This window comes from Oratosquilla oratoria, chromosome 11, assembly GCF_046742065.1.
Source record: "Oratosquilla oratoria isolate Oo_2021 chromosome 11, ASM4674206v1, whole genome shotgun sequence".
In the NCBI taxonomy this organism is placed as follows: domain Eukaryota; kingdom Metazoa; phylum Arthropoda; class Malacostraca; order Stomatopoda; family Squillidae; genus Oratosquilla; species Oratosquilla oratoria.
Window position 1 is genome coordinate 70,606,968 of NC_134787.1, and position 143,025 is coordinate 70,749,992.

Here is a 143,025-nt window from a genome sequence, read left to right on the forward strand (position 1 = left end):
ATAAGAAGAGCAGAAAATTTGTGATCAATTATGTGCCTCCGAAAACAGCCTCATGGGAGGAGAGTGAACATAAAAGTATGTTAGAGGACACAAAGATAGCATTAACTAAAATAATGGAAGACGGAGGAAGAATAGTTATGATGGGCGACTTTAATTGCAAAGAAATCTGCTGGGAAGAAATGACAGTAAAGAGTGGTGATGACTCATGGGGAAATGCTCTACTTGAGATGATTACTGACCATTCAATGACACAATGGATACAAGAGAACACTAGGTATAGAAATGAAGAAGAACCATCGAGGCTAGACTTAATAATTACATCTGAACCTAGAATAGTGGACAAGATTGAATATATAACACCAATAGGTAAAAGTGACCACATATTGATTGAACTGGAACTTAATGAAGAAAAATATATGAAAAGAAATGAACAATATAGAAAAGGAAGAATGATGTATGAAAAAACAAACTTTGATAAAATAAGAGAATTCTTCCAACAAGAAAACTGGGAAGAAATATACAAAGAAGAAACATCAGTGGAAGAGAAATGGAATATTTTGACAAAAATTTACAAAAAAGGAGTGGAAAAGTATGTCCCAAGACAAAAACAAGAAAAAGAATATGTAAAATGCTGGTACAACAAAAGTTGTAGGGAGTTAAAAGACAAAAGAGACAAAGCCTGGACCAGATGGAAAAAAGACAGAAGACCTGAAAAATGGAAAATATATACTGGTTATAGAAATGAATATGTACAAAAGTGCAGAGAGGAAAAAAGAAAATATGAAAAAGATGTTATAGAAAAGTGTAAAGATCAACCAAAACTATTCTACAGATTTGTAAACAATAAACTGAAAAACAAACAAGACTTGGAGAAATTAAGACAAGGAGGAGTTGAATACACTGAGGAAATGGAAATGGCAGAAATTATGAACAAACATTTTAAATCAGTGTTTACAAGGGAAAATATACAACCTGAAGAGATTGAGTGGAAGGAAAAAGTCCCCCCTATGGAAGAAATAGAAGTAACAAAGAATGAAATATTGACACACTTGGGTAATTTTGATGTCAGAAAATCGCATGGGCCAGATGAAATAGCAAACTGGATTCTGAAAGAATGCAGGAATGAACTGGCAGACAAAATACATAGCATAATAAGCAGTTCCTTAAAAGAAGGAAAAGTTCCAGAAGATTGGAAAAAAGCAAATATAGTACCTATATATAAAGGAGGAAATAAAGAAGAACCTACCAACTATAGACCAGTCTCTCTAACAAGTACAATAGCAAAAATATGTGAAAGAATTATCAAAAGTAGATGGGTAAAATACTTGGAAAAAAACAACGTACTAAATCCAAGGCAATTTGGATTCAGACAAGGACGATCATGCGTCACCAATTTAATATGTTTCTATTCAAGGCTAATAGATATAATACAAGAAAGAGATGGATGGGCTGATTGTGCATTTCTAGACCTAAAAAAAGCTTTTGACAAAGTACCACATAAGAAGTTGCTTAAGAAATTAGAATATGAAGGAGGAATACAAGGTAAATTGCTAAATTGGATGGAAGACTTTTTGCAAGAAAGAAAAATGAGAGTAGTGATAAGAGATCAGCACTCAAAATGGAATGAAGTAATAAGCGGTGTCCCGCAGGGAACAGTTCTGGCCCCAATAATGTTTGCTATATATATTAATGATATGGATGAAGGAATTGAAAGCTATATGAGCTTCTTTGCAGATGATGCAAAATTACTGAAAAGAGTGAAAACTGAAGAAGATTGTGAATCACTACAGAGAGATCTAAATAAAGTACAGGAATGGAGTAGGAAGTGGGAGATGGAGTTCAATACAAAAAAGTGTAGTATAATGGAATTTGGAAAAAGCAAAAACAGAATAACAGGATCATATAATTTGGGAGAAGAAGGAATAAAAAAAGTAGAAAATGAGAAGGACCTGGGAGTCATTGTTATGAATAATATGTCACCTGAGAAACATATAAATAAGGTTTTTGGAGAAACTTATAATTTAATAAGAACAATCAAAGTGGCATTTACATACCTGGATGAAGAAATGGTGAGGAAAATCCTAATCACCCTGATAAGACCAAGATTGGAATATGCAGCAACGATATGGTCACCAAGTACAAAAAAGTGTATAACAAAAATTGAAAGAATACAAAGAGCAATTACAAAATTGGCACCAACACTCTCAAAACTATCATATGAAGAGAGACTACAAAAACTTAAACTACAGACACTAGAGCAAAGAAGAGAGAGAGGAGATTTGATAGCTATTTACAGAATCATGAAAGGCATAGAAATTACTGATAGAGAGAATCTGATAAAATGGGATGACAGAAATACAAGAGGACACGGAAAGAAAATAAAAAAAGAACAGCTTTCCTCACAGAGTAATAAACAGTTGGAACAAGTTAGATGAGAAAGTGGTGTGTGCAAAAACAATACATGAATTTAAAAATAGTTTAGATAAAATGAGATATGAAGACGGGACCTCACGAGCATAGCTCCCCTTCCCGTAAAATACAACTAGGTACAACTAGGTAAATACACACACACATATATATATATATATATATATATATATATATATATATATATTAGAATAAATAGGCAGTAAGTTCTCTTTTAAACATGTTTGGTTAAAGACCAGCGCAAATTCAGTATCAACTAACTTCTTAGTAGTTTTCTCTATCTTCCGAATAGACTTCTTGTAATCAGAAGGGAGGTCAAAAACGAGGCTGCCGAGATCCATGTTGTATTGTTAAGAAAATACTATACAATAATACATAATGCGAGCTTTCGGTTGATGCTTTCAACCATCTTCAGGCGAGAAAAGAATCTAATACATAAAAGGAGGCTAACAATTTAAGTACAGAAATTTGGTGTATACATGGTACTGGGAGAGGTTACAGTTGCTACCTAGGTTGGCGCACAATGGTGTATACATGGTACTGGGAGAGGTCACAGTTGCTACCTAGGTTGGCGCACAATGGAGCTACGTGGGGTGGGTCTGTTGTTGATTGGTGAGATTATGTCCGGTGGGATTATGTCCTGTGGGATTATGTCGGCTGCGCTGGGAGGATGTCTGCTGGAACTCCGTAGGGTGGGTCTGTCGTTGATTGGTGAGATTATGTCCGGTGGGATTATGTTCGGTGGGATTATGTCGGCTGCGCTGGGAGGATGTCTGCTGGAACTCCGTCGGGAGGATCTGTTGCTTCTGGGAGTTGCGATGCTCGGGGGATGTCTTTGAACAGTCGAGTTCTTATGCAATAGGAGGGCACCGAGTGTGTCGGTCTGTATATTGATGAGTGGAGTCTGTTGTGAAATGTATACTTTCTCAAAAATGTGTAGTTTTCTGTGATTGCTGCAGTGTCTAAGTATTTTCGTGTTATCCACCAAATGTGGCCTTGTGAGGGTTTTGTTGTGAGTTTGTTTCATGTGTTTTTGTATGCTACCCTCGCGAGCATGCATTGTAAGTCTCCTGCTCAACGAAGTCGTAGAGACACCAATGTAAGATACATTATTTAGAAGTTTGCAACCTTCTTCGGGACAGGAAAATTTGTATATCACATTGGTTTGCTTGAGGGGACTGTGGTTCTTAGACAAATTGTTCGTCATAACAACCGAAAGCTCGCATTATGTATTATTGTATAGTATTTTCTTAACAATACAACATGGATCTCGGCAGCCTCGTTTTTGACATCCCTTCTGATTACAAGAAGTCTATTCGGAAGATAGAGAAAACTACTATAGTCAGCGCAAGAAGAAATGACCGATAAGGCGGGGCTAGGAGATTTCCCGGTGTTGTCGCACATGGGCATCCATAGCGAGAACGTGCGTGTGGATGCAATGTTTTCTGATTGCAGTGTGAGGGGGGCGGGGCCAGAGATTAGATGTAGCGGCAACGTCGCTCTCTCTCTTCCATATGCCATGTCTAGACTCGAAGAAACGAAACCTTTGTTTAGAAAACATTGCTTTGATTTTTACCTGAGTGGTGGTGTGTGACAAAAATTATAATATAATCATATGTGGCAACATTATAAAATTATAAAATACAATTATAAAATAAAATAAAATTATGAAATAATTAGATGTGGCACCACAGGGGAACTCCCAGTGCTCCGCCCTAACGGCCAGTTCTCAGTGCAACGGGTATAAGAAGTTAGTTGATACTGAATTTGCGCTGGTCTTTAACCAAACACACACACACACACACACACACACACACACACACACACATATATATATATATATATATATATATATATATATATATATATATATATATGTGTGTGTGTGTGTGTGTGTGTGTGTGTGTGTGTGTGTGTGTGTGTGTGTGTGTGTGTGTGTGTATGTACACATATATATATATTATATATATATATGTGTATGTATATATATATGTATATATATATATATATATATATATATATATATATATATATATATGCAATAAACACACTAGGAGCGTGTGTTCACAAATGCGTAAGTAACCACTAGGAAAAGCAAACTAACAAAGCAGAGCGCTTTCGTATAATTACATCTTCAGTGCAGATACAAAGAAGGAATTATAAAATGAAGAAACAAGGTACAGAATGTATGACATAGTGAAGAGGGCATTCGGAGAGGTAGGGGAAGAAGTACACGTGTCGAACGTTTGAACCGTCCTGGTAACCAACAAGTATGGGACAACTGCTCATAATTTATATTATAATCTAAATCATTTTGAAATTTCATGAGAAATATAACTATCTAATTTGCACAAACCTTGATGAAGATTAACATTTACCCCTTTACTAAATTTGATCAAACTGCATTCAATTAAATTTCTTTTTGTTATGTTGTTGTTGTATGTGATGACTTTAGCGTTATCCCAGTCAACTGGGTGGTTAAAATGGTTCATGTGGTTGAATATACCGCTAGATTGGTTTCCCTCTCTAACGTATTTCTTGTGTTGATTGATTCGTGTTTTGAGTGTTTTAGCAGTCTGACCAACATAAAACTGATTACATGATTTACAAGGTATTTTGTACACACCCTTTATCACTATTGACAGAATTATTTATGAGCAATTGTCTTACAGTATTCTTATTGTTAAAAACTACATTGATGTTAAATTTACGTAATATTTTTGGAATGTTTTGTAGGTTCTTCTGGTACGGTAGAATTAGCAAGTTATTCAAATTGAAAGTTTGAGTTGACCTAAGGTTATAAAATGTCCTTTTAGCACGATTGTAAGATGTGTCAAGAACATGTGTGGAGTATTGTAGCTTAGTACCAATGTCGTAAATACATCGTATTTCATCATCGATGTACTCTGGGCTGCAAATGCCACATGCAGAAATTAAAATGTGGTACTGCATGTGGCCTCCATTGGGTCTCCCGATGTTGATGGCTTAGAATTAAAGTGCATTGTGGTTGTTAAAATGTATCTCTAATCACTGGGACCCATTCAGTGTTGTTTATATATGTATACAGTATATATATATATATATATATATATATATATATATATATATATATATATATATATATATATATATATATATATATATATATATGTATGTATGTATGTATATGTATCTACTAATCTTGTTAGTGGTATTCGTGGCCTGACAATTTTATTCTCATGACGGTGTGATTTACATCCCACACCATTAAATAAACATTGTCGTGTCCGTTGGGGCATTACATATTTGATATAGCAGCGGTGGGATTAACGCTCACTCGTTAATAGATAATCTATCGTTGTTGCCATTTTGGCACTACATAAGTACAATATATTTGTAATCCACGAAAAATAAAACGAAGTCGTCCACTGGTAAATTTCTACCATCGCGTCACCCCGAATTCATAAAAAACTTTTTAAACCACACCTAATATCAAAAGTTTAAGAGATTTTCATTATCTAATTTTTTTGTTCTACTGGTCATTTGCAAACGAGATAAGCACAAAATTTGTCCTGTATAAACCTCTTTTTCTATGATATCCAAGACGTAGAAAACAAAAGCTTGAAGGAGTAACTATAGTAAATTTAAGGATCCTTCTATCACTATATTGTCCCACAAGTAATATATGTTGAAAAATTCAATTTTCATGTAGCTGAAAGTAATTTTCTCCACCCCATTCCAAAACAACTGAGTATAATACTTTTTTTGTATAATACTGTATAAAACAGGTACCAGAGCTAGGCACTTCCGATCATTAGTCCGATCGTCCGATCTGATCGGAAGAGAAATGGGTGTTCGGAATGCAAAAATTGGATCACCTTTGTGAAAGGTGATCGGACCTTCACAAACTTACGATCGCCGATAACATGAAAACATTCGCTATCAATTTATTTTCATTACTATGACAATAACCTGTTGTCATACTAAATGTTGCATATAATAAACTTCCGCAGTATTCCTAACGAACGAGCCGTCCATCACCGCACCATTTTGACTTATAACGCGGATATTATTATAGGGGCAGAGACATGGTTGAAACCAAATATTTAGGGTAGTAAAGTATTCTCGCTAACAGACCCTATACCATGACTTTACACAGGAAGGACATACAAGATAGTGGGCACAGTGGAGTTCTTATAGCAACGAACCCAGGACTTATAGCTATACCAGCAAATGGACTTGACTCGGACGAAAGTACAGGTACATGGCTGCAGGACTTTATACACTGGATTGTTTTACCGCCCCTCCACCTCGAATATTGACTACCTGCAGACCCTAGACAACTCGTTAAACAAAACTAATCCCTCCAAAAAATATCTGGTTAGTTGGTGATTTCAATCTCCCTGACATTGATTGGACAGCGTAAGCGACCATCAACAACCCCACCCGTGAAGAATATTACGAGTATATCACCACAACTGACAAGAGACTTCTGCATGAAAAAATTATAGACATCATAAACACACTCTAAAAAACACATGGACCAATACACACACGGACTGTCATGTAAAACAACCCTAACATAGGACACGGGTTCACATCTAACACCTTAGTCTTATTCCTCACGAAAAGCATTTCACTCAACACAAGAACACTAGTAGTACTAGGTCTGAGCGATCATGACATGGTACTAGTTGATGCAAACATTACAACCAACCAAGGAAAAACAAGACACTGAAAAAAAAAATCTTGCACGAAACCGGTCACCACCCTGGTTCAATATGCAATTACAAACCTTACACAGAAACATAATAAAGGCATACAATGCAGCAAAACGGTACGATACAAGACACTGGGAAAATTACAGAAATACAAAGAAAACATTTCAGAATGAATTGTGACGTGGCGAAACTAGTTATACAGCCACTTTCCTCACATATAACAGACAAATTGACAAGAAACTTTACAGTTTTTTTCAATGCATCCAGACAAAATTCTACCGTAAACACTACTACACATTCACATGGAAAAGCACTTGCACTAAACACACAATTTCAGTCCGTCTACACAAAACATGGAGACCTTCTGGATATATTCATCGTCACCACACCCAACAATTCCTCCCGGGTTATAAACTTCCAAGGAATCGAAAAACTACTTTCTGAGGTAGACGTGACTAAAGCAACTGGACCTGACAATATACCTTGCAGGATACTTAAGACCAATGCTGGTGTGTTGGTTCCTGTCATGCAGGTTATATTTTCACAGACAATTCAAACCGGAGCTCTTCCCCATGACTAGCTTTTGGTAAATGCGACACCAATTTTCAAATCCAGTGACAGAACCTTTCCATCCAATTATGATTATAGGCCTGTCTCGGTTACCTAAGTCCCCTGCAAAATTTTTATGTATCCACAAGCACCTGGCTTTGCCAGCCACGACTGCGCCGTGGGTGCTTGGCCTGCGGCACTGCTCGCTTCGCGCCCGGGCTACGCCCAGTTTTACCCGACAAAGTAATGCTTCATAAAACCTTCAGAAACACTTTTCTGCATGAATAGGCGGAGAGGGGGGTCGCCGAATTTATGAAGCGGCCTTGCTGTGGATGTGCTGTGTCTTGCGACACTGCTTCTGACCCAGGGCAGTGGACAGGATGCAGGGATGACCCGTCATCCAGGAGGTGCCAAGATAAGAGGGAGGAAGGAGGGTGGAGAGGAGTGGAATATATAGGAAATGGAATGGGTGGGAGTGGTTTCTATGCCCTTTTCTTTTTGGCTACCCCCCATGTAGGGGAAAAAAAGCCTTTTGTATATGTATGCATTCATCTTCAGCTCCCTTCATTCAGACACCTCAAATTCTATCACTAATTTCCTCAATCCCTCCTCTGATCATGCTACAAGCGCAGTGTCGTCAGCAAACAACAACTGGCTCACCTCCCACTTTTCTGCAATTTCTTTAATCATCTCCAACCCCTGACCCACTACCCTTGCATTCACCTCTCGCACCACCCCATCCATGTAAAGATTGAACAGCCAGGGCGACATAACACATCCCTGACGAAGTCCCACCTTTACCTCAAACCATTTATTGTCTCCATTTCTAATCCTATCACAAGCTCTACTACTCTCGTAAAAACTCTTGACTGCTCTTAACAGCTTTCCTCCTATCCCATATATCTGCATAACCTCCCACAGTGCCTTCCTGTCTACCCTATCATAAGCCTTTTCCAGATCCATAAGAGCCCAAAAAAACATCCTTACTTTTTCCTATAGCTTTCTCACATATCTGTCTTACCACAAAGATCTGATCTACACATCCCCTACCTGTCCTAAACCCATACTGTTCCTCACCAATTATTCCCTCTGTTCCTCTCCTAATCCTCTCAATCAAGACCCTCCCATAAGCCTTCCCAACTACACTCAACAACCTGATCCCTCTGAAACTACTACACTCACACTTGTCCCCCTTTCCTTTGTAAAGCGGAACTATACAGGCACTCCTCCAGTCCTCCGGCACTCTACCCTCTCTCCAACAAACATTAAATAACCTCACCAGCCAGTCCACCATAACTGTACCTCCTTTCTTTAGACATTCTGCATGACTTTCATCCAACCCAGGTGCCTTACCTGTTCTCATCATCTTAACAGCTGCTTTCACTTCATCCTTCCCTATTTCTCCTCCATTTTCCTCACTCATCACTCTCATTTTCTTAGCGCTTCCCACTGGAACTATCTTTCCCTCCCTATCCTCCTTCACATTTAGCAACTCCCTAAAATACTCTGCCCACCTTCCTCTCACTGCCTTCTCTTCCATTATCATCTCTCCATCTGCAACTTTTACCTTTTCTTCTCTACTTGATTCGCCCCCTCTTTCTCTTTTAATTTCACTCCAAAACATCTTTTTATTACTTTCAAAATTTCTGTCATACTCTTACCCCATTTCACATCTCTCCTCTTTGCTTCCTTTATCTTATGCTCAACTTCCCTTTTGTTTACTTTGTACCTCTCATACGATTCCCTCGTCCTAATTTGTAGCCAATCTATGAATGCCTGCTTCTTCTCCTCTACGCCTTTCTTTGCTTTCTCATCCCACCACTCACTACCCTTCCTTCTTTTTCCTCCCGCCCTCCTTGTTCCACACACCATCTTTGCACACCTTATGACTCCCTCCTTGAACCATCCTCATTCCTCCTCCACTCCTACCTCTACTCTATTCTTTACTCCCTCCCTCTCCTCTCTCAGCTTCTTCTTATACTCATTCTCCTTTTTTCTCATTTAAGCAGTTCACTCTAAGTACCTCCCTACCTTCTACCCTTTTCCTCTTTCTCCACCTATTCTCCACTCTCAATTTACCTTCCACCAGAAAATGATCTGATATTCCCCAACTCTCTCCCCTTAGCACATGTACATCCTTAACTCTTCCTACCATACTCCTGGTCACCACTATATAGTCCATTAACGCTCTATCTGCCACCCTTCCATCCACCACCCTCTCCCATGTGTACTTATGCTTAACTTTCTTCCTAAACACTGTATTTGCTATCATCAACTCTCTTTCAAGACACATCTCCACCATCAACTCTCCACTACGATTTTTACCTGGAACTCTATACTTTCCAATCACTCCGTCTATTGGTTCATTTCCTACCCTAGCATTAAGGTTCTCCCAATACAACTACATTGACATTTCTCCCTAATCCTTCTATGCGCTCATTTATATCTACCCAAAAACCCTCCCTTTCCTCTACGCTCTTCTCACTACCAGGCCCATACGCACTTACAAAAACCCACATCTCCCTTCCCAGCTTCACCTTCATCCATATCAACCTTGATGAAACTTCCTTCCACTCCAATACCCGCTACTTATCTCTTCACTTACTAGTATAGCCACCCCTTCTCTCCCTCGTCCCTTCTTCACTCCTGAGTACCTCCCAGCTACACTCCCAAACTCACAGTTGCCCTTTCCCATTTTAGTTTTGTTCAAAGCCAGCACATCCATCTTTCTTCTCACAAACATACTGCCTATCTCTTCCCTTTTACTCTCATCTATACCACATCCACGCACATTAAAAAACCCAAACCTTAGGGTACTGGTTGAAAAATTCCCAGACCTTCTTATGCCTTTACTTTTATATATATATATATATATATATATATATATATATATATATATATATATATATATGTGTGTGTGTGTGTGTGTGTGTGTGTGTGTGTGTGTGTGTGTGTGTGTGTGTGTGTATCATTGTCCCATTTTGGGGCTTCAGGTAGCAGAACTACTAATCTCATCCCCCGTCCAGTTTTTTTTTTTTTTTCGCTTTTTACGACTTAAGTGGAAAGACTTGGTAGCATTCTCTTCCCCCACCACAGGGTAGGTGAAAAAAGGAAATAAATATTCAGAGAAATGGTACTGGACAGTAACAAGGGGTTGGGGGATAGCATAACGGAGGGATAGCCAAAGTATAAAAGTGTCATTATTTCTCTATGAACAGAGTTTTCCTCTATCACAGACAAAATGATGTGTGACTCTGGTCCGTAGGGGCGCCCCATATAGACCCTAAAGTATCAACTGCATGCTACTTTGCCACAATAACATGCAGCCAATACCCCAGACGCGTAAACACTGATTAAAAAGGCTTGTTCATAATTTTTGCAATTTCTATTTCCTCTGTGTATTCTATTCCTCATTGTTGTAGTTTCACTAATTCTTGTTTGTCTTTCAGTTTCTTGTTTACAAATCTATAGAATAGTTTTGGTTGATCTTTACATTTTTCTATGACATCCTTTTCGTGTTTTCTCTTTTCTTCTCTGCGCACTTGTACATATTCATTTCTATAATCAGTATATATTTTCCATTTTTCGGTTTTTTGTCTTTCCTCCATTTTATCCAAGCTTTATCCCTTTTATCTTTCAACTCTCTACATTTTTTTTTTTTTTTTGTACCAGCATTTTCCATATCCTTTTTCTTGTTTTTGTCTTAGAACATACTTTTCCACTCCTTCCATATAAATTGTTGTCAAAATTTTCCATTTCTCTTCTACTGTTGTTTCCTCTTTGTATATTTTTTCCAGTCTGCTTAAAAAAAAAAATAATAATTTTCTAAAAAAAAAAATAATAAAAAAATCACCCATACATCATTCTTCCCTTTCTATATTGTTCGTTTTTTCTCGTGTATTATTCTTCATTTAGTTCCAGTTCTACTAATATGTGGTCGCTTTAACTTAGTGCTGTCTTATATTCAATCTTGTCCACTATTTCAGGTTCTGGTGTGATTATTTGGTCTAGTCTCGACGGCTCTTCCTCTTTTCTATACCTAGTATTCTCTTGTATCCATTATGTCATTGTATGTTCTTTAATCATATCAAGTAGTACATTTCCCCATAGGTCATCTCCACCCTTCACTGCCATTTCTTCCCAGCAGATTTCTTTCCAATTAAAGTCACCCATTGTAATTATTCTTCCTCCATCATCCATTATCTTATTTCTTGTTATCTGTGTGTCTTCTAACATATTATTGTGTTCTCTCTCTTCTCACGAAGCCGTTTTAGGAGGCACATAATTTACCATAAATTTCCTGCTCTTCTTGGCCCTGTCCTCTATTTCCACCATGATCATTTCCATTTTACTCTTTCCATATGGAACATTCCTTACATTTATATCCTTCTTAGTCAGGAAAAATAACTCCACCACCTTGTTTTTACTTCTCTGTTTCTAATCCAAAAATTATATGCACCATGTCCTACACTGTTGGGTGGTAATGGACCTTTCAATTTTGTCTCCATAATTCCCATTATGTCAGGTTCCTTTTCCATCAGGTAATCATTCAGTTCATTCAAGCCTGTTATTAATCCATCTATATTTGTGAAGGACACTTTTAATTTTCTGCTACCTCCATCCTGTTTTCTGTTTTTCTTCTGTTTTTCTCTCCTATGAACCATTTCCTCACTTTCATATCCACTACTCTCCAATAGAATTTCTCTTTGGCTCTATTCTGTTCTCGTTTTTTTTTTTTTTTTTTTTCGTTTTTGTTTTTTTTTTACTTCGATTATTTTTGTTTTCTCTTCCCCTCTTTCCTCTTTATTCATCTTTCTTTTTATCCATACCTGTTTGTACTGATCACTTTCTGCTAGTTTTCCTGTTTTTGATAAGACATTCTCTGGTGTCGCTTGTGACCTGGATTTAACCTTAATTGGCCTGGGCTTGTCTACATTGTATTTCCCAAGTCTACACATTTTTTCAAATTCTTTCCACTTCCTGTTCACTTTCTTGAAATATTCTTAATACCCTGTTCACTCTTTCTGTCTCCTCTCTTACTCCTGTAGTCCTATTTGGATTATGTTTCTCTTCCTTTTCTAACATAATTATACATTTCTTTTTATATGCTAAGTCTCTTACTATATTCTCCTTCTCTCTCATCACTTTAATAAATGTGAACTTACCGTGTTCCTTCATCTGTTGTTTCACTATATCTCTAAATTCAGTTTTACTATTTTCCTGAACCTTTTTCCAACCACTTACCTCTTTTTCCATGGAATTTATTCTTCTTTAATTCCTCATTCTCATCCTTTACTTTTTCTAACTGTCTTTTTAATTCTTCTATTTCTTTATCTAGGTTTTGGTCCTCCTTCTTTATTTTCATTCAATTGATTAACTTTTTGCGTAATCAGTGCAAGTTGACTGAACCTAACCTCCCACTGTTCGTTCATTTTTGCTAGTTTTTCCTCTAGACTTGCTAATCGGGGGAGGTTGTCATCTCCTCCCTCATCAAATCTACGGAAATAATTATCTTCACCTTCAATTGCGCTGCTCTTATCTATATTCCTACTTTTTACATTTTTACTAATCTCTCACTTCACCTCTGTCGTCTGCGCATCTCTTGTTGACATTTCTTCTGACTTCCAAGGCCCATTCGTCCCCTTCCTCATTTCCTTCCATTTTCCTCAGTAATCTCTCCCCTTCTTTTTTTTTCAGCTTCCCACTACACCACGAGTTTTCCCCTTCCCTACTAATACAACACAGGTACTCCCTCGTTTAGATCCACAAATAAATTATTTTTTTCTGGAGTTCCACTATTCGCTGTCACTTCGACTGTCGTGTGTGTGTGTATTTACCTAGTTGTATTTTACGGGAACGTCTCGTGGGTCCCGTCTCCATATCTCGTTTCATCTATTCTGTTTCTAAATTCGTGTATCGTTTTTGCACACACAACATTCTCATCTAATCTGTTCCAAGCATCTATTATCCTATGGGGAAAGCTGTTCTTTTTCAGGTCTCTTCTATAATTGTCTTTCTTGATTTTCTATCCATGTCCTCTTATATCTCTACTATCCCATTTTATTAGATGCTCTCTATCAATAATTTCCATGCCTTTCATGATTCTATAAATAGTTACCAAGTCTCCTCTCTCTCTTTTTTGCTCTAATGTCTGTAACTCAAGTTTTGCCAGCCTCTCCTCATATGATAGTTCTGAAAGCGTTGGAGCCATTTTCGTAATTTCTCTTTGTATTCTTTCAAGTTTTGTTATACATTTTTTTTTTTTTTTTTTGTACATGGTGACCACGTCGTCGCTGCATACTCCAATTTTGGTCTTATCAAAGTGACTAGTATTTTCTTCACCATTTCTTCGTCCAGGTATGTAAATGCCACTTTGATCTTATTAAGTTATAAGTTTCTCCAAAAATTGTGTTTATATGTTTCTCAGGGGCCATATTATTCATAATAATGACTCCTAGGTCCTTCTCTTCTTCCACTTTTTTAATTTCTTCCTCTCCCAATGTATATAATCCATTTTTTTTTTTTTTTTTTTGCTTCTTCCAAATTCCATTATACTACACTTCTTAATGTTGAATTCCATCTCCCACTTCCTACTCCATTCCCATACTTTATTGAGATCGCTTTGCAGTGATTCACAATCTTCTTCGGTGTTCACTTTTTTCAACAATTTTGCATCATCTGCGAAGAAGCTAATATAACTTTCAATTCCTTCATCATCCATATCATTAATATATATAGCAAACATTATTGGGGCCAGTACTGTTCCTTGTGGAACTCCACTAATCGCCTCATCCAATTGGAATATTTGTCTCTTATCACCACTCTCATTTTTCTTTTATGCAAGAAGTCTTCCATCGACTTAAGTAGTTTGCCCTGTATTCCTCCTAAGGTTTCTAACTTCTTTAGCAATTTCTTATGTGGCACCTTATCAAAAGCTTTTTTCAGGTCTAGAAAAGCACAATCAGCCCACCCATCTCTTTCCTGTATTATATCTATTAGTCTTGAATAGAAACACATCAGGTTTGTGACACATGATCTTCCTTGTCTAAATCCAAACTGCCTCGGATTTAGTACATTGTTTTTTCCAAATGGTTTACCCATCTAATTTTGATAATTCTTTTACAAATTTTGGCTAGCGTACTGATAAGGGAGACCGGTCTATAGTCTGTAGGATCTTCTTTGTTTTCTCTCTTATATATTGGTACTATATTTGCTCTTTTCCAATCTTCTGGAACCTTTCCTTCCTTCTATGAACCCCTTATTAGACTATGCGTTTTGTCTGTTAGTTCTTTCCTGCATTCTCTTAAAATCCAGTTTGCCATTTCATCTGGACCTTGCGATTTTCTGACATCGAGATTACTCAAGTGATTCATTATTTCATTCTTTGTTACTTCTATTTCTTTCATAGGGGGAACTTTCCCCTCCCACTCGTCATCTCTCAGTTGTATGTTCTCCCTTGTAAACACTGATTCAAAGTGCTTATTCAAAATTTCTGCAATTTCTATTTCCTCTGTGTATTCTATTCCTCATTGTCGTAGTTTCACTTATTCTTGTCTTTCAGTTTCTTGTTTACAAATCTATAGAATAGTTTTGGTTGATCTTTACATTTTTCTATGACATCCTTTTTGTGTTTTCTCTTTTCTTCTCTGCGCACTTGTACATATTGATTTCTATAATCAGTATATATTTTTCATTTTTCGGGTTTTCTGTCTTTTCTCCCTTTTATCTTTTAATTCTCTACATCTTTTGTTGTACCAGCATTTTCCATATCCTTTTTCTTGTTTTTGTCTTGGAACACACTTTTCCACAGTCTTCTTTTTGAAATGTTTTTCTCATTTTATAAAAAGAAAAAAAAAATCCAAACATCATTCTTCCCTTTCTATATTGTTCGTTTTTCTCGTGTATTTTTCTTCATTTAGCTCCAGTTCTATTAATATGTGGTCACTTTTACTTAGTGCTGTCTTATATTCAATCTTGTCCACTATTTCAGGTTCTGATGTGATTATTAGGTCTAGTCTCGATGGCTCTTCCTCATTTCTATACCTAGTATTCTCTTGTATCCATTGTATCATTGTATGTTCTATAATCATATAAAGTAGTATATTTCCCCATAGGTCATTTCTTCCCAGCAGATTTCTTTCCAATTAAAGTCACCCATTATAATTATGCTTCCTCCATCATCCATTATCTTATTTAGTGTTATCCTTGTGTCTTCTAATATTTTTGTGTTCTCTTTCTTCCTACGAAGCCGTTTTAGGAGGCACATAATTTACCACAAACTTCCTGCTCTTCTTGTCCCTGTCCTCTATTTCCATCATGATCATTTCCACTCTATTATTTTCATATATAACATTCCTCACATTTATATCAGACCATACTGCGTCATCAGTAGGACGGGTACTATCCACCCACTTGTGGAATAGTACTCCCGACTCTAAGTAGTATTCCTCTGAGAACTCGCTACCACTCTCCACTCTTTCATACAAATCCCTCAAATCGGGATCAACTCTCTGTAAGTCACTGAGACTCTTCGCTTCTCCTTTCTTCTCGCCCATTCTGTGTGAGTCACTTAGACTTTTTTATTATCTTCTCTCCCATTCTGTTTGAGTCATTTAGACTCTTTGCTCCTTCTTTCTGCTCTCCCATTCTGTGTGAGTCACTTAGACTCTTTGCTTCTCCTTTCTTCTCCCCCATAAACAGACGAGTCAGGTCATACACTTCCGACTCGCTGTCTCGTTCCTATCGGAACAGGTACCTCAAGTCAGCCTCTGCCTAGACTTGGGTACTTTCACTAGGGATTTTTCCTTTGGGATTCAGACTGTCCTTACATTTAGGATTCCCACATCCTTCCCCTCTCAAAACCTTTATTGGCCTCACCTGGCCATTCTTTCTGGGTAGTCATGGTCCTTGTGACCGCGCAAACCGGCAGTAATCCCGGATGCTTTTTCTCAATTTGTTAATTTTCTTCCGAAACAATTGGAACATCTGACACTATGGGTGTGAGGGACATCTTCCCACCCACTAAATCATTTCCTAGAATGACTTCAACTCCGTCCAATGGCAACTGGTTTACTAGGCCTATCATTGCCTGTCCCTCATATGGAGGTAATTCCATATCTATTTCTACCAGTGGGACCCTCGCTAGGCCTCCTAGGGAGCCTATAACTACTCTCCCTTTTACTACAGGTTTTTTCTACTAAACTGCTCAGCATTACTGATTGAAGGGCTCCTGAGTCCCTCAGTATGGTCACTTTTTTTTTCTTCTTTCCCTTTATGGTGATTGTTCCTTGAAACAGGAACGGTTTATAGCCTTTCAAATGAAATTTCACCTCTTCCTTTTCCTTGCCGTCTGTGATGGCAATACTCGTGTGAGTCACTACTTTGGTGGCCTCCTTTTCGTTCTCCCCCTCTCGGACTTTACCTTCGGTATGAGTGTTCCTCCTATTTAATACTACTATGGGTTTAACCCTCTCTATCTCCCTTCTCCTGTGCCAACAATCCCTCGTCAGGTGGCCTACTCTCCCACAGTAGCGACATGAAATTATCTGTGATGACTTACTATAGTCACCTTTCTTGACCTCTGGGGATTTCGTAGGTCCACATGAGGCTGTTCCTCTCTCCCCCTTGGAGTAACTGAGAATTTCCCTCCAGCAGGTTAAGTATTTCGTATTTATCTGCTAAGATTATAACCTCTTCCAACTTTGAGACTTCTTTCTCCTGAAGGTACAAGGACACCTCTTTAGGGATGGATCTCAGATACTCTTCCATCAACATTAACTCAGCTAGTTTCTTATAATCTCCATTTATGTTACGGGATCTTACCCATTGGTCCCATAACATTCTTTTCTCTCTACTAAATTCAACGTGTGATATATTAGATTGCTTCCTTAAATTCCTAAATTTTACCCTATAAACTTCAGGTACTAACTCATAGGTTCGGAGGATGGCTGTTTTTATTTCATCGTAATCCTTTATTTGTGAATCCTCCAAAGCACCATGAACCCTTAACGGTTTGCCTCTAAGGCTTGTTCGCAACAATACAGGCCAATACTCCTTCGGCCACTGATAATTTTCCGCTTTTCCTTCAAGCGTTCTAAAGTATCCACCTGTGATTCATCAAATTCAGGAAGCGATTTAGCGTTGTGTAAATCGAGCCTCCTATGCACGAACTGAGAGCCTGGTAGCACACGTTTGTTTTCTTGAAATTCAACTTGAAGTCTAAGGTTTTCATCTTCTATCCTCGCTCTCTCAGTTTCCTTTTTCACTTCAGCTTCTATCTTAGCTATCTCTAACTTCAACCGTAATTCGCTTAATCGAGATTCAGTGTTTTGAGATTCACCCTTCTCTATTTTCTCTTCCACTTCTTCCTCACTTTCTGAAGTGACAGACACTCTATCTGCCCTTCCTTCATCTCTCATTGCCCCACTTTCATCTCGATTAAGCACCATTTCTCCAACAATTCTTACTAATTCGGTTTTATTCGCATCATGGGCGTGCTGAACCCCTAGACTTTGTGCTATGAGTCCGAGTTCGTGGACAGTAAGGCTCTGTATCTCTTTCTTACTGGGTGGTTTGTGTACAAACTCCCATACCTCCTCTGCGCTTGTTAATTTCATTTTCTCACAATATTGATCCTATTTAATACTAAATTTTTCGTTGGTAATTCTTTCACCTTACCGTTAAAATCCTGGCAGGGTCACCAATTCATATTTTACGAATCTCGCTCACACTTCTGACTTATAACATATAGTAGGAGTTAATGAACGAGTTCCCAAGACTCATGTCTTTGGGATATCTCAAAGAAAAATTACAAGGCCTTCTGACTCGTAACATATAGTAAGAGTGAATGAATGAATGAGTTCCCAAGACCCCATGTCTTTGGGTAACTTAAAGAAATTATAAGGCCGCCATTCACTTTTTGTATTGTGAAAAGTGAAAAAACACAGTTGGAAAGTTAGTAGGATTACATGAGTGATTACAATCACTGAGACACAAATGAGTAATAAGTTGCAAAACAAAAGATTCCCGCTCGTAAAACTTTTAACGGGGGTGAAAGATAAATTAATTACCAACGAAAACACTGTCTAGGCTTCCCGCGTCACTGCCATAGACGTCACATAAAATTCTAGCAGACTTAATTACCTTACGAATAATACAAGGGAAGTACAGAGGACTTACATCAGCCGACAATCCTCCCATGGCGACACAACCTATACATGGCATTTCATATCCTAAACTGAACTCTCCGACACGCCCTAAGGGCGCCTAGTTCTTCTACAAAAATCCTCTGATTAGCCCATAGCAATTGCGTCAATGGAGACTGAACCTGACTGGCCAAATTAGCTAAAACGTTCTGCGCCGCTCTAGGCTGGCGGGAAGTGTTACACACAACGAAGAGCAAACGCCTAAATGTATCGAAAGCTCTACCCCTACGTGTTCTCTGTAATCAGACACTCGCGTAATCGCAGGTGACGCCTTATCCAAAGTAATAAATCTATTTCAACCTTACATATAGGGGAATATATGTGACTATGCATTTATATATAATATATATATATATATATATATATATATATATATATATGTGTGTGTATTTACCTAGTTGTATTTACCTAGTTGTATTTTACGGGAAGGGGAGCTATGCTCGTGGGGTCCCGTCTTCATATCTCATTTTATCTAAACTATTTTTAAATTCATGTATTGTTTTTACACACACCACTTTCTCATCTAACTTGTTCCAACTGTCTATTACTCTGTGAGGAAAGCTGTTCTTTTTCAAATCTCTTCTATAGCTGTCTTTTTTTATTTTCTTTCCGTGTCCTCTTGTATTTCTGTCATCCCATTTTATCAGCTTCTCTCTATCAGTAATTTCCATGCCTTTCATGATTCTGTAAATAGCTATCAAATCTCCTCTCTCTCTTCTTTGCTCTAGTGTCTGTAGTTCAAGTTTTTGTAGTCTCTCTTCATATGATAGTTTTGAGAGTGTTGGTGCCAATTTTGTAATTGCTCTTTGTATTCTTTCAAGTTTTTTTATACATTTTTTTGTACTTGGTGACCATATCGTTGCTGCATATTCCAATCTTGGTCTTATCAGGGTGATTAGGATTTTCCTCACCATTTCTTCATCCAGGTATGTAAATGCCACTTTGATTGTTCTTATCAAATTATAAGTTTCTCCAAAAATCTTATTTATATGTTTCTCAGGTGACATATTATTCATAACAATGACTCCCAGGTCCTTCTCATTTTCTACTTTTTTTATTCCTTCTTCTCCCAAATTATATGATCCTGTTATTCTGTTTTTGCTTTTTCCAAATTCCATTATACTACACTTTTTTGTATTGAACTCCATCTCCCACTTCCTACTCCATTCCTGTACTTTATTTAGATCTCTCTGTAGTGATTCACAATCTTCTTCAGTTTTCACTCTTTTCAGTAGTTTTGCATCATCTGCAAAGAAGCTCATATAGCTTTCAATTCCTTCATCCATATCATTAATATATATAGCAAACATTATTGGGGCCAGAACTGTTCCCTGCGGGACACCGCTTATTACTTCATTCCATTTTGAGTGCTGGTCTCTTATCACTACTCTCATTTTTCTTTCTTGCAAAAAGTCTTCCATCCAATTAAGCAGTTTGCCTTGTATTCCTCCTTCAGATTCTAATTTCTTAAGCAACTTCGTATGTGGTACTTTGTCAAAAGCTTTTTTCAGGTCTAGAAATGCACAATCAGCCCATCCATCTCTTTCTTGTATTATATCTATTAGCCTTGAATAGAAACATATTAAATTGGTGACGCATGATCGTCCTTGTCTGAATCCAAATTGCCTTGGATTTAGTACGTTGTTTTTTTCCAAATACTTTACCCATCTACTTTTGATCATTCTTTCACAAATTTTTGCTATTGTACTTGTTAGAGAGACTGGTCTATAGTTGGTAGGTTCTTCTTTATTTCCTCCTTTATATATAGGTACTATGTTTGCTTTTTTCCAATCTTCTGGAACTTTTCCTTCTTTCAAGGAACTGCTTATTATGCTATGTATTTTGTCTGCCAGTTCATTCCTGCATTCTTTCAGTATCCAGTTTGCTATTTCATCTGGTCCATGCGATTTTCTGACATCAAGATTACTCAATTGTATCAATATTTCATTCTTTGATACTTCTATTTCTTCTATAGGGGGGACTTTCTCTTTCCATTCAATCTCTTCAGGTTGTATGTTCTCCCTTGTAAACACTGATTTAAAATGTTTGTTCATAATTTCCGCCATTTCCATTTCCTCAGTGTATTCAACTCCCCCTTGTCTTAATTTCTCCAAGTCCTGTTTGTTTTTCAGTTTATTGTTTACAAATCTGTAGAATAGTTTTGGTTTATCTTTACATTTTTCTATGACGTCTTTTTCATATTTTCTCTTTTCCTCTCTGCACGTTTGTACATATTCATTTCTATAACCGGTATATATTTTCCATTTTTCAGGTCTGTCTTTTTTCCATCTGGTCCAGGCTTTGTCTCTTTTGTCTTTTAACTCCCTACAACTTTTGTTGTACCAGCATTTTACATATTCTTTTTCTTGTTTTTGTCTTGGGACATACTTTTCCACTCCTTTTTTGTAAATTTTTGTCAAAATATTCCATTTCTCTTCCACTGATTTTTCTTCTTTGTATATTTCTTCCCAGTTTTCTTGTTGAAAGAATTCTCTTATTTTATCAAAGTTTGTTTTTTCATACATCATTCTTCCTTTTCTATATTGTTCATTTCTTTTCATATATTTTTCTTCATTAAGTTCCAGTTCAATCAATATGTGGTCACTTTTACCTATTGGTGTTTTATATTCAATCTTGTCCACTATTCTAGGTTCAGATGTAATTAATAAGTCTAGTCTCGATGGTTCTTCTTCATTTCTATACCTAGTGTTCTCCTGTATCCATTGTGTCATTGTGTGGTCAATAATCATCTCAAGTAGAGCGTTTCCCCATGAGTCGTCTCCACCCTTTACTGTCATTTCTTCCCAGCAGATTTCTTTGCAATTAAAGTCGCCCATCATAACTATTCTTCCTCCCTCTTCCATTATCTTGTTTAATGTTATCTTTGTGTCCTCTAACATACTTTTATGTTCACTCTCCTCCCATGAGGCTGTTTTTGGAGGCACATAATTTATCACAAATTTTCTGCTCTTCTTATCTCTGTCTTCCACTTCTATCATAATCATCTCTACTGTATTCTTTCCATATATGACACCTTTCACGTTTATATCCTTCTTAGTCAGGAACATAACTCCACCCCCTTGCTTTTTCTCTCTGTTTCTAATCCAATAATTGTATGCATCATGTCCTACACTGTTGGGTGGTAGTGGGCCTTTTAATTTTGTTTCTACAATTCCCATTATGTCCGGTTCTTTTTTCTTCAAATAATCATTCAGCTCATTCAATCCTGTTATTAATCCATCTATATTTGTGTAAGACACTCTTAGTTTTCTGCCACTTCCATTGTGTTCTCTGTTTCCCTTATGTTTTTCTTTTGTATGTCGAACTTCCTTAGTTTCATATTCACTACTCTCCAATAGAATCTCTCTTTCTCTGACTCCGTTCTGTTCTCGTTTTTTGCCTTAGTTTTAAGTCTTTTCTGCTTTTCTTCCTCTCTTTCCTCTTTATTCATTTCCCTTTTTATCCATATCTTTTTATATTGTTCACTTGTTGCTAGTTTCCCTGTTTTGGATAAGATATTCTCTGCCGTTGTTTGTGACTTGAATTTAATCTTAATTGGTCTGGTCTTATCTGTGCTATACTTTCCGAGTCTAAATTTCTCTTCGATTTGTTTCATAATTTCTGGTTCATCTTCCTGAACTGACTCTAGTAATTGGCTTACTTTTTCATTTTCCTCTTTGATTCTTGTGGTTCTATCTGGGTTGTGTTTCTCTTCCATTCCTAATATAATTATACATTTCTTCTTGTCTGCTAAATCTCTTACTATATTCTCCTTTTGTCTCATCACTTTAATAACTGAGTCTTCAGTATGTTCTTTCAATTGCTGTTTGACTATGTCAGTGAATGAAACCTTATTTCCTTCTTGGGTTGCTTTCCAATTCTTAGCTTCTTTAGCTATTGCCTCTCTGTTTTCTTTACTATTCTTCTTCAATTCCTCATTCTCCACCTTTACATCTCTTAACTGTCTTTTTAGGTCTTCTATTTCATCAGTTAAGTTTTTATTCGCCTTCTCTAGTTCTTCCAATCTTTCAACCCTCTGTAAAATGGTGTTAACATGACCGAACCTACGCTCCAAGTCCTCGATCACCTTATCAACCTTCTCCTCTAGTCTTGTCAGTCGGGGGGGGTTTGTGTCCCCCCCACCCTCTTTAAATCCCTTGAAAATATTCTCATCACTTTCTACTGTATTGCTCCTATCTATACTTCTAATCTTTACATTCTTATTAGACATTTCGTCGTCTCCCAGTTGGGCTTGCGGTCGTTTGTTTACTTTTCGGCGGTCTGCTTGGGCCAAGTCCTCTACTTCCTCATTTCCTTCCATTTCCCCAGCAATCCCTCCCCTTCTCCTCTTTCCTTACTTTCCCACTACCCCACGAGCAATTTCCCCCCCACCCTGTAAATACAATAGGCACTTCTCTTTGCGTTGGGGTCCACAATCTTCAATTTTCTTCAGAACGTCTTCCAAGCCGTCCGTTCGTTGAAGTGTGTGTGTGTGTGTGTGGAGAAAAGTGGTAGGTGAGCCAGTTGTTGTTTGCTGACAACACTGCACTTGTAACAGGATCAGAGGAGGGATTGAGGAAGTTAGTGACAGAGTATGAGAAGGTGCGTGAAAGAAGGAAGCTGAAGATAAATGTGGGTAAAAGTAAGGTGATCAGATGTACAAGGGGAGAGAGTGACAGCAGGCTGGAAGTGAGCATTAAGAGTGAAAGACTGGAAGTGGATAGTTTTAGTTACTTGGGTGCGAATGTGGCAGGAAAGGGAGGAGTGGGGGTGGAGGTAGATAGAATGTAGATTGGGAAAAGCGAGTAAATGCCTTGGTGGATTGAAAAGTGTAATGAGAAATAGACATCTGGGAATGGATGCTAAGAGAAGTTTATATGAAGGAGTGATTGTGCCAACAGCATTGTACGGGGTAGAAACATGGAACATGAGAGAGGAAGAGAGAAGGAGTTTGAATGTATCTGAGATCAAATGTCTGAGAAGTATGAGAGGGGTTACTACGCTAGATAGAGTGAGAAATGAGGAGGTGAGGAGGAGAACAGGGGTGGAAAGGGAACTGGGAGATGGGGTTGATGAAAGAGTATTAGGATGGTTTGGACACATGGAAAGAATGGGTGAAGAAAGATTAGTAAATGAAGTGTGGAAGGCAGAGGTGGAAGGAGTGAATATGAGGGGGCGTCCTAGGAAGAGATGGATGGATGGGGTGAAAGGGGCATTACAAAAGAGAGGAATGTCTGTGGAGGAAGGACGGGATAGGACAGAAGATAGGGGTGAATAGAGAGGGGTTGTGTATAGATGATGCTGTGATGCATGAGGGGGAGTGGGTAGGGGATGGGCGGTGAGGAAGTATGGGAAAAAATATGACGCAACCTGAAGGAATTTCTCACCATCTTCTCCTTTTCTGCATGGGGGAGACGGAGAGGGGGGGGGGGGACCCTGAATCTATGAAGCGGCCCTACTGTGGATGTGCTGTGTTTTGCGACATTGCTTCTGACCCAGGACAGTGGACAGGATGCAGGGACGACCCGTCATCCAGGAGGTGCCAAGATGGGAGGGAGGGAGGAGGGTGGAGGGGAGTGGAATATATAGGAAATGGAATGGGTGGGAGTGGTTTCTATGCCTTTTTCTTTTTGGCTACCCCCATGTAGGGGGAAAAAGCCTTTGGTATATGTATGTAAAATAGTATTTAAAACTTGTATCACCAAAATAAAATGTAAACTATAATCTGTAAACTGTTCAATATGCTGCTGTAAGCTTTTTCAGATGCATTCCACCAACAGAGAGAAGAGCTGGCAGTCTTTAGGTGGAAAGAAGGCTGGGAAGGTCTGCTGGTGTAATCTTTGACAATTAGACTTTTAAGAGGTCTTGTGGTCTTTGATTTATCCACCAAAAGTAAAAACATTACACTGTATTGGCAGGTGACTTGAATACACTCCACCTACATACATACATATACCAAAGGCTTTTTTCCCCTTACAAAGGGGGTAGCCAAAAATAAGAACGCATAGAAACCACTCCCACCCATTTCATTCCCTATATATTCCAGTCCCCTCCCCCCTCCTCCTTCCCTCTCATCTTGGCACCTCCTGGATGACGGGTCATTCTTGCATCCTGTCCACTGCCCTGGGTCAGAAGCAGTGTCGCAAGACACAGCGCATCCACAGCAAGGCCGCTTCATAAATTTGGCGACCCCCCTCTCCGTCCCCTTATGCAGAAAAGGAGAAGACGGGGAAAAATCCCTTCGGGCTGTGTCAAATTTTTTCTCATACATACTTCCTCACCCCCCATCCCCCACCCACTCCCCCTCATGCATCACAGTATCATCCATACACAACCCTTCTCCATTAACCCCTATCTTCTGTCTTCTCCCATCCTTCCTCAACAGACATTCCTCTCTTTTGTAAAGCCCCTTTCACCCCATCCATCCATCTCATCCTTGGACGGCCCCTCATATTCACTCCTTCCACCTCTGCCTTCCACACCTCTTTTACTAGTCTTTCTTCACTCATTCTTTCCATGTGTCCAAACCATTCTAATACTCTTTCATCAACCCTATCTCCCAGCTCCCTTTCCACCCTTGTTCTCCTCATTTTTCACTCTAGCCTAGTAACCCCTATCATACTTCTCAGACATTTCATCTCAGACACATTCAAACTCCTTCTCTCTTCCTCTCTTACGTTCCATGTTTCTGCCCCGTACAGTGCTATTGGCACAATCACTCCTTCATATAATCTCCTCTTAGCATCCACTCCCAGATGTCTATTTCTCATTACACTTTTTAATCCACCAAGGCATTTACTCGCTTCTCTCAATCTCCATTCTACCTCCACCCCTACTCCTCCCTTTCCTGCCACATTCGCACCTAAGAATCTAAAACTATCCACTTCCTCCAGTCTCTCACCCTTAATGCTCACTTTCAGCCTACTGTCACTCTCTCCCCTTGTACATCTCATCACCTTGCTTTTACCCACATTTATCTTCAGCTTCCTTCTTTCACACACTTTCTCAAACTCTGTCATTAACTTCCTCAATCCCTCCTCTGATCCTGCTACAAGTGCAGTGTCATCAGCAAACTACAACTGGCTTATTTCCCACTTTTCTCTATTTTCTTTAACCATCTCCAACCCCTGACCCACTACCCTTGCATTCACCTCTTGCACCACCCCATCCATGTATAGATTGAACAGCCAGGGTGACATAACTCCACCTAATTTAGCTAAATGCATAAACAGTAGACTGAAAGACAATATATTGCGGCATGCCAGATCCCCTGATATCCATCTCTGAATCCTCTCTACCCCCAAAAGGACAGAGTCCACCTGGTCAGATTGCAGTGCAGCTACCATCTAAACTATCAGAAGAAGCTGGATGATCACACTGCAGATAACTCTCCAGAATGCAACACTTCAGCCTACACTATACAACACATTATGGAAGACTGCATTGTACACAATCACATACACCAACAACACAATATACACTCTATAAAGGATTTCTGGGAAAACCCCTTTCCAGCCGTAATATGACAGTTGCAGGAACCCAAGGGATAAATACTATTGCCAAAACAGCAATGTATCAACACTTCTCCAAATCAATTTCAAATTGAACTCCAGAAAATAGGAAAATAGTTTGATATGGAAAATCAGGCTAGACACTACAGCAATCCCTTGTTTTTCGCACTTTTATTATTCATGGATTTTTCTAGGAAAAAAAAAATGAATATAAAAAAATATATACAGTACTACCTCTCATTAACGGACGTTAATTAGCTGTGTTTGCGGTGTTTTTGGTGCTGTTGTTTAGTGATGTGCAATCACTATGCAACCCAAAAACCACTCCAAATCAACGGATTATTCACATCAACGGACACTGTTATCCCCCTTTCAGTCCGTAAATGAGAGGTAGTACTGTATATACATATATATACAGTAAGAAATATTTCCGCCACTCGTACAGTATCACCTCACTCCACATGTGTCTCTGAATGTTCACGGTCAGTTCTGTCTCATTCCACAAGCGTCTTTCTGTCTATTCAGATGTGCCCCTGTGCTAATACCATCTGCTCACGCATTCTTGGCATGGCTCCTGGCCATAGTTCAGCCCCAGCAAAGACAAATATTAATAGAAAAGATGGCAAAGTGTCCAAGAGAGCCAGAAAAATGTTAACATTAACAGAAAAAATTGTGATATTGGATAAACTCCAAAGTGGAATGAGTTTTGTGACACGTGGCTGTGCTTACAGTATCAACAAGTCCACATTGCACTCCATGAAGAAAAGTGAGAAAGACATTAGACAAGCAGTGTCTACGTGTGCTCCAGTCTCAGCAAAAGTTTCTCAGCATGTGTGCAATATTGCTATGGTAAAAATGGAAAAGTCGCTTAATGGGCTTGAAAATCTGAACCGCTGACATATTCCATTAGGGACAATTCCCATCAGAGAGAAGGCTACGAAAATGTATAAACATTTCAATAAGAAATGTGGAGAAAAGCAACCTTTTGTAGCCAACAAGGAATGGTTTGAAAAATTTAAGAAAAGATTCACACTCTGCAATCTGAGAATAATGGGTGAGTCCGCATCAGCTAATCATGTGGCCATTGATGAAGATGGGGTGGACATCAGAATGGGGTGAAAGAAATACAACACAAAACAGACTGCATAGCCATAGTGAATATGTGCTATGATGAACTCTCTTCACAGTATGTTAACTTTTGCTGGAAAATATGTGGCCTTCAGTTGTCAATGACTTCATTGGCTTTTTAACTGCTGATGCTGAAGTTCTCAAGATAAAAAACTTGGCTATGCTTGTCAGCGGTGAAGGTTTTTCTGACATGCAAAATCATGAAATTTGTAATGAACTGATGGGCCATGCAGGGGAAGATTTACCAGAACAAGAATTAGAAGAATTACTCAGAGAAGAAGAGGTGGAGGAGGAAGAAAAACAAACAAAAGAGGAGGGAACACCGCAAGTGTGGATACTGGACTAATTAGAAATACAAAGAAGCATGAAGAACACCATCTCCCTCATCATGTTTTATGATCCCTAAACAGGGCTATAAAAATGAAGAAAGGGTTTGAAGCTGTATTCGCTCCTTATGATGAAATTATGAAAGAGCTGAAGCATGGAAGGGAACAACTTCCAATAACCATGTATTTCTCCAAGAAGCAACCCAGTACTCCTACACAGCCACAGCCATCGACATCTGACAAGTATTAAGTAAAACATATTCACATACATCATAGTTATAAATTTTTGTGATTGACTCCAGATGTGATTTAAATAAAGTTTATTTTGATGTCTTCGGTTTTTCCTTTAGTGCACTACATCTTAAACAATGTTATAATAATAATGTTACTGTTAATAGCAATATAATAATAATGCTAATAATAAGGAGCAAATATCAGCATATTTGCAAAATATATCTATACATAGGAGTATTAGCGGGGATATCAGAAACATATCCCCCCCCCCCCCCCGAATAACAAATGATTGCTGTAAGGACTCCCCTACAACAGCAATATGGAAGGAAGGAGAAAAAGAAGAAGAAGAAGAAGAAAAAAAAAAAAATACTCCCATGCAGAAGGACCTCAAACATCCTTTGAAATACATTCTCATCTGCATTATTCAATCACTTCACAAGTGATCTCTCAAAACTAAATCCAGAGCATAACACCAGAGTTTTTTTCTATGCTGATAACCTGATACTAATTACCCTGTAGGTCTATCAATCTGTTGCTTCTGGCCTCTTGCAAAAGACCCAGTCTTCAGGTAACTGGCAACAGCCTCTGGGCAGGCCCACAAATCACTCAAATTGTTGTCTAGGCATTGTTAGTGTGGGGCATTATTGTTTGAGGGGTTTTGTTTCCTCTGTGTGGTGGTTGAATCTGGAGCAGTTTGAATCTGTGGCCAGGTCTATTCTGTGTTGTACTACAGTAAAGCCTGAATATAACAGATCTCGATATACCGGATATTGGATATAATGGACAAAAAATCTGACCACACAAATCCTCGCCATAACGGATAAAAATCCATTATAGCGAGGGATCCTTGGTTATAATGAATCTTCAGATATAGCAACAGACCCCTGTCCCCATATTGTCTGTTATATCAAGGGTTTACTGTAATTTCTAATAAATGACAAACTTCAGGATATAATGGATCTGTCCAGTATTTCCATCAGATACTGTATAATGGATACTCGGTTATATCGGGTCTTTGGATATAAAGAAAGACCCCTGTCCCCATATCATCCGTTATATCGAGGGTTTACTGTATTTCAATGCTGAAAGGTGTCCTGAGTGTAATTATGACAGTGTGGTTCTTACTAGATGTGGGGGCTTTTCTCTGTGAGGCTAGTCGTGGGGTTATTGATAGTGTATTGAATTTGGTGGTCTGTCTTGAAGAGTTTGTTTAGTGATCTGAGTGTTTATATGTTTTTGTGAGGATGCTTTGTGTAGTACAGATGGTAGGTTATAAATGTTTGAGTAGTATGCAGCCATTGTAGTTTTTCTGTTGCATTCTGTTGGTACATACATACATATACCAAAGGCTTTTTCCCCCTTACACGGGGAGTAGCCAAAAAGCAAAAAGGAATAGAAATCACTCCCACCCATTTCATTTCCCATATATTCCACTCCCCTCCACCCTCCCTCCTATCTCAGCACCTCCTGGATGATGGGTCATCCCTGCATCCTGTCCACCGCCCTGGGTCAGAAGCAGTGTCACAAGACACAGCACATCCACAGCAAGGCCGCTTCATAAATTCGGCGACCCCCCCTCTCCGTCCCCTCATGCAGAAAAGGAGAAGACGGGGAGAAATCCCTTCGGGCTGCGGCAAAATATTTTCTCATACATACTTCCTCACTCCCCAATCCCCCACCCACTCCCCCTCATGCATCACAGCCTCATCTATACACAACCCTTCTCCATTCACCCCTATCTTCTGTCCTCTCCCATCCTTCCTCTACAGACATTCCTCTCTTTTGTAATGCCCCTTTCACCCCATCCATCCACCTCATCCTAGGACGTCCCCTCATATTCACTCCTTCCACCTCCGCCTTCCACACTTCTTTTACTAATCTTTCTTCACTCATTCTTTCCATGTGTCCAAACCATCTTAATATTCTTTCATCAACCCTATCTCCCAGCTCCTTTTCCACCCCTGTTCTCCTCCTCACCTCCTCATTTCTCACTCTATCTAGCCTAGTAACCTCTATCATACTTCTCAGACATTTCATCTCAAACACATTCAAACTCCTTCTCTCTTCCTCTCTCATGTTCCATGTTTCTGCCCCGTACATTGCTGTTGGCACAATCCCTCCTTCATATAACCTCCTCTTAGCATCCATTCCCAGCTGCCTATTTCTTATTACACTTTTATACTACGACTGTCCCTCCGTTATGCTGTCCCCCAACCCCTTGTTACTGTCCTGTACCATTTCCCTGAATATTTATTTCCTTTTTTTGCCTACCCTGTGGTGGGGGAAAAGAATACTGCCACCAAGTATTTCCACTTGAGTCGTAAAAGGCAACAAAAAAGGGATGGGGGATGGGATTAGGAGTCCTACTACCTGTAGCCCCAAAAAGGGACATTCCTAAAAAAGAAAGAAAAGGCATTCTGTTGGTACTTGTGAGATATAGTGTGATTGGTGTGAGGCATGTAAAAAATAGAGAAACGATAAAATACAGGCATAGAAAAATATATATATTATTTATATAGAAATGACATGCTGGTTACCACTAAGGAAAAAGAATTAAGAAATTTCAGATCAATTTCATGCAATTTTTATTTTCAGGGGAGATACACACGAAAGTGGTACAAAGTGTACCATTTTCATCTATATCTCCCCTGAAGATGTGAATTACACCTAAGTGCTTGGGAATTTTGTTTTTCTTTTTCATTAATGATAACTGCCATATTAATGCATTATTTGCCAATTTTGTGATTTATCTGCATATATAGAAATGGTTGTGGTTGGAAAGTAAGGAGTTCCAGGGAAAAACTGTAGGAGAGATGATGATGTGTCTAGAAAGAATTGATGATAGCAAATACAGTGTTTAAGAGGAAAGTTAACCATTAGTACACATGGAAGAGGGGGGGTGGATGGATGGGTGGTAGTTAGGGCTTTAATGAACTACATACTGGTAACCATGAGAAGAGTAGGAAGAGTTTTGGATGTATATTTTCTATGGGGAGAGAATGGAAGAATATCAGATCATTTAGTGGTGGAAGCTAAGTTGAGAGTGGAGAATGGAGGAGGAAAAGGACAGAAAGTAGGGAGGTGCTTACAGTAAACTGCTTGAATGAGAAAGGAGTACAAGAAGAAGCTTAGAGAAGAGTGGGAGGGAGTGAACAATAGAGTAGAACTAGGAGTGGAGGAAGAATAAGGATGTTTCAAGGAGGGAGTCACAAGGTGTGCAAAGATGGTGTGTGGAACAAGGACAAGAGGAAATAGAAGGAAAAGTAATAACTGTTGGGATGATGATTGATTGATCAAAGGTTATCTGGCGTCATAACTGCCAAGGTCATAGACACCGAATAGTTAAATTCTTAGATTCAATTTTGGGTATAAACAATAATAATAATAATAATAATAGTAATTTTCTATGTACCGGTATAGATGAAAGTAAACATTTATAATTCTAAATTCATTATCAGATATTAGTTATTAAATAGTGTAAAGGTTACATACATATGGTGTTAAATTACTGTATGTTAAAATCTGAATATAGTTAAAAGCTATTTGGTTTTGATTATTATTATCATTACGGTACACATTTTAGGACCAACAAGCCCAGAGAGTCTAACTTGGCCCTTATAGTGTTGGTCTGGAAAGATTTGAGAAGATTGAGTACAGGTACTCCTCGTTTAACGACCTACTCGGTTAACGACAACTCGGAGTAACGACGGGCTTTATGACGTAGTTTAACGTAAATCTCCCGAAGTTACGACGTCATGTACGATAATTAAGTTGGCTGAGGCAAATTTGTATGATGTTATAAATGAACTTGTACGGTGGATATTAGCTGTGAGGTAAAGTGTTCTGAAGCTTAGGTCTACATTACCATCCTGCAAGCTGCAAAAACTACCTGGGGTACAGTGTATACCGGTAGTGGTAAATTTTTAGTTTCGACCATGGGCGCAATATAACAATAGAAAATTAATTATTAATTTTGTAAATTATAATGTATCAACGTAATATGCAATTTTGTGAGCGGAAATGAAAAAAAAAATGCTAAAACAGATTTCGTAAGTAACGAAGTCATGTCGGACGAATGGTACACCATGTTTGTTATGATAGATGCCGATGTCGAAGAAATGAAAGGATGATAAATTAATTCGTCTAACCTAAACTAAACTAACCTAACCTGTGTTTAATAAATCATTACCTGCAAATTAAATGTCATCCGGCTCGTCCTCGTTGTCGTCGTCGTGAGAGACGTTGGCAGACGACAAGATGGCGTCCCGAGCCTATGCTACCGACTTCGTTCATTAGCATATTTTCTTGTAGCAAGGTATTTTTTACTTTCATTTCCGCCCACAAAATTGCATATTACGTTGATACATTTTAATTTACAAAATTAATAATTAATTTTCTATTGCTATATTGCGCCCATGGTCGAAACTAAAAAAAATACCCCGGTATTCAATATGGAATGTCAGCATACGCGGATTTGGTCATATACGGTAATTTTAGGAACCTAACCACCGTAAATAAACAGTAAATAAAGCTTTAATGTACTGTATAAAAGAGGGAAAATACACGAAAATAAAGATACGTGTATTGCTGGACATTGTACATACAGTACATGTACGTATATGTATACACTTTTGTTTAACGACCAATTCGGTTAACGACGGCGCGCTGGTCCCAATTGTCGTCGTTAAACGAGGAGTACCTGTAAATAGATATATACATATATGTAGGAGCAAGTCCAACGAAATGGAAGTGGTGAGAATATATTTCAACATTAACTCGTATTTGTTACTAAATTTTATCAAGTAGGTTAACTTTTAAGAATTTAATGACTCCCTCATAATCATACTGCAGTTCTTTTCCCAATAACTTAGCCAAATTATAGTTACCATCTCTCTCTTATTTGGGAAGTGACGCTCTCTCAGTTCTCTGTGACTCGGACATTCAACCAGTAAATATCTGATAGTCATGGGGATAAAGCAATCTTCACAGTAAGGTTGATTTCCACCACTCATAAGATACCCATGGGTCAGCCTTGAATGTCCTATGCGGAGACTACATATAATTACTTCCCATTTCCTTGGCATATTTCCAGGGGTGTATATTTGTGGTGATCTCTTTCATTTTGTTATGTCCCACTTCACTCTGTTGTTCCCACGACTTATGGATGATATTTGAGATATTAGGAAAGACGTCTCTATATGGTATTGTGCACCGCCTAGGGATCAAACTGATTCCTCCTGACTTTGCTTGTTGGTCAGCTTTTTCATTTCCATGTATATCTACATGTGCTGGAATCCAGCAAAAGGATATAGTTATCCCTCTACATTGCAATAGAAAAACACTCTGTGATATTTTCATTGTTGGTGGATTATTGCCATTGAAAATTTCTAGTGCCTATAATGCACATTTTGAATCACAAAAGATTGTGAAGTTGGATGTCTGTAGAGTTATAATGTGTTCTAAAGCGGTTAAAATTCCATGTAGCTCTGCTGTAAAATTTGATGCTGCAATTGGTAGTGCTCCTCTGCAGCTAAAATTATTGCTAAAAATTCCATATCTGACACCAGCATCTGTTTCTGAGCCGTCCGTAAAAACAAATGTGGAATCCGAATGTTCAGTAACATGTTCTAAAAGAATCCTCTAATTTCTGTATCTGATCTATTCTTTTTAAAACCTTTAAAATATCTACAAAATTGAATTGTGGGTAACTTCCATATTGGGGTAATGGTAATTCAACCAGGCAGATCTGATTTTTTGTGATATTTATAGTCTCCAGTATTTTTCTTATTCTAAAACTAAAAGGTCTAGGACATCTTGGATGATTTTCATAAAAGTTATTAAAGCAATTTCTGTTGGCTGTAGTAAATGCTCTTGATTCAGGGAGTCTCTGTGTCCTAAACCAATACCGGATGATAGATGACTGTTGGTATAGTTAAAGTGGAATCTCTCCAGCATCAATTAGTAAACTGGTGATGGGGGAAGATTAGAAAGCTCCTGTTGCCAAATGTATGCTGTTGTGGTGTACTGAATCTAGGATCTTTGGTTGATGCAGAATAATAAATTTCACATCCATATTATAATTTTGTAATAATCAGAGATTTATGTATTCTTAAAATTGTCTATCTGATCCCCAGTTTGTACTTGGTAAAACTTTTAAATGTTTAAAGCCTCATGACATTTGGTTTTAATATGTTTCAGATGGGGGATCCAAGTAAGCTTTTTATCAAATATGAGACCTAGGAATCTAGTCTCTTCAACACAGGGTATTCTATTGCCATATAGATAAAGGTCTGGGTCTGGGTGCATCCCTCTAATGTGGCAAAAGTGCACAATGATTGTTTTGCTGGTAGATATTTTAAATCAGTTTTTCTGCCCAGTTGACAATCTTGTTGATAACAAAATGTAGTTTCCTTTCTGCTACAGGTACATAGGTAGCAGCAAAGGATATCGAGAGGTCATCTACAAATAATGTGCTTAATACGTTATCTGGTATATCTGCTACCCCATTTATTCCCAAAGCAAAAAGTGTTACAAGTATACTCCCTTACAGAACACCCTTCTTGGCATCTTTTATCTGATAGAGTATTACCAATTTTAACTTTAAAATATCTATGGGATAAGAATGCCCTAATATATAGCGGTAATTCTCCTTGCAGACCACAATCATGAATGGTCTTAAGAATTCCATGTCTCCATGCAGTGTTATATGCCTTCTCTATATCAAAGAATACAGTTATATGATGTTGCTTTGAGGCATATGCTTCACATATGGAGGTCTCCAACTGCATCAGGACGTCTATTGTAGAATGCATTTTTCTAAATCCACATTGTGATGGTGATAAAATATTATTATGCTCGAGATTCCAGACAAGTCTTGTATTTACCATTTTTTCCATTATTTTGCCTAGACGGTAAGTTAAAGCAATAGGACTGTAACTGGAAGCTGAATACAGTGAGTCATCCTTATACAGTAATTCTTTATCCAGTAAATTCACAGTTACGGTATTTGGTAATTACTACCCTCGATTCTATTTATGGTAAAAAAAATTCAGATACGGCATCCGCTAGATATTTTGAAGATGAAAGAACAGGGAGAAGGTACTTCAGCCATATCCTATTATTACATGTTATAATGGGTTCGGTATACGGTAATTTCAATTGGCTATAAGGTTTTTAGGAACGCATATGTACTGTATAACGAGGACTTACTCTATGGCTTTAGAAGAGATAATACAAAAGCTGTTTCCAATATGGTTGGGTATCTGTGCTCCCACCACAATCTATTTATAATACTTATCACAAAAAGTTTTGTATTCCTTGAAATATGTTTAAACATTTCATAAGGGATCATATCTTGACCAGGGGCTGTATTTTTGCTTCTATCTAAGGCAGCATCAAATTCTCTTTCTGTAAAGGGTATGTTGTATGATTCTGTTTTGTCTGAAGAAAAATCTAAATGTTGTTGTTCTTCTCTTATTCTGTAATGGTGTCCTGGGCAACTGTCAGTCTTTTGTGAGACCTGAGCAAAATGGTCAGCCAAAATATTACTAACTTCTTTAGAATCTGTGACAAGGATATTGTTAACTTTAAGCACTGGTGGAGGGTTGGGTGTAAATCTCCCTGCTATCTTATTAATTTTTTTCCAAATACTGCGGATAGGTGTTTGACGATTGTTGGAGGATACAAAGGATGCCCAGGATGGTCTTCTGGTAGCTTTCATTGCTTTACGGAATCTAGCTTTGCATTGTTTATAGATGATCATATTTTCAATTGTTCGATGTCTGCAGTAACCGGTAAGTGATGGTCTTGTAGTTCGATGTAAAATTCTGAGCTCTTCAGAACTCCACAGAACTGGGGGCCACTTAAAGAGGCCTGTAGTTTTTGGTATAGATTGTATATCTGCTGTATGAAAAGTTCCATTTAATAAGTCAATAGCATCTTCTGGAGTTGGAAAGTCATTTGCATCACCTTTGATTTCACTTAGTTCTTTAAACTTATCCCAATCTGTTTCGCCGATACTCCCATTTTGGTGATCTTCGAGTTGGTGGGTCATCATTTGTTTCAATTATTGTTGGGGCATGGTCACTGCTATGTCAGTCATCATTTGGTCTCCATCTGAAATTTATTGTGCAGTTGGGAGTAGAAATTGTAAGGTCTAGACAAGATACAGTACCTGTTTGAATATAGTAATGGGTGTGCTCCCCAGTATTCAAAAGTCCTAGATCTTCATATTCTACAACTGAAGCTATAATATTCCCTTTTTGGTTTGTAGTAACATCTCCCCATTTAGGTCACTCATAATGAGAAACGGCCACGGGAGCTGATCAATCAGTTACTATTTCCTCCTGGGTAACCATGGTGTTTGGGGGCAGGTAAAGAGCATATGGTGTATTTTATTTTTATTTGTATTTGAATTGCTACTACTTGTAATGTTGTATTTAAACAAATTGGAAAACGGGGAATACCTCTTCATACATAAACGAGACATCCTCCATGACTTCCCGCTTCTATATTATATGAAGTTCTAAAAGATATATATTCTCTTGGACAAGGTGTATGTCCATCCAACATTGTCTCTTGTAAGCATACACCTACTGAAGAATATTCATAAAGACTTTAAGCTCTTCATACTTTGCTCGAAGTCTCTGACACACTGTATTAGTGATGTGAATGTATTTATTTTCTGGGGGGAGGTCCTTTATTCAAAGTTATTTTTGGGTGTTTTTTGTCTTGATGAGCTTTTTGTGATGATGGTGGTTTTTCTTCAGTAGCTATTTTGGTAGTTTTGGCTTTTGCTCCTATATCTTTTTCTTGTAAAATAAATCTGCAAGGGTTACATTTCTTTGGAGTTGATGGAGAGGGTGAGGGTGTTCTTGTTCTTTTATTTTGTTTTTTTAATTGCTATCTCCATTGAGTCTGGTAGTGATTCTGCCCAAGACACTACGCTGGAAGATGGAGGAGAATTGGGGAGTTGCCCCTCTTTACTATATGAAGTGTTTTTATGATTAGGAGGTAGGATATCTGCCTTAGTGTTTTGGTTTTGTGTTCTTGCCGAGGTATGTTGGTCATCTGGCCCAGAGGTTGAGGTTTCATTCACAGAGGAGGGATTTGCTGAACGAGGTAGATTTCTTGGGGTAGTAAGAGCATTTGCGGATTTTGCTCGAGATATTTTGCTAGAAGGTGGAGGTGGATTGGAGGGTTGCTCCTCTTTACTATATGCCATGTTTTTATGATCAGGAGGTAGTATATCTGCCTTAGTGTTTAGTATTCTCATCGATGTATGTTGATCACCTGGCCATGAGTGTTGCATTTGAGTCTTTGTGTTTGGAGTTCTCACCAAAGTATGTTGATTATCTGGCCTTGAATGTTGGGTTGCTACCCCAGAGGTTGAAGTCTCATTTGTAGTGGAGAGATTTGTAGAATGAGGTGGATTTCTTGGGGTAGTAAGAGCGTTTGCATAGCTCTTTTTTCTTCCTAAGAGTCGCTTAGCATGTCCTATTGTGATATGCTCAGTATAAGCTTTATTTACAGCTGCTGTTTCAAATTTATATTCTTCACATACTCTATCAACTGGTTTGTGATCCAATTGACAATTGATACATTTGGGAATATCTGAGCATTGGCCATGTGTTGGGCCAGAGCAATTACCACATACCTCATTATTCTTACATATCTTTGATGGATGGCCAAATTTGAAACAATTATAGCACTGTAGAGCTTTAAGATGGAAATGTCTAATTCTCAATCTTTCATTTTCAATTGCTATATGAGTCAGTACATTGTTATCCTCAAAAGTATAATTACATTACTGTTTGGGATCTTTTTCACTTTCCAAATAGATGTAGGCCACATTTCTAATATTTCTAGTTCAGTCAACTCATACAAGTCTTTATCATGGATAACACCTCTTCCATAGCTAAAATTTTGGTGAGGACTAATCTTTTCTATTATATCACTATTTTCAACATTCATCTTACAGAGCATCTTGATTTGTGTCTTTGATTTGGCATGAACAAGTATTGAATTCTTACCAAATCTTGTTACATCTCCATTTTAAATGCCACCTACCCTCTGTTGAAGGTATCTATTAAATTTATGGTAATTGAATTTTTCTTCCTTTGCCTTAATTACTATCCACATAGGATGTTGGGGGATTCTTTTATAGTATTATCTTGATGGTCATCTGAATTCCATTCTGCAGGTTTATATACATCTAGATTTCTAGGAACCTTATCTGTTAGGGCTCCTGTGACTAAAGAACTGTGAATTTTCATGGTATTGAAGTTTCTGCTCAGGATAAGGGCATCTTCACGCTTATCAAATGTTACCCATGCTTCCCATTTTTTCTCAATGTCAAGAAATTTCATGCGAATTTCTACTAAAGTTCCAAATTTGCTCAGTGGAGTAGATATATCATCATAGTTACACTGTATTGGAATATCTTCTAGTCTATGTGCACAACTTTCAATTGCTTTATATTACTATCAGTATTTGGGGGTGTCAAAGAAGGCTCTTTTTTTTAGCCTGAGGTCGTCATCTGTGGTTGAGATTTTTCTGCATCTTGACCGCAATAAGGGTGACCTTACTGGGGGCAGTTCCCCATTGGGGTGAGTAGAGTGGGTCCTGAATAGGGCTGCTCAGTCATGTGGGTAGCTGCCGAGTTGCCTCCATCCCAACACAGAACAACTATCTTGCCCACATCGCCTATGTGCAGTTTGTGACTGGAGGCTCCCAGAGATCACCTTCTCCTGCCCCTATCATCACTAGCCATCACCATAGGACTTTCTTCATAGTGATTATGAATGAAAAGTTTGACTTATAATGATTGTACATGAAAGAAGTTTGTTACTGAGAGGCTTCAAAATTTTGGCCATGTCATCAGGAGGGTCAATCATGATAGAATAAAAGGGGTAGAAAGTTGGGTGAGGGGAAGAGAAGATAATGGGTGGGTTAAGAAATGCGGGTATAAAAGTCTATTTAGCAACGGTCGAGGCTATGTCATACTGAGGGTCATAGGTAGCTGGCCCCCAGCATGCTACTGACATTGGCCATTCCCACCCCCTCCACGTGGAGGCAAGAGCCTGGGGTCACTCCCCCGCAGAATGGAGCGGCTCCAGGGGGGTTCGTTGGGATGATGAAGCAAAGAAGGTTGTAGAAGAGAAGAAACGAGCATTCATAGATTGGTTACAAAATAGGACTAGAGAATCTTATAAGAGGTACAAATAAAAGAGAAAAGAAGTAAAGCATAAGATGAAGTGGGCAAAGAGGCAGATGTGAAATGGGGTAAGAGCATGACAAATTTTCTAAAGTAATAAAAAGATGTTTTGGAAGGAAATTAAGAGAGGAAGAGGAGGCAAATCAAGTAGAGAAGAAAAGGTACAAGGTACAGGTAGAGAAATGATAATTAAAGAGACACCAGTAAAAGGAAGATGGGCAGAGTAGTTTTGGGAGTTACTAAATGTGAAGGGGGGAGGGAAAAGTAATTCCAGTGGGAAGCGCTAAGAAATTGACAGGGATAAATGAGGAAAATGGATGAGAAATAAGGAAAGATGAGGTGAAAGCAGTTATTAAAATGACAAGAGCAGGTAAGACACCTGAGATGGATGGGTGTCATGCAAAGTGTCTAAAAAAGGGAGGTACAGTGATGGTGGACTGGCTGGTGAGATTGTTTAATGTCTGTCTAAGAGAGGGTAGGGTACCAGAGGACTGGAGGTGTGCCTATATATTTCCTCTTTACAAGGGAAAAGGGGGCAAGTGTGAGGGTAGTAGCTTCAGAGGGATCAGTTTGTTAAGTGTAGTTGGGAAGGCTTATGGGAGGGTTTTGATTTGGAGGATTAGAAGAGGAATAGAGGGAATAATTGGTGAGGAACAGTGTGAGTTTAGGACAGGTAGGGGTTGCGTGGATCAGATTTTTGTGGTAAGGCAGATATGCGAGAAAGCTTTAAGGTAAGGATGTTTCTTGGGCCTTTATGGATTTGAAAAAACCTTGTGACAGGGTAGACAGGAAGCCAATGTGGGAAGTATTGCAGATATATGGGATAGGAGGAAAACTGTTAAGAGCAGTCAAAACTTTTTACAATGGTAGTGGGTGGGGGATGGTGGGTGAGGGAGTGTGAAAAAATAATTTGACACAGCCTAAAGCAATTTCGCCCCATCTCTTTTTCTGCATGAGGGGACAGAGAGGGGCAGTCACTGATTTAATGAAGCGGCCTTGCTGTGGATGTGCTGTGTCTTGTGACACTGCTTCTGACCCAGGATAGTGAGCAAGATACAGGGATGACCCATCATCCAGGAGGAGCCAAGATAAGAGGGAGGGAGGGAGGGGGGATGAATGGGAGTGGGGTATATGGGGATGGAATGGGTGGGAGTGGATTTTATGCCTTTGTATTTTTGCTACCTCCTTTGTAAGGGAGAAAAAGCCTTTGGTATACGTATGTAGTAGAGCCTGTGTTAGAATCAGAGGTAAAAAGAGTGAATGGTTTGAGATAAAGGTAAGAATTTGCCTGGAATGTGTTGTCACCTTAGCTGTTCAATTTATACATGGATGAGGTGGTGCAAGAGGTAAATACAAGGGTAATGGGCCGGGGTTTGGAGATGGTTAAAAAAAAAGAAAAAGAAAAAGAAGAAAAAAAAAAGGAGATAAGCCAGTTGTTTGCTGACGATACTGCGGTTGTAGCAGGATCAGAGGAGGGATTAAGGAAGTTGGTGAGAGTTTGGGAAGGTGTGGGGAAGGAAGTTGTGGGTAAAAGTAATGTGATGAGATGTTCAACTGGAGAGGTTGGAAGCAAATTGGAACTGAGTATTAAGGGAGAGAGATTGGAGGAAGTGGATAGCTTTAGATACTTGGGTGCGAATGTGGTGGGAAAGAGAAGGGTGGAGGTGGAGATAGCATGTAGATTGAGAGAAGCATTTAAATGTCTTGGGGGATTAAAAAGTGTAACAAGAAATAGAATTTTGGGAATGGATGCTAAGAGGAGATTGTATGAAGGAGTGACTGTGCCGACAGCACTGTATGGGGCAGAAACATGGAATATAAGAGAAGAGAGGAGGAGTTTAAATGTGTTTGAGATGAAATACCTGAGAGGTATGGTAGGAGTTACTAGGCTGGATAGTGAGAAACAAGATGAGGAGAGCAGGAGTGGAAAGGGAGTTGGGAGATAGGTTTGATGAAAGAGTATTAGGATGGTTTGGACACATGAAAAGAATAAATGAAGAAAAATTATCAAAAGAGGTATGGAAGGCAGAGGTGGAAGGAATGAGCATGAGGGAGTAACCAAGGATGAGATGGATGGATGGGGTAAAAGGGGCATTGGAAGAGGTAAAGTCTGTTGAGGAAGGAAGGGAGAAGACAAAAGATAGGGGTGAGTTGAGAATGGTTGTGTGTGGATGATGCTGTGATGCATGGGAGTGGGTGGAGGATAGGAGTATGTATGAATGATGTTTTGGTGCAGCACAAAGGGAGAGGAGGGGTCACAGATTAATGAAGTGGCTTTGCTGTCTTGCTACATTTGTTTCTGACCCAGGGCAGTGGGCGAGATGAAGGGATGACCTGTCATCCAAGAGGAGCCAAGAAAAAAGGGAGGGAGGGGTGGTGAATGGAAGAGGAGTATGTGGGGATGGAATGGGTGGGAGTGGCTTTATGCCTTTGATTTTGACTATCTCCCTTGTACGCAGGGCTGGGGAGTCGGAACACAAAATCTCTAACTCCAACTCCTCTATTTTTGGCACCACCGACTCTGACTCCTCTTCATGTAATTAACTGATTATGGCCTACATATTTTATAAAGCCTATGCAACACACATATGCTCCAATCTTGAGTAGACTTATATCATTATAACTGGTTTATATCAAAGAATAAATATATATGTCATAGTGTGGCTTTCCTATGTTTGACCTCTTCATTAATACTTTATAACTGAAGTAGAGACAAAAAAATTTAAAGGATATTGAGGAAAATTCAGTAAAAAAAAAAGATTCTATAATGTAAGACATTTGGCATAATATATATCTTTGCAAATAAGTGATAAGTACATTTAAAAATCAAAAATAATTTTTTCTAACAAAAGTTGAAATATAACCTTTGTAAATATATGTAAGATTTTTTTACACAGTTTTGCAAATACAAAAAAAAAAAATGAAATACTTTATAAAGGAAGTTTAGGCAAATTTCTTGAAAGGAAACAGTAAATATAGAGAAAATAAACCTTATTGATACGAGTACGGTACAAGGTCGAGTGTTATGGCTGAACATGTATGATACTGAAAGGTATATGTATCATACATACTTTTTGGGTATCATTATACTTCATATGTTTTCATACCTTCTTTTGTCTTAATGTAATGAAATTACTGACACAAGTACCTCTTGGTTTAACTACATACTGGTACTGCTATGCGATTATTGCGATGGACATTACTCTGGTTCTGGAACCGATCTTATCGATACGAGTACAAAACAAGATACAGCTGAACATGTTTGAAACGTGAAACTTTTTTTTTAATTTTAAATATCCTTGTTTCAATAATTCAATGTTAAAAAGTATAGAGGGAAAAAAGAAGGGGAAAGGAGTGAAGAGATAGTATTATTGCGTTAGTCTACAGTTGAAATCATAATTATCCTACTGTTTGGCAACACAGCAGTGGGAGAAACTAACAAACTGATGGAGTGATGGAAACGATGCATATGGAACTTGACAGGAATATTACAACTCCTGTGACTGTGTGTCAACAGGTGTAAAATGGAGGTGTTTAATTTATTCAAGTAATACTTTGGATGTTTATCGGTCTATGTATAAATTTGAAAGCCAGCATTGCACAAGGACGTTTTGGGGGTTTAGTGGAATGACCACGAAGATAAGATGATGAGATTTATTACATTTTATAAAATCATTTTTTTATATAATCTACTTATAAGGAGTGTGCACTGCATAACTTTACAGACTAAACGAAGGCCTTATAAAATGTAAATTTAACTGGAGTCGAAGTTGGAATCGGTATATTTTTACCGACTCCGACTCCAGTGACACCGTAAATGCTTTTGACTCTGACTCCCCAGCCCTGCTTGTATGGGGGAAAAAATCCATTGGTATGTGTATAGAGAAATGAATACAAGAGAATCCTAAGAGATAGTTTGAAAAAGGCATAATCAATAAATGTAAAGATGAACACAATCCGAGATACAAGAAATTAAAGGTCAATGAAGATACACTGACACAAGCTAAAATAATGAACTGAAGTTCCTAGAATTAGGCAAGAAAAGGGTGAAAATAGAAATGCTGGGTTTAAATACAAAAACATGAAAGAAGATTATAAACTACTATAGACACTATATACATGATGAAACCACAGAAAAAGAATTTGAATGGGCATTGAGAGAAATGAAGAATTCCAAAACACCAGTAGATGAAATATCAATAGAGCTAATAAAGGAAGGAGGAAATGTAGTACAGCAAAATATATTGGAGCTCATAAATAAGATCTATAGAGAAGGAACAATACCAGAGGAGTGGGGTAAAACCCTTATAGTCCCAATTTTCAAAGGTAAAGGTGATGCTGGAAATTGTAAAAACTATAGAGGGATTTCCCTCATACCCCACATCACAAAGCTATATGAGAGAATAATTGAGAGAAGAGTAAGAGACCTAGTAGAACCTTTATTAGGAAAGGAGCAGCATGGTTATAGAAGTAATAGATCAGTAACGGACTTAACTTTTGGACTAAGGATGGTGATAGAGGAGGCATTGGAGTATAACCAAAGCCTATACATCACTTTTATTGATCTACAGAAGGCTTTTGATTCAATACCTCGCAAAAAAAAGTATGGAGATGTATGGAGGAGAGGTATGGTATCAAGGGACATCTAAAGAAAGCTATAAAAAGTTTGTATTACCCCTGTGTATGCAGTGTTAGAACATCAAAGGGGGCAAAAAAGTGGTTCCCTGTAGAAACTGGGGTTAAACAAGGAAGTGTTATCCCTCTACTTTTTATAGCATATATGGAAACTGTAATAGAGGATTTTAAAGAAGGTAAAGAAGAAAACTATAAGAACAGAATAATGGCTTATGCAGATGATATAGCCGAATGGAGCACAGATAGGGAAGAGATTGAAGAAGACATAAAAAGGTGGAATGAGTGCTTTATAGGGAAAGGCATGAAAATTAATGTAGAAAAGAGAGATAATGACCGTTAGCAGAAGAGAAGAACATGAGTTCAGCATCACCATAGGAAATAAGATAGTAAAAAATACAAACATCTTCAAATATCTTGGAAGTGTAGTCACTAAGGAGGGTGGAAATAAGAGGGATATTTCAGAAAGAATAAATAAATTTAGTGCAAATGTTGGAGCTCTCTGGCCAATAATAAAGGAAAAACATGTACCTGTAGAAGTGAAAAGGATTATTTTCAATACTGTCTTGTCTCCTACCCTAACATACGGTTCAGAAAGTTGGGTAATGACAAAAGTAGACATAAGCAGGATTCAGGCAGTAGAATGAGACCATTAAGAGCCATAGTTGGAAAGACGAGGAGATATAAACTAAAAAATGAAGATATAAGGAAAAGCATTGGCATCTGTTCCATGCTATGCAAAATAGGTGCTGCCCAGTTAAGATGGTTAGGACATTTAGAATGGATGAAGAAAGAATTGCAAGGGGATGCTGGGAGTGGATGCCGGACGGAAGAAGGCCAAGAGGAAGACTGAGAAAGAGATGGAAAGAAAATGTTGAAGAAGCCGTCAGCAGACATGACTTGCCCAACATTGAAACTCTGAGGGAGGAAGGGGCCTTCCATGATAGAGCCAGATGGAGGAACATGCTGGGACCACTGACAGGCATAATGCCTACTAATAGGAGCTGAAGTAAGAAGTAAGTAATACAAGGAAAACCTCTGAGCCTGACAACCTCCAAGTGGAGACTCAACAAATGCAGAGAACTGGTGGACAAAAATAAAATTAGTTGAGCATTCATTTGAAGGGACAGTGCCAAAGGATTAAGTTAATATGGTACCAATCTCTAAAGGAAGAAGTAAAGGTGAATTCCTGATCTACACACTAATGTCCTTGACCAGCATGATAGCTAAACTGTTCATGAGAATTGTGAGAAAATAAATGTTTGAGAGATGGACTGAAGTGGGTGCATGCCTTGTTTGGCTACCTCCCTTGTGAGGGAGAAGAAGCATTTTGATATATAGCCATTACAATTAAGAAGGAACTTGTATGTGTTTGAGATGAAGTGTCTGAGAAGTATGATAGGGGTTACTAGGCTAGATAGAGTGAGAAATGAGGAGGTGAGGAGGAGAACAGGGGTGGAAAGGGAGCTGGGAGATAGGGTTGATGAAAAAGTATTAGGATGGTTTGGACACATGGAAAGAATGAGTGAAGAAAGACTAGTAAAGGAGGTATGGAAGGCAGATGTGGAAGGAGTGAACATGAGGGGACGTCCTAGGATGAGATGGATGGATGGGGTGAAGGGGGCTTTGGGGAAGAGGGGAATGTCTGTTGAGGAAGGACGGGAGAGGACAGAAGACAGGGGTGAATGGAGAATGGTTGAAATGGAAAATGTTGTGATGCATGAGGTGGAATGGACGGGGGAATGGGGGGTGAGGTAGTGTGTGGGAGCAAAAATTTTTGACGCAGCCCGAAGGGATTTCTCCCCGTCCTCTCCTTTATATGGGGGTCGCCGATTTGATGAAGCGGCCTTGCTGTGGAGGTGCAGTGTCTTGCGACACTGCTTCTGACCCAGGGCAGTGGACAGGGTGCAGGGGTGACCCGTCATCTAGGAGGTGCTAAGATGGGAGGGAGGGTGGAGGGGTGTGGAGTGTTTTAGGGGATGGAATGGGTGGGAATGATTTTATGACTTGTCCTTTTTGGCTATCTCCCTGGTAAGGGGGAAAAAGTCTTGGTATATGTATGTATGTACAATTAAGTAAATACATAAAATAACCATATTTATATTCATTGATATGTTTAAATATGCAGGGATGACCCGTCATCCAGGAGGTGCTCATATGCTAGGGAGGTTGGGAGGGGTCTGGAGTGTCTTTGGGGATGAAATGGGTAGGAGTGTTTGTATGCCTTTAACTTGTTGGCTACCTCCCTTGGAGGGGTGAAAAAGCCTGGGTATATGTATGTATGTATGTTTAAATATTACTAAGGTGTGGATTCTTCTGGGAAAATTCATCCTTCTGTAGTATAAGTGCAGCTGGCCAAATTCTAAGAATACATCAGTTTCTAGGATACAGGATATGGTTCTTTGGACTTCAATGATAAGTTGTATATTACCAACTTGTTTATGATCCATTTTTCATCATGTAGCCACTTACAAAACAGTTAAATGGTATAGTCATCAGGCAACACTGGTAAAATTTACATAAAATTATGTTTTTTACATTTCTCATGAAAAATTTATTTCCCATAATTAATACTACGCAGCACATGAAATTTGAAACTTATGACCCACACAGCACTGGTGGCATATCAAACACTTCATTAATCAATTATCATTTATTTGCTGTCCTTAAAGTAGGCAATAAATACAACTACACTATGCGAATAACATGAGCAATGTGATGAGACAAATTAAATTTGATTGTGCCAAATATAACTGCTACAGAAATGGATAAAGGAAATAAATCAACACCAAAATTACTAGAATATAGCTGCTGTGGCTATAAATCTTCTGGAATGATGAATGACAATTATTGCAATTACTAAACAAAAAATAAACCATGAATGCTACATGTTTATGCTTTATGGGTATTATATGTAAAAATTACCAAGTCCTATATTTAGTATCTGTCTCAATTATGTAATCACTGATGTGTCTTACATGGTAGAAAGAGCAATATCATAAAATAAAAGTACTGGTAATTACTTATTAGTAAAGCTTTATTTGCTTATTTATGAAATTTTCAAGAGCCTCTTCACATTTGTGAAGGATCTTGTGGTAGCTCTAACAAAATTGGATTCCATTGCAACTCTGCAGCCAGATGCAGTGATGAGCTTTGTAGATCAATATTAATCAAACAATAAATGATTCATGACTCAATAGCATATATCCAAGCTAGCATGGTCCTTAACACATACTGTACTTGCATAATCTGGGTACTTACTGAATATAACATAAAAGCTTCCAAGTAATAATAGGTGATCACATCTTGTTTAACTATAATATCTGGTGATAAGTTGTATGCTACCTGCACTAGGCCTAAATTCACACAGAGTATGGAAATGAACCACTTTTTTTATATTATCTATTATCAAGAAAAAAATAATAAAAATAAAATAAAATAAAAATATAATAAAATAAAGAATAAAAATCTCCCCTTTCTTGCCCTCCTTCCATCATTTGACAACTTATGCTTAGCACAAAGAGTATAGGGTTTATAGTTTTTCAAGGTTTTTTGATATTGAGATGAGATTGTATATGGCTTTATATTCTTTGTAGTATACAAAAAAGCAAAATTAATACAAGGTAATACATAGTAATGTATATATTGTATATTCTATACCTATTTTGAAAAACTTGCGATCATTTCAGACAAGCTAAAATTATATACATGAATAAATGAAGATAGAAAAATATGACATATCTGCCATTTCCTTAATATCTGTCATGAAGAGTGGAAGAGAGAGAGAGAGAGAGAGAGGAAGAGAGAAAGTGAGAGAATGAGATAGAGACCCTGTCCTGCACTACACTCTTGCAACCAAACACACAACACTTTCTCTACAATTCTAACACATTAGATTGCTAGGCCAAAGACCGATACAATACAGTACATGGTTTTATTTTCCCAGCGTACTGTGCATGATCCATCTGTTGTGTTGTCCCAAAAGCAAGCACTAGCAGTGTGAAGTCCAGCACCATTTTTCTGCATTATCACACAGGTCACTGAAACAAAAGAAAAAAATAAATCAATCAATTGCTCCAATTCTTCCAAGATCTGTAGCCTCAAACTATCTGGTAATAGCCCTTTGGGTTGGCCTATTGACCACTGTGAGAGGAATGTTTGTATTGTTGTACTGAGTTAATATAAGGTAAAACAAGAATGTGTTCAGTTTCTTCAGTGTGGGATATGCAAACAGATTGTTGTTAACTTACAACTTGGTTTTGCGCTGACCAACTGGTCATAAATCAATATGGTCATGTGGGGGTCTTGGTTTTACATTATATATATATATATATATATGTATATATATATATAATTATATATATATACAGTATAAGCTCTTTTAACCAGCACGAGTGGGACCAAGGGGGAAATCCCGGTTACGAGAAGGAATATTAAAAAAATACATTTATTGCCTTTATTCATCGAGTACTTAAATAAAATTCATTCAATGGCGGAAGGGGAAATCCCGGTTACGAGAAGGAATATTAAAAAAAATACATTTATTGCCTTTATTCATAGAGTACTTAAATAAAATTCATTCAATGGCTTCACTTTTGTTGTTTATTTATTTACCAGTACAGGTAATCCTCGTTTTACGCGGGTTCACATTAAAGCGGTGTCCAAAACTAGGGGGTATTCCTCACATTACACAAATTCCTCAGAGTAACGCGAAATCCGGAAAGTTAAAATACGCGGGCTGCGATTTAGTTCCGTAAGGCAGCCGCTAGGTGACGCTAGCTGATTCCAGCCTCCGCATCCCTCTCGCCACCAAGCTCATTGTTTACCAACGCTTCGTTGTGTCAGCATCTCTGTGTTCATCAAATCATCAGTGTTCTTGTTTACCATGGCTCCCAAGCGCCCAGCGACATTTCCAGCCTGTGATGGTAGGCAGAAGAAAGCAAGGAAGACATTGACATTGGAGCAAAAGCTGGAAGTTCTGGACAGGTTAGATAAAGGGCAGAGAAACAATGTGATTGTGGCGGCAATGGGCCTCAGCGAGTCTACGGTGAGGACCATAAAACAAAACTCCACCAAGATTCGTGAAGCTGCCAAATCAGGAACGCCTCTACAAGCTAACAAGTCATCATATTCTCGCCCTATGGAGATGGAAAGGATGGAGAAGATGCTTGCAACTTGGATTGAGCATCAAAATAAGACTCGTGTGCCGGTTAGCTTGGCGCTGATTAAGGTGAAGGCGCTGTCTATTTATGACAGCATTGAAGGGGACAAGAAGCCTTTTTCTGCCAGCAACGGGTGGTTTAATAAATTTCAAAAAAGGCACAGTTTTCATAATTTGAAGTTGGTTGGGGAAGCTTCTTCAGCTGATGCTCGAGCTGCAGCCGAATTCCCAGAAGAGCTCAAGAAAATTATAGAAGACGGGAATTATTCATCAAAGCAAGTGTTCAACATCGACGAAACCGGCCTCTATTGGAAGAAACTACCCAACCGCACCTACATCTCCAAAGAGGAAGCTTCTGCCCCCGGATTCAAGGCATCTAAGGACCGCTTAACGCTGCTGTTGGGGGCCAATGCAGAGGGCGACTACAAACTCAAGCCAGCACTTGTGTATCACTCAGAGAATCCTCGAGCCCTCAAGGTAAGAGTTGTAAAACTAACCTTATTCCATGTTACCATTTTCTATGCAAAAGATTGTGCGAATGAATTTTTTAGACCGTATAAAATCTTACGTTTCTTTTTTTTTTGGCCAGGGTTACGACAAGGCCTTTCTGCCAGTGTACTGGTACGCCAACTCGAAGGGCTGGATGACTGGGACAGTGTTTGGCGATTATTTCAAGAATAAACTGCACAGGGAGCTGGAGGTGTACTGCAACAAAGAAAACATCCCCTTCAAGATCTTGTTGATTGTGGACAACGCGCCAAGTCACCCAGCATACCTGGCCGATATCAGCAACAACATCAAGATCGTGTTTTTACCGCCAAACACGACCTCGCTCATCCAGCCTTGTGACCAAGGGATAATCTCGACATTCAAGGCGTATTATCTACGTTCAACATTGGCGAACCTTGTAAAAGTGACGGAGCAACAAAACATCTCAGTCCGTGATTATTGGCGGCAGTTCACGGTAAAAGATGCTCTAACCTTCATCAAGGATTCGTGGAGTGAAGTGCCAACATCATGCTGCAATGGAGTCTGGAAAAAATTGTGTCCTCAATTCGTCCACGACTTCAAAGGATACAGCATAGACGACAATGTAGCCAAGGCCAACGTTAAAAGTCTGCGTCTAGCACAGCAAGTTGGCTTCGAGGATTTGGAAGAGGAGGACATCGACAACTTGCTTCAGTCTCACACACAAGAGCTCTCCAATGAAGATTTGTTTGACATCGAGAAAGAGAGAGTGAAAATGATGGAGGAGAAAGAGGAAGCAGCAGCAGCAGCAGCATCACCAGGACCACAGCGAGCCCTCACAGCTGCCAACTTGTCTGAGTGTATGGACTCGTTGATGCATGCAATGAGGGTCATAGAGGAGAATGATCCTAATGTCGAGAGGAGCAGCACCATCATACGACGTGTGATGGAGAACATGGCTTGCTATAATGCTATGTTAAAAGAAAAACAACAAAAGACAAAACAACAGCCGATCACAAACTTCTTCCGACAACGCACACCAAGTCAGCTAACCAGCGAATCGGAGACAGGCACCGAATCGGAGATGGACGCTCCCGATGACCCTGCCGCCCCTGCCTCACCACAAACATCACACACACACACCGAGTCCGATATAGCGCGCAGTGACACGTCAGGGGGTGAAGCCTAGTTAGGAATCTACAATAGTACACAGCGAGCGGTGAGTGTTGTGTTGTTGTCAGTATGGAAACGTGTGAGAGCAACATCTCAGCTTGCGGGATGGTTTCCTGACCCATGATTTTTTTCATTGTCCAAGGGTAATTTTATTTTCATAAAAGTAAAATAAAAATGAATGTAGAAAAAAACTTGAAAGAAATTTATTCATCCTTGAATCGCAATAAGCTGCCGCTACAACAACAACAACAGCGTGCAGATCAGCAGAGGGACGCTACTTATCAAGGCGTAAAGGCCAATTAACCCGTGATCCCATATGTGGTGGTAAATCAACAACAACAAGGCAGGTCAGAGGTTATATGCTTAGCTCGTGGCTCAGCTGCAGTAAGGATTATGGTATTGGAAACACTTGTAACAGCAAAGTAGTGAGTTTAATTCCTCACATTACGCGAAATTCACATTACACGCTGCCTTTTGGAACGCATCTAGCGCGTAAAGTGAGGACTACCTGTATATTCATATTTATTTATCTTTATTTATTTTCATGAAATCACGTATGTCTCTGTTTAGAATGTTTGTCTCTGCATTAAAAATTCATTTTGAAGACAGTGAGGAGACATCACGTCGTGAGTCCCCATGTAGGTGCACTGCTCTGCAAACTTGATAAATGTTGCCAATCCTTTAGCGGCATCCTTCCACGTTACTCTTGGCTCTGGGTCATCTTCCTCTTCACTATCAGCCTCTGTTTCCTTACCATGCTTCTCCTCAATCACTGCCTGAATGATTTCGTCGTCAGTTAGTGTGGGGGTGATAGCTTCATCATTGTCGATCTCCATCCACTCCTGAAGAGCTTCATCAGTGACACTAAGTTTAGCACTACCACGCATATCCTTCAACTCAGCCATCATTGCCTTCCTTTGTTTCACAACGAAACCTTCAAAATCCTCATCTCCTTCTTCCTCTTGAAACATGACGAGAGGATATAATTTATGCCATGATCACATCAAAGTTTGTTGTTTTATGTCCTTCCATGTGAGCGAAGCCATAAACACAGCGTCTTTTACATTAAATGCGCGTTGGAAGTCGGGAATAGTGCCTTCATCATAGTTTACCAACTGCCGCATAAAATTCCTCCTGTAGTGCATTTTGAAATTTTGAATTACACCCTGATCCATGGGCTGTATTAAACTGGTAACATTTGGAGGAAAATAAACAACAAAGATGTTACCCACACTCAACTCCTCGGCTGGCGGATGCACTTTACAATTGTCTAGCAACAACACAACTTTACTGTCCTCAGGCATTCCTTTCTTTTTCAAATTTTCTTTCACTGCTGGAACAAACACGTGCTTAAACCAGTTGGTAAAGGTCTCTGTATCCATCCATGCATTGCTTTGGGCACGATAATCTACAGGCAAATAAACTAGATTTTTAAAACAACGAGGCTTTCTGTACTTCCCAACGACACACAATTTCACTCTATGAGTTCCTGCCATGTTCACACACACTAGCACAGTCAGACGATCCTTGCTCTGTTTAAATACTTTTGTTGTTGCTTCAGCCTCACTTGCCAGAGTTGTGGTCGGCAAACAGCAATAAAACAGGCCAGTCTCATCTGCGTTGTAGATCTGGTCCGGTGTGAGATCATGCTTGGCAACCAACTTAGCAAACCTAAGAGTGAAAGAGAGGGAAAGAAGATTAGAATGCATCCATGTAACATACGCTAAAAAATTGAGATGTGAATCTTTCTTTATGTTTGCCATAACGGCAAATGTTAATGAACGTACCTGTCTATGAATTCCTTAGCAAAGGTTGATCTGCAGATTTTGACTCCCCTGACACATCAAGTTTGCGTATTCCATGGCGAATCTTGAATTTGTGTAGCCACCCTTCAGAGAACTGACACGTATCTTCAATCTCCATCTTCGTGGCAAAGTCCTTAGCTTTTTCTCGAAGAATCAGGCCCGATATTGCTGCTCCTTCTGACCGCTTCAGGCAGAACCACTCATACAGCACCTTGTCTAAAGTGTCCACACATTTTTGTTGCAGGGTGCAGTGTTTCTCGGCAGCTTTAGGGGAGTCTGTTTCCTTGATGAAGTCCCGTAACTTCTGGCTTTGGGCCTTGATGTTGTATATAGTCAATGAACCAATGTTAAACTCTTCCATTAGTAGCTTCCTGTTCTCTCCTTTATTCAGGCACTTGAAGATGCTGGAGAGTAAGCATCACACACTTCCGCTTGTTGACTACCTTTGGCATGATGAAATGGCTTGGAATAACTGCACTGTATGAACACACGTGCAAAACTGAGAGGAGTGGGTGTGGTGTGCAGCTGGGGGAGGCAGGTTAGCTCGCTCTCGTCTCACCGGCGCTGCGTGGGCGTGACTCATCTGCACGTGTCGCGAGGCTCGTTTGTGCATGCGTTGGTGCAGCGCTCGCCACCTCGCGGCAGCTAGTTCCTGGAAGTGCGCTCCTTTGATTGCTGTTGGTATGTGTTTGTGTGTTGAGAGAGTTGCTAATAGACAGTCGCACGCTTAACATCAGGCGTCTTATTACAGTGGGCACCGAGCCTGACGGAGCGGCGGGATTTGTGGGAGATGGCGGGAAAGATGCGCGCTACCTCTGGCGGCAGCAGGAGTGGTGCGGGAATTTAAATTTCATTTTTTCCAATTTTTACATTTTTATACAAAATTGTTATTTCCTCGTGAATAATATGCCGGTTATAAGAAGGAGCCGGATACGAGAATAACGGATAAAAGAGCTTTTACTGTATGTATATATATATATATATATATATATATATATAGATATAGATATACAGTGATCCCTCGCTTACCTGCTTTCATCATCTTAACAACTGCCTTCACTTCATCCTTCCTTATTTCTCCTCCATTTTCCTCACTCATCACTCTCATTTTCTTAGCATTTCCCACTGCAGCTATCTTTCCCTCCCAATCCTCCTTCACATTTAGCAACTCCCTAAAATATTCTGCCCATCTTCCCCTTACTACCTTCTCTTCCATTATCATCTCTCCATCTGCACCTTTTACCTTTTCTTCTCTACTTGATTCGCCTCCTCTTCGTCTCTTAATTTCTTTCCAAAACATCTTTTTATTACTTTCAAAATTTTCTGTCATACTCTTACCCCATTTCACATCTGTTCTCCTCTTTGCTTTTTCCCCCTTACATGGGGGGTAGCCAAAAAGAAAAAGGCATAGAAACCACTCCCACCCATTCCATTCGCTACATATTCCACTCCCTTTCACCCTCCTTGGCACCTCCTGGATGACGGGTCATCCCTGCATCCTGTCCACTGCCCTGGGTCAGAGGCAGTGTTGCAAGACACAGCACATCCACAGCAAGGCCGCTTCATAAATTTGGCGACCCCTCTCTCTGTCCTCTCATGCAGAAAAGAAAATGGGGAGAAATCCCTTTGGGCTGTGCCAATTTTTTCTCATACATACTTCCTCACCCCCCATCCCCCACCCACTCCCCTTCATGCATCACAGCATCATCCATACACAACCCTTCTTCATTCATCCCTATCTTCTGTCCTCTCCCATCCTTCCTCAACACATTCCTCTCTTTTGTAATGCCCCTTTCACCTAAATACAATTTTTTTTTTCTTGGACTTTTCTCCAACCCTGTGCTTCTTTTGCTATGGACTCTTTAATTTCTTTATTATTCATCTTTAATTCCTCATTCTCATCTTCTACTTCTTTTTAATTTTATGTCTTTAATTATTCTATTTCTTTAGGTTTTGATTCTCCTTCTTTAGTTCTTCCAGTTTATTAACTCTTTGGGTAACTAGTGTTAATTGGTTAAACCCAACCTCCCATGCTTCATTCATTTTTTTAGTTTCTCCTCTAGATTTACTAGTCAAGGAGGTTGTCACCTCCTCCCTTGTTAAAACCATAAAAGCAGTTATCTTCTCTTTCCATTGAGCTGCTATTATCTATATTTCTGCTTCTGACACCTCTGCTTCCTTGTTCTTTCTCATCTGTGTGTTCTGCACCCCTTTTGTTTACACCCCTTCTTACATTCGGGGCCTGTTTGTCCCCTTCCTCATTTCCTTTCATTTTTCTCAGTAATCCCTCTCTTTCTCCTTTTTCTTCACCTTCCCACTACACCATGAGCTTTCCCTTTCACTACTAATACAACAAAGGTACTCCCTCATTGTTGAGATCGATGAAACTTGAAGTTTTCCTGGAGTTCCAAACATTGTTGTCACTTCGACCGACATGTGTGTGTGTATTTACCTAATTGTATTATACAGGAAGGGAGCTATGCTCATGGTGATCCGTCTTTGTATCTTTCAGCATCAAGTTTTTTCTTAAAATCTTGAATAGTATTTACACACACTGTTTCTTTATCTAAGTTATTCCAGGTATCCAGCACTGTGTGGGAAGCTATTCTTTTTCCAATCTCTTCTATAGTTATCCTTTTTGAGTTTCTTTTCATGACCTCTTGTTTTTCCATTGTCATTTTTTTAGTAAGTCATTCCTATCAAGGATTTTCATTCCCTTCATGATTCCAAATATAGTCAGTACATCACCTCTTTCTCTTCTCTGCTCCAGTGTTGGTAGTTCCAATTTCGATAATCTTTGTTCATATGTTAATTTGGAAAGATGTGTCAACTTTGTTGTTGCTCTCTGTATTCTTTCTAGTTTCCTTACATTCTTTTTAGTACTGGGTGAGCATAGTGTCGCTGCATATTCTAGTTTTGGTCTAATCAATGTAACTAATATTTTCTTAATCATTTCTTCATCCAAATAATCAGATGCCACTTTCATTGACCTTAATAGGTTGAAGGTTTCTCCGGCTATTTTGTTTATCAGGTGTCGTGCCTCTGCTGATTATTACTCCAAGGTCCCTTTCCAAGTGCACTTTTGTGTGTGTTTGTTTAAAAATATATGGAATATTGATCATAGCTCAAACTAGTAATTTGTATTAAGCTGGATGGTCATTGACATCATCACACAGAGTAAGACAAGGTTTTTGTTTGAAAAACATGCTTAGTTAGTCTACACAATTATATTTTTTTTGTCCTCATAAATTTCACAATAACAATGTACTTCTCTTATTTGTCAATCCACCTTGGGAATCTTTCCACATTCAGTTCCATATTTTCAAAGATAGTGAGAGGCTTGTTGAATGGGATTTTTTTTTTTCCAACCTCTTTGTAGTAAACTTTTTCACAGGCAATTTTCTTCTTCTCTCCTTCCACAACTCTGTATGTTTCCAACTCAACGTTCTTTGTTGGAAAGTTCTTTTGTGTTAATCAATCACTTATTGCCTTGGCTTTCGATAAGTAGAAAACTTACAGCTCCACAGTGGCTGGCAACAGACCTTGGGACCTCTCACTGCTCTCTCTGGAAATAACCTTTGGACTGTTGTCTGTGTTGTATCAGTGTGGGACTGTTTCTATGTTACTGGCAGAAAGTTAAAGGGAGAGAAGAGTAGCCACCAGCTGTCAGCTCTCCAAGTGTAAAAAGGTGTAAGAAATACAGCTGAAATTGATATTAGTCGAATTGGATGAAACTTGAAGAAAAAACCAAGAATGGGGTAGATGGATGGGGTGAAGGGGACACTGGATACAAGAAGGGATGTAAATGTAAATGGGATGTACATGGATGAGGGATTTCTTTAGTAGAGTAACTGACAATCTACTTACCTATGTATTTGAAGGCTTTGTTAAGCTTGGACAAATTGCCAAGGACATTCTCCACCACTTGCGATGTCCAAGAGCTGACCTTGACACTGTTGTATGCATTACCACCTATGACTGTTTCAATACTTTCTTTGATAATGGTGCTCACTTCATCAACAACAAACTGGTGCTGTAATAGAAAAAATAGCAATAATAATCTAAAACCTCTTTTACTCTTGAACAATATACATACAGGCTTGTATTCATTCACAAAATGTTGCAAGGAGTAATGAGAATTGCAAGTGAAGAATCTGTAGGATAGATGTCAAAGAGAATCATCTCCCCACTCCTTGTCCTCTAAACTTATCAACACCTTCACCTCCATCTAGAGGTGCACTTGGTTTCCACACTAAACCCAGTATCTCCAACTTTAACTGCATTTCTTCCACCTTTTCACACATTGAGAGCTAACAAGTGGTGACTGCTCCCTTCATCCTTCTACCAGAAGCTGACAGCAGAGAAATAGTCAATAGCTCTGAAAGACAATCTTTGAACTATTCCTTGGGAAGGGAATCCATTACAAAAGCAAAACAAGAGAAAGATTTTTGAGTGTTGATAAATGACAACCTGTCACCTGACAGACATATCACCAGGGTTGTGAGAGAGATATATGGAGAACATTTAAGTGGCTTTTAACTATATGAATGAAGAGATGATGAAAAGAACTCGTAGAAAACATGATCTGTCAAAGAATAGAACATGCATCATCGGTATGGTCTCAACACAGAGTGAAGGATACAAGTAAGATCATAACAATAAGAAGGGCAGAATGTGAGGAGAGACAAAGAGTGCTGGATCTGTTGATGTTGAAAGATCAAAGAGAAGGAGGTGGTATGATTACACTATTCATGTTACTCTACAGGATAGACTACAATGTCAGATCTCTTGATTGGGTATGGGAGGGTTTTAAGATTTCATGAGGACAAATTGAGAAAGATTTAATATCTAAAGGATGTAAAGAAATACAGCTTCAAAGAAGGAAAAGTACCACAAGACTGGAAAAATGCTAATATTGTACCAATATATAAGGGAGGAGATAAAGAAAATCCAACAAATTATAGACCAGTATCCCTTACAAGCACAATTGCAAAAATATGCGAGTTATCAAAAACAAATGTACTAAACACTTGGAAGAGAACAAAATACTAAACCCCAACTAATTTAGATTTAGAAGTGGAATATCATGTACTACAAACTTAATATGCTTTTATTCAAGATTGCTAGACATAATACAAGAAAGAGATGGCTGGGCAGACTGTGCCTTCCTGGACCTACAAAAGGCTTTTGATAAAGTACTGAGAAATATTGAAACAATATGTGGAATACAGTGAAAATTATTGGAATGGATGAAAGACTTCTTGAAAAGAAGGAAAATGAGAGTAGTACTAAGAGAAAATAATTCAAATTGGGTAAACATGTTAAGTGGAGTCCCCCAAGGCTCTGTGTTGGCTCTGATAATGTTTGCTGTTTATATAAATGACATGGATGAAGGAATTGAATGTTATATAAACTTCTTTGCAGATGATGCTAAACTATTGAAGAGAGTGAGTAAAGAAGAAGATTGCAAACTTTCCAAGACGACCTGGATGAAGTCCAGAAATGGAGTAAAAAGAACGAAGTGAATTTCAACATTAAGAAATATAGTGTAATGGAATTTGGAAAAAGTATAAATACAATATCCGGTCAATACAAAATTGGAGCAAAAGAAGTTACAAAAGTAAACTCAGAAAGAGACCTAGGAGTAATTATCTCAGACGACATGACACCAGACAAACATGTAAACAAAATAGTTGGAGAAACCTACAATTTAACAAGATCAATGAAAGTGGCCTTTGACTACATGGACAAGGAAATGGTAAAGAGTATACTAGTTACAATAATAAGACCAAAATTAGAATATGCAGCATCACTATGGACACCCAGTACAATAAAAAACAAAGAAACTAGAAAGAATTCAAAGAGCATTGATGAAGATGGCACCAACACTCAGCAAGTTGACATATGAACAAAGACTGGACAAACTAAACTTACTAACTCTGGAGCAAAGAAGAGAAAGAGGCAATTTGATAACCATCTACAGAATTATGAAAGGGATGGAAATCCTTGATAGGGATGATCTACTTAAATGGGACAGAAGAAACACAAGAGGACACAAAAAGAAACTTAGAAGGACAGTTACAGAAAAGATTTGAAAAAGAACAGCTTTCCACACAGAGTAATAGACACATGGAATAAATTGAATGAGAAAACAGTGAGTGCTAAAACTATACATGATTTTAAGAAAGAACTGGATGCGGAAGGATACAACTGTGGATCACTATGGGCATAGCTCTTCTCCTGCAAAATATAACTAGGTAAATACAATTAGGTAACTGGGTAAATACAATTAGGTTACTTGGTAAATAAGTCTTCACTGCATAATTGGCTATGATGGGACTGTCTCTGAGATAAAACAGTGTTTGGAGGAAGAGACAAACATCACACAACTCAATCATCAGGAGGAAAAGGTCAAAGATAGGGAACAAAACACCAGGATTGATAATGGTGTGCCAGGCCTGGGGGACACACCAGGAGACATTACTCTCTCCCAACTTTCCCTTAACCTCTCCTCTGCTACAGAAAATAATAGAGAGGAAAAGAAGATATCAGATGAGGCAAGGCCAGTCAGGTCTAAACCTCAATCTCAAGTGCCATCACCTAAAGAATGGACCAAAATATGTACCGGGTAATTATTATTATAAGAGGAACATCTGCAAGTATGGTGTTAAAGGTGATGGTTGTAGTCACAACCATCCAAAAGCATCATGATAAAATCACTGAAACAGCATGCAGGCTCATTGATTGGATACTTAGAACATCTAAAACCTGGAAAAAGGAGAGTATGTCGACACTTTGGAAAACATTAGTGCTCCAAACTACAGTAGTATTGCTGTCAGCTCTGGTCTCCTTACAAATTGGGGGATATTACTAAATTAGAATCTGTACAAAGAATCTTCACCAGCCACATAGAAGGAATCAACCACCTAGGTTACTCATTACAATGTCGTAGGGAGAGGTACATCATTATTTATGCCTGTGGCTGGAGAAATTGGTTCCAACTGTAGGCCTACAGAAACATTTCCATCCAAGATGCAGACGCCTCTGCTATATCAAGACTACAGATGGTACACCACAAAGAATGAAAACCATTATTCACCACAGTTTCACCCACAATGGAGCGCGCCTATTTAACGCCGTTCTCATAAGTATCAGGAACCTGACAGGCATACGCACAGACAGTTTCAAGAATCAGCTGGACAAATGGCTGAAAACAATGCCCGACTTACCCCCTACACTGGGCTATACCAGTGCAAACAAAAACTCTCTACAGTCTTCATTCACTGAAAGAAATGGAGCAGATCTGCCTGGCAGCAGTGGAGGTCCACCTCATCTGTGTCCTTAGTTGACGGAATTCATCAAAAGTAAGTACACTAAAGATCTCTCCATTTCCTCTAGCCTCTCACCCTTTAAACTCACCTCAAACCCCTCTCCATCCCCATCTTTTGCATTTCACTCCAATTGATGGAGTGGTTGGGAAATGTGGAGTTCCAGGAAAGAATCGTAGTGGAGAGTTGATGGTGGAAATGTGTCTAGAAAGAGACTTGATGATAGCAAATACAGTGTTTTGGAAGAAAGTCAAGCATAAATACACATGGGAGAGGGTGGTGGATGGAAGGGTGGTAGATAGAGCGTTGATGGATTATGTAGTGGTAAATAGGATTATGATAGGAAGAGTTAAGGATGTACATGTGCTAAGGGGAGAGGGTGGGGGAATATCAGATCATTTTTTGGTGGAAGGTAAGTTGAAAGTGGAGGATAGATGGAGAAAGAGGAAAGGGACAAAAGGTAGGGAGGTGCTTAGAGTGAACTCTTTAAATGAAAAGGAAAAGGAGGAGTACAAGAAGAAGCTGAAGGAGGAGTGGGAGGGAGTGAAGGATAGAGTAGAGCTAGGTGTGGAGGAGGAATGGGGATGGTTCAAGGAGGGAGTCACAAAGTGTGCAAGGATGGTGTGTGGAACAAGGACAGGAGGAAATAGAAGGAAGGGTAGTGAATGGTGGGATGAGGAAACAAAGAAGATTGAAGAGAAGAAGCGAGCTTTCACAGATTGGTTACAAAATAGGACAAGGAAGTCATACGAGAGGTACAAAGAAAAGAGAAGTAAAGCAAAAGGTAAAGGAGGCAAAGAGGAGAGCAGATGTGAAGTGGGGTAAGAGTGACAGAAAATATTGAAAGTAATAAAAAGATGTTTTGGAAAGAAATTAAGAGACGAAGAGGAGGCGAATCAAGTAGAGAAGAAAGGGTAAAAGGTACAGATGGAGAGATGATAATGGAAGAGAAGGCAGTAAGGGGAAGATGGGCAGAATATTCTAGGGAGTTGCTAAATGTGAAGGAGGATAGGGAGGGAAAGATAGTTGCAGTGGGAAATGCTAAGAAAATGACCGTGATGAGTGAGGAAAATGGAGGAGAAATAAGGAAGGATGAAGTGAAGGCAGTTGTTAAGATGATGAAATCAGGTAAGGCACCTGGTCTGGATGGATGCCATACAGAATGTATAAAAAAAAGGAGGTACAGTGATGGTGGACTGGCTGGTGAGGTTATTTAATGTTTGTTGGAGAGAGGGTAGAGTGCTGGAGGACTGGAGGAGTGCCTGTATAGTTCCACTTTACAAGGGAAAAGGGGACAAGTGTGAACGTAGCAGTTTCAGAGGGATTAGCTTGTTAAGTGTAGTTAGGAAGGCTTATGGGAGGATCTTGATTGAGAGGATTAGGAGAGGAACAGAGGGAGTAATTGGTGAGGAACAGTGTGGATTTATTACGGGTAGAGGTTGTGTAGATCAGATCTTTGTGGTAAGAAATATGTGAGAAAGCTATAGGAAAGGGGAAGGATGTTTTTTGGGCTTTTATGTATCTGGAAGGGGGTTACGATAGGGTGGACAGAGGGGCACTGTGGGAGGTTATGCAGATATATGGGATAGGAGGAAAGCTTCTAGGAGCTGTCAAGAGTTTTTATGAGAGTAGTAGAGCTTGTGTCAGGATTAGAAATGGAGAGAGTGAGTGGTTCGAGGTAAAGGTGGGACTTTGTCAAGGATTCATTATGTCGCCCTGGCTGTTCAACTTATACATGGATGGGGTAGTGCGAGAGGTAAATGCAAGGGTAGTGGGTCAGGGATTGGAGATGGTTAAAGAAAATGGAGAAAAGTGGGAGGTGAGCCAGCTGTTGTTTGCGGACGACACTGCGCTTGTGGCAGGATCGGAGGGATTGAGGAAGTTGGTGACAGAGTTTGGGAGAGTATGTGATAGAAGAAAGCTAAAGATAAATGTGGGTAAAAGTAAGGTGATGAGATGTACAAGGGGTGAACGTGGCAGTAGTCTTGAAGTGAGCATTAAGGGAGAGCGACTGGAGGAAGTGGATAGTTTTAGATACTTGGGTGCAAATGTGGCAGGAAAAGGTGGAGTGAAGGTGGAGGTAGAATGTAGATTGAGAGAAGCGAGTAAATGCCTTGGTGGATTGAAGAGTGTAATGAGGAATAGACATTTGGGAATGGATGCTAAGAAGAGACTGTATGAAGGAGTGATTGTGCCAACAGCACTGTATGGGGCAGAAACATGGAACATAAAAGAGGAAGAGAGAAGGAGTTTGAATGTGTTTGAAATGAGGTGTCTGAGAAGTATGATGGGGGTTACTAGGCTAGATAGAGTGAGAAATGAGAAGGTGAGGAGGAGAACAAGGGTGGAAAGGGAGTTGGGAGATAGGGTTGATGAGAGAGTATTAGGATGGTTTGGACACATGGAAAGAATGAGTGAAGAAAGACTAGTAAAAGATGTATAGAAGGCAGATGTGGAGAGAGTGAGCATGAGGGGACGTCCTAGGATGAGGTGGATGAATGGGGTGAAGGGGGCTTTGGGGAAGAGGGGAATGTGTAAGGACAGAAGACAGGGGTGAATGGAGAATGGTTGTATATGGATGATGTTGTGATGCATGAGGTGGAATGGGTGGGGGGATGGGGGGTGAGGTAGTATGTGTGAGCAAAATTTTGACACAGCCCGAAGGGATTTCTCCCCGTCTTCTCCTTTTATGCATGGGGGGATGGAGAGGGGGGGTCGCCGATTTAATGAAGCGGCCTTGCTGTGGATGTGCTGTGTCTTGCGACACTGCTTCTGACCCAGGACAGTGGACAGGGTGCAGGGATGACCTGTCATCCAGGAGGTGCTAAGATGAGAGGGAGGGTGGAGGGGTGTGGAGTGTATTCAGGGATGGAATGGGTGGGAATGATTTTATGGCTTTTCCTTTTTGGCTACCTCCCTTGTAAGGGGGAAAAGCCTTGGTATATGTATGTATGTATGTAACATTAATTTCAAGTACTCCTCTACTTACCCTCACAAACTTTGCCATTAACTACTATGAAATTTTAGTTTCACAGATTAAACAACATTGTCATTTGTTTCTGATGATAATTTTATTGGACATATGCTAATGTCGTTAGAAATAAACCTCTCAGGAATGAAATAGAAAAACAGAGAAACTGATTACTGTCCATAAGACAAAAGACAAGTTAAATATGAATGTGAATGATCTAGAAATTCAAAGAAGCTGCCATTATTAATTTCCAATGATTTGTCATTGGAAACAATTTCAGATAATTGTTAAGGTTGATATATCATTACTTTCCAATTTAAATGTAAATTTCTAAATTTGTTTAAGTAAAACAAGGGCACTCCTGGAGTATAGTGGTCCTGTCAAAGAACATATGCTCCCTCACACTTGTCACTATATATAGTAAAGTAAGTTATCATCAATATATTTCATCACCAAATGGGTATTTGTTCAGTTTTGCACCTGGATGCAATATAGCAATAGAAAATTACATATTCATTTTGTAAATTATAATACATGAACGTAATATGCAATTTTCTTGGCGGAAGTAAAAATAAAAAATACCTTGCTACAAGCAAATATACAAATGAACGAAGTCGCTAGCAAAGGATTGGGATGTCATCTTTTCTGTCAAGTGTTTGTTGTCTGCCCGGTCTAGTTGAAATGTCAGTTACAAGGTGTACGGCCTCAGTACTTCTGGCAGTACCCTGTGAGGTCCATATTCTTGAAGGAATGCTATAGAGCTGAAATCCATGCATTCCTTCATTCTGCAAGAACCCTATATACCCCACAATCTGAGAGAGTGATTCAACAGCCCACCAACATCTCTCACGATGATGATCCAGATGACCTATAAATTGCAGGTACCGATTTATCAAACAGGTTAAGTTTGGTTAGATTAGACAAATTTATCATCCTTTCATTTCTTCGACGTCGGCATCTATCATAACAAACATGGTGTACCATTCGTCCGGCGTGACTTTGTTACTTACAAAATCTGTTTTAGCAACTTTTTTGTTTTTTATTTCTGCCAAGAAAATTACATATGTTGATACATTATAATTTACAAAATTAATAATTAATTTTCTATTGCTACATTGCGTCCAGGTAGAAAACTGCACATTTACCACCAAATGTTTTGATTACTTTGATTTGATTATATAAGAAATTATTATTAATTTAATATAAATTACCAACAATCTGTTTTACCATATAAAGTTCAAATTATTCTGGTTTAAAAGTACACAGAATTATAATTTATTATGCTATGTTTAGCACTACTGCAAATTGTGTTGCAAAATAAAATTATAGTCCAGTCATGCCCAACAAAAGGGGGGTTCTATATATTTTGTTACAAATGTTTAGTTTCTTAGTTTAGAAAAAATATTTTGCATTCTTTATCACAGGAAAGGTGGGGAAGCAAATCATATGTGCAAATGTGAACAACAGGATTTCTATCTTTTGTAAGAAATACACCATTTTCCAATGGAATATTAAAAACATAAGATAAGAGAAAAAAGTGAAACTGATTACTGTCATTCCAATTATCTTTTTCTTACATAATTTTCTAATAATCTCAAAATACCCTTGAAGCACAAAAATAATTCAATACCCCTTATTATGGTGTTATACTACTATAAAGTGAACTTGGGTCTACAATATCTGATAAGAGATTTTTAACCACCAATTATTGTACTGTATTGAAGTTCAGATGACCCACCCATGACAGATGGTTTATTAACATAACGCGAACATTAAAAAATTCTGTAAGGATTTGCACACAAGAATTTCTAAACACCTTAGACCTAATTACAGGGGTAATCAAAATGAAATAAAAATATTACCTAAATTACGCACAGCCTGAACACACATCTCACCTACATCGTTGACAATACACAACTTTAGTTTATTTTATTTTTTATATTAAGCATAATGTATTCCCATTCAAGAACTAGGATTACCTCATCACTCTGGATGTTTTCTTCCATGGTTTTCATCTATTTGGCTTATTATAGACTTTCCTTTCCCAGTAGATGTCCAAGTCACTTAGACTGATTCACCAAGTTGTTATGGTCGTACACTCCTGAGGCTCCTGCTCGAACTGTAATGTTTTGCAAGTTTCATTGTTTGGTAATTTCCATTAATTTTCTCTTTTTTTAATATATTTATTTATTATATATAATTTCGCTGTTAATATTCTCTCCCGGTCACTTCATAACAGTCAATATATGAAGAATTTTAACACCTTCTTGAAGTGTACGTTCGATTAGATGAATTTGGTAATTTGAATACCTTAATTAGACAAACTGAAAAATACACACACTCTAATACATATGATTTTAAACAAAATTTTCTTAATTATGAGTAAAAATCAATATAAAAGACGTTATAATAACGCTTACAATTAATTAAATATAAAAATATATATTTTTTCACATTGATAAGATTAAAAGATTTATGTTTATCTCTCAAATTTGTCAGTTTTTATAGTTTTTACATTTGGACAATTTCAATAATATAATAAATTTTAATCTGAATCGCCCAATCGTAGAGATGACTCATATACGACAAAGTTAACACTGCTAGCGTAATCATAAATGTAGCCTTAGTTGGTAAATCGTTATTACTTGAGCATTATTATATTCATTGTATTGCACTTTTCATTACAATATGATTCTAGTACGGGCAACGTTCTGGTTTTATATTGGTATTATTGACAATTGACACGAAGAAAGCATATTTTCCACAAGTTTCTGTGTTTGACTAGGTACGCCTACAGATTGTGATCCTATTATGATAAATATCGTGGGTTGTGAATGCATTTATATGTAACAGTGTAGTTAATATTCTGGTTCAGATTACAGTATATATTTATAATTATTCGGATGCTATAATTATTCTTATGGATATATGACATTTTAAACTCATGAGGAAGCTTTGAAAATATTCAGCTAATGATATTCCAGATGATCTTGTCATGCGATTATATGCTAAGAATAGAAGTTACCGCATAACATTTGGACTATCTGGTGGTGGGGATTTCATTGTAACAGTCTCCTTGACTTCATCATTCTTAATTCACAGTAGACGTTTTCCAGAACATCTACTGTGAATTAAGAATGCTCTTTCCAAGTTATTTTCTTTGACGTATGTTAATGTTTTGACCCAAAAATCATAGATATTCCAGTGACACTTAGATGATTTGGTTTTGGGGTGCTTTGAGTGCTGACTTTTAACATTAAAAATGGGAATTCATGCACATATGATATATCAACTAACTAGTGTTAAATGGGATACTTCTTCAGGGAACTACACAAGAAAAGGATTACATATACCAAAGGCTTTTTCCCCCTACATGGGGGGTAGCCAAAAAGAAAAAAGCATAAAAACCACTCCCACCCATTCCATTTCCTATATATTCCACTCCCCTCCACCCTCCTCCCTCCCTCTTATCTTGGCACCTCCTGGATGACGGGTCATCCCTGCATCCTGTCCACTGCCCTGGGTCAGAAGCAGTGTCGCAAGACACAACACATCCACAGCAAGGCCGCTTCATAAGTTCGGTGACCTCCCCTCCCTCTCCGTTCCCTCATACCAAAAGGAGAAGACGGGGAGAAATCCCTTCGGGCTGCGTCAATTTTTTTTTTCTTTTACATACTTCCTTACCCACTCCCCCTCATGCATCACAGCATCATCTATACACAACCCCTCTCCATTCACCCCTATCTTCTGTCCTCTCTTGTCCTTCCTTCACAGACATTCCTCTCTTTTGTAATGCCCCTTTCACCCCATCCATCCATCTCATCCTAGGACGCCCCCTCATATTCACTCCTTCCACCTCTGCCTTCCATACCTCTTTTACTAATCTTTCTTCACTCATTCTTTCCATGTGTCCAAACCATCCTAATACCCTTTCATCAACCTTATCTCCCAGTTCCCTTTCCACCCCTGTTCTCCTCACCTCCTCATTTCTCACTCTAGCCTAGTAACCCCTATCATACTTCTCAGACATTTCATCTCAAACACATTCAAACTCTTTCTCTCTTCCTCTCTCATGTTCCATGTTTCTGCCCCATACAATGCTGTAGTTACAATCACTCCTTCATACAACCTCCTCTTAGCATCCATTCCCAGATGTCTATTTCTCATAACACTTTTCAATCCACCAAGGCATTTACTCACTTCTCTCAATCTACATTCTACCTCCACCCCCACTCCTCCCTTTCCTGCCACATTCGCACCCAAGTATCTAAAACTATTCACTTCCTCCAATCTTTCACCCTTAATGCTGTCACTCTCTCCCCTTGTACATCTCATTACCTTTACCTTACTTTTACCCACATCTTCAGCTTCCTTCTTTCACACACCTTCTCAAACTCTGTCACTAACTTCCTCAATCCCTCCTCCGATCCTGCTACAAGCACAGTGTCGTCAGCAAACAACAACTGGCTCACCTCCCACTTTTCTCCATTTTCTTTAATCATCTCTAACCCCTGTCCCACTACCCTTGTATTCACCTCTTGCACCACCCCATCCATGTAGAGATTGAACAGCCAGGGCGACATAACACATCCCTGACGAAGTCCCACCTTTACCTCAAACCATTCACTCTCTCCATTTCTAATCCTAACACAAACTCTATTACTCTCGTAAAAACTCTTGACTGCTCTTAACAGCTTTCTTCCTATCCCATATATCTGCAGTACCTCCCACAGTGCCTTCCTGTCTACCCTGTCATAAGCCTTTTCCAGATCCATAAAAGCCAAAAAAACATCCTTACCTTTTCCTATAGCTTTCTCATATATCTGTCTTACCACAAAGATCTGATCTACACATCCCCTACCTGTCCTAAACCCATACTGTTCCTCACCAATTACTCCCTCTGTTCCTCTCCTAATCCTCTCAATCAAGACCATCCCATAAGCCTTCCCAACTACACTCAACAAGCTGATCCCTCTGAAACTACTACACTCACACTTGTCCCCCTTTCCCTTGTAAAGCGGAACTATACAGGCATCATAATTTAAACAACCTGAACTCATTGGCCCACATCATTGTCAAGGCAGCAGACAAAACCAAGTCTCTTAAGCATCATCAAGAAGAACTTCACCATTTTGAAGAGGGAGTCTCTTACCCCTCTCCCTTGTTCTAGTCGTTCCTGTTTTAGGCTGTGACATCTCATCATGGTCACCTTATTTGGGAGAGAACCTGCAGGCCCTGGAGAAGGTCCAAAAAAGGGCAACTAAACTAGTGCCAGAACTATTACAATTTCCTTATGATGAAAGGTGACACCAGACAGTCTTCAAGTACTTCAAGACTGATTCATGGCTTTGTTATGACCCTTACTCAAAGTTCTTCAATCTTGGTACCAAATCTCAGAGGCCACTCTTGGGAAGTGTCAAAATTTGACCATCAGAAGACAACACAAGAACAACAGTTTTTCTATCAGGGTCAAAGATATATTGAATGCACTCCAATAGCATAGTGAATATGACAATCATTTAGAGCTGAATAAATGGAAGATATGTCTGAGAGGTGAGGATCATACCAGGAAGCCCATTTCTTATCTCCCTACTATCAATTAGGTAACTTCCCATCTCCTCAAACAGATGCCATGGAAATGAATGAAATAGCCAAGTAAGAGCAATAATGAAAAGAAGATTATCATCTGTTATGGTAGAACTTGACTGAGACAAATTGTAGTATCTTTGGAACTGAAAGTCTGTCACAAAAATAAGGAAAATTGTCCTGGTAGCAATCAGAATTAAGAAAAAAAGATTATATATATATATATATATATTTGTATGTATAAATATACACACACCAAAGGCCTCTTACCCCTTATAAGGGAGGTAGCCAGTCAAGATATGTACCCATCCAATTCTTATCTGTCACCCATTTGTTTCCCATTTATCTTAGCTCCTTATGGATAAAAAGTCATCCTTGTCTCCCACTGACTTCCCAGGTCCGAAGTAATGAAGCAAGATAGCACATCCATAGCAGGGCCCCACATTTTCATGTACATTGCAACTTTCCATCCTTATCCCCTCGTGCAAAAAGAGAAGACAGAGAAATTCCTTCATGCTGTGTCAATGTATAGTCCATTCACAACCATTTTCCACTCACACATATCTTGGCCTTCTCCTTTCCCTGCTTAAAAGAAAATTCCCTTTTACTCAAGCCCCCCTATACCCCATCAATCCATCACACTCTTGGACTTCCCCTCAAGTTCACACCATCTACCTCTAACTTCCACACTCTTTTTGCTAGTCTTTCCTCACTAATATTTTCCCTGTGCCCAAACCATTCCAATATTCTTTCATCAACCCTGACAGCTCCTTTACCACCCCATACTCTCCTCCTCACCTCATCATTTCTCACCCTATCCATCCCTGTAATCCCCACCATACTTTTCAAACACTTCATCTCTGCTTCCCTTAAATTTCAATTCTCAACCTCATACAGTGCCATGGCAGAATCACCTTTTCATGTAATCTTCTCTTTGCATCCAGACACTTATTTTATATGATGCTTTTCATTCCCCCTAAGATATTTTTTTCCTTCCTCATTCAACAGTTACAACCCCCATTCCTTCATTTCCTACTACATGGAACCCTAGATACCTTAAATGATCCACTTCCTTTAACCTCTCTCCTTTAAGATTTACTTCAAACTTACTGCCACCCTCACCTCTTGTATATTGTATCTCCTTGCTTTTATCCACATTTACTTTCTATTTCCTATCACATACCTTCCCAAAATCTGTCACTGTCTTAAACCATCCTCTGACCCTACCACAAGTGCAGTGTCATCAGCAAACAACAACTAGCTTATCTCCCACTTGCCTCCACTCTAATTATCTCCAATCCTCTGTCCATCACCCTCGCAGTTACCTTTAATACAACCCCATCCATGTACACATAGAGCAGCCATGGTGACACAACACAACCTTAGCACAACCCAACCTTTACTACAGACCACTCACTCTTGCCATTCGCAACCCTAACACAAGCTCTACTACTCATGTAAAAGCTTTTAATTGCCCTTAACCCCTTCGTTACGATGATGCCTACGTAGGCGTCATGAGGAGCAAGTGAGTACGCGAGGATGCCGATGTCGGCGTCTTGATTATATAGTAGTTGTACCTGCGTGACCCCCATACTCTGTAAACTGGCTTCATCATATTTTCTGTGGTTATCAAAATTCATGGGTGAAAGAGAATGAGCAATACAGTGGTGACTTTATTTTTTATAATGCGAGTATTATGACGTAACATCGCATGTCTGGCAGCTAATGCTGCCCGCGAGATTTTGGCCCGTATTGAAGGGGTTAACAGCTTTCCCCCTATCCTATATATCTGCAAAACTTCTCACAATGCCTTACTGTCTAGCCTGTTATGCTCCTCTAAACAGTGGCGGCGCCAGGGGGGGGCTTGGGGGGGCTTGGCCCCCCAAAAAAGTGGCCAGCCCCCCCATTAGCCCCCCCAACTGAAATGAGCAAATTGAAAATTTAAAACACTCATTGAAATAATTTTATTAAGTGGAATTTTTAATTGCCAGGGCTAAAGATTTGTCAGCCATCAGTGCTAGCCCAACCATTAACCCCCTCCCCTTCTGAAATGAGGATAATATATGTGTATTATCATATTACTATTAGCCCCCACCCCCCCCAAAAAAAAAAAATTTGCTCAGCCCTGGTATTATATTTCTTCATTTTCCTTCAAATCTTCTGTAGCAAGTTAGTAATGTTTCTGGATGGGGTGAATTAAACTGGGTAAAAAAAAAAATTCTTTGTTTCTTTTTGAATGTTACACTTGGCTGTTAATTTACACCAAGGGACTCCCACCTGGGATCCTCAATCCACTCACTAAGTCACTTCTGCTCCGACGTCACTACCTAATTTATCCAATCAGCAAAGACATGACACCGGATAAACATATAAACAAAATAGTCAGAGAAACCTTCAACCTATTAAGGTCAATGAAAGTGGCATTTGACTATTTGGATGAAGAAATGATTAAAGAAATATTAGTTACATTGATTAGACCAAAACTGGAATACACAGCGACACTATGGACACCCAGTACTAAAAAGAATATAAGGAAATTAGAAAGAATACAGAGAGCAATGACAAAGTTGGCACCACCTCTTTCCAAATTAACATACGAACAAAGATTATCGAAATTGGAACTACCAACACTGGAGCAGAGAAGAGAAAGAGGTGATCTACTGACTATAGAATCATGAAAGGAATGGAAATCCTTGGTAGGAATGATTTACTAAAAATGACAATGGAAAAACAAGAGGTCATGAAAAGAAACTCAAAAAGGATAACTATAGAAGAGATCGGAAAAATAATAGCTTTCCACACAAAGTACTGGATATCTGGAATAACTAAGATAAAGAAACATGTGTGCAAATATTATTCAAGATTTCAAGAAAAAACTTCATGCTGAAAGATACAAAAATGGGTCACCACAAGTATAGCTCCCTTCCCGTATAATACAATTAGGTAATCCTATGTCAGATGCATCAGTATAAAGAATCAACTCTTTATCATAGTTTGGAAATATTAAAACTGGGGAACTCGTAAGTTTATCAACTTGTCAAAAGCTTGGTGTTGTGGAGGTCCCCACATGAACTTTGATCCTTTCCTCAACAAAGAACTTAATGGATTAGCTATGTCTGCATATCCTTGGATAAGTTTCCTATAATATCCTGTCAATCCCAAGAAACTTCTAACTTTTTCTACAATGTTTGGAACTGGAAAAGTTTTTATTGCTTCAACCTTTGAATTTACTGTACCAAGTCCATGCCTGTCTATCTTATGTCCCAAATTAATAACACTCCTGCAAAAAAATTACATTTTTCCAGTTCTTTCAATCCCTCTTCAACCAGTCTTGAAAATACCAAATATAATTCATAAAGTGCTCAGCCGCTGTTTGGGAAACTTAAAATATCATCTAGAAATACATTGCTAGTGTTTCCTAACAACCCATCTAGAACTATATTCATTAATCTAATGTAAGTTAATGGACTATTACATAACCCAGATGAAATTTATTTGAACTCATAGTGTCCTGTTGGGGTAGAAAATGCTGTGAATTCTTGTGAGTCTTCATACAACTCTATTTGCCAAAAAGCAAATTTGATATCTGCAGTGCTAAAATTTCTAGAAGCTCTGCTAAGGGATTTGAACCCTGTGCGTATATAATCACGAAGTCAAGACACTATATATGCACAGGTCAGGGTTCGAATCCCTTGGCAGAGCTTCTGAAAATTTCTAATCTGTCTTTAACATACACAACAGTGCTAAAATACCTATTCTCAGTTCCCAAACTTCTAAGAATGTCCCCTATATCCGGTAATGGTAATCAGTCACGTATAGTATGCTTATTCAATTCCCCATAATCAATAACCGGATGCATGGTACCATCTGATTTTGGCACCAGAATCAGAGGGAAGTTCCACTCACTTTTACTATGTTCAGTAATATCCTGCAATAACATATCAGTGATCAGTTTATCTACAATGGCTAGTTTAGATGCTGCAGTCCATATGTCTCTTCCACAATTGTACTGATGTCTGTCAGGTAACAGATTGTCTTTAATCAACGGGGATGAGTGGAGGGTGGTTGTGTGTGGATGATGATGTGATGCATGAGGTGGAATGGGTGGGGGATGGGGGGTGAGGTAGTATGTGTGAGAAAAATTTGACGCAGCCCGAAGGGATTTCTCCCCGTCTTCTTTTCTGCATGGGGGGATGGAGAGGGGGGGTCGCCGATTTAATGAAGCTGCCTTGCTGTGGATGTGCTGTGTCTTGCGACACTGCTTCTGACCCAGGGCAGTGGACAAGATGCAGGGATGACCCATCATCCAGGAGGTGCCAAGATAAGAGGGAGGGTGGAGGGGAGTGGAGTATATTAGGGATGGAATGGGTGGGAATGGTTTTTATGCCTTTGTTATGTGGCTACCTCCCTTGTTAGGGGGAAAAAGCCTTTGGTATATGTATATATTGTTATTATTATTACTATTATTATTATTATTATTATTATTTTAGTTATCAATAGTGTTATTATCATCATTATGATTGTTATCATTTTTGTTGTTGATATTATTGTTTTAATTCTTTACTGTAGTTCTTGTTTGGTCTCATAAATCTTATGGTAATTCTAAAGTACCATTGTCACAGTTTTTGTGTTTGTGGCAATTTGCATATAGTTTGTTTTGTTTCAAGTATGGTAATTGCTATTAACTCTGCATTATCCATAACCATGTTGAATTATATATTCTATCCATGCTTTCATAGTTGTGTAAAATCATAGAAAACCTTCAGCTTTAGAAAATTACTCGTGAGAGTAGAAACATTGTACTTTTATAGTTACACAGTTCTCCAAAATGGATTTTGGAATTTTGTTTTATAATCTTCCAACTACTAAAGAAAGGTTTTTAGCTTGTTAAATTGAAAGGTTGAATAAGAAGCTTATATATATATATATATATATATATATATATATATATATATATATATATATATATATATATATATATATATATATATATACACAACACATATATATCATAAAATGATTATGAAAATAGTTGTAGTAGTAGTAGTAGTAGTAGTAGTAGTAGTAGTAGTAGTAGCATTTTGCATTAGTAGTAGCATGATGCATGAAAGAGAACACAAGGAAAGGAAAAAAAATATGAGGGCATAATAATACAATTTATCTGAATCCCTTTTTTCTGAAAAAAAAAGGTAAATTTATGGACAACATTAATGAGAAGGGTGTGCCTGATGGGCATCAACAAGGGGTTTTGTATTGGGTTGTAAATTAGTAAGTTTTAGTTGTATGTTTCCATGCTCTTCCACGCTCAGTTTGCTCCTCTGCTTTGTTAGAATTGCATTTACATGGCTAAAACCAGCTTCAACCATGTATGAACTTGGGAAAGCAAGTAAAAATGGCTCAACCACTTCACAAAGCTGAGGATATTTAGCAACATTGTTTTCATTGCTCCAAAAATCACATAGACTTTTTGTTTTAAAAAATGCACTTGCTTTGAGATCCATAGTTATGTCAATAAATTCTTCCTGCAGCTGTGGGTCATTGCCTGCATTTTCTATTTCAACATTAAATGGTGTAAGGATTCATTCAGGCACTTGCATTTTCTCCAGGTCTTCAAACTACACTTTGAAATCTTCAGTTAATTTGAAAGTCTCTGCATGCCAAAGAAGATTTAAAGAGGCTTAGTTTGCCTTGGAAGCCTAGTAGAATTGATCTGGCTTGAATAATGGTAACATTTTACCTTGCAGACATTTCTGTGTCTCATTAAACTTTGAATACAGTTCTGCCAAATAGAACAGAGCATTTTTACATGTTTTTAACTCTTCACATAAAAATGGGTCTATGTCTGCCAGAAACTGTACAGTTGAATTGTACAACTCTAGAAGTCTTTGTAAGCTTTGGCCCCTAGAGAGCCACCTTACTTCAGTGTGCATGAGTAATTGGCAAAAAAAATTCATCATTCTCTTCACATAGCGATGCAAACAATCGTGAGTTGAGTTGATGTGCCTTTATTTTGTTGATTGATCTTATGCACACTTTTAAAGCATCATGAAGTTCACTGCTGAGTTTCTTGGCTACAAGGTATTGCCTATGCAATACACAATGAACAGTACGTACATTAGTCATCTTTTTCTTGAGTTAAGCTGCAAATCCTCTATAGCGGCCAACCATTGCTGGTGCTCTGTCAGTAGCCACAGCAGTAACATTGCTAAGAGATATATCATGCTTCTTTAAATACTCCTCCAAACACTTAGAAATTGTCTCACCTTTTGAATCAGGTGCCAAGGTACTTGGCAAATAAAAATTCATCAATGATGCACTTTTGACTTTGTAATACCTCACATATGCCATGAGAAATTTGTGCTGTCAAAAGTTGATTCATCAAGTTGCAAAGAAAACTTCCTGCATTGAAGTTCAGATGTCAATTTTTTTGTACATCATTTGCCATTTCATCAATTTGTCTTTCTGCAGTATTGTTACATAATGGCAGTTTCTTAAAAACAGATTGAGAATCTTCATAACAGTTTCAATAAATTCTTTCATTGCTGGAATTATGATTTCCTCACCAATTGTAAGTGGTTTTCCTTCTTTGCTATCATAGGGGGATATTGTATGATGCTTTTAAGCCTCCTTCATTATCAGCACTAGCAGCTGATTTGAAGAAAGTCTTGATGTTTGATCGATTTTTCATTTTTTTCTTTCAATAACTTTAAAATATTCAAGGTCTTTGGATTTTTTGTCAGAGTGAATCCTTCAAGATGGTCTTTCATCTTTGAAGGTTTAATGGCATCATTACTGAAAGTCTTTTCACGCAAAAGCCACAATGGCATGGTTTCATTGGTAAAGGAAGTATTGAAACCATATTTCAAATATTCTTGTGAATATTGTCGGCACTTCTTCTTAGCTTCAGCAGCAGCCATTATGTCTTCTACACACAATATTCAAGTCAAAATAATATTTTCCTTGGCACAACTGACACTGCTATGCAAGTTGAGAATGTACTGAACTGCAGACTCCCGTCTCTTCAGCAAGAAAGTAGGGTGGGGAACTTACTTTTCACTTGATTATATTTCATTTTTAGTAGATTCATTACCCAAAGTCATGCATTATTATCATTTTAAGGAAAAAGGCAAGGAGAAAAAAAAATGAAGATTTGTCAGATTAAAACCTAGAATGATTTTTCAGCGAGAAATTAAAAAAAAATTGAAATTTGAGTAAGTAGTGAGAAAATTTGTATCACCATATCACAGTGCATTTTGAAGTCTCAGAGATTCTAATTATAACTATTTTATTGAATATTTTATAGAATAAATATCTGTCTGTGTAAGTATATGCCCACCATGTGTAGTAAACAGTTATAACTATTTGTTAGTATCCTTGGATTTTACTTATTCTATTCATATATTTTTATTTATTATTATTTTTTTTTTCTTATTTTAATCTGTTATAAAGGGCTAAATGACAGCATTCATCAAGGCGATGGCGTTCCAATAATGATACAGACACTTTCACATATGCATAAACATAAGTCTTTTAAAATAAATATTTATAATTTACCAATAGCTTTAAGAGTGATATTATATATTCTTTATTATATTACTATAAGTAATATTCAAGCCAATAATATTACACAAGCTCATCATCTTGATATTCATTCACGATGTGGTTGTGTGTATGTGAGATTCTCCCTACATGCACAGAATGGGGAGGATTTTCGACTCAAAGTGAACTGACATGGTTTTTCTTTAATTTTATATATTGGTTGATTATTCTTACTCTTTCGGTACAAGAAGAGAACAGGATCATTTCATGCTAACCATTTGATTTTAAAGAACTCAAATGATAGCCAAGGAGGTATTATCAAAAGCAGTTAAATTAGCAAACAGCGAGAAATTCGAACATATATGGATAAAAAGGAAATGAATGATGAGGAAAAAGAAAAAGTCAATGCTCTCAGAATTGAAGCCAATGATAGTAATGAGAAAAGAACAGAGACTGAAAAAAATTAGTTTTTTTTTTTTTCTTTTTAAGTACTGGACTTGAGACTGAAAAAATGGTAGGTCTACATCAGAAAAATGGAAACTTAAACCAAAAAAGAGAAGAAAATATTAAACTAAAAGTGGCATACCCAAATATCAATGGTATGATCTCTGGAATAAATTAACTAAATGACTATCTAGAAATAGAGAAACCTGACATTATGGGAATTGTGGAGACAAATCTGAAAGGACCTCTATCAACAAGTATAGTGGGACAAGGTCTATACAACTACTGGGCAAAAAATAGAACAGACAAGCAGGGAGGAGGTGTCATGATATTGACCAAAAAGGGTTTGAATGTGACAAAGATAAATGAAGGCAAAGGTAATGTGGAATTAATTATGATTAAAATTAAAAAAATATATATATGAAAAGTAGAAAATTTGTAGTAGTGTATGTGCCACCAAAAACACAGGCTTGGTCTGATAGTGATCATAGAAGACACAATGAATGTGTTAAATGAGTTACTGAAAGAGGGTGGTAACATAGTAATTATGGGTGATTTTAATGCAAAGGATAATCTGGGAAGAAACAATAGTAAAAGGGGGAGAAGAACTTTGGAGCAACATTCTACAGGATATGACCATTGAATACACCTTAACACAATGGGTTAAGGAAAATACTAGATATAGAAACAGGAACCATTGAAACTATACCTAATATTAACTTCTGAACCAGATATTGTGAACAAAATGGAGTATAAAACACCAATTGGAAAGAGTGACCATATACTAATAGAGTTTGAATTAAAAGAACAAAACAATGTAGGAAGGAATGATAAACATAGAGAAGGAAGATTAATGTACAACAAAACAAATTTTGTAAAACTAAGAAAAAAATTCCAAAACACAAACTGGAATAAATTCTTCAAAGAGGAAACAAAGATGGAAGACAAATGGAACATATTCAGAGAAAAGTACAAGGAAGGAATTGAAAAGTATGTACCAAAGAAGAAGCAAAAAGAGATTTATATAAAGTGTTGGTATAACAAAAAGTGCAGTGAGGCTAAAGACAGAAGAGACAAAGCCTGGAAAAGATGGAAAAGAGACAAAAAACTTCCAAATGGCAAACATATATAAAACTTAGGAACGAATATGTGAATATACACATACATACATACATATACCAAGGCTTTTTCCCCCTTACAAGGGAGGTAGCCAAAAAGGAAAAGGCATAAAATCATTCCCACCCATTCCATCCCTGAATACACTCCACACCCCTCCACCTTCCCTCTTCCTTCTTATCTTAGCACCTCCTGGATGACGGGTCATCCCTACACCTTTCCACTGCCCTGGGTCAGAAGCAGTGTCGCAAGACACAGCACATCCACAGCAAGGCTGCTTCATTAAATCGGCGACCCCCCCTCTCCGTCCGCCCATGCATAACAGGAGAAGACAGGGAGAAATCCCTTCGGGCTGCATCAAATTTTGCTCACACATACTACCTCACCCCCCATCCCCCTGCCCATTCCACCTCATGCATCACAACATCATCCATATACAACCATTCTCCATTCACCACCCTGTCTTCTGTCCTCTCCCGTCCTTCCTCAACAGACATTCCCCTCTTCCCCAAAGCCCCCTTCACCCCATACATCCACCTCATCCTAGGCCGTCCCCTCATGTTCACTCCCTCCACATCTGCCCTCCATACCTTTTTTACTAGTCTTTCTTCACTCATTCTTTCCATGTGTCCAAATCATCCTAATATTCTTTCATCAACCCCATCTCCCAATTCCCTTTCCACCCCTATTCTCCTCCTCACCTCCTCATTTCTCACTCTATCTAGCCTAGTAACCCCCATCATACTTCTCAGACACCTCATCTCAAACACATTCAAACTCCTTCTCTCTTCCTCTCTTATGTTCCATGTTTCTGCACCATACAGTACTGTTGGCACAATCACTCCATACAGTCTCCTCTTCGCATCCATTCCCAAATGTCTATTCCTCATTTACGCTTTACAAGGAACTATATTGGAACTAGTGAATATACACAGGAAAGAAAAAAGAAATTATGAAAAAGATATCATAGACAAATGTAAGGATCAACCTAAATTATTTTACAGATATGTAAATGACAAATTAAAGGATAAACATGAAATTGTAAAACTGCGTGAAGGAAATAAAGAACATATTGATGACACAGAAATGGCAGAAGTTATGATCAGACATTTCAGGTCTGTTTTTACAAGTGAGAGCTCATAAATTTGGGAAGATGGACAACAAGAAAGACCCCCTAAAATGAAAGAAATGAAGGACAGAAAGAAATGAGAGACCAAATAAAAAACCAAGATGTCAGAAAATTGCATGAATCAGATGGAATTGCAAATTGGATACTGAAAGAGTGTATAGGTGAACTAACAGACAAATTATACAAGATAATAGACTTTTCACACAAAGAAGGAAAGGTACCGCAAGATTGGAAAGATGCAATCATAGTACCAATATATAAAGGAGGAAGCAAAGAAGATCCTACAAACTTCAGACAGTAGCAAAAATATGCAAAAAAATGATCAGAAACAAATGGATCAAACACTTGGAAGAAAATAAAATATTAAACCCTAAACAATTTGGCTTTAGAAGTGGAAGATTGTGTACCACAAACTTAATATGCTTTTACTTGAGATTAATTGAGATAATACAAGAAAGAGATGGCTGGGCAGATTGCGCCTTCTTGGACTTGCAGAAGGCTTTTGACAAAGTACCACATAAAAAGTTAATAAGGAAAATTGAAATAATAGGAGGAATACAAGGTAAGCTACTGGAATGGATGAAGGATTTCTTAAGTGGGAGAAAAATAAGAGTGGTACTTAGAGACAAAAATTCGAACTAGAAAGATGTGATAAGTGGCGTCCAGCAAAGCTCTATATTGGCTACTTTAATGTTTGCCATATATGTAAATGATATGGATGAGGGAGTGAATTATTACATGAACTTCTTTGACGATGATACCAAATCATTCAAGAAAGTAAGCACAAAAGATTGTAGATAGCTACAAGAAGACCTGGACAAAATGTGGATTTGGGGTCAGATGTGAAATGAACTTTAACATTAAGAAATGTAGTATAATGGAACTTGGAAAAAGCAAAAATGGAATATCGGGTCAATATAAAATTGGAAAAAAGAAGTCAAAAAAAGTCGATTCAGAAAGGGATCTGGGAGTGATTATCTCAAGTGACTTGACACCTGATAAACATGTCAATAAATTATTTGGAGAGACTTTTAACTTAAGGGCAATGAAAGTGGCCTTCGACTACAAGGATGAAGAAATGGTAAAGAAAATAGTGGTTACACTAGTAAAACCTAAACTAGAGTATGCACTGTGGGCACCTAGCACAAAAAGAAAAAAAAAATAGAAAGAATTCAAAGAGCAATAACAAAAATGGCACCTATACCATCAAATTTGACATACAAACAAAGATTGGAGAAATTACATCTACCAACACTGGAACAGAAAAGAGAAAGGTGATTTGTTGACCATTTACAGAATTATGAAAGGGATGGAAATTCTTGATAGAGATGACTTATTAAAATGGGACAGAAGAGAAACAAGAGGATACGAAAAGAAGCTAAAGAAGGACAGTTACAGAAGAGATTTGAAAAAGAATAGCTTCCCACATAGAGAGATTGATATCTGGAACAAACTAAACAGAGAAACAGTGAGTGCCAAGTCTATACAAGATTTTAAGAATAAACTGCCTGAAGAGAGATACGAAAATGGATCACCACGAGCATAGCTCTTGTCCCATAAAATACAACTAAGTAGATACAACTAGGTAAATTTTGACCCCTTGGCTATTTGTCGACCCCTTGAATGGTCTCATCGACCCCTGGGGGTCGATATAGACCATTTTGCAAATGTGTTTTTGTATAAATGTCTTGTGTGGTGGAGGGGTAGGTTGTACTCAATGCTGAGTAGTAAGCTATTAGTGTTTTTTTTTTCATGCTTGTGTGATGTAATGAAATGGGTGAGTATGGTTAAGGTCTCTTGGATAGAGATGTACATCAACTATTTTCATGTGATGCTATGTGGGGAGAATTTCAGTTTCTGTATGGAGATATTCTTTTAGGATGGTTTTGGTGCATCCTGTTGTCATTCTCATTGCTTTATTTTATATAGTTTTTAAGATGACCATGGTTTCTTGATTGCTAGGAACCATGCTGTGGAAGTGTAGTCAAGTGTGGTTCTCAAGAACTGTTTATTGACTATGATTACTGTTTTCTTTTGTTGACTGAAGTCCATGCATACAATTGAAATTAGGATGTTTGTTTTCGTGTTGATTTTCATTGCCAGATCTTTGGCATGTATTGGCTTAAAGTCCCAGGATTTTTTCATCTATTTCCAAGGGAAGGGTTTGACCATTCAATTTTACAATTAAATGTTTCTTTGACTTGTGGTTGTCTAGAGTGAGTAATGTAACTGTGGTTGTCTAGAGTGAGTAATGTAACTGTAGTTGTCTAGAGTGAGTAATGTAACTGATGATTTCTGGGAAGAGTCCTCCATTCTATTTTTTTCTAGGACATTGTTTTAGTTTGTCTAAGTAAGCTTGGGTATTATCAGGAGCTATTTTATAGTTGCTATGCTGGGTTATCATCATTGTATTGGCTGCACAGGTGAGTGCTTTGGTGTTATGCTCTGGATTTGATGTTGGGAGATCACTTGTGAAGAGTAATGCAGATGAGAGTGTTGCTCTTTGGGGAATTCCTTTTGTGTAATCTTTTTCTCCCAGAGAATTAGTTGATACAGGTTACTCTGCATTGTCTGCCAGCAAAGAAATTTATAAACCACCCTTTGCCTTTGTTGTGGATATCTATTTCTATGATCTTTATTGATATGATCACAAGAACAATATACAGTATAGGCATAATTAGGTAATTATGATACACTGTTAAGATATTGTATATTGAAGTAAAATGAAGCAAAATAAATGTATAGTACTGAATTGTATGATTTTATTTTACCTTGATGCAATGGTTGTATAATGAAGTCCATGTTAAGCAAGATAAACAAAACATTGAACTTTTCATCACTACTAAATTTCCATGATTTGAGTAAGCATGATCATCACTTGATAAAAGAAAAGACTTAACTTCATCATGATCCAGCTTCTAAAGCAATGGTTCTTAACCTGGGGTACCTGTACCCCCAAGGGTTACAAAACCTTAATCCTGGGGGTATGAGACATGATAACCAGTGCAATGGTACTGTATATTTACCATGAGAAAGCATAATGTACATTCATTGTATCCTACTAACTGACATTGTCTACTTCAAATAAAAAAGTACCTTTGTTCAGTAACAGAATATATCTAATCATTTCTTAGCAAGATTTGTATCGCTAATCCTTTTCATATGTTTGCATTGTATTTATATTGGAGGGGGGTACAAGAAAATTTTCTGAGATAATCAAGGAGTACAGACACTGAAAAAGGTTAAGAACCACTTTGCTAAAGGAACCAATGGTACCTTGTGGTGGCCCTGCAAGATGGACTGAAGAGATTTCCCTGCTGCCCATTGTCAGAACACGTCAATTTCCCCACTTTCATCTGGAATTCTCAGGATAGGATCCAGGATGTCTCTTTATCAACTTAACTATATTTCTTCCACTTTTTCTAATATAGGAACATACATACACCAAAGGCTTTTTTTCCCTTATAAGGGAGGTAGCCAAAAAACAGATATAAAAAACACTCCCACCCATTCCATCCCTAACATACTCCACTCCCCTCCACCCTCTTCCCTCCCTCTTATCATGGCTCCTCCTGGAGGATGGGTCATCGTTGCATCTCGCCCACTGTCCTGGGTCAGAAGCAGTGTCACAAGACACAGCACATCCACAGCAAGGTCACTTCATTCAATTGCCAATCCCCCCTCTCTGTCCCCTTATACAGAAAGGGAGAAGACGGGCAGAAATCCCTTTGGGCTGTGTCAATTTTTCTCACAATGCTCCTTCAACCCCTATCCCCTACCCATTCCACCTCATGCATCACAGCATCATCCATATACAACCCCTCTCCATTCACTCCTATCTTCTGTACTCTCCCATCCTTCCTCAACAGACATTCCCCTCTTTTCCAGTGCCTCTTTTACCCCATCCATCCATCTCATCCTAGGTTGACCCCTCATGTTCACTCCTTCTACCTCTGCCTTCCACACCTCTTTTACTAGTCTTTCTTCACTCATTCTTTCCATGTGTTCAAACCATCCCAATACTCTCTCATCAACCCTATCTCCCAACTCCCTTTCCACCCCTGTTCTCCTCCTCACCTCCTCATTTCTCACTCTATCCAGCCTAGTAACCCCTATCATACTTCTCAGGCACCTCATCTCAAATAATGAAGGAGTGGATAAGTATGTACCCAGACAAAAACAGGAAAGGATATATATAAAATCCTGGTATAATAAAAAGTGCAGTGAAAAAAAAGCAAAAGACAGAAGAAATAAAGCCTGGAAAAGATGGAAAAAAGAAAAAAACAACTGAGAAATGGAAAACATACAACAAACTAAGAATTGAACATGTATAGATATGTAGAGAAGAAAAAATAAATTATGAAAAGGACATAATAGACAAATGTAAAGATCAACCCAAATTATTTTATAGATATGTAAACATCAAACTAAAAAATAAACAGGAAATACTTAAATTATGTCAAGGTGACAGAGAATACACAGAAAATATAAAAATGGCAGATATGGACACATTTCAAATCTGCATTCACCAAAGAGAAAAAAAAATCTATAAAACTGTGATCAAAGAATTGAAGTAAGATTTCTTCCAATGAAGAAATTAGATATTACTCAGAATGAAATAAGGAATCAAATGTTAAAGCTTCACATTAACAAGTCACATGGCCTGGACAGAGTTACAAACTGGATACTAAAGGTATGTATAGATGAACCAACAGGAAAAATATACAAAATAATTGAATACTCACTCAAAGAAGGAAAACTACCAGGAGACTGAAAAAATGCTAATATATAAGGGGAGAAATAAGGAAGACCCAACAAATTATAGACCTGTGTCCCTAACGAGTACAGTAGTTAAAATTTGTGAAAGAATCGTCAAAGATAGATGGACAAAATATCTGGAGAATAATATATTGAACCCGAGGCAATTTGGATTCAGACAAGGAAGATCATGTACCACTAATTTGATTTGTTTCTATTCAAGATTGATAGATATATTGCAAGAAAGGGATGGCTGGGCAGACTGTGCCTTCCTGGACCTACAAAAGGCATTTGATAAGGTACCACAAAGAAAATTGCTATATAAACTGGAAACGGTAGGAGGCATACATGGAAAACTATTGAATTGGATGGAGGACTTCCTACATGGAAGAAAAATGAGAGTAGTGTTCAAAAACAAAAATTCAAAATGGGAAGAAATGAGTAGTGGTGTCCCACAGGGGTCAGCACTAGCTCCAGTAATGTTTGCTATATATATAAACGACATGGACGAAGGTATTGAAAGTTGCACGAACTGCTCTGTGGATGATGCAAAGATAGTAAAGAGAATAAACTCCGAAATAGACTGTGACTCATTACAGAGTGATCTGAACAAAATCTCAGAGTGGAGCTAGAGATGGGAGGTAGAATTCAACATCAAGAAATGCAGTATAATTGAATTTGGGAAAAGCAAGAATAGAATATCAGGACAGTATAAAATTGATGGAAAAGAAGTAAAGAAAGTAAATTCTGAAAGGAACCTAGGAGTAATCATCACCAAAGACATGTCGCCAGATAAACATATAAATAAAATAGTTGGAGAAACATACAATTTGTTGAGATCAATAAAGGTGGCCTTTAAATACCTGGATAAGGAAATGATTAAGAAAATATTACAAACACTGATAAGGCCAAAACTGGAATATGCAGCGCTGATATGGTCACCCAGTACAAAAAAAAATACAAGAAAATTAGAAAGAATACAAAGAGCAACGATAAAGATGGCCCCAACAATTTCAAACCTGACACATGAACAAAGACTGCCTGAACTAGAATTGCCAACCCTGGAATAAAGAAGAGAACAAGGGGACCTATTAACCATCTACAGAATTATGAAAGGAAAAGAACGCCTTGATAGAGAGGACTTATTAAAGTGGAACAGAGGAAAAACAAGAGGACATGCAATGAAACTCAAAAAGGATAACTACAGAAGAGACTTGAAAAAGAACAGCTTCCCACACAGAGTGATAGATATATGGAACAAATTGGATGAAAAAATAGTGTGTGCAAACGCAATACCAGAATTTACGAACAAACTTGATCTTGCGAGATACAAAAATGGGTCACCATGAGCATAGCTCCCCTTCCCATATTATACAACTACAACTAGGTAAATACATTCAAACTCCTCTCTTCCTCTCTTATGTTCCATGTTTCTGCCCCGTACAGTGCTGTTGGCACAATCACTCCTTCATACAGTCTCCTTTTAGCTTCCATTCCCAAATGTTTATTTCTCGTTATACTTTTTAATCCCCCAAGGCATTTACTTGCTTATCTCAATCTACATTCTACCTCAACCACTCCTCCCTTTCCCACCACATTTGCGCCCAAGTATCCAAAACTATCTACTTCCTCCAGTCTCCCATAATACTCATTTCCAGTCTGCTGCCATTTTCTCCCCTTGCACATCTCATCACCTTTTACCCGCATTCATCTTCAACTTCCTTTCGCACACCTCCCAAACTGTCCTCACACTTGTCCCCTTTTCGCTTGTAAAGTGGAACTATGCAGGCACTCCTCCAGCACTCTACCCTCTCTTAAACAAGCATTAAATAACCTCACCAGCCAGTCCACCATCACTGTACCTTTTTTTTTCAGACATTCTGTATGACATCCATCCAGACCAGGTGCCTTACCTGCTCTCATCATCTTAACAACTGCCTTCACTTCATCTTTATTTCTCCTCCATTTTCCTCACCCATCACGGTCATTTTCTTAGCATTTCCTACTGCAACTACCTTTCCCTCCCTATCCTCCTTTATATTTAGCAACTCCCTAAAATACTCTACCTATCTTCCTCTTACTGTCTTCTCTTTCATTATCATCTCTCCATCTGCACCTTTTACCTTTTCTTCTCTACTTGATTCGCCTCCTCTTCCTCTCCTAATTTCTTTCCAAAACAAAAAAGAAACATAACAAACTTAAGAAAACTGAATGTGATGCGAGTAGTCATTAGAATTAAAATGTCACCAATAGAAAACCGATTCAATGCTGTAATTCTGTCAGTCCATTGCCCCTGATCTCTCTTGATGAAGACCAGTTGCCTTCAGGTAACTGGTATCAGCCTCCTGGCAAGACTGTAAGTCACTCAGGGAAGATACATAGTGTTGTTGTCTGGGTATTGTTAATGTGGGGCATCACATGTGCTGTTCTGTGTGGTGGTTGTATCTGGAGTAATTTGAATCCGTGGCCATGTCTGTTCTGTGTCTGCTCTATTTTGATGTTGGATGGTGTCCTGAGTGTAGGCATAATAGTGTGGTTCTTATCAGATGTATGTATTTACCTAGTAGTATTATATGGGAAGAGAGCTATGCTCATAGTGACCCATCTTTGTATCTTTCAACATCAAATTTGTTCTTAAATTTTTGTATAGTTTTTGCATTCACTGTTGCCTCATCCAATTTGTTCCAGATATCCACCAGTGTGGGAAACTATTCTTTTTCAGATCTCTTCTACAATTATTCTTTTTGATTTTCTTTTCATGTCCTCTTGTTTTTCTCTTATCCCACTTTAATAAATCATCTCTTGTCAAGTACATCCATCCCTTCCATAATTCTGTAAATGGTCAGTAGATCTCCTCTTTCTCTTCTTTGTTCCAGGGTTGGTAGTTCCAGTTTGGACAATCTTTGTTCATATGCCAATTTAGAGAGAGTTCGTGCCAACTTTGTTGTTGCTCTTTGAATTCTTTCTAATTTCTTTATATTCCTTTTAGTACTGGTTGTCCATAGTGTCACAGTGTACTCCAATCTTGGTCTGATCAGTGTAACTAATATTTTCTTTACCATTTCCCCATCCAAGTAGTCAAAGGCCACTTTCATTGATCTTAATTAATTGAAGGTTTCTCTGACTATTTTGTTGATATGCTTGTCTGGTGCCATGTTTTTGCTGACAATTACTCCTAGGTCCCTTTCTGAGCTAACTTTTTTAACCTTCTTTGTCCCAATTTTATATTGCCCTGATATTCTGTTTTTACTTTTTCCAAACTCCATTATACTACATTTCTTGATGTTGAAGTTGACTTCCCACTTTTGACTCCATTCCCAGACTTTATCCAGGCCTTTCTGTAGTGAATCACAGTCTTCCTCTGTACTTACTTTCTTTAGTAGTTTTGCATCATCTGCAAAGAAGTTCATTTAGCATTCCACACCTTCATCCATGTCATTTATATATATGGCAAACATTACCGAAGCCAGTACAGATCCTATCCTTGTGGGACTCCACTTATCATTTCTTTTCAGGTCGAGTTTTTGTCTCTTAAGTACCATGCTCATTTTTCTCCCATTTAAGAAATCTTCCATCCAATTCAATAACTTTCCTTGTACACACCTATTGTTTCAATTTTTCTTAGTAGCTTTTGTGTGGTACTTTATCAAATGCTTTTTGTAGATCAAGGAAAGTACAATCTGCCCAGCTGTCCCTTTCTTGCATTATTTCTATTAGCCTCAAGTAAAAGCAAATCAAGATAGTGGCACATGATCTTCCGTGCCTAAATCCAAATTGTTTTGGATTCTGTATATTTTTTTTCTTCCAAATGTTTAATCCACGTACTTTTGATCAAATTTTCACATATTTTTACTATTGTGCTTATAAGAGAGACTGCTCAATAGTTAGATTTTCCTTGTCCCCTCCTTTATATATTGGTACAATATTTGCATTTTTCCAATCTTGTGGTACCTTTCCTTCTTTGAGTGAGTAATCAATTATCTTATATATTTTGTCCATTAGTTCATCTATACATTCTTTTAATATCCAATTTGCAATTCCATCTGGACCATGTGATTTTCTGACATGGTTTTTTTATTTGGTCCCTTATTTCCCTCTGTGTCACAGTTATTTCATTCCTTGGGGGGGGATCTTTCTCTCTGTCCTTCCTCCCAGATTTAAAATGTTTCATAATTTCAGCCATTTTTACATCTTTTATATATACATTACTCCTATTTCTTGTTTATCTTTTAGTTTACCATTCACATACCTGTAGAATAGTTTAGGTTGGTCTTTGCATTTTTCTATGTCTTTTTCATAGTTTTTCTTTTCTTCCCTGCATATTTTTACATATTCATTTCTTAGTTTGATATATACTTGCCACTTTTTTTCCATCTTTTCCAAGCTGTCTCTTCTATCTTTGGCCTCACTACATTTTTTGTTGTACCAGCACTTAATGTACCACCTTTTCTTGCATCTGTTTTGGTACATATTTATCTATTCCCTCATTATAAATTTCTTTTAATGTGTTCCATTTCTCTTCCATCTTTGTTTCTTGTAAGAAATTTTCCTAATGTCACATTTTGAAATAATTCAGTTTCTCAAAATTCATTTCTATGTTTCTCATTTCTTTTCAAATCAATTAGATCTTTTAGTTTGAAGTCTATTAGTATGTGGTCACTTTTCCCAATTGGTGTCTTATGTTCCACTTTATCCATAATTTCTGGTTCTGATGTAAATATTAAATTCAACAGTGGTATGATCTCCACACAGAATAAAAGATAACAACAAAATTGAGAGGATACATAGAAGAACAACCAAATTGGTTCCTAGCCTTGCAAATAATATGTTTGAGGAAAGATTAGAAGAACTGAACTTGACATCAAAGCATAGTAGAGAAAGAGGTGATATAGCTGTAGAATGTAGGTCATTAAAAGGAGTTGGTAAAATTGATGGAGATCTCTCAGTTGAGGGTGGGAGGACATCACAAAGTCAGTTGAACAAATTGAAAACCACACATTTGTAAGATACTGAGATTCTGTAGAGAATTAATTCATGGAATACATTAAATGATAAAACTGTGAATTCAAAACTAGATTAGTTGAAGAAAAAGAGATGAGGCACCATGAGCACAGCTTCTCTCCTATATAATACAATTATGTAAGTAAATGCAATTAAGTTATTACCTTAATCTGTGGGTAGAGCCCTAAGGGACTGATACTTTGTCTCCAAACCAGGCCCAAGATTTCTATCAACCTGAACTGTATTTTATCCACTTATTCTTTCATACAAGGAAAGCTGACATCTGACAAGTGCTACACTCTCCCATACTACTACTACCACCAAGCCAGTGACAAACTGTCCCACACTGATATAACACAGACAGCATTCTATAGTTTTTTCCCAGAACTACCCAAGTAAGAGGCTGAGGATGCCAGCCAACATAGGCCTATGGGTTTCCATTCAGTGAAATTTGAGACAACAATTACTTAATAATGACAACATTATATATGCATACAGTACCCTAATTGTATCCAGTATACCATTGAATTAAGTAAAAAAAAGTTTCATTTTGTTCTTCACCCTCGTCTTTCACAGTTACTCAGTTACTAATAGTCCTCTTATGGAAGAAGGCTCAACTGAGCCTGTGACTCCAGTTCCAAAGCCTATTATGATGAATGTGGGAGATGGTTTCATTTGTGCATTATAGTTTTACTTTATTTCTTGATTTTCCCATAGCTTATCAAACCTTCTTTTGAACTGGTATGCATTTTTATCTTTTATGACCCATTTGGGTAAAGCATTATATAAGTTACTCATAGTGGAAATGAGTTTCTTCTTAAGTGATTTCCTCCTTGCTTCTTTAAGATCTTCCAATAATATTCTCTTGTGTTTTTTTTTTCTATTTTTTTCCTTGCTGTTTTTATTTTTTTCTCTTTATTTCTATAATTATCTATTTCTATTTCCTTTCAAAGTGAAGAGACTCACAACATTCCTCATCATACTTCCTCTTGATAATTTTAAAAGTTTAAATCAGGTCTCTGCTTTCTCTTCTAGGTCATGTGAGCAAATTTAGCTTCTTGAGCCTTTCATTATGAAGAAGTTCTTTCATTCCTGAGCAACATTCCCTCTAAGCTATGTGCATGTATATGCACAGATATGTTTTATAACTAGCACACATAAAGAAAAAATGTGTGCACACAAGGTTTTCAAATAATATTAAGATCCATTCAATAAAGAAGTTCCACCCAAACATCATTTGATAAATTCTCTAAAAATATGGTAACCTCCCAACCATCAAACCTATAATTGCTTTGGTGGAGGTAATATGATGGTGACTTTCATGGTTGTACATATACTTTTCAGAAAAGGCAAAGTTTCCACAAGTAAAATTCTGCACATAATAAGTTGCTTACTCAAAGAAGAAAAAATACCAAATGACTGGAAAATGCCAATATTGTACCAATATATAAAGGAGGAAACAAAGAAGATCCAACAAATTACAGACCAGTTTCCCTTACAAGCACTGTAGCCAAAATTTGTGAAAAAGTTATTAAGAATAGATGGATAAAACACCTGGAAGAAAACAATATAATAAATCTGAGACAATTTGGATTCAGACAGGGAAGATCATGTGCCACAAACTTAATCTGTTTCTACTCAAGACTAATAGATATAATACAAGAAAGGAATGGATGGGCTGATTGTGCTTTCCTAGACTTACAAAAAGCCTTCAACAAAGTGCCACATGAAAAATTATTAAAAAAAAACAAAAAAAAAACTTGAAAACATAGGAGTGAAACAAGGTAAACTACTAAACTGGAAGGAGGATTTTTTGCATGGAAAATGAGGGTAGTGCTCAGACAAAAAGAGTTCAGCTTGGGAAGAGGTGATTAGTGGAGTTCCACAGGGACATGTATTGGCTCTAATAATGTTTGCTTTTTATGTGAATGACATGGATGAAGAAGTGGAATGTTACATGAGCATCTTTGCAGACAATACTAAATTGCTGAGGAAAGTAAATACTGAAATAGATTGTGAATTGCTGCAGAGAGACCTGAACAAGGTTTGGAAATGGAGTCAGAAGTGGGAAATAGACTTTAGCATCAAGAAATGTAGCATAATGAAATTCGGAAAAAGTAAAAAAAAAAAGAATATCAGGATAATATAAAATTGGAACAAAGGAAGTAAAGAAAGTGGGATCTGAAAAAGGCCTGAGAGAAATCATCACAAATGACATGTCCCCCGATAAACAGATAAACAAAATTATTGGAGAATCCTACAACTTGCTAAGATCAATAAAGATGGCTTTTACCTATTTGGATGAAGAAATGGTTAAAAAAAAAATACTAGTCATACTAATAAGGCCTAGACTGGATTATACTGCAATACTATGGTCACACAATACCTAAAGAATATAAAGAAAATTGAAAGAATCCAGAGAGCAACTACAAAGATGGCCCCAAAACTTTCAGAACTGTCATATGAGAAGAGGTTGTAAAAACTGAATTTACCGACTCTGGAACAACGAAGAGAAAGAGGTGACCTTCTGACCATCTACAGAATCATGAAAGGCATGGAAGTCCTTGATAGAGAGGACTTACTAAATTAGGATAAGAGAAATACAAGGGGACATAAGAAGAAACTCAAAAAGGACAGTTATAGAAGAAACCTGGGGAAAAAAAATCCACACAGAGTGGTGGATGTCTGGAACAAAATGGATGAAACAATGTGTGCAAAAGCTATACATGAATTTAAGAGCAAACTAGACACTGCAGGACACAAAAACAGGACACCACGAGCATAGCTCCCCTTCCTGTAAGATACAACTAGGTAAATACTCACAGCAAAAACTTAGAGGGAACATTGGCTCTGAGATGAGCCTGGTGGCTCTTCTCTGCATTCCTACAGTGCATCTATATCCTTTTTTAAATAAGGAACCCACACTTGGTTCCCATATTCTACATGTGACCTTACTAGTGCTACATACAAGTTGTTTTGACCAATTATTTTTCCTTTTATTTTATCTTTATTATGTTCTGAAAGTGTTTCGAAATTGAGTTTGTTTCCTGTTTATTATTTCTTCACAATTTAAGATGAATATATCTTCTTTTATTTATATTGAAATATGGGAAATAAATATATACCCTATTATTGCATAACTGAGTTTACTTTCAGGATGATTCTTTTATGCAACAAATGTAACAAACATGATGATCATAGATGAATAGTATACACATTTTCATGATTATTGCAGATATCAGTACTATATAAAGAAATAAACCATGGAAGTGCCAGAGAGTGAGGAATTAGATAGACAGAAAGAGTGTGTAAGCCTGCTTTCTTCATGTCATTCTATCAATCAGTCAGAAGGGGCAAGTGCTGTAGCAATGCATAGCCACACTCACCCTTCTTCATGTGCAGAAAGAAAGAGTCAAGAAGAAGAGCGATATTATGTTTTAGGTGAAGAACTCCCTTTTGATGAAGACATATATCATGAATTCAAAGGTCATCGCTGTATTTCAGTTCATGACATTGAGAATACAAGTGTCAAAGATGAAGACTATTGGAGTAAGGCCCCAGTGTCTAAGTAAGTTTAACTCTGTAATATCTGCTCTCAGTGTGAGTATTTATCTCATGTTTTTTACTGATTTGTAGTAGTTAACACTTTCTGAATCAAAGGGTACTTATCCTTTTCTTCTGTCTACCAGTACACTATTTTGTTCATGTCCATAGTGCCCCTAGGTGAAGAAGCTGATACATTTGACTCAATTATGTTTATCTGTACCAGAATATACAAATCCTTTTATTCTGACTGATGCCAAGCTGTTTCATTCATGTCCATGGCACCCCTTCATTAAGAAAAAAGTCACTTTTTGTAACAATTTCAAAGAATATAGAATATTAGAATGTATATAGATACTTGGCACATGAACCCTGGAGTAGAGTAAGGATTTTAGTTAAGAGAAATATGGACTCAGTTTAGGAGTACATGATTTATCAATACTTTCAGTCTGGGATACACCTCTTTTCTTATGTAACCCTATCACAAATAATCAAATCCATTAGGTCCATCTGTGGTATGCTCAACTCTGGTTTGGGAGGCACCATCTTCCTTGGGGTGACTGATGCTGGTATAGTGAAGGGAATATCCTTGACTCAGTATCAGCAGGACCATCTAGAAGCTTCACTTGAGTGGACTCTGAACCACTATACTCCAGCTGTGCCATCATGGCGGTATTGTGTGCAGTTCATTCCAGTAAGATCTACCAAACTTCAAGAAACATCAGAGGTAGTTAAAGAGTAAGTCCTGTGGACATGTTAAAAGATTTTCATATTTGTTTATTTAGTTAGGCTACCACCATCACTCCTTGTACATCTCATCCCTCATTACTATCAAATTTCTCCTCTCATACCACCCCTCTATATTAAGTCACCAACTACTTAAGTCTGTCCTCAGAATCAGCTACAAGCAAAGCATCATCCACAAACAACAACTGAGGAATAAAATGGAAAACAGAGCTGTCCATTTTCAAAGCCTGTCAACCCCTTCATTTTCAAAAGGAGATGTAGCTCTTGGGGGCTGACAATCAGTCTCTGGACTGATTCCAAGATCTCTGTGCTGTCTTCTCACATTGTTGTGTAATCTGTGAATGAAGGAATTGTTATCTGTGGTATCAGTTTTATTTTTATGTAAGTGCAGTATGTATGTTGCATTCATATTAGAGTAGTTCTGTCTATTTATTTAGTTGTATTATACGGGAAGGGAGCCCTGCTCGTGGTGACCTGTCTTTGTATCTTTCAGCATCAAGTTTTTTCGTAAAATCTTGAATAGTATTTGCACACACTGTTTCTTTATCTAATTTATTCCAGATATCCAGCACTCTGTGTGGGAAGCTATTTTTTTTTTTTTCAGATCTCTTCTATAGTTATCCTTTTTGAATTTCTTTTCATGACCTCTTGTATTTCTATTGTCATTTTTTAGTAAATCATTCCTATCAAAGATTTCCATTCCTTTCATGATGCTATAGATAGTCAGTAGATCACCTCTTTCTCTTCTCTGCTCCAGTGTTGGTAGTTCCAATTTGGATAATCTTTGTTCGTATGTTAACTTGGAAAGAGGTGGTGCCAATTTTGTTGTTGTTCTCTGTATTCTTTCTAGTTTCCTTATATTCTTTTTAGTACTGGGTGTCCATAGTGTTGCTGCGTATTCCAGTTTTGGTCTAATCAATGTAACTAATATTTTTTAAATAATTTCTTCATCCAAATAGTCAAATGCCACTTTCATTGACCTTAATAGGTTGAAGGTTTCTCAGATTATTTTGTTTATATATTTATCCAGTGTCATGTCTTTGCTGATTATTACTCCAAGGTCCCTTTCTGAGTGCACTTTTTTTATTTCTTCTTCAATTTTATAAATGTGAAATTCTGTTTTTACTTTTTCCAAACTCCATTATGCTACATTTCTTGATATTGAAGTTCACTTCCCACTTTTGAGTACATTTCCAGATTTTGTCCAGGTCTGATTGTAATGATTCACAATCCTCCTCTGTTCTAGTTGGACTAGTTGGACTAGTAATTGGTTGAATGATTGAAAACAGAGAGTTGTTTTAAATGGAAAGACTTCTGGATGGAAATTTTTTACAAGTGGAGTTCCTCAGGGTTCCATTCTTGGGCCACTTCTATTCATAGTATATATAAATGATATAGACCATGGACTGAAATTTATTGTTTCCAAATTTGCTGATGATACAAAACTGTGCAAAATGACAAATGATCACTTAAACCAATTAGATATTCAAGAAGATATAGATAAATTACAGCAATGGTCTGAAAAGTGGCTAATGAAATTTGACACAAAAAAAAATGCAAGGTAATGCACATAGGTAAAAATAACAGTTAGTGGGATTACAAGTTATTTGGAAATTCGTTAACAAAAGTGAATAGTGAAAAGGATCTCAGCATAATTATCAGTAACAATATCAAATCATCTGGGCAGTGTATTTCTGCTTCTGAGAAAGCAAATAAGATTCTAGGACTGATTGCACGATCTTTTGACTTCAAAAGTCCATGACTCATTAACAAACTATGTAAATTGTTAGTTCATTTACATTTGGAATATGCTGTTTCTGTATGGTCACTGAATCTCATTAAAGATATTGACAGATTGGAAAAAGTACAACAGCGAGCCACAAAACTGATTCCAAATATGAAAAATAAATCATACGAAAATCAACTAAAACATATGAATATGTTTTCCTTAAAAAAGCATAGACTCAGAGGTGACTTGATACAGGTCTTTAAGATTCTAAAAGGAATTGACAACATCAAAAGTGACAAAATTTTCACCTTGAATGAGAATCAGACAAGAAACAATGGTCTCAAACTGTCTGGAAATAGATTTAACTTGGAAGTAGGTAGAAACAACTTTGCCAACTGTGTAGTTAATGAATGGAATAAAACTTCCTGCAGAGGCAGTGCAATGTAGTTCAGTTCGAAGCTTTAAGAATCATTTAGATAAGCACAGACACCAATCACAGAACCGACAACACCTTCATCGCTGGGCCCCAAAGAAGAGGATAAACAACGAAAAAGGAAACCTGGTTCGTATTGTATGGGAGGGGAGAAATCGTGGGTGTCTGAAATGATATTTCTGCAGTGCTAGTTAAATGTATTACGATGTAATTAGCAAAAAAAAAAAGAATGAAAATAACGAAAAGTCTAACTCAAACGACAACTTCGAATCAGAGCCATCTAGTGACGCCATGCTGAACCCCGATGTAAACAAACTTTACAAGACTCCAGCGACCATGAGGGAATATCACAATGATGCTTTTTCTGGATTTAGTAAGTATGAAAGAAGGAGTTTAAGTCAAATCTTAGAGATAGAAAGGGAAATGAGCAAAAATAAGATACGGTGGGAGAATGAAATTATGGACTTAAGGAACGAAATTGTTGGACTTATGGATTGCTTAGCACAAGCAAACATTGAAATTTCCGACCTGAGGAAAACTAACTTGGATCTAAGAAACGCGATTAAGGAAATGAAAAATGATATAAGAGAACTGAAGAGTGATAACGAAAAGAAGAGAATTAATGATACTACCAATAGCGAAAACTTTAAAAAAAAAGGGAAACAAAATACAAGAAAGGACTGGAAAAATCGAAGAGAACTTAGGTGAAGAAAGTATCCAAAAGATTAAGAAATGGAAGGAAAACATTGAAAATAAAGAAATGTGTTCTAAGAAATAGTCCAACAACAAATGCAGGAAAATGCAAAAGACACAATTATCCAAGTAATTAATGAAAAGGCAAATTGGGTCAGAGACACAGTGGATAGGAAAAAATGTATTGTGGTATATGGACTTAAAGAAAAATATGGTCTGGCGAGGTACATGAGAGAAAAAGAAGAAAAAGAGACAGCAATAGCAATCCTAAAAGAAATTCAGGATGGAGACCAAGATGCAGGGAAAGGTATAGACGATGCATATAGGATTGGTTACTATTCTAAGGATAGAAATCGACTCCTAAAGATAAAATTAAGATTACAAATGGTAGTAGAAGACATATTTGAAAAAGTAGGTAACTTGGCAAGGAGCGAAAAGTACAATAAGATATGGACAAAAAGAGAAATGAGTATTGAGGAATTAGAAAAAGAGAAGACATCAAGAGATGAAGCAAAGAAAAAAAAAAAGCGTGAAGAGAATGGAGACCAAAAGCAAGGAATTCTATTGGAGAGTAATCGACATGAGACTGAGGAAATGGTACATCAGAATGGGTGAATCAAAGACAAGAAAAAAAAAAAATGGAGAAAGAAGAAAATTGAAATTGGCCTATACCAACATTGACGGATTAATTTCAGGACTGAATGAACGTAATGATTACCTGCTAGAAGAAAATCCAGACATAATGTGAATCGTGGAGAGTATACTAAGGGGAGAAATACCATCAATCGATGTTGGACATGGACTATACATTTACTGGATTAAAAACAGAGACAAGAAATAGGGAGGAGGAATCATATTCTTGGCCAAGAAAAACTTGAATTTGACAAAAATTGCAGAGGGCAAAGGTAATGTAGAACTGATCATGATAAAAGTCGAAGACAAGAACGTGAAAAGCAGAAAGTTTTTGGTGACTTATGTGCCCCCAAAAACGAATGCTTGGAAAGGGAAAGAGCATGCGAAAATGCTACAAGGTACAAGGCAATCATTAGATGAGATACTAATGGGCGGGGGTAATCTGGTAATTATGAGGGACTTCAATTGCAAAGAAATTTGTTGGAAGAACATGACAGTGAGAGGAGGAGAAGACTTATGGGGCAATGTGCTACTGGACATGACCATGGAATATACAATGACTCAGTGGGTCAATGAAAACACCAGATACAGAAATAATGATGAGCCATCGAAACTAGATTTAATGTTTACAACAGAACCTGAAATTGTGGATAAAATCCAATACAAGACACCAATTGGAAAAAGTGACCATATACTCATTGAAACTGAACTAAAGGACGAAATATACATGGAGAGAAATAAAAAGCAGAGGAAAGGAAGATTGATGTACAACAAAACGGACTTTGCAAAATTAAAAAAATTCTTCCAGAGTGCAAACTGGGAAAAATTTTACATGGAAGAGACAAAAGTGGAAGAGAAATGGGATATCTTGATGGATAATTACAATGAAGGAGTGAATAGGCATGTACCAAGACAGAAGCTAGAGAGTGTACATTAAATGCTGGTTCAACAAAAGATGCAGTGAGGCAAAAGATAGGAGCAGAGCTTGGAAAAGATAGAGAAAATATAAAAACCTGGAAAATTACAAGTTTATATAAACTATAGAAATGAGTATGTTAAAGTGAGAAGAGAGGAAAAAGGAACCATGAAAAGGATATTATAGATAAATGCAAAGAGCACCCCAAGCTATTCTATCAATACATGAATGGTAAACTTGAAAACAAACAGCAAATGGTGAAACTATGCCAAGGGAATATAGAATACACAGAAGAATTAGAAATGGCCGAAGTCATGAATAATCACTTCAAATCTGTCGTCACTAGAGAGAAAGCACAATATTGGAATGAAGGAAATGATAGGCAATCTCTCCCCATGAATGAGGTAACAATAACACAAAAAGAAATAATGGAACATCTATCAAACCTTGACGTCAGGAAATAACATGGCCTGGATGGAAATGCAAATTAGATTTTAAAAGAATGCAAAGAAGAACTAACAGACAAAGTACATAACATAATAAGTTGCTCACTTAAAGAAGGAAAAATACCAAAAGACTGGAAAAATGCTAACATTGTACCTATATATAAAGGAGGAAACAAGGAAGAACCAACTAACTGTAGGCCAGTCTCACTAACAAGCACTATAGCCAGAATTTGTGAGAAAATCATCAAGAATAGATGGGTAAAACACCTGGAATATAATAAATCCAAGACAATTTGGGTTCAGACAAAGAAGATCATGTACCACAAACTTAATATGTTTCTACTCAAGATTAATATAGACATAGTGCAAGAAAGGAATGGATGGGCTGATTGTGCCTTCCTGGACTTACAAAAAGCTTTTGACAAAATACCACACAAAAAATTATTTTAAAAAACTGGAACATATAGGAGGTGATCAGTGGAGTATTGCAAGAAAGGATCTATATTGGCTCCAATAATGTTTGCTATTTATGTGAATGACATGGATGATGATGTGAAATGTTATATGAGCTTCTTTGCAGACGATGCTAAACTGTTAAGGAAAGTAAAAACTGAAAAGGATTGCGAATCACTGCAGGAAGATCTGGAGTCAGAAATAGGAAGTGGACTTCAATATTAACAAGTGTAGCATAATGGAGTTTGGAAAAAGCAAAAATAGAATATCAGGACAATATAAAATTGGAACCAAGGAGGTAAAGGAGAGATCCAAAAAAGATTTGGGTGTAATTATCTCAAACAACTTGTCCTATGATAAACAGATAAACAAAATTGTCGGAGAATCCTACAACTTGCTAAGATCAATAAAAGTGGCATTTACATATTTGGACAAAGAAATTATCAAAAAAGTATTGGTCATACTGATAAGGCCTAGACTAGAATATGCGGTGACATTGTGGTCACCCAGTACCAAAAAGAATATAAAGAAAATAGAAAGAATCCAGAGAGCAGCCACAAAAATGGCACCTGCACTTGCAAACTTGTCATATAAGGAGAGATTGGCTAAACTGGAGTTACCAACTCTGGAGCAAAGAAGAGAGAGAGGTGACCTACTGACCATCTACAGAATCATGAAAGGCACAGAAATACTTGATAAAGAGGACTTGTTAAACTGGGACAAGAGAAGCACAAGAGGACATGGAAAGAAAATAAAAAAAACACAGCTATAGAAGAGATCTGAAGAAAAACAGTTTTCCACATAAGAGTGGTGGACACTTGGAACAAACTGGACAATGAAATAGTGTGTGCAAAAACCATTCATGAGTTTAAGAGCAAACTAGACACTGCAAGATACAAAGGCGGGACACCATGAGCGTAGCTCCCCTTCCTGCAAAATGCAACTAGGTAAATACAACTAGGTAAACTAAGTAAATAAGCAAGATGCTGTAATGACTATAATTTATTTTATATTATTTTTTTATTTGTTTTGTTATCATTTGTTTGTTTGTTTATTATTATTTGCTTGCTTCTCATTTATAATTAGTTATGTGTCAATTTATTATTATTTACTATTTACCTGTTTGTTTATTATTTAACTATACCTATGCATTTATTTATATATTTTATATATTATCATTTACATTATTATAGTTTTTATTTATTCATTTATTTATCATTATTATAATTTTTTTTTGCATCTGACCTAGATATGGACCAAAAGATTTCCAATCGGCATGCTCTGCCTTTGTAATCCTTTGTTACTCCTTTGTGAGCATGCCCTCCCCAATCCTTCGACCCTAACCACCTCTTAATATAACTGCATACTGCACAGAGCCAACTGGGTGATCAGGTAGTGACCAGCCAATTTGCCACACAGCAAGAAGAGCTCTCATCTGCTCATCTCATCTGATACATTTGGGATCTTGGTGCCTCTCTTGAATGTCAGGTTTCTATTCCCATCTCTCTCTAGTCGCAGTCCCAACACTGTTCCTCTTTCCATCGGTTCCAGCTCCTTCAAGACCAATCCAAACTGAGCTAAGTGCTCCACTATGTCTGACGCCGTTACAGTCATATCATCCATCAATATGTCATTGAGGTAGGAGTCCATACCTTTCTTCATCATTTCATTCTTCTCCAGTACTGTCTTCAGGATCCTTGTCATTATCATCAGAGCTGAGCACAGCCCAAGCCCCAGTCTGGTAAAGCAATATGTTTTACCTTTGTATTTTATCAGTTGATATTTCCATAGCTTCTTTGCCACATGAATTTGCAGATAAGCCACCCACAGATCTACAATTGTGGATACCCCCCTCATTTGGCGCCATTTGCATAGGGTCTCCTTACATGTGTCTACAAAATCATCGCCAGTATGACATCTTATGAACTGGTTCAGCTTTTGGAAATCCAACACCAGTCGCACTTTGTTCTTGGTTGGCTGCATCACTGCCATCAGAGGCAAGTTTCCATCCTCCACCAGCACCTCCCAAGGACTCAAAATTGCCCCATCAATCCACTGCTCTACTTTGAAGTGAAAGTCATCCCTCACCCCCTCTCTGAGTTTCTGTTCATAGCAGCCAACTTTATTCTTCAATATAGGTACTGTATTTACCTAGTTGTATTATATGGGAAGGGGATTATGAAGGTTATATGAAGGAGTGATTGTGCCAACAGCATTGTATGGGGCAGAAACATGGAACATGAGAGAGGAAGAGAGAAGGAGTTTGAATGCGTTTGAGATGAAATGTCTGAGAAGTATGATAAGGGTTACTAAGTTGGATAGAGTGAGAAATGAGGAGGTGAGGAGGAGAACAGGGGTGGAAAGGGAACTGGGAGATAGGGTTGATGAAAGAGTATTAGGATGGTTTGGACACATGGAAAGAATGAGTGAAGAAAGATATATAAAAGAAGTGTGGAAGGCAGAGGTGGAAGGAGTGAATATGAGGGGGTGTCCTAGGATGAGATGGATGGATGGGGTGAAAGGGGCATTACAAAAGAGAGGAATGTCTGTGGAGGAAGGACGGGAGAGGACAGAAGATAGGGGTGAATGAAGAGGGGTTGTGTATAGATGATGCTGTGATGCATGAGGGGGAGTGGGTGGGGGATGGGGGTTGAGGAAGTATGTATGAGAAAAAAGTTTTGATGCAGCCCGAAGGGGTTTGTCCCCATCTTCTCCTTTTCTGCATGGGGGGATGGAGAGTGGGGGGGGGGGGGGGGGTCGCCGAATGTATGAAGCGGTCTTGCTGTGGATGTGCTGTGTCTTGCGACATCAAATGTTATCAGGGCCATATCTCTGTCTGAATCCTTTAATCAGGTCGGCCGTTACAATCATGGTTGAACAACTGGAATCAACTAGTGCATTTGCATGTCTTCTCTCAACCAGACATCTACAATCTGCATACAGTTGGATAGCGCCCATATATTGATTGGGTGGCAGCTCGCACAGCAGCCGTCCCTTGTCCATTTCACTGCTCGTATTGTTGAGCTATATCTCCAGGAACTTTGCATTCATAACAGATAATCTCTGTCTTTCTATAATCCCTCATGAGGTGCCCTAAGCGATTACACGTATAACAGCATATCCTAGGTGGTCCCCTCCATCAGCTGTGGTCACCCCTGAACTCCTGCATTTTCCCTTTTCTATCAGCTGGTGGGGTCTGGTCCAGTGGCGCATCCCCCTTTTTCCCATGGGAGTCATTTGGCTGGCACCTTGACCCTTGGTCTCGTACAGGGCCTTGCAGTTTCTTGGTTGCCATGGCAACTAAAGGCTTACCCTTCTGTGTCCTTGTGAGAAGTCTAACATGGACTATCAATGCATCCATGCTCGCAGACATGACATTATCTACTTCTTGTAGCCCAGCTGATATGTGGTCTGGAAAGCCATTCACAAACAGCATTCTGATTAATTGCTCTAAACCTTCACCTTTGAATGTCGATAGTACTGCTAATCTTCTAATTTTGTTTGCAAAAACGTCGACCTGTTGGCTAGCCCAGAACATTCTTTGTAGCTAATTAAACAATTCAAATGCACTCTCAGTAAACACCTCCAGCCTCTTTTCCAACTTCTCTGCATCTGTTTGATCACTCTCGTTCATTTCTAGGTAGATGGTCAATGTGTCACCTTCCAGGGTAAGGGCAATATAGCTCACGACATTGGTGACACTGGTTAATTTTGCCACTAATTCTGCCTTTTTGAGCCACGCGGCCACATCTCCATTGCCATCAAATAGTTTTAGAGTTATATTACTCATCTTGAATGGTTCCTTCATACTAGTTGCCTTGGCCATGTCTAGATAACTTTTAGTAATGGAGCAACGTTTCACTTACCTTGTCCATGTCAGTTCCTGGTTCTTCTTTGTCTTCTTCATTTAATATGACGCTCATCTTTAGTTTCTCTTTCACTTGTATTGCCTATCAATCCTACTCTAGCTAAGGTTTGTCTGCATTTTTCTTCTGGTGCACTTCTACTATTCACACTTTCTCACAATTCACCTCACATATGCACTACCCTGCACGCCTGCCAATGCCCCTTTCGCCTACCTAGACAGTGACCCTTGAACCTGTGCCAGGGGTGCCAACTGTATGCCCGTAACCGCACCATATGTACTTAGAACTCATCTTTTGTATAAAATAAGAACCCTGTCTCCTAAGAAAAAGTACTTTTTATACTGTAACATTACACAATATTGATACTGTTGCAGGAAAGTGAATGAAGCTCGAAGAGCCAAGAAACATCATGTTGCTCAGCCACACTATTGTTGGTGTGATCATGATCACTGTGCTCAGCGTTCAATTGTAAGTATCTATTTATTTTATCATTATCATTATTATTACCTTTTTGAAGCTAAAGATAAATGTGGGTAAAAGTAAGGTGATGAGATGTACAAGGGGTGAAAGTGGCAGTAGACTGGAAGTGAACATTAAGGGAGAGCGACTGGAGGAAGTGGTTAGTTTTAGATACTTGGGTGCAAGTGTAGCAGGAAAAGGTGGAGTGAAGGTGGAGGTAGAATGTAGATTGAGAGAAGCGAGTAAATGCCTTGGTGGTTTAAAGAGTGTAATGAGAAATAGACATTTGGGAATGGATGCGAAGAGGAGACTGTATGAAGGAGTGATTGTGCCAACAGCACTGTATGGGGCAGAAACGTGGAACATAAGAGAAGAAGAGAGAAGGAGTTTGAATGTGTTTGAGATGAGGTGTCTGAGAAGTATGGCGGGGGTTACTAGGCTAGATAGAGTGAGAAATGAGGAGGTGAGGAGGAGAACAGGGGTGAAAAAGGATTTGGGAGAGAGGGTTGATGAAAGAATATTAGGATGGTTTGGACATATGGAAAGAATGAGTGAAGAAAGACTAGTAAAAGAGGTATGGAAGGCAGATGTGGAGGGAGTGAACATGAGGGGACGTCCTAGGATGAGGTGGATGGATGGGGTGAAGGGGCTTTGGGGAAGAGGGGAATGTCTGTTGAGGAAGGAAGGGAGAGGACGGAAGACAGAGGTGAGTGGAGAATGGTTGTATATGGATGATGTTGTGACTGCATGAGGAGGAATGGGCAGGGGGGTGGGGTAGTATGTGTGAGTAAATTTTGACGCAGCCCGAAGTGATTTCTCCCCGTCCTCTCCTTATATGCAAGGGGGGACGGAGAGGGGGGGTCGCCGATTAAATGAAGCGGCCTTGCTGTGGATGTACTGTGTCTTGCGACACTGCTTCTGACCCAGGGCGGTGGGCGGGGTGCAGGGATGACCCGTCATCCAGGAGGTGCTCAGATGAGAGGAAGGGTGGGAGGGGTGTGGAGTGTATTTGGGGATGAAATGGGTGGGAGTGTTTTTATGCCTTTCCCTTTTTGGCTACCTCCCTTGGAAGGGGGAAAAAGCCTTGGTATATGTATGTATGTATGTATGTGTTTTATTTTATCAAAGAAGGGGAGGGGGCAAACAGCTTAAGCTGCAGGGAAGCTGATATTTCTTGGATTGTAAAAAACAGACAAGTAAGGTCTATTTTTCCATATACTTCTAGTTACAGTGTTTCCAAATCTGGCTTTACCTGACATTATTTTTTTTTTTTTTTTTTTTTTTTTTTTGTAAAATCATTATTTGTTATAAAGAATATAGACACAAATGCCTATTTTTTGTGAGTGTACAGTTTTATGTGGTAGAGCCTTGATAGAATTGGATATCTGGATAATGAAAAATTCAGATACCATGGCTCTAAGGTGAGGGGCACCTATCACTGGATTAGTCTGTAAGTCATTCAAGGAAGAAATACTGTGTTGTTATCAGGGTATGGCTAGGGTTGGGCTGCATAAAATGTGTTGCTGTTTTGTGTGTGATGGTTGCATCTGGGGCAATAACTGTATTGTTTAACCTAAGAACAATTTGTTCCAGGGTATTATCCCAATGATCTATGTGTGTGAGATCAACATCCATCCCTGGGATGCTCATGGAAGGACCAAGAAAAATAATGCCCAGGAGGACAACCTGCCCCCAATCCCCCCACTCCACCTTGATGAAGCAGGTGGATGTTACATCCGCCAGTCTTGCAGACAGACAAGGGTATGTCTTCTTCATTTCTTTTTCTTCTTTTTCCTCCCTACATTTCTTTTTCCTCTTCTTTTTCTTTTTCCTTTTCTCCTGTCTCTTCTTCATCTTTTTTGTAGTTAATCCCTCAGTATGGGAAGCCCAAAATTGATGAAAATAATTGCTATTTTGAATTTTACGGAGTAGAAAACCAATAACCCCACCTCCATCAATAGGTCCAGCCCTAAAGTGGCTCTCACTTGGTCTCTAGACTGGTCCCAAGATCTATCTCTCTCACCTTAAACTGAATTTCTTACACTTTTTCATACATGGGGACCTGACAGTAAGTAATTGCTCTCTTCTTACCATTTGCATCTAGTTCTGAGTATTATTACCAACCACTGTGGGGCTGTCGATTTTCCTTTTAGTGAAACTTGAGGCAACAATTGATTGATTGACATTGTATGTATAGCTGATTCATAGGAGAGCTTGAAGTAGTTGGTGGCAAAGTTTGGGAGGGTTTGGAAGAAGAGAAACCTGAAACTAAATGGGGCAAAAGTAAGTGATAGGACGTACAAGGACTGAAGGTAGCAATGGGCTGGAGCCAAGTTTAAAAGGAGAGAGGCTGGAAGAAATAGAGAGCTTTAACAATTTTGAGTTACATGTAGCAGGGAATAGAGTAGGGTTTGGAGGTGAATTATAGATTAAAAGTATAAGTAATATCTAGGGAAATGAAATATGTCACAAGAAATAGGTGTCTAGGGATGAATGCAAAGAGAAGACTGTATAAACAGGTGATTGTGCCCACAACAATGTATAGAGCAGGAGATTGAAATTTAGATGAGGGAGAAATGAAGAGCTTAAATGTCTCTTGAGTTGAAGTATTTAAAAAGTATTGTGAAGTTTTCAATGATTGAGTGAAAAATTTGTAGGTGAGGCAGTGATGATGGAAAGAGAACTGGCAGATTGGGGTTGATCAAAGAATATTGAGATGGCTTGAGCAGATAAAAAATGAGTAAAGAAGGAACAACAAAATGTGTGGTGTGTTAAGGTGGGTGAAGCAAACTTGAGGGGGAAATTGAGAATGAGGTGGATGGATAGGGCAAAAAGAATTTTGGATTGGAAGAAGAATGTCTGTTGAGCAGGGAAAAAAGTGCAAGAGGTAGGTGCGAGTGGAAAGTAGTCATGAATGGACGATGAATTGATATGGCCCAAAGGGATTTCTTCCTGTCTGCTCTGTAAATTCTCAAGTTAAGGTGAGGGGTTGGGGGTGGTGGGGGATTGTCATGTAATGGAGGTAGTGGTGGTAAACCATCAATGAAGGTGCTGTGTCTTGCTGCATTGCTCTAACCTAAGCAGTGGGTAGGGTACAGGGATGACCCTTCATATACCAGGAGCTCAGGTAGACTGGTCAACAAGGGGCTTTTAGATGTGATTGGGATGGGTGAGAAAGATAAGTATATTCTTTGACTAGACCACTCAACTCATAAAGAGAAGGGACCTTGTGGTCTTTGTATGTATGTATTGGGTTATTGACTGCATGGTAACACACTCACTACTTTAGGGACTATTTTTGGGGGTGCTTCTATGGACAAGAGCTGCACATCATTTGTCTGTGAAAAAGTTTAAAGTCTCTACTCATAAAAGTTTGATGATACTTTTATGCTACTATTGTCTCTACTTTATGTTGCCCCCTTGAACCTGTTCTTTACCACTTATATGACTACTTTTTCCTGTTCTTATTTTGGGGGAGGGGAAGAATGCTGCCACCATGATCCAATGTATATCATATATGGCAACAAAATGGGATGGAGTGAAGGGACTAAGGATTCTCCACTAAATTATTCTCTTACAAAAATTCAAGTTGTAAAAGGGTCTGGGAGATCTCTTCCCAGAACCCTAGTAATTGGGTAATAAAATGTGCATGGATGTGGTATGAGAGTAAAAGGGAAAAGATTGTTAAGTTTGTGAGAAGAAAGATGGATGTTCAGCCAGCAGGGGTTTGGATTCCATATCGTCTCTATTGATGATACTACCTCTTGCAGGCATGTTGATAGCACCTCATTTCATCTATGTAGTGAAAAACCACCATTATTTTCTAAAGTAGTCTTTCTTCCAGAGTTAAGGTTTTCTTAGGATACCTACTACCTGAATGTGGTGTAGGACGTTTTAGCCATAATTAGCACCATAACATCATGAGAAATTTCTCTGAGAGGCATAAGAATGGGAGCATGAATGAAAGTGAGTTAACACTTTACAAGCCACTGACCATGCCAAACTATACAACTGTGTACCAATTAAAACTAAACATTGTACAATTTTTTGTTACCACTTTAAAGTGTTCTAGAAAGAACTTGTTTGTTAGTGAGTTTGGTGATTTAGAGGGTACACTGTAAACTAGTTAATGCCAAGCTTAATACAACACCCTGACTATAGAGTTAAGTCAATAAAAGATATGTAAGAAGACCTCATCCTGGATGTAATTCAGGTCATCTTTATGTTTATGCACCATAAAGACAAGCTCTTTTCCACATTTAATTTTGCTCTCAAACAGCTTTGCCTGAATGAAGTACGACAACTCTTGGTTCATCGTGTGGAACGTCACTATGTCATCAAGAAGGAGAAACTCTTGGAACAAATCCAATTCCTTCAAAAACTTGCTGAGAAGCACCAGGTCAAATTTGAATAGAAATGCATTTGATTTATTCAACTTTGAATTCAGTTTCTAAATACAGAGTACCAAAGAATATAGAATATTCCTTCCACTTTCATTTCACCAAAAATTAGGATTTTGTGCTCATAAAAGTTGAATTTTAAAGCAAATTATCTTATTTTGTTCAGTTGCAATCATGAAATGAGATTTTTAGACAATTTACTACCCAGAGACAACTGAAAATTGTTATCTAGTATCAAATTGTATTACAAATACCCATACATGGGTATAGTCTAGGGAGCATATGCTAGCTCCTTAGGGTTGTATCTTTGGGTGTAGGTGATTTTATATGGCTTTTCACTAGAATAGCCAGAGGCTTCCTTGAACATCATGAGATATCAGGTTAATATGATCTGAGATAATTTGTGTAGGCATAGATCAAATTAAGATAAAGTTATCCCTTAATATTCATGGTTTTGATATTTGTAGTTTCAATTATTTGTGATTTGCCACCAGGAAATATAAAAGTACAATTTTGAAGCAAAAAATGTAGAAATACATTCAAATCATACACCACATAATGCATACTGCCCACTGCACACCTACACATTCCTGTGCTGTACTTGGGACTCTCATTCTCACTGTGTCCATGCTTGTGCTACACTTGATATAGTTTACCATCTTATTTCATCTCCTACTACTGTAATATCCACCAAGACATCTGAGGGCATTCCTAAACACCTAAAGATGACTCTGCTGGATAAAGTAAAAGTGCTGGATAAATTATAGAAGGGAAAGTACAATTCTGCTGTAGCAAGAATGTAGTCTACTTTGTGAACAAAAGCACTGTATATGCAATCAAAAAGGAGGAAGATATCAGTGTTACTGTTCTTTTCAGTACACCATGTAGTTCAAGACTCTTAACTTTTATAAGGAAATTGGAGGGCAGGGTCTTGGAGGGGGGTAGCAGATATTTACAAAATTTTAACATTTATGAATTTCTCTGGCTTCTAACCTTTATGAATGTTAAAAGAGACAACTGTATGAAATTTTGTTGACCCTACTTATGCTCTCAGTCATATTGATGTTGGTGAATAAGGGATTTTTTTTTATTTGAAAAAGATTGAGTAATATTTAGAGGTTGCACATTTTTTTAAGGTTTGCTGAAGTTCATATGAAGTATAGTGATAATAGTATTTAATAATGTAAAGAAACCATTTCAAATTGTATATATACATATACCAAGGGCTCTTTCCCCCTTGCCAGGGAGGTAGCCAAAGTCAAAAGGCATAATTCCACTTCCATCCATTCCATCCCCACACATTCCATTCCTATCCACCACCCTTCCCTCCCTCTCATCTTAACTCTTCATGAATGACATCAGTTGCCCTGGTAAGAAGCAATGCAGCAAGACACAACACATCCACAGTAAGACAGCTTCACTTAATTGGTGAGCCCCCCCCTTCTCTGTCCCCTTATGCAGAAACCCTCCTAATATATATATAGATATATATATATATATATATATATATATATATATATATATATATATATATATTAGGAAAGTTTAATGTAGTAACACATTTGTTAAATAAGACTTATTGACCCACTGTCAGAGAATGAGATAAGATGGACAGAAATTATGTATATTTTGACCACTATCTGTGGTCCTCTTCAGGAGGATAATACATAGTGTGGAGTATGAGAGTACATATAGCTAAGAAGGGTACCTGTCCCCTAATGTACCCTTCTTAGCTATACAGTATGTAATCTCATACTACACACTATGTATCATTCTGCTGAAGAGGACCACAGATAGTGGTCAAAATATACAGAGTTTCTGTCCAATCTTATCTCATTCTCCGACAGTGGGTCAATGTCTCATATATATATATATATATATATATATATATATATATATATACATATATATATATATATATATATATATTTATATTATATATATGATATATATATACTGTATATATATATATTTATATTATATATATATAATATACAGACGCTCCTCAACTTACATTTTAGTTACGTTCCAAACGGCCGAACGTAAGTTGAAAATGAACGTAAGTTGTTACTGTACTATACATTCGTAAATTCTATTACCGTATCTTATAAAACACCCCTAAATCATTAATTATACACATAACATAGTAAAATAATAACATTAATTTCAAATAGATTAAATTCAAGCAACATAAATTGAGATGGTGGAGGAGGAGGAGGAGGAGGAGGCAAGGCACGTTCAGTCTGTCGTTTGTGCCATGTAAACAATGGACGCAGCGTCATGCGTAAGTATCGTTTGAACTACGGAGAGTGTGCTGAACTAAAAAATTCACTCAAAAATATTTTTTTTTTACAAAAATTGTTTTACAGTCAGTTCAAACGTAAAATTGAAAAAACTTAAAACAAATGAACGTAAGTAGAGGAGCGTCTGTATATATATATATATATATATATATATATATATATATATATATATATGTGTATATATAATATATATAAATATATAAATATATATATATGTAAATATATATATATATATACATATATATATATATATATATATATATATATATATATATTTCTAAACAGAAATGTAGTAGCACATTTGTAAATGACACAAAGGAAACCCACAGTCAGAGAAAATAAACTTTGAATAAAGAAGAATCCTATATTTCGGCTATCAACTGCAGCCCTCTTCAGGAAAGTACATAAGACAGGCGACAGAGGGGACTTATAAGCTACAGAAAAGAGAAGGAATGTGGACAGATGACCTCATTCAGGCGCGGGGCAAACTGGGGTGGCGGAGGAGGGAGGGGGTGAGGTGATGGGGGGTTGTAAGCTTCGTACCAGTTTGCTGACTGCTGCGCATGAAATGATGTCAGGAGTCCACTGCCCTTTAGAAATATCAATATTAGGGCATTCCTCAATTAATGCAGAAGAAAAATAGTCGAATCAGCATTAATTGAGGAATGCCCAAATATTAATATTTCTAAAGGGCAGTGGACTCCTGACATCATTTCACGCGCAGCGGTCAGCAAACTGGTACGGAGCTTACAACCCCCCCTCACCTCACCCCCTCCCTCCTCCGCCACCCCAGTTTGCCCCGTGCCTGAGTGAGGTCATCTGTCCACATTCCTTCTCTTTTCTGTAGCTTATAAGCCCCCTCTGTCCTCTGTCTTATGTACTTTCCTGAAGAGGGCTACAGTTGATAGCCAAAATATAGGATTCTTCTTTATTCGAAGTTTATTTTCTCCGACTCTGGGTTTCCTGTGTGTCATATATATATATATATATATATATATATATATATATGTATATATATATATTTATGGAAGAAAGTATACGCTGGACTCGACGTTCGTCAATTTATTCTGACGTTTCGAACCCTCTCCAGGGTTCGTCTTCAGGGTAATATTATTACCCTGAAGACGAACCCCGTATACTTTCTTCCATAATAATGGTTCCTGGACTCCAGCTATTTTCGAATATATATATATGTATATATATATGTATATATGTATATATATATATATATGTATATGTGCATATATATGCATATGTATATATATTATATATATATATAAATGTATGTATTTACCTAGTTGTATTTACCTAGTTGTATTTTACGGGAAGGGGAGCTATGCTCGTGGGGTCCCGTCTTCATATCTCATTTTATCTAAACTATTTTTAAATTCATGTATTGTTTTTGCACACACCACTTTCTCATCTAACTTGTTCCAATTGTCTATTGCTCTGTGAGGAAAGCTGTTCTTTTTCAAATCTCTTCTATAGCTGTCTTTTTTTATTTTCTTTCCGTGTCCTCTTGTATTTCTGTCATCCCATTTTATCAGATTCTCTCTATCAGTAATTTCTATGCCTTTCATGATTCTGTAAATAGCTATCAAATCTCCTCTCTTCTTTGCTCTAGTGTCTGTAGTTCAAGTTTTGCTAGTCTCTCTTCATATGATAGTTTTGAGAGTGTTGGTGCCAATTTTGTAATTGCTCTTTGTATTCTTTCAAGTTTTTTTTATACATTTTTTTGTACTTGGTGACCATATCGTTGCTGCATATTCCAATCTTGGTCTTATCAGGGTGATTAGAATTTTCTTCACCATTTCTTCATCCAGGTATATAAATGCAACTTTGATTGTTCTTATTAAATTATAAGTTTCTCCAAAAATCTTATTTATATGTTTCTCAGGTGACATATTATTCATAACAATGACTCCCAGGTCCTTCTCATTTTCTACTTTTTTTATTCCTTCTTCTCCCAATTTATATGATCCTGTTATTCTGTTTTTGCTTTTTCCAAATTCCATTATACTACACTTTTTTGTATTGAACTCCATCTCCCACTTCCTACTCCATTCCTGTACTTTATTTAGATCACTCTGTAGTGATTCACAATCTTCTTCCGTGTTCACTCTTTTCAGTAGTTTTGCATCATCTGCAAAGAAGCTCATATAGCTTTCAATTCCTTCATCCATATCATTAATATATATAGCAAACATTATAAAACTTCAAATTCCCGCGCCACTCCCGCCGCTGCCAGAGGTAGCGCACATCTTTCCTGCCATCTCCCACAAATCCCGCCGCTCTGTCAGGCCCAGTGCCCACTGTAATAAGACGCCTGATGTTAAGCGTGCAACTGTCTATTAGCAACTCTCTTAACACACAAACACATAACGACAGCAAAGGATGGTAGTGATGGCTGAGTTGAAGGATATGCGTGGTAGTGCTAAGCTTAGCGTCACTGATGAAGCTCTTCAGGAGTGGATGGAGGTCAACAATGATGAAGCTATCACCCCCACACTAACTGACGACGAAATCATTCAGGCAGTGATTGAGGAGAAGTATGGTAAGGAAACAGAGGCTGATAGTGAAGAGGAAGATGACCCAGAGCCAAGAGTAATGTGGAAGGATGCCGCTAAAGGATTGGCATTATTTATCAAGTTTGCGGAGCAGTGCACCTATATGGGGACTCACGACGTGATGTCTCTTCACTATCTTCAAAATGAATTTTTAATGCAGAGAGACAAACATTCTAAACAAAGAGACATACGTGATTTCATGAAAATAAGTAAAGATAAATAAATATGAATATACTGGTAAATAAATAAACAACATAAGTGAAGCCATTGAATGAATTTAATTTAAGTACTCTATGAATAAAGGCAATAAATGTATTTATTTAATATTCCTTCTTGTAACCGGGATTTCCCCTTTCCGACACGTCTTTGGTCCCATTCATGCCGGTTAAAAGAGCTTATACTATATATATATATATATATATAATATATATATATATATATATATATATATATATATATATATATATATATATATATATATATATATATAATATATATCATAGTTTAGAAAAAATATCACCAGGAAAAGCTAAACTGTGACCTGTTTAATAGCATTAGTTTGATTTACAATGCTATGTTGGTAAAAATGTGCAACTGTAAATATTCAGTTTATAATTTTGCTTTTAGGTCACTCACATGATTAGAACCAAAGGGATAAGCAGTGACATAAAGAAAGTCAGATAAGATTCTTGTTTTAATGGTAATCTTTATGTAATAAACCTATATGCATAAACAACTTTTAAAGTTTCCTAAAACTAAATATAGAAGTGTAAAGAAAGAAGTAAAAAGTCTACATTGCCTGCTACTACTTTCTGAAGAAACTTCTTGCCCAGTTTAATTTTTACAGGACAGGTAAGGGCAACAGTTGAGGCACTTTGTGTTGTTCAATTTGCAATACGTTTACCTCATGTTCCAGTGTAAAGGGGCTAATAAATTAAACTAAACCCCCCCCCCCTCAGTTTTCACCTATTTATTGCTTGCTCTGTGTTAGATAGGTGTAATGTAGAATGTCTGACAAAAGGAGAAACAATTATAGCGGATTAGCTAGTGTGGTTTAATGTGATCCAACGGGAGAGGAGTGTGCCAGAGGGCTAGAGGATTGCCTGTATAGTTTCATTTTACAAAGGAAAAGGGGAAAATATGAATGTAGAAATTTTAGAGGTATCAGTTTTTTTAGTATAGAAGGAAAACATATGGAAGAGTGTTAATTGAGAGGATTAAGAGAGAAACAGTGTGGATTTAAGAAGGATAGAGGGTGCATGGTTGAATTTTTTGTGGCAAGACAGATTTGGAAAAAGTTTTTGGCAAAAGGTAAGGATATTTTTGTCCCTTATGGTTTTAGAGAAGGCTAATGACATGTGTTAGAGTTTTATTTAAGCCTGCTTACAGTAGGGCTCTTTGCAGGTAACTAACTACCTGCACTTGGGGTAGCGTCTACGAGCCTGGCTCGCAGTTGCCAGCTCTCACAATAAAAACTCCTACATCTCCCCCTCAGGATTGTGAGGAAAAAACAAAACAAATACCTTGACAATCTGATTGCATTGAACATAACAACATTAATGGTAATTCCAATGACATACAACATGAACAGAATTGAACAGCTATTTTACGTAGTTGTCCAGCCATCTTGGCTGAGACCTGTGCTTCTGAGGACGTTCCCTTCTCAGGGAAGCAGGCAGAGGCGTCCCCTGGGTTCGGTGGTTGCGGCTTGGGTGAACCCCCGGGGGATAATGGCCCCTGTGGTGGCACGGCCATTCTCAAGTGGCCACGGGTGCGCAGTGAGATGCGACCGCTTCCGTCCATCCTCACTGCATACAGGCGGTGTGGGTGGACTTCGACTACAGTGCCAGACTTGCTCCATGCCTTAGTAGTCTGGTCCTGAACCCACACATGGGCTCCCGGCTGCAGGCGGCGACGTTGACGTTGCTGGCCCGTGCTCTTCTGTCGTATCTCTACATGGTGTTGCGCCATCTTAGTCTCCCTCTCCTCCAGGGTCTGCTGCCACTCACAATTGACTCTGTAGTTCTGTTTGGCCGTGGGGACTCCATCACGTAGCTGTCTGCCAGTTGTCAATTGTGCGGGGGATGCGTTTCCTTTCCGTAGCGGGGTGTTGAGGTATTGGAGGAGAGCAAGCGACACCTTGTCGTTGTCCAGGATGCCGCTGGTCCCTGTGTTGTCTTGCAGAATCCTCTTGGCTGTCTTCACGGTGGCCTCGGCTCGGCTGTTGGACTGAGGGTACTGAGTGGAGGAGAAGCAGGTCATGACACCCCATCTCCTGAGGAAAGCGGTCATTTTCCCACTCAATAGGTTTGTACCTCCGTCAGTAGAGAGTTGTTCTGGGCCCCCCCATCTGGTGAAGTAGTGCCTCAGGTGCTTCATGATTTCGCTGGACGTGGCACCCGAGGGTAGGTGCGCAATCTCTACCCAACCAGTGAGTCAGTCAGCATAGACTAGGTATGTTTGACCTGCCAGCTGGAATAGGTCTGCCACCGTCTGCTGAAAGGGGTAATCGGGGGTTGGGTGAGAATGAGGGGCTCAGGTGGTTGTGACAGTGTGTTGGCGTTTCAGGAGTTACATGTGGCCCTGTGATGCTGCAGGTTACCCTCCATTCCAGGCCAGTACACCGTCTGTCTGGCCCTTCTTAGCATGGAGTCGAGGCCCTGATGGCTGGCGTGAAGGCTAGCTGCCACTCGTTGTCGCAGAGCCTCAGGGATGACAAGCCGCACACATCCTTGATCATAGGTACAGGTGACTAGGCCACGGGACACTGCCAGTCTGTCTCGTACACAGTAGAAGGGCCGCAGGCAGGCAGGCTCCCGTGACCTGTGGGACTCCCAGTCGCCGCTGCTCACTCTTGACACCAGTGACTGGTAGGTGTGGTCCTCAAGGGCCGTTTGCAGCACCATTTCTTCGTCGATGGTGGCGCACCCACTCAGGTCAAGGGCGGCTACAGTAGCTGCTGACATGGCTGCGGCGATAGCGACGTCTTGTTCTTCATCCATCTCGTCCGGATTAGACTTGGCCACGGGATACCTGGATAGGAAGTCGGCTGCCGCGTTGTGTCTCCCCGGCAGAAAGCGCATGGTGAAACTGTACTGCAGGGTCTGCTCCTTCAGACGGAACAGCCGTGGGTTGGTGATGTCCTTGAGGGCCTTGTCGCCAAAGAGACTAACTAGGGGCCGGTGGTCTGTGGCGATAACCAGGTTAGGGCACCCCAGGAGGAAAAGCCGGGCTTTACGCAGGCACCACGCTACTGCCAAAGCCTCCCCCTCCACCGGTGCATATCCCGACTTGGCCGGGGTAAGGTGCCGGCTACCGCATAATGCTAGGCGGCAGCCTCCCTTGCAGCAGCGTGGAACAGTGGCTGGCGGGTATGAGCAGTACTGCTGCATCACCACAAACCCGATGCCGTTCTTGCACCAGTCCGTGATGGCGATGGTAGGTCGGGTCATGTCGTAGTATGCTAATCCCTGTTTGGCTAGCTGACAGATGATCTCTTCGGCCTGTGTGAAACTATTCTGGAGACACTCGTCCCAGTAGACGACCTTACCTTCTGGTTTCTTCAGCAGATCCCTGAAGGGCGCCATAAGAGGGGCAGTGGCCAGGAAGGGCGCCAGTTGGTTCACAAAGCCAAACCAGGAGCGCACGTTTGTGATGGACGGTTTTTCTGGCATCTCAAAAGTCCCTGATGGCAGTAAGGCGCTCTGTAGTCGGTTCGTATGTGTCCCAATCCAAGTGGTAGCCAACGAAGTCGACCTTCCTCTGGCAGAAGCGAAATTTCTCCGGCTTTAGTGTCACTCCAGCCTTGGCACATACTTCCAAAAAGTCGTAGGCGTGCCAGAAGGCTTCCTCTATGCCTGCGTCATAGAGGAGTGTGTCGTCCACGCACTTGTATTTCCGCGGCAGGTCGATGATGGCGTCGTCGAATCTTTTGGTGTATGCATCCCCCGCTGCGCAGTGTCCCATGGGCGTCCGGCAATACTGGTACCTGCCCAACGGTGTGATAAGCGTAGTGAGGCGCCTGCTCTCCTCGTCCAGTTTCACCTGGTGGAACCCCCAGTGCGCGTCTGCCACGGTTTTGTAGGAGTGTGCCGGGACTCCAGAGGCCATGTCAAACGGGGCAGGGGTGTGGTGAGTCTTCCGTAGGCAGCATGCGTTGAGTTTCTGGAAGTCGACCGTGCGGCGCGGCTTGCCAGACGTTTTCGCCACCACGACCATCCTGACACACCACTCTGTGGCTTCTCCCGCGGGGACAGGACGGATTACGCCTCTCTGGACGTCCTCATCCAGCTGTCGCTTGACCTCCGTTTCCCAGTGTTTCGGGACGGGGGCGGGAGTGTGTCAGGCATATGGGACAGCGTCGGGTGACAGGTGGATATGATAAAGGGCCCCGCCATGATCGGCAGCGGGTACCGGTCGGTGTCGAAGGACGACGTCGAGAAATGGCCGAGCAGCCATTCCTGTAGCCTCGGCACGTTTTCCTCGAGAGGAGGGAAAGGCATGGTTGCTGGTCTGGGTGGCGGACCCGGGCTGTCGCTGCTCCCCCCGCCCACGCTCGCTATGGTCGGTAGTGGCGGGTGCGGAAAGCCTTCGTGTACCAGGCCCAGATCCTTGCAGGCGGCGAGAGACAGATAGACCTGCCGCACAGACCGTACGAAGTACACCTCCTGCTGGGTGGAGCGGCCAGGGATGCTAAAGTGGCAGGTTATGGTTCCCAAGGTTGGTAGGTTAATGTTGGCGAGGTCGCGCAGGCCAGTGCGTCCCTTAAGTTGCCTGGGCGAGAGGCCCAGAGCTTTCAACAGCTTGGGTCCCGCTACACATACCTGCGCGCCTGTATCTGCGATGGCTGTGGTGGAGTGCTGTGTGTCGCCCTCCGGCCCGGAGACGATGACCTGAAGCCGTGGCTGGCTCATCACCCCGGCGGTCGCTACCACAGCACTGGCCACCGCGTCCTTCTTCGTAGGCTTCTTTCCCCCTTTGCACACTTTCTGGAAGTGGCCCAGCTTTCCACAAGCAAGACACGTGGCGTTTGCTGCCGGGCAAGCTACCCTACCGGGCTGGTGTGGGTCACCGCAGAGCCAACAAGGGCGGTGGCGGGCTTTCCCGAGACCAGCAGCAGCGATAACGTCGTCGTCACTCGCGGCGTCGTGCATGACGTCACCAGCGACAGCCTCGGGATGGCGGTTTGGCGGGAAATCATGCGCGTCCCTCTGAGCCGCTTCAAATGCCACACAGAAAGATCTGAGGCTGTCGACGTCTTTGAATTGGGCGTATGACTGTAACACCTCGCGTCTTAGGGTTGGTTCACGCAACCCAGCAATGAGCTTCCGCACTAACATATATTCACTTAAACTCGCGTCACAGCTTGGGCACTGAAAAGCACAATCTAACATCATCTGGGAACACTTCGTGAAGTAATCGCCCACTGACTCCCCCAAGGCCTGCTTGACACTAAAGAAGTCCGACCACTGTACTGCCTGGTTCGCCGCACGCAACACTAACTTGCTTACGTTCTCCAGGGCCTCGGCAGCGGGAAGGGTGTCCCAACGAGCCTTGGGGAACCTGGCGTCGAGCGCCTTTTGCAGTCTTGGGGCACATAAAAGCAGCATGTAGCGCGCGGCGTCACCGTCGCTGACAGTGTTGAGCTCGATCCAATTCTCCAAGGACCGACGCCACGACCTGAAGTCGGCTGCAGTCATGTCCAGGTCGCACTTCTCCAACCCAGCTGTGCTAAGGGCCTTGCGGCTTGGTGTCCCCATCGCCGCCATGTCTCGCTGTAAAGCCGCTATGGCTCCCTGTTGGGACAGTAAGAGCGTCTGAGCCTGTGCTAGGAAGCCTCCTCCTTCCCTCCGTCTACCTGATGCGGCAAGGAGCCTAGGGCGTCTCGGGGTGGTCATCGCAGATGCGTAGGAAGGATCACTACTGCGCCATGTTAGAGTTTTATTTAAGCCTGCTTACAGTAGGGCTCTTGGCAGGTAACTAACTACCCGTGCTTGGGGTAGCATCTACGAGCGTGGTTCGTAATTGCCAGCTCTCACAGTAAAAACTCCTACAACAGGGTATACAGAAAGGAGCTGTGGGAAATATTGGAGATATATGAGATAGGGGGAAAAATGTTGAGTAGTCTAAAGCTTTTACATGAGTTGTAGAGTTTGTGTCTGGGTTGGGGATGGTGAGAGTAAATGGTTTGAGGTGAAGGCAGGGCTGTACCAGGGCTGTGTTATGTCACCATGGCTGTTCAATGTATACATGGATGATGCAGTATGAGAGCTAGATGTAAGGGTGATGGGCATGGGATTGGAGATGTTTAGAGAGACTGGAGGAAAGTGGAAAGTAAGCCAGTTGTTGTTTGCTGATGACACTGCACTTGTTGCTGGGTCAGAGGAAGGTTTGGGGCAGTTAGTAACAGAGTTTGGGAAGATATGTGATAGGAGGAAATTGAAAGTATAAGATGTACAAGGTGGGCAGCAGTAAGTTGGAGGTAAGTCGTAGTGGAAGTGGATAGTTTTAAATATTATGGGCCACATGTAGCAGGAATTGGAGGAATAGTGGTGGAGGCAAACTATAGAGTGAAGGAAGCAAGTAAATGTCTTGGGGGGGCAGGGAATGAGGTGTCATGAGTAATAGGTATATGGGGATGGCTGTGTAAAGAAGACTGAAGGGGTGATTGTGCCTATGACACTGTATTTGGGGGGAGACTTAGAATTTAAGAAAGAAAGGAGAAATTCAAATGTGCTTGAGTATGGTGGGTGTTACAAGGATGGACAAAGAGAAGAGAACAGTATGGGTGAAAAGGGAGCCAGCAGATAGGATTGATGAAAAAATATTGAGATAATTTGAGCACATAGAATGAATGAGTGAAAAAAAATAGTATCAAAAAAAGTGTGGAAGTTAGAGGTAGGTGGAGTGAACTTGAGATGGGAAGACTGAGAATGATATGGATAGTTGGGGTGAAGGGGGCCTTGAGTAAAGGGAGAATGTCTGTTGAGCAGGGAAAGGAGGAGGCAAGAGATAGGTGTGAGTGGAGAATGATTGGGAATGGACTATAGATTGATGCAGCCTGAAATGATTTCTCTTTTTCTCTGTTTTTGCATAAGGGAACAAAGAGTGAGGGTTGCTGTGTAATTGAAATGGCTAGCCCTGCTGTGGGTGTGCTGTGTCTTGCTGCATTGCTTCTGAACCAGGCAGTGTACAGGGTACAGGGATGACCCTTCTTCCACAAGAAACAAAGATAAAAGGGAACCAGTAGGGTGATGGATGGGAGTGGGATGGGTGGGTGGGGAGTGCGTGTCTTGCCTGGCTACCTCCCTTGTAAGGGGAAAGAAGCCATTTGCTATTTAGATAGTATCTCTTTTTTTAAGAATATGATGACATTTTATTAGTGTAATAAAACATCAAGATTTTTTTTTCATCTTATTGTACTGCACTCCTTTGACCCCTCCTTTACCACCCTAATGACTTCATCTCATTAGTATTATATTATCCACAAGAATGGATGTGCAGATTATTAACAATGAGATGTACTGCTTTGATGCTACTTCTGGATGTGGTCTACCAACACATTTATACATTAGTATTGGCTTCATGTTATTGTGTGGTATAAATTGTGCAGTAGCATGCAATTGATACTTTAGGGATTATATGGGGTGCTCCTATGTACTGGAGCCTCACATCATTTTTGTCCATGTATGAAGAAATCTCTAAGTATAGAGAAATGATGCTACTTTATCGTACTGTGATTGTCTATTATACTGTCCCATCCTCTCCCCTTCTTAATACTGTCTTGTACCACTTCTTTGAGTATATATTTCCATTTTTGCCTTTCCCCTGTGATATGGAGAAAAAGAATACTGCCACTGAGCCTTCCCACTCAGGTTGTAAAGGCAGCTAAAATATGGTGAAGTTTGGATCTAGGCATCATGCTCTCTGTAACCCTATGGGTACATTAATATGAAAAGTCAAGGCATAAGAGGGTCTGTGAGGAGTTTTTCAACCAGAACCCTAAGGTTTGGTTCGTTTAATGTGTGTGGGTGTGGTACAGATGAGAGTAAAAGGGAAGAAATGAGCAATATGTTTATGAGAAGGAAGATGGATGTGTTGGCATGAAGTGAAACTAAGTTGAAAGGGAGGGGTGATTTTGAGTTTGGGAGTATAGTGGGAAGGGCATTGGGAGTGAGGAGAGGATGAGGAAGGGAAGGGGTAGCACTACCAATAAGTGAGGAGATAGATAAGCATGTGGTGGAGTGGAAGGAGATTTCTTCAAGGTTAATATGGATGAAGGTGAAACTGGAAAGGGATATGTGGGTCTTTGTAAGCATATATGGGTCTAGTAGTCAGAAGTTGTGTAGAAGAAAGAGATGCTTTTTTATCAGATTTAAATGTGTAGATAGCTTTGGGATGAATGTCAATGTAGTGGTATTGGGAGATCTCAATGCTAGAGTAGAGGATGAACCAATAGATGGAGTTGTTGGGAAGTGTGGAGTGCCTGGTAAAAATCATAGTGGAGAGTTAATGGTGATGTGTTTAGAGAGTTGATGATAGCTAACACAGAGTTTAGGAAAAAAATCAAACATAAGTATGCATGGGAGAGGGTGGTGGAAGGAAGGGTGGTTGATAAGGCATTAATGGATTATGTAGTTGTATCCAGGAAAAGAGTAGGAAGAGTTCTGGATGTCCATGTTCATAGGGGAGAGAGCAGGGAGTATCAGATAATTTTTTGGTGGAAGGTAAGTTGAGAGTGGAGGGTAGGTAGAGAAAGAGGAAAAGGGTAAAGAGGTGCATAGAGCAACCTCTTTAGATAAGAAGAAAAAGGAGCAGGAGTACAAAGAGAAGCTAAGAGAAGTTTGGGAGGTGGTGAAGGATAGATTAGAAGTAGGAGTGGAAGAGGAATGGGGATGTTTCAAAGAGGAAGCGACAAGATGTGCAAAGATGGTATGTGGAACGAGGAGGTTGAGAGGGAATAGAAGGAAGGGTAGTGAGTGATGGGATGATGAAATGAAAAAAGGAAGTAGAAGAGAAGAAGCAAACATTCACAGACTGGTTGCTAAGTAGGACAAGAGAAAAATATGAGAGATATAAAGAAAAAAGAAGAGAAGCAAAACAAAAGATAAAGGATGCAAAAAGGAGAACAGATGTAAAATAAGGGAGGAGTATGACAGAAGATTTTGAAAGAAATAAAAAGATGTTTTAGAAGGAAATTAAGAGAGGAAGGTGAGGTGATTGTAATGGAAAAGGAGGTGGTAAGGGGAAGATGGGTAGATGGGTGATATATTTTAGAGAGCTGTTGAATGTGGAGGAGAATATGGAGGGATTGGTGGTAGCAGTGGGAGGCACTTAGAAAAATATGGTGACAGGAGAGGAATATGGAGAAAAAATAAGAAAAGACAAGTTGCAAGTAACTCTGAAAATTATGAGAGCAGGTAAGGCACCTTGGTTAGATGGATGTCATACAGAGTGTCTGAAGTAGGGAGGTACAGTAATAGTGGACTGGCTAGTGAGGTTGTTTAATGTGTAAGGTAGGGTAGAGTGCCAGAGGACTAGAGGAGTGCCTGCATAGTTCCACTTTTGAAAGGAGAAGGGAACAAATATGAGTGTAGTAGTTTCAGAGGGATTAGGTTCTTGAGTGTAGTTGGGAAGGCTAGTGGGGTTTTAATTGAGAGGATTAGGAGAGGTACAGAGGCAGTAATTGGTAAGGGACCATGTGGGAAATGCAGGGATTATGTGGATCAGATTTTTGTGGTAAGGCAAATATGTGAGAAAATTTTAGGAAAAGGTAAGGATGTTTTTTGTGCTTTTATGGATTTGGAAAAGGCTCATGACAGGTTAGACAGAAAGGCACTGTGTGAGGTTTTGCTGATATATGGGATGGGGGAAAGCTGTTAAGGGCAGTAACAATTTTTTAAAAGAGTAGTAGAGCCTGTGTAAGAATGGGAAATGGAGAGGGCAACTGGTTTGAGTTAAAAGTGGGACTGTCAGGGATGTGTCATGTCACTGTGGCTGTTCAGTGCATTCATGGAGGAATTGGTGATGCAGGAGGTAAAGGTGAGGGTAATGGGCAGGAGACTGGAGATGGATAATGATAGAGAAAAGTGGGAGGTGATCCAGTTTATGTTTGCTGTTGACTCTGCCCTTGTGGCAGGGTCAGATGGGGAATTAAGGGATTTAGTGACAGAGTTAGGAAAGGAATGTGATAGGAGAAAGTTTAAGGTAAATGTAAGAAAAAGCAAGGCGATCAGATTTACAAGGGGAGAGGATGGCAGTGAGTTGGAAGTAAGTCTTAAAAGAGAGAGGCTAGAGGAATTGGATAGCTTTAGGTATTTGGGATTGCATGTGGCAGGAAAGGGAGGAGTGGAGGTAGAGGTAAATTGTAGATTGAGAGAAACAAGTTAATGCTTTAGGGGATTAAAAAATGCAATGAGAAATAGGCATCTGGGAATGGGTACAAAGTAAAGATTGTATGAAAGGGTGATTGTGCTGATGGCTCTGTATGAATTTAAGAAAGGTAAAGAGGAAAATTTTGAATATGTTTGAGATGAAATGTCTGAGAAGTATGGTAAGGGTTACTAAGTTGGATAGAGTGAAATACAAGGTGAGGAGGAGAGTAGGAGTAGGAAAGGAGATGACAGATAGGGCTGATGAAAGAGTTTAGAGACCTGGAAAGAATGAGTGAAGAAAGATTTTTAAAAGAGGTGTGTGGCAAAAGTAGAAGGAGTGAATTTGAAGGGATGACAGAGGATGAGATGGATAGATGGGGTGAAGGGGGCATTGAGAAAGAGGGGAATGTCTGATAAGCAAGGAAGGGAGAAGGTAAGAAATAGGGATGAGTGGCGAGTAGCCGTGTGTAGATGATACTGTTATGCAAGGGAGGGTTGGGGGATTGAGGGTTGAGGAGTGCTTATGTGTGAATGATATTTTGATGCAGCCTGAAGGGATTTCTCCCTGTCTTCTCCTTTTCTGCATGAGGGGACAGAGGGGGGGTCATTGATTAAGTGAAGTGGCCTTGTTGTGGATGTACTGTGTCTTGTTACATTGCTTCTGATCCAGGGCCGTAGGTGGGATACAGGGATGACCTGTCATCCATGAGGAACTAAGATGAGAGGGAGGGCAGTGTGTTGGAGGGGAGTGCAATGCGTGGGGGTGGACGCATACCTTTGACTTGGTAAAGAGGAAAAACTCCTGGTATATAGCTATATAGATAAATGCAGTTTATCTCAGGTACAAGAATTGTATACTATAAGATAATGAAAATAAATTGAATATGTTGAATACTGTTTTATCATTACTAACATACACTGAAATTAGAATGATAATCATCAAGGTATACAACCTAGCCACACCAAACCTAACCTGACAAAATCTGTCTTCTGAGGATATCTACCATAATTTCAACCATTCTTTTATCATGACCAGTATACCTACTTTAGACCACTAAACTTTGCTCCAGTCCCATTTGCATCATAGTCCATTCATGGTTCATTCTGATCTGTAGGCATTTTATAACTTCATAGTATGATCCCCAAACACCTCATCTACACTACTTGCATTTTACACCTACACCACCTCACATAAGCAGTTTACTAGAATTAGTTCAGGAAGATGAACCTGAAATCATGAAACAAATTGAAGAGATGTTTAGGCTCGGAAAGTATAGTACAGATAAGACCAGACCAATTAAGATTAAATTCAGGTCACAAACGACGGCAGAGAATATCTTAACAAAAACAGGGAAACTAGCAGCAAGTGAACAATATAAAAAGGTATGGATAAAAAGAGAAATGAATAAAGAGGAAAGAGAGGAAGAAAAAATGAAAAGACATGAAGCTAAGGAAAAAAACGAGATGAGAACAGTCAGAAAAAGAGAAATTCTATTGGAGAGCAGTGAATATGAAAGTAAGGAAATACGACACACTAGAGAAAAACAAAAGGGAAACAGAGAATACAATGGAAGTGGCAGAAAACTAAGAGTGTCTTACACAAATATAGATGGATTAATAACAGGATTGAATGAGCTGAATGATTATCTGAAGGAAAAAGAACCGGACATAATGGGAATTGTAGAAACGAAATTAAAAGGTCCACTACCACCCAACAGTGTAGGACATGATGCATATAATTATTGGATTAGAAACAGAGAGACAAAGCAAGAGGGTGGAGTTATGTTCCTGACTAAGAAGGATATAAACGTGAGGTGTGTCACATATGGAAAGAATACAGTAGAGATGATTATGATCGAAGTGGAAGACAGAGATAAGAAGAACAGAAAGTTTGTGATAAATCATGTGCCTCCAAAAACAGCCTCGTGGGAAGAGAGTGAACATAAAAGTATGTTAGAGGACACAAGGATAACATTAAATAAGATAATGGAAGATGGAGGAAGAATAGTTATGATAGGCAACTTTAATTGCAAAGAAGCTGCTGGTAAGAGATGACAGTAAAGGGTGGAGACGGCTCATGGGGAAATGTTCTACTCGAGATGATTAATTATTGACCATACAATGACACAGTGGATACAGGAGAACACTAGGTATAGAAATGAAGAAGAACTATCGAGACTAGACTTAATAATCACATCTGAACCTAGAATAGTGGACAAGATTGAATATAAAACACCAATAAGTAAAAGTGACCACATATTGATTGAAATGGAACTAAATGAGGAAAAATACATGAAAAGAAATGAACAATATAGAAAAGGAAGAATGATGTATGAAAAAACAAACTTTGATAAAATAAGAGAATTCTTTCAAAAAGAAAACTGGGAAGGAATATACAAAGATGAAACAACAGTGGAAGAGAAATGGAATATTTTGACAAAAATTTATAGAAAAGGAGTGGAAAAGTATGTCCCAAGACAAAAACAAGAAAAAGAATATGTAAAGTGCTGGTACAACAAAAGTTGTAGGGAGTTAAAAGACAAAAGAGACAAAGCTTGGACCAAATGGAAAAAATACAAAAGACCTGAAAAATGGAAAATATATACCTGTTATAGAAATGAATATGTACAAGCGTGCAGAGGGGAAAAGAGAAAATATGAAAAAGATGTCATAGAAAAATGTAAAGATCAACCAAAATGATGTCAGGAGTCCACTGCCCTTTAGAAATATTAATATTAGGTCATTCCTCAATTAATGCTGATTCGACTATTTTCCTCCTGAAGTCGAATCAGCATTAATTGAGGAATGCCCTAATATTAATATTTCTAAAGGGCAGTGGACTCCTGACATCATTTCACGCGCAGCAGTTAGCAAATTGGTACGGACCTTACAGTCCCCCCTCTCCTCACCCCCTCCCTCCTCCGCCACCCCAGTTTGCCCCGCGCCTGAGTGAGGTCATCTGTCCACATCCCTTCTCATCTCTGTAGCTTATAAGTCCCCTATGTACTCTGTCTTGTGTACTTTCCTGAAGAGGGCTACAGTTGATGGCCGAAATATAGGATTCTTCTTTATTCGAAGTTTATTTTCTCTGACTGTGGGTTTCCTGTGTGTCATTATATTTTTATTTTAGATTGAAATTTTTACTCACAAAGAATTGATTAAATACTATTCCTCCATTATGCTGTCCCATTGAACCCCTTCTCTATCATTTTTGTGACTACCTCGTTCTTCTCTGATCCCTCAGTGGTGGGAGGAGAAAAGAATCCTGCTACCATATCTCTATGTGTGTGGTGTCCCGTCTCTGTATCTCACCATATCAAATATGCTCTTAAATTCTTGCATTATTTTTGCACACATTATTGTTTCTTCTACTAAGTTCCATACATCCACCACACTATGGGGAAAGCTGTTTTTTTAGGTCTCTACTATAACTGTCCTTTTGAGTTTCTTTCCATGTCTTGTGTTTCTCTTATCCCAATTTAGTAAGTCATCTCTATCAAGGACTTCTACACCCCTCATAATTCTGTAGATAATTAACAAGTCATCTCTTTCTCTTCTTTGTTCCAGAGTCAGTAGTTCTAGTTTTGACAGTCTTTCTTTGTATGACATATTTAATAGTGTTGGGGCATCTTCCATGTCCTCTTGTGTTTCTCTTATCCCAATTTAGTAAATCATCTCTATCCAGAACTTCTACACCCCTCATAATTCTGTAGATAATTAACAAGTCACCTCTTTCTCTTCTTTGTTCCAGAGTCAGTAGCTCTATTTTTGACAGTCTTTCTTTGTATGACATCTTTAATAGTGTTGAGGCCATCTTAGTAGTTGATCTCTTGATTCTCTCAATTTTCCTGATATTCTTTGAATATGCATGGATGTGTTACAAGTGAAAGTACAAGGGAAGAAATTGGAATTATGTTTGAAAGAAGAAATATGTATGTGTTTGCAATGAGTGAAATGAAGCTAAAAGGAAAAAGTGAGTTGGAGTTTGGGAGTATGGACAGTAGGGTATCAAGTAGTGCTGGACAAATATCGCTAATTTCAATATCGAAATTATTGGTGAACAACAATACAGTTACCGAAATTACCGACAGTTTACCGGTAAAAGACTCGTGAGGTACTAGTGACGTCACAAGTTCAAGTTGAGTTCGAAAAATCAATGTTTTTGTCCTTTAATAAGCTATATCGCTGGTTCTATTTTATATATTGTTTTTATTGTTATGTCATTGTAAAGGGAAAAGGTCATACTTCAATTGGTGCTACTATAGTCTGCTATCTACCGCGCGAGTAAGTGAATGGAGGGTGTCTGAGGGTGGGTGTGGTGTATACATTTTCGTTCGCGTGTCTGCATGCATGGGTTCATGTTTGGAGGTGGTAGTGGTAGGCAGCTACCGGTAAAGTTATAGGTTTTATCCAACAACCTTAACGATAGCTTACCGGCAAACATTCTGCTACCGTTAAAGCTTCGTTAACCGATAACTCGATAAGCTATACCATAACATTCAGAGAGCGGTAAGCACGTCTCGGCTTGGTGGTAATGAGTGACGGTAGTGACGGGGCCAGTGACCCGCTAATTTTACCGGTGAAACTTTTACCATTAAGCAAGTATATAATATATGGGTCTTCGTTTGGCGACACGCGGAATTTTTTTTATGAAACTTTCACAATTAATACAGTTTCGTATGCTGATCACAGAAATAACATTAATTCTATTGAGAAATAAAAAAGAGTGCCGAAAAAAACGGTTTTAATGATAAAAATTTACCGAGACCTTAGAGGTACATACTTGCTTAATGATAAAAGTTTAACCGGTAAAATTAGCGGAGCACTGGGCCTGTCACCACCGTCACTCAGTAACACAAAGCCGAGACGTGCTTACCGAAGTTACCGCTCTCTGAGTGTTATGGTATAGCTTATCGAGTTATCGGTTAACGAAGCTTTACCGGTTAACGAAGCTTTACCGGTAGCAGAATTTTTGTCGGTAAGCTATCATTAAGTTTGTTGCCGATAAAACCGGTAATTTCACCGGTAGCTGCCCACCACTAGTGTCAAGTATGGTAGGAGGCAAGGGAGGGGAGGGGCACCATATAAACTGTACAGTTGACTTTCATATGAGTTGTCAGACAAAAGCCTTTTTTTTTTTCTAGATGTTTCCTAACCATATTTCCTCTTTTCATAAATGACATAACACATTTGTATTGCGATTTTTTTTTAAATACTATATTGCTATGATTTGGCCTGATAATGCTAAATAAACTAAAAAAAGAACTTAGGTTGTGAAATGTACAAACAGTTTTTATACAAGTCGTCAGGCACTAGATTTATTCTTATTATTTTTGTAAGTTTCGGAATTAATGTTTCTTATTTTCATGAATTGCACATTGCAATTTTTTACATTTTCAAATAATACATTGCTGTAATAGCCTATAGTATAGGTGTTTTAATATGAGCCTTTGGCCAGGGCTGGGTAGTGGGTCAGGAGTTGGAGTTGGTTAAAGAAAATGGAGAAAAGTGGGAAATAAGCCAGTTGTTGTTTGCTGATGACACTGCGCTTGCAGCAGGATCAGAGGAGGGATTGAGGAAGTTAGTGACAGAGTTTGAGAAGGTGTGTGAAAGAAGGAAGCTGAAGATAAATGTGGGCAAAAGTAAGGTGATGAGATGTACAAGGGGAGAGAGTGACAGCAGGCTGGAAGTGAGCATTAAGGGTGAGAGACTGGAGGAAGTGGATAGTTTTAGATACTTGGGTGCAAATGTGGCAGGAAAGGGAGGAGTGGGGGTGAAGGTAGAATGTAGATTGAGAGAAGCGAGTAAATGCCTTTGTGGATTAAAAAGTGTAATGAGAAATGGACATCTGGGAATGAATGCTAAGAGGAGGTTATTTGAAGGAGTGATTGTGCCAACAGCACTGTGCGGGGTAGAAACATGGAACATGAGAGAGGAAGAGAGGAGTTTGAATGTGTTTGAGATGAAATGTCTGAGAAGTATGATAGGGGTTACTAGGATAGATAGCGTGAGAAATGAGGAGGTGAGGAGGAGAACAAGGGTGGAAAGGGAGCTGGGAAATAGGGTTGATGAAAGAGTATTGGGATGATTTGGACACATGAAAAGAATGAGTGAAGAAAGACTAGTAAAAGAGGTGTGGAAGGCAGAGGTGGAATGAATGAATATGAGGGGGCATCCTAGGATGAGATGGATGGATGGGGTGAAAGGGGCATTACAAAAGAGATGAATGTCTGTTGAGGAAGGACGGGAAAGGACAGAAGATAGTGGTGAATGGAGAATGGTTGTGTATGGATGATGCTGTGATGCATGAGGGGGAGTGGGTGGGAGATGGGGGTGAGGAAGTATGTATGAGAAAAAATTTGACGCAGTTCAAAGGGATTTCTCCCCGTCTTCTCCTTCTCTGCATGAAGGGACGGAGAGAGGGGGTCGCCAAATTTATGAAGCAGCCTTGCTGTGGATGTGCTGTGTCTTGCAACACTGCTTCTGACCCAGGGCAGTGGACAGGATGCAGGGATGACCCATCATCCAGGAGGTGCCAAGATAAGAGTTAGGGAGGAGGGTGGAGGGGAGTGGAGTATGTAAGGAATGGAATGGGTGGGAGTGGTTTCTATGCCATTTCCTTTTTGGCTACCCCCCCCGTGTAAGGGGTAAAAAGCCTTTGGTATATGTATGTATATATGTATGTATTATATATATACATGTATATATATATATGTATATATATATATATATATATATATATATATATATATATATATATATATATATATATATATATATATATATGTCCACAGAAGAAGCCAGAAACTATGGACACTGAAGCAACGGATGGACAAATTCTGGAGAATAAAAATTTCGACCGAAATATGAAATTCCCGCAAAAATGTGGTAACACTGGGCGCTTTCAGTTCAGTTGTTTTAGTCTATTCCACACGCTCGTATATGCATTTAGGGTTCCTTTGGTCAAGGCTGGGTAGAACCTCAGGGGTCCATGTTGTTGTCACATCACCCCATCACAAGAGGGGTTTGCTAGCTACCGTGGTGGTGGACAGAGCTGGGGCAGCGTCGCATTAGCCATGTTGCCAAATGAAATGAAAACTTTACTGCCATTATCTTTCCCTCAAATCCCAAGCCATTCCCTACACCATAAATTCATGTTATGAATAATATATATATATATATATATATATATATATATATATATATATATGTAAATATACATGTATATATATATATGTAAATACACATGTAATATATATATATGTATATATATATACATATATATATATATATATATATATATATATATATATATATATATATATATATATATAATCCCAAAATACCTGGACAGTGGAAGGAGTGGGTGGATGAGTGGCATGAGAATTCTCATACACTGGGAAATTGGTGAAGGAGGATAGCTGCAGCTGGAAGCCAAAATTTGGAACGCCGACCGGGACCACGCACTTTTCCTTCAAGCCGAGCGTGTAATTTCGAAGGAGCAGAGAAATGTATCTTAAAGGGGGACACACTAAACACGAGTAAATGCAATGCGATTGGCGATGGCCAACGACGGAAATATTTTGTTCACATTCGTGGGTATTTGTTCACTGGCGAGGTTGCAAGGTCCTCAGAAGACGTGTTCTATGAGGGCGTGCCTTCTGCCACGAAGTGACACCAGCGGGAACAAGCATGAAGCGCAATACGCTGTTTTTGGACGGGCATTTTTCCAATCGTTAAGTTGCAAGAGGAATGCGACTCAACATCTGGGCAGAAGTTGAGTCAATTCTAATAGTCTTGTGAGCTAGTTACTAGTCACGACAAAGGGGCATATGATCCTAGCTAGCCTAATTAAAACTAGTCTAGACGAGAAGTGGCAAACGCGCAGGTGGGGGTATGTAATTCAACGGAACCTGCAACAATAACAATGAAAAATAAGATCAAATGGTAATACATAGGTAAAATGTATCAATCATAGTTACAAAGTACAAGTTAAACTAATTGAGAGGTTCAGACATTTTCATAGGCAGCGATTCCAATGTGGGAAGGAATCCACAGAAAGCTTATGGTGAGAGCGTTCTTGAGCTATGACTAGCTGTTATAAAATGTGATGGATGAGGGGGCGGTGTATGGGTTGTAAAGACGAGATGGCCTGTAGAGCGGACTGGGGGCCACACATTACCACGTCATTCAGTTGCCGCTGAAAGAGTAGGTTAACAGCTAGCAGGAGTGCCTGTAGTTCGCAGTACGTCGAGCTGGACGAGTTGGGTAACCTGCGACCAACCCAGTCTCCATCGGGTGGCTCAACATCCGGTGAGTAGACGGCCCAACCCGCGCTACTGTCTGGCTGTAAAGATCCCGTCTACGTAGATATGGTGCGCGGCAGGGACGTAGGAGGACACTGCGGTGATGTGTTCCAGGGCTAATTGTTTCTGGAGGACGTTGGGTCTATTTTTGAAACGGGTGTGAACGTAACATGAGGCTGTGGAATCCTCCATGGAGGTGGTCCATGATCAACTTCGGCTATTAGGACTTCGATTGCGTAGGTGTTGCAGGGTGGCGCACACTGTGTTAACGAGGGTATGGACGCCGGGGCGTAGCGGAGGGCGGGGTCAAGTGAAGCTCTTAAGACATGGGAATAGTGCGGGACCAGATGGGGTAAGTGGAAGCACTCGACGCTGAAGATGTTAGCATTTATTTTTTCAATAACTGAAGTCGGTCTGCATGTTTACTACGGTCTGCATGTTTACTACTCTGGTAGAGGTGGGGCATCCAAGAATGTACTGCATCACTGTTCTGGAATCTTTCTAAAGGCACCAAGGAGGTCTTGGAGAGTTGAGCAAGGGCTGGGGAGAAATAGTCTATGACTGACCGAATGAAAGCAACATAGATGGTTCTTGCCAAAGGGATGGATAGTTCAGTGGCATTGCTGGTAAGCCATTTAAACGGGATAAAACGCTGTTCTAGCCGGTGGAGGATATCTTAGATGATGGGGTGAATGCGCTGCCGAGCATATATGCCTGGAGTGATGCGTACTGGCGCTCCCAGGTACAGGTAATGTATACAGGGCGGGATGACACTGTGTCCTGCAGTGAACACTGGCAGTGTTCCGGGGCTCCTAGGAGAGAATACTCGACTCTTTTCTGGGGAAAGGATAGGCTACAGGCGGATGTCTATTCGTAGGAGTGGAGGAGGCGCTATAGGTCGGTAGCAGAGGTGGAGTGCACACAGATATCGTCAGCATAGCATGTGACAGTTGTGCCGGGAATGTTGGGGGAGAAGGGATAACAGGTGATGCATCAGGACGTTCAAGAGGAAAGGACTTAAAACCCCATCCTGTGGAGTACCAAGTTCGAATTCCCTGGAGGTACTGCACGTTTACTGGAATAGTACACGTGAAGTCCTGTTTGATAGATAGTCACGGATCCGCCTCAGGAGGTTGCTTTGGACGCCAAATTCTACGAACTGATCGAGAATAATCTCCCTGTTGGTTACATTGAAAGTATTCTTGAGATCAAGAAACGCTATCACACTGATGGGGGAAGAGGCGGGCATGTAGATCCATCAGGCAGTGGTGTGTGCTCCTCTGTGGTAAGAAACCATACAGTTGCGGTGATAGCTTATCCTGTAGTCGAAACATGAGTCGGGTGAGAAATATACGTTCGAGGACTTTACAGAAACAGGAGGTGAGTGAAATAGGTCTGTACTTGTCTGTGGCAGGTTTGGGGATGGGCACAATGGTACTAGATGTCCAGGCACGAGGTACATATCCCTTGCTAAAGCAAAGGTTATAGAGTTGCAGCAAGGGATTGCCAGGGACTTTAAGGAGCAGGCGGAGGACTTGATAGGTGATGCCATGATCCCCGGGAGCTGTTGTTTTGCTTATGACAAGAGCGCGACACAGTTCGTCCTCAGTGATGGGCACGTCGTCATTTTCATCCGCCCGTAATAATGCAGCCATTAGACGCAGGGTGCGGATATTCTTGTAGGTGGAGAATGCCTCTTGAATGGGGGTGGGAAGATTATTTGTCTGTGCTTGTTCAGACCAAGTATTTAGTAAGTCTTGTGCATATTGGGCTGGGCTGTGGTGGAGAGCACTCGATGGTTTCTTCTTGATGACTTTATCAGGTGCCACATGGAGCCAACGCTGGTCTGGTGGTTGATACTGTCGATATATTTTTTCCACGATTCGGTGTGGGCACACTAATGCAGGGCAACGAAGATATCTCTAGATGTCTGGTACTGGAGGAGATTAGCAGGTATTGGCTGCCTTTGAAAGACAAGACCATCTCTCCCAGCCTTCTTTTCCGCCTGTAGGATACATCGGTCCAGCGTTCAAGCATGGACCTCGCAGTATCTCTTGATGTGTGGCCTTGTGACGTAATGGGTGTAAAAATCATGAGTTGAAGCAACGATGAAAGAGTACAGGTTCTCAGATGATTGGAAATAAAACGTTAGTAGAAAAGTGGAAATATCAGAGACGTAGTTGGGACAATATTTCGAAGAAATGGAGATGCGGAGGCGGGTGTGAAGAGGCTCACTAAGGAAATATAGGAAGCTGAAGTGATGTTCTGTAGGCGGCGGTTGGGGGTGGCTCCAAACGATAACAAGGCGGTTGATGGGTGTCCCGTGTTTGTAGAAGCGGCACACGCTGTATACGCCCAAAATAGTTTTTGCTTGGGACGGGTCAACGCCGACAGGATAGCGGGTTACGAGATACGTGGGAAATTTACGTGGTCTATCGATCGAGTTCTGAACATCGAGCTTTAAAGATAAGAAATTACCCTTCGTGGCACTCCCAATGATCTCGGTACATCTGCGTGAAATATACACATACCGAGAGGTGACAGCGGACATTTTTACCTCAGCTAACTCCGGATCGATCCTGAATGACTTGGTAATTTTAGCAAGCAGGCAAAGTTTTATATCCACGGTCGGGTTCTCACGGAAGATGAGTTTAGCACAAGCAGATCTGGGGGCGAGAGCAGGGGAGGTATTGGCAACTAGGGGAGGTGAACTGTGGGGCGGCAGCTGCGGTGGCTGCTACGGCGGTGGCTGGGGCGGCAGTGTTGGCAGTAGTGGCGGTGGTGATGGCAGTGGTGATCTGAGTAGCTGGGAGCAGTGACTGCCATGGTGTGGTACCAACATTTTGCTCGTGCTTTGGCAGTGAAGGCCAATGTTGCTCAGTGATGTCCTCGTCCTCGCTGAGGGCGAGATCGGCATCAATATCGGTGAGGGTGGCCGGTCCAGAATAAGCCATGTTGCCTCAGCAATATGGCAGAATGTAGGCAATTGGTGCTAATGGGGCTGCAGTGACGTGGGTATGACGTTAAGACACGTCATACTCCTCGAACTGCGCATGCGCACACGGGCGGAGCACTGGACAGAGGGGTTTTGGCCAAGGATAGGATTTTCTTATGGCAAATATTGACTAAGTCCTATATCCCTCAAAACTACTTATACCACAAGACTGACGTCTGGTGCTTACTGTTGTGCTCAGCTAAGGCTGGAAGACAGTAGCTCGCTGGATCTTCTATAATTTCTTCGAAATAGTAGGAGGTCAGTTGCGGGTGTGTTCATATTCAGTCAGCAATCTCTGTGGAGTGTCTAAAAAGGGAACTACAGTGATGGGAGACTGGCTGGTGAGGTTATTTAATGTTTGTCATAAAGAAGGTAGAGTGCAGGAGGGCTGGAGGAGTGCCTGCATAGTTTCACTTTATAATGGAAAAGAATGCAAATGTGAGTATAGTAATTTGAGATGGATCAGTAGTTAGGAAGGCTTATGGGAGGGTCTTGATTGAGAGGATTAGGAGAAGAATAGAGGGGGTAATATGTGAGGAAGAGTGTGGGTTTAGGACAGGTAGGGGCTGCGTGTGTGAGAATTTTATGGTAAAGCAGTTATATGAGAAATTTTTAGGAAAAGGTAAGGATGTTTTTTGGGCCTTTATGGATTTGGAAAAGGCTTGTGACAGGGTAGACAGGAAGACACTGTGGGAGGTATTGTAGATATATGGGATAGGAGGAAAGCTTTTAAGAGTAGTCAAGAATTTTTACGAGAGTAGTAGAGGTGTTAGAATTAGAAATGGAGAGAGTGAGTGGTTTCAGGTTAAGATGGGACTTCACCATGGGTCCATTATGTCTCCTTGGCTGCTCAATTTACACATGGATGGGGTAGTGTGAGAAGTAAACGCAAGGGTAATGGGCCAGGGATTGGAGATAGTTGAAGAAAATTGGGAAAAGTGGGAGATAAGCCAGTTGTTGTTTGCTGACGATACTGCGCTTGTGGCAGGATCAGAGGAGGGATTAACGAAGTTGGTGACAGAATTTGGGAAGGTGTGCAAAAGAAGGAAGTCGAAGATAAATGTGGGTAAAAGTAAGGTGATGAGATGTACAAGGGAAGAATGTGACAGTAAGTTAGAAGTGAGTATTAAGGGAGAGAGACTGTAGGACGTGGATAGTTTTAGATAATTGGGTGCGAATATGGTGGGAAAGGGGTGTGTGGAGGTAGAAATAGAATGGGCATTGAGAGAAGTAAGTGCCTTGGTGGATTAGAAATGTAATGAGAAATAGACATTTGGAAATGGATGCTAAGAGGAGATTGTATGAAGGAGTGATTGTGCCAACAACACTGTATGGGACAGAAATATGGAATATAAGAGAGGAAGAGTTTGAATGTGTTTGAAACGAAATGCCTGAGAAGTATGATAGGGGTTACTTGGCTAGATAGAGTGAGAAATGAGAAGGTGAGGAGGAGAGTGGGGGTGGAAAGGGAGTTGGGAGATAGGGTTGATGAAGGAGTATTGGGATGGTTTGGATACATGGAAAGAATGAGTGGAAGGAGTGAACATGAAGGAGGCGACCAAGGATGAGATGGATAGATGGAGTAAAAGGGGCATTGGGAAAGAGGGGAATGTTTGATGTGGAAGGAAGTGAGAAGACAAGATTGGGGTGAGCGGAGAATGCTTGTGTATGGATGATGTTGTTATGCATGGAAGGTAGTGGGTGGGGGATGATGTGGGGTATGTTTGAATGATATTTTTGACACAGATCAAAGGGATTTCTCCCCTTCTTCTATTTCTGCATGAGGACACGGAGATGGGGGTCGCTGATTAAACGATGTGGTCTTGCTGTGGATGTAGTGTCTTGGTACATTGTCTCTGACCCAGGGCAGTGGGCAAGATGCAGGGATGACCCATTATCCAGGGGAAGCCAAGATAAGAGGGAGGGAAGGGGTTAATGTAAGTGAAGTATGTGGGGATAGAATGTGTGGGAATGGATTTTATGCCTCTGTTTTTTGGCTACCTCCCATGTAAGAGGGACAAAGCTGTTGGAATATGTATGTATGTATGTATGTATGTATAGATATATTCCACAACAGGATAACAATGAAACAGAGTTCCATGTGCAGGCATTATTAGATGTGTCAACAATAGGAGTTTCCCTGGGTCAAAGCAAAGGGCTTAAATTAGGTCACTTTTACTATAATAGTGCCAAACAAATAAAAACAGAATTCAGGTCATGATCTATCCATCTACTAGTTTAGTATTTCTTCTTTTCATGAATTATACAATACATTCAATTATTGAAATACTATATTGTTATCATAAAACCTGATAGTGCTTAATAGACCAAAGGAAGACCTTATTTAGTGCAATTATATTTGGACAAAGGAGTGCTCTGATACCATGTGATGCTGGAAAAAAAGTTCATATGTGCATAATTCTGAGTAGGTTGCAAGGAATCTGGAAGCAAGGTCTGCTGTATGGACAAAATATAGACTTGTATAGACACGGTAAAGGAAACATGGACTGGAGGTGAAGCTTTTATTCCTGACGTTTCGTCAGTCCATGTTTCCTTTACCGTGTCTATACAACTTGTTCACATGAATTTTCAAATATAGACTTGTTGTTATGTGGTCATGTGATCAATTTTGCCTACTTAGTCCTCCATCCACATTGAAGATTGTCCTGTTACATAACTGGAATTAGTTGGGTTGGCAAGAAAATCCGCCATAGCCACTACATCCTCAGAGGATCCTACACGACCCAGGGCCACACCTGAGAGGAAGGTCTGAAAAAAGAGATGAATCATTGTAAGTAAATACAAATACATGCATACAAACATACATTATAATACTATAATGATAATTATTGTTTCCAGTAATACATATTGTTATCTGTGTTGTATTGGTGTAGAATTGTTTCTGTATCAATGGCTGAAATTAGTAGGAAAGGAAAAGTCACTGGTTGTCAGCTCATACAGGAGGCCCACAGCTACCAGGGAGTAAACAATGCCCATTGGATAGATCACTCAGAGCGGAAATAATGATGCTGTCTGGGGATATTTAGAGTAGGATGTGTTCAATGTCCTCTGTAACGAAACACCTCAAAGTGAACTCCATGCTGAAACCTATGAAAAGTCTAGGGTGAACTTACTACGGTAAATATAACTAAAGAAAAAAATTAAAAGGTGTATAGAAAAACTCAAAGTTAATAAAACACCAGGGTCTGATGGTTGGGATCTAAGAATATTAAAGGAAATAAAAAATGAAATTGCTGTTCCATTAGAAATCATTTTCAAGAAATCCATCATATTCGGAGATGTGCCAAGATAATAGAAGCTAACTAACGTTTCTCCCATATTCAAAAAAAGGTGACAAAAAGAAATCAAATAACTACAGGCCTATGAATTTGATTTCAATCATAGGAAAAATGATGGAAACTATCTTCAGAGATGCTATCGAACATCATTTAGAAAGTACCTGTTTGATAAATGATAAGCAACATAGATTCAGACGGAAACGTTCTTGCGTGACTAATTTACTCGAATTCTACAACACAGTTTTCTCGAATAATGACAAAAGAAACAATATAGATTGAATATATCTAGACTTTGCAAAAGCTTTTGATACCGTCCCCCACGAAAGACTACTTATCAAATAAGCTTCAAACGGAATAAGTTGTAGCCTATTAAATTGGACTACAAATTGGTTGAATGATCGAAAACAGAGAATTGTCCTAAGTGGCAAAACTTCTAGATGGAAAATGTTACAAGTGGAGTTCCTCAGGGTTCCATTCTTGGGCCACTTTTATTCATAGTATATGTAAATGATATAGACCACGAACTAAAATCTACTGTTTCCAAATTTGCTGATGATTCAAAACTGTGCGGAATGGCAAATGATCACTTAAACCAGGGGCGGGCAACCTTTTTAGAGTGAGGGCCAGATGAGACATTTGGAAGGAGGCCGCTGGCTGGGGTGAAAAACAAAATCCCCAGAATTACTCTATTTTGTACAATACATTGAATACAATTAATAAATTATACAAAAATTGCATGGAACACACTACAAATCAATGAGACTGCTGGTGCTGTTTGCCATGAAGAAGTATTTCCATGTCTAGCTCGATGGTTGAGGTAGACAACAGAAGAATGTCATTGAAGTGGCGGTCTGAGAGTTGGGAGCGAAGGTGAGACTTCGTGTACTTCATTTTGGAGAAGAGCTGTTCGCAACAGTAGATGCTGCCGAACATAGCCACAATGCGTTGAGCATGCGCTTTTCTCCATTTTCTTTAACCATCTCCAATCCCTGGCCCATTACCTTTGCGTTTACCTCACACACCACCCTATCCCATGTATAAATTAAAAAGCCAAGGCAACATAACACATCCCTGGCGAAGTCCCATCTTTACCTCAACCCACTCACTCTCTCCATTTCTAATTCTAACACAGGCTCTACTACTCTCGTAAAAACTCTTGAGTGCTCTTAACAGGTTTCCTCCTATCCCATATATCTGCAGCACCTCCTACATTGCCCTCCTGTCTAATCTGTCATAAGCCTTTTCCAAATCCACAAAGGCCCTAAAAACATCCTTACCTTTTCGTAAATTTTTTTCACATATCTGCCTTACCACAAAAATCTGATCCACACAACCCCTACCTGTCCTAAACTTACATTGTTCTTCACCAATTACTCCATCTGTTCCTCTCCTAATCCTCTCAATCAAAATCCTCCCATAAACGTTCCCAATTACACTAAAAAAAATGATCCCTCTGAAACTACTAAACTTACATTTGTCCCCAATAAAACAACTATACAAGCACTCCTCCATTCCTCCAGTACTCTACCCTCTTTTAGACATACATTAAACAACTTCACCAGCCAGTCCATCATCACTGTATCTCCCTTTTTTACACTCCGCATGAAACCCATCCAATCCAGGTGCCTTACCTGCTCTTATCATTTTAATAACTGTTTCACCTCATCTTTCCTTATTTCTCCTCCATTTTCCTCATTCATCACTGTCATTTTCTTAGCACTTCCCACTGTATCTACCTATCCCTCCCATTCTTCATTCACATTTAGCAACTCCCTAAAATACTCAGTCCATCTTCTTCTTACTGCATCTCTAACATTATCATCTGTCCATCTGCATCTTTTACTTTTCCTTCTCTACTTGATTCACCTTCCCTTCCTCTCTTATTTTCTTTCCAAAACATCTTTTTATTACTTTCGAAATTTTCTGTCATACTCTCACCCCATTTCATATCTGCTCTCCTCTTTGCCTCCTTTACCTTATGTTTTAATTCTCTTCTATTTTCTTTGTAACTCATATGATTCTTCCTATTTTGTAACCAATCTGTGAATGCTTATTTCTTCTTTTCTACAATCTTCTTTGCTTCCTCATCCCACCACCCACTACCCTTCCTTCTATTTCCTCTTATCCTCCTTGTTCCAGACATCATTCTTGCACATATTGTGACTCCCTCCTTGAATCATTCCCATGCCTCCTCCACTTCTAATTCTACTCTATCCTTCGCTCCTTCCCACTCCTCTCTCAGCTTCTTCTTGTACTCCTCCTTTTCTTTCTCATTTAAGTACTTTACTTTAAGCACCTCCCAACCTTCTGTCCTTTTCCTCTTTTTCCATCTGTCCTCCTCTCACAACTTACCTTCTACGAAGAAATTATCTGATATTCCCCCACTCTCTCCCATAAGAACATGTACATCCAAACTTCTTCCTACTCTTCTCCTGATTACCACTATATAGTCCCTTAAAACGCTATCTACCACCCTCCCATCCACCACCCTCTCCCATGCTTGACTTTCTTCCTAAACACTCTATTTGGTATCATCAGCTCTCTAGACACATTTCCTCCATCATTTATCCACTACGATTTTTTTTCCTGGAACCCCACACTTCCCAGCCACTCCCCTCCCACAAAAACTAATCCCGCGCAAATGGGTGGTCTTACCTAGCAAATCAGAATAAGAATCAGAGTCCAAAGATATTTAAAGTTTGTTTCAATAATTCTCTTTAGGGACGAGTACCATTCACCATGTACTGTTAACCATCCACTACAATGGTTAGGTTAAAGATTATTCACGAACTCCTTGGTTTTTGCAGATAGACCCCTATAACCATATATATTCTGAAAGCTTATAACCCAAGATACTTGGATAACTATCTTTCATTTGTCTGTCTGTTTGATTGTTCACGAACTCCTCCTACGGTTTTGTAGACCCCCATAACCATATATATTCTGATACCCTATCACTCCAGGTACTTGTATAACTATATTTGATTATAAAACTTATTTTGGTTAGGGTTAAGGTAGGTACGGTATGGTTAGGTTAGGGATTATTCACGAACTCCTAGGTTTTTGCAGATAGACTCCTAAAACTATACATATTCTGAAAACTTATAACCCAAGATACTTGGATAATTATCTTTCATTTGTCTGTCTGTCTGTTTGTTCACGAACCCCTTCTAGGGTTTTGGAGATAGACACCCATAACCATATATATTCTGATACCCTATCACTCCAGGTACTTGGGTAACTATAATTCAAAAACATTATTTTGGTTAGGGTTAAGGGTTAAAGTTATGTGGGGTATGGTTAGGTTAGGGATTATTCACGAACTCGCAGCAACGCGCGGGTAATTTGGATAATAATAATAATAATAATAATAATAATAATAATAATAATAATAATAATAATAATAATAATAATAATAATAATAATAATAATAATAATAATAATAATAATAATAATTATTATTATCATTATTATTATTATTATTATTATTATTATTATTATTATTATTATTATTATTATTATTATTATTATTATTATTATTATTATTATTATTATTATTATTATTATTATTATTATTATTATTATTATTATTATTATTATTATTATTATTATTATTATTATACATACATACATCAATGGTTATTTCCCCCATACAAAGGAAGTAGCCAAAAACCAAAGGCATAAAATCCACTCCCACCCATTCCATCCCCACATACTCCATTCTCATTCACCACCCTCACTCCCTCTTGGCTCCTCCGGGATGACAGGTCTTCCCTACATCTCGCCCACTGCCCTGGATCAGAAGCAGTGTAAAAAGACGCATCACATCCACAGCAAAGTCGCTTCATTTAATCGGCGAACCCCTTCTCCGTTCCATCAAGCAGAAAAGGAGAAGATGGGGAGAAATCTCCTCGGGCTATGTCAAAATATCATTCACACATACTCTCCCCCCATCACCCACCCACTACCTTCCATGCATCACAACATCATCCATACACAACAATTCTCCATTCAGCCCTATGTTGTATTCTCCCTTCCTTCCCCAACAGTCATCCTCCTTTTTCCCAATGCCCCTTTTACCCCATCCATCCATCTCATCCTTGGTCGCCCCTCATGTTCACTCCTTCCACCTCTGCTTTCCACAGCTCTTTTACTAATATTTCTTCACTTATTCTTTCCACGTGACCAAACCATCCCAATACCTTTTCATCAACCCTATCTCCCAACTTCCTTTCCATCCCTGTTCTCCTCCTCACCTCCTCGTTTCTCACTTTATCTAGCCTAGTAGCCCCTATCATACTTCTCAGGCATCTCATCTCAAGCACATTCAAACTCCTTCTCTCTTCCTCTCTTATGTTCCATTTTTCTGCCCCATACAGGGCTGTCGCCACAATCACCCTTTCATACAATATCCTCTTAGCATCCAGTTCCAAATGTCTATTTCTCATTACACTTTTTAATTCCCTAAGGCATCTACTTGTTTCTCTCAATCTATATTCTACTTCCACCTTTACTCCTCCCTTTTCCACCACATTCACACCCAAGTATCTAAAACTATCCACTTCCTCCAGTCTTTCACCCTTAATACTCACATCCAACTTGCTGTCACTTTCTCCCCTTGTACATCTCATCACCTTACATTTACCCAGATTTATCTTTAATTGATCCACACTACCCCTACCTGTCCTAAACCCACATTGTTCTTCACCAACTACTCCCACTGTTCCTCTCCTAATCCTCTTAATCAAAACCCTCCCAAACTCTGTCATTAACGTCCCTAAACCCTTCTCTGATCCTGCTACAAGCGCAGTGTCGTCAGCAAAGAACTGGTTTATTTTCCACTTTTCTCCGTTTCTTTTAACCTCCTCCAATCCCTGGCCCATTACCTTTGCGTTTACCTCTCACACCACCCCATCCATGTATAAATTGAACAGCCAAGGCAACATAACACATCCCTGGCGAAGTCCCACTTTTACCTCAAACCACTCATTATCTCCATTTCTAATCGTAACTCAGGCTCTACTACTTTCGGAAAAAAAACTTGAGTGCTCTGAACATATTTCCTCCGATCCCATATATATGCAATACCTCCACCGTGCCTTCCTGTCTACCCTGTTATAAGACTTTTCCAAATCCACAAAAGCCCAAAATACATCCTTACCTTTTCGTAAAGCTTTCTCACGTATCTGCCTTACCACAAAAATCTGATCCACACAACCCCTACCTGTCCTAAACCCACATTGTTCTTCACCAACTACTCCCTCTGCTCCTCTCCTAATCCTCTCAATCAAAACTCTCCCACAAGCCTTCCCAACTACACTCAACAAAATAATCGCTCTGAAACTACTACACTCACACTTATCCCCTTTGCCATTGTAAAGTGGAACTATGGAGGCACTCCTTCAGACCTCAGTTATTCTACCCTCTTTTAAACAAAAATTAAAAAGCCTCACCAGCCAGTCTACCATCACTGTACCTCCCCCGCAGGACACCCATCCAACCCAGGTGCTTTACCTGCTCTCATCATTTTATTAACTATTTTTACCTCATCTTACCTTATTTCTCCACCATTTTCCTCACTCATCACTGTCATTTTCTTTGCGTTTCGCACTTCAACTACATTTCTCTCTCTATCCTCCTTCACATTCAGCAACTCCCTAAAATACTCTGTCCATCTTCCTTTTACTACCGTCTCTTCCATTATCATCTCTCCATCTGACCATTTATCTTTTCTTCTCTACTTGATTTCCCTCCTCTTCCTCTCTTAATTTCTTTCCAAAACATCATTTGTTACTTTCAAAGTTTACTGTTATACTCTTATCCCTTTTCATATCTGCTTTCCTCTTTGCCTCCTTTATCTTATTGTTTATTTCTCTTTTCTTTGTACCTCTCATATGATTCTCTCGTCCTACTTTGTAACCTCTTTGTGAATGTTTGCTTCCTCTCTTCCACAACCTTCTTTGCTTCCTCATTCCACCACTCACAACCCTTGAACCATCCCTATTCCTCTTCCACTCCTAGTTCTACTCTATCCTTAACTCCCTCCCACTCCTCTCTCAGTTTCTTCTTTTACTCCTTTTCCTTTTCTTTTTCATTTAAGTAGTTTACTCTAAGCACCCCCTACTTTCTATCCTTTTCCTCATTCTCCATCTATTCTCCGCTCTCAACTTACCTTCCACCAAAAAATTATCTGATATTTCCCCGCTTTATCACCTTAGAACACCCAAAACTCTTCCTACTATTTTCCTGGTTACCACTATGTAGTCCATTAAGACCCTATCTACCACCCTTTTATCCACCACCCTCTGCCATGTTTATCTATCCTTGACTTTTTTCCTAAACATTGTATTTGCTATCATTAGCTCTTTTTCTAGACACATCGCCACCATCAACTCTCCACTGAGATTTTATTCTGGAAATCCACACTTCCCAACCACTACCATGACATTTCACCCTAAA

General features: G+C 39.1%; 2 protein-coding genes across 7 annotated transcripts; one reads left to right on the top strand and one right to left on the bottom strand.

Annotated features, from left to right (window-relative positions):
* Window positions 1-46,564: 46,564 nt before the first annotated feature.
* Dlc90F (dynein light chain 90F) lies at window positions 46,565-65,092 on the bottom strand. 2 transcript variants are annotated; one of them, XM_076193136.1, is made up of 3 exons: window positions 64,812-65,092; window positions 56,401-56,566; window positions 46,565-47,966 (listed from the first exon to the last, which is right to left on the bottom strand). In XM_076193136.1, exons 1-3 carry the CDS (start codon window positions 64,845-64,847, stop codon window positions 47,818-47,820), a joined length of 351 nt encoding a protein of 116 aa, XP_076049251.1. In that variant the 5' UTR covers window positions 64,848-65,092; the 3' UTR covers window positions 46,565-47,817. The 2 variants fall into 2 exon arrangements, with proteins under 2 accessions (XP_076049251.1, XP_076049250.1); XM_076193135.1 differs by lacking the exon at window positions 46,565-47,966 and adding an exon at window positions 51,234-52,399 and having other exon boundaries at window positions 64,812-65,088.
* Window positions 65,093-65,253: 161 nt separating this feature from the next.
* On the top strand, window positions 65,254-106,804 carry LOC143029925 (schlafen-like protein 2). Of its 5 annotated transcripts, none has more exons than XM_076193130.1 (6): window positions 65,254-65,617; window positions 91,641-91,973; window positions 92,453-92,686; window positions 102,239-102,332; window positions 103,917-104,084; window positions 106,603-106,804. In XM_076193130.1, exons 2-6 carry the CDS (start codon window positions 91,669-91,671, stop codon window positions 106,735-106,737), a joined length of 936 nt encoding a protein of 311 aa, XP_076049245.1. In that variant the 5' UTR covers window positions 65,254-65,617; window positions 91,641-91,668; the 3' UTR covers window positions 106,738-106,804. The 5 variants fall into 5 exon arrangements, with proteins under 5 accessions (XP_076049245.1, XP_076049247.1, XP_076049248.1 ...); XM_076193132.1 differs by having other exon boundaries at window positions 65,254-65,437; XM_076193133.1 differs by having other exon boundaries at window positions 65,373-65,458.
* The last annotated feature ends 36,221 nt before the right edge of the window (window positions 106,805-143,025 follow it).

What these genes read in the sequence shown, in the direction of transcription:
- Dlc90F (XM_076193135.1), bottom strand. Translation starts at nt 64,847, where the DNA reads ATGAAAACCATGGAAGAAAACATCCAGAGTGATGAG. An exon ending in AAAACATCCAGAGTGATGAG is followed by an intron (nt 56,567 to 64,811) that starts GTAATCCTAGTT and finishes TTTCTATTACAG; the next exon opens with CACCAGTTTGTTGTTGATGA. An exon ending in CAAAGCCTTCAAATACATAG is followed by an intron (nt 52,400 to 56,400) that starts GTAAGTAGATTG and finishes TTTCACTCTTAG; the next exon opens with GTTTGCTAAGTTGGTTGCCA.
- LOC143029925 (XM_076193130.1), top strand. Translation starts at nt 91,669, where the DNA reads ATGGAAGTGCCAGAGAGTGAGGAATTAGATAGACAGAAAGAGTGTGTA. An exon ending in AGTAAGGCCCCAGTGTCTAA is followed by an intron (nt 91,974 to 92,452) that starts GTAAGTTTAACT and finishes CAAATCCATTAG; the next exon opens with GTCCATCTGTGGTATGCTCA. An exon ending in AGTCTTGCAGACAGACAAGG is followed by an intron (nt 104,085 to 106,602) that starts GTATGTCTTCTT and finishes GCTCTCAAACAG; the next exon opens with CTTTGCCTGAATGAAGTACG.